General features: G+C 34.0%; 8 protein-coding genes, 1 long non-coding RNA gene and 1 other non-coding gene across 19 annotated transcripts; 4 read left to right on the top strand and 6 right to left on the bottom strand.

The window, feature by feature from the left end:
* Nucleotides 1-15,836: 15,836 nt before the first annotated feature.
* On the bottom strand, nucleotides 15,837-33,432 carry LOC113395772 (uncharacterized). Its single transcript, XM_064216688.1, has 18 exons — nucleotides 33,280-33,432; nucleotides 32,492-32,616; nucleotides 31,399-31,574; nucleotides 30,996-31,129; nucleotides 28,826-29,025; nucleotides 27,895-28,088; nucleotides 27,290-27,550; nucleotides 27,019-27,212; nucleotides 26,636-26,820; nucleotides 25,943-26,112; nucleotides 24,410-24,573; nucleotides 23,891-24,148; nucleotides 22,337-22,505; nucleotides 19,426-19,835; nucleotides 17,805-17,974; nucleotides 17,131-17,342; nucleotides 16,813-16,948; nucleotides 15,837-16,256 (listed from the first exon to the last, which is right to left on the bottom strand). The coding sequence occupies exons 1-18, from the start codon at nucleotides 33,419-33,421 to the stop codon at nucleotides 15,837-15,839; spliced, it is 3,720 nt and encodes a 1,239-aa protein (XP_064072758.1). The 5' UTR covers nucleotides 33,422-33,432.
* On the bottom strand, nucleotides 25,712-25,785 carry Trnat-agu (transfer RNA threonine (anticodon AGU)). The gene has a single exon. It is a non-coding gene; the product is annotated as a tRNA-Thr (tRNA).
* A 7,603-nt stretch (nucleotides 33,433-41,035) lies between the features above and the next one.
* LOC113401479 (ATP-dependent RNA helicase DDX42) lies at nucleotides 41,036-50,665 on the bottom strand. Its single transcript, XM_064216710.1, has 15 exons — nucleotides 50,193-50,665; nucleotides 49,639-49,729; nucleotides 47,068-47,237; nucleotides 46,551-46,791; nucleotides 45,195-45,351; nucleotides 44,911-45,050; nucleotides 44,183-44,282; nucleotides 43,603-43,731; nucleotides 43,166-43,340; nucleotides 42,962-43,058; nucleotides 42,724-42,874; nucleotides 42,270-42,463; nucleotides 41,739-41,848; nucleotides 41,498-41,627; nucleotides 41,036-41,200 (listed from the first exon to the last, which is right to left on the bottom strand). Exons 1-15 carry the CDS (start codon nucleotides 50,429-50,431, stop codon nucleotides 41,081-41,083), a joined length of 2,244 nt encoding a protein of 747 aa, XP_064072780.1. The 5' UTR covers nucleotides 50,432-50,665; the 3' UTR covers nucleotides 41,036-41,080.
* Nucleotides 50,666-56,239: 5,574 nt separating this feature from the next.
* LOC113394901 (uncharacterized) lies at nucleotides 56,240-57,191 on the top strand. Its single transcript, XR_003368617.2, has 2 exons — nucleotides 56,240-56,597; nucleotides 57,059-57,191. It is a non-coding gene; the product is annotated as an uncharacterized LOC113394901 (long non-coding RNA).
* Nucleotides 57,192-57,695: 504 nt separating this feature from the next.
* LOC113394900 (partner of Y14 and mago) lies at nucleotides 57,696-59,254 on the bottom strand. Its single transcript, XM_026632354.2, has 3 exons — nucleotides 59,069-59,254; nucleotides 58,475-58,741; nucleotides 57,696-58,091 (listed from the first exon to the last, which is right to left on the bottom strand). The coding sequence occupies exons 1-3, from the start codon at nucleotides 59,100-59,102 to the stop codon at nucleotides 57,820-57,822; spliced, it is 573 nt and encodes a 190-aa protein (XP_026488139.1). The 5' UTR covers nucleotides 59,103-59,254; the 3' UTR covers nucleotides 57,696-57,819.
* Nucleotides 59,255-59,714: 460 nt separating this feature from the next.
* Nucleotides 59,715-61,726, top strand: LOC113394898 (protein lin-37 homolog). Of its 2 annotated transcripts, XM_026632352.2 has the most exons (6): nucleotides 59,715-60,021; nucleotides 60,141-60,255; nucleotides 60,368-60,574; nucleotides 60,749-60,884; nucleotides 61,079-61,227; nucleotides 61,505-61,726. In XM_026632352.2, exons 1-6 carry the CDS (start codon nucleotides 59,937-59,939, stop codon nucleotides 61,512-61,514), a joined length of 702 nt encoding a protein of 233 aa, XP_026488137.1. In that variant the 5' UTR covers nucleotides 59,715-59,936; the 3' UTR covers nucleotides 61,515-61,726. The 2 variants fall into 2 exon arrangements, with proteins under 2 accessions (XP_026488137.1, XP_026488138.1); XM_026632353.2 differs by lacking the exon at nucleotides 61,505-61,726 and having other exon boundaries at nucleotides 61,079-61,393.
* Nucleotides 61,672-64,695, bottom strand: LOC113394896 (rRNA N6-adenosine-methyltransferase ZCCHC4). Its single transcript, XM_026632350.2, has 6 exons — nucleotides 64,359-64,695; nucleotides 63,959-64,200; nucleotides 63,178-63,381; nucleotides 62,786-62,990; nucleotides 62,122-62,448; nucleotides 61,672-61,807 (listed from the first exon to the last, which is right to left on the bottom strand). Exons 1-6 carry the CDS (start codon nucleotides 64,653-64,655, stop codon nucleotides 61,712-61,714), a joined length of 1,371 nt encoding a protein of 456 aa, XP_026488135.2. The 5' UTR covers nucleotides 64,656-64,695; the 3' UTR covers nucleotides 61,672-61,711.
* A 269-nt stretch (nucleotides 64,696-64,964) lies between these two features.
* Nucleotides 64,965-69,550, top strand: LOC113394921 (complement component 1 Q subcomponent-binding protein, mitochondrial). Of its 2 annotated transcripts, XM_064216746.1 has the most exons (6): nucleotides 64,965-65,255; nucleotides 65,492-65,530; nucleotides 66,171-66,321; nucleotides 66,905-67,101; nucleotides 67,711-67,799; nucleotides 69,035-69,550. In XM_064216746.1, the coding sequence occupies exons 1-6, from the start codon at nucleotides 65,018-65,020 to the stop codon at nucleotides 69,182-69,184; spliced, it is 864 nt and encodes a 287-aa protein (XP_064072816.1). In that variant the 5' UTR covers nucleotides 64,965-65,017; the 3' UTR covers nucleotides 69,185-69,550. The 2 variants fall into 2 exon arrangements, with proteins under 2 accessions (XP_064072816.1, XP_026488176.1); XM_026632391.2 differs by lacking the exon at nucleotides 65,492-65,530 and having other exon boundaries at nucleotides 64,968-65,255; nucleotides 69,035-69,547.
* Nucleotides 69,551-70,577: 1,027 nt separating this feature from the next.
* On the top strand, nucleotides 70,578-135,782 carry LOC113394903 (amyloid protein-binding protein 2). 3 transcript variants are annotated; one of them, XM_026632361.2, is made up of 13 exons: nucleotides 70,578-70,781; nucleotides 119,996-120,109; nucleotides 129,364-129,478; nucleotides 129,946-130,072; nucleotides 130,165-130,341; nucleotides 130,525-130,716; nucleotides 130,822-131,029; nucleotides 131,210-131,368; nucleotides 131,498-131,603; nucleotides 131,960-132,102; nucleotides 132,932-133,097; nucleotides 133,287-133,415; nucleotides 133,932-135,782. In XM_026632361.2, exons 1-13 carry the CDS (start codon nucleotides 70,593-70,595, stop codon nucleotides 134,033-134,035), a joined length of 1,929 nt encoding a protein of 642 aa, XP_026488146.1. In that variant the 5' UTR covers nucleotides 70,578-70,592; the 3' UTR covers nucleotides 134,036-135,782. The 3 variants fall into 3 exon arrangements, with proteins under 3 accessions (XP_026488146.1, XP_026488145.1, XP_064072684.1); XM_026632360.2 differs by having other exon boundaries at nucleotides 130,522-130,716; XM_064216614.1 differs by having other exon boundaries at nucleotides 130,519-130,716.
* Nucleotides 135,783-136,189: 407 nt separating this feature from the next.
* On the bottom strand, nucleotides 136,190-143,559 carry LOC113394907 (annexin B10). 6 transcript variants are annotated; one of them, XM_026632372.2, is made up of 8 exons: nucleotides 143,382-143,559; nucleotides 142,810-142,986; nucleotides 141,911-142,115; nucleotides 141,577-141,656; nucleotides 139,631-139,756; nucleotides 139,073-139,205; nucleotides 137,762-137,943; nucleotides 136,190-136,749 (listed from the first exon to the last, which is right to left on the bottom strand). In XM_026632372.2, exons 1-8 carry the CDS (start codon nucleotides 143,391-143,393, stop codon nucleotides 136,693-136,695), a joined length of 972 nt encoding a protein of 323 aa, XP_026488157.2. In that variant the 5' UTR covers nucleotides 143,394-143,559; the 3' UTR covers nucleotides 136,190-136,692. The 6 variants fall into 6 exon arrangements, with proteins under 6 accessions (XP_026488157.2, XP_026488155.2, XP_026488158.2 ...); XM_026632370.2 differs by lacking the exon at nucleotides 137,762-137,943 and adding an exon at nucleotides 137,542-137,723 and having other exon boundaries at nucleotides 136,190-136,752; XM_026632373.2 differs by lacking the exon at nucleotides 137,762-137,943 and adding an exon at nucleotides 137,542-137,723.
* Nucleotides 143,560-144,179: the final 620 nt, after the last annotated feature.

Genomic DNA, 144,179 nt, shown 5'->3' with positions numbered 1-144,179 from the left:
AATCTTTATTTACAAATGCTGGAGGAAAATAGCGGTTCCGGCTTAAAATCATCACATACCCGGGGGTATGATAGCATACATATTTTTATAAGCTTTTCCAGAAACGTCGTCTTTTACCGTATTATTGCTGTAAAAATAAGACACGTCTCTGCTCAGCGCTTTAAACTTTTAATTCTTAAATTTATTCCAGCACTATATAGGAAGTTAAAGGACGTGACTTACAGGCTATTATTCAGCGGCTGCAAAGATTTATGTCAGCGCCGGCAGCGGCTGCGTAATTTATACCGACAACAATATCTTGAAACGGGCATTCCTTTTACACATCTATAGTTTATTCTACGTCTATACTTTTTAATTGCGAGAGTTAGATTGTCTCAATTTTTTAAAAATGGTAACTGACGCGAATTCCCCGCCGATATGCAACACCAAAATCGATGTTTATGGAATGAATCTGTGATTACATTAAATCTTAGAGTTTCGTTTCTAAAACGGGCCATTGCAACTATTCATTTTTAATTAAAAAGTTTATGCGTCACGTATATATTATAAGGACGAAGAGAGGGGACATTTGCCGTGACGTTATACGTGTCGGTCTTACCCCGAAGGCGTATCAATAGATATTTCATATTTAAAGTCTTTAAAAACCCTCAACGTCTCTCTAACGTTACAGTAAAATAGGTCAAGCATTTTTTTTGCAAATTTCGTACTTCGATTGTAGACTTAATAACAATGGCTGTTTTAATATCTGCGTTCAGTTAAACCAGAAAATATATTCGAGACCAAACCACGAGTCAGCCGAGTCAGCAGTCAGCGAGTTTTTAAATAAATCTATGTACATTTAGCTAGAGAACTTGTAAATATACACGCTTATCCCTGAGATGAATTATACGTCCAATATGGAAAATATTTTTGCGTTAGAAAGCCCGTTTATTTAGTAAGGCATGGGATTAATGTCAACCTTATCCAAAATTAATGTAGATGAGACCGCAGGCACAAATATTATCTTATTATTAATGTATGTGTAAAATGTTTTTGCTGAGCTCCTTTTGCCGATTCTTCTCAGGTCTCAAACATTTCTATCCTATTTGTTACCTTACATTTATGACCTTGGTTATTATAAATTACATTTTTAAATTTTAATTGTGCAAATATTTCCATCAATTTGTTTCTACTTCCAAGACAGTATTGAAATAAAATCTTAATTAAATTACAGATAATTAATGTATTCAAACTAAAATCTAAACGCCTTCTCATTCGAAATAAAATGGCAAAAATATATCTTATTTTACAACTGCGACACTTTTTTTATGACGTCTGTGCCAAACTTGCTGGAGGTTCAATTGACGGATTCGATTAGACCGCCGATTACTTTACTCCGATTTTTTGTGAGAGAATGGTACTTCGCCGAATGTACCAGCCCTTTCAACTGCAATCCGAAGTACTACATTGAATACTACTACAAGTAATTATAATATTCATTTGTATACGAAGCGGTGAAATATACACCGTATGAATATCCTTTAGATACGTAATTTTTTTCTTAAGCGTCATTTATTCATTATGTTCACCCCGATAATTACATTTGGTCACTCACACCCGTGTATAACAAGTCACCTCAATAATTATATAGTTAAAATTACTTTCATCAAGTGACATTTCATTTTTCATCGATCACGACATCATTTGAATGATTCGTTCTGCCTTATGAGATTTTTTATCACCAGATATTGTACACAACAGAGTAATCCGATTTTTTAAAATTATAAAACAGATAACATATAATTTACAGTAAAAAGATCGTAATAAAAACTATAATTTAGAATTGCATCAATCCAAACTTTTATTAATTTTTTTTTTTTTGTGGCGCATATGCTCGTCCGCTAACCAATGCCATAAAAAAAAAACCTCAACGTCGCTTGATATTTATATGACAAACTAAACCGCCTCTTGAATGTTTAATTAAATATTAAATCCTATTTGATATTAATGAAATAATCTTTGTCCATTCGACACAGAAGAAAGCCAAGATACCAGTCCAAATACCTTATGTAGATCTTTAGGTATATTATACATTCTTATTCTTCTTATTATAAAGAGGTAGAATTTGTTTCTTTGTATGTACGGGGTAATCTCAATTTACATCATATTATTTTCTTTATTCACAAATTTGATCCGTGCAATGCCGGGGTGGGTCGCTAGTTACATATAAATTCTAACAGAAAAATCAAAATAAAATGGAAGTAAAATATTAAAGTATTTTGATTAATTGATTTTTGCAATAGATGATTTCATTTTTCAAAATGAAACACATAAAGCCTATTACTTTATATCAGCGTATACAGGATTATTGATATTAGAAGGGTTGATTTCTATGTCTAAGGTCACATGAAGTTCCTAGTTTACGACGTCTCGCCGCGAAAGACCGCAAAATAAGAATTAAAAAACGCATCAAATATGATACGGAATAATTTGACTAGTTCGGTAGTTGAGTCACAACTTAGGACAATAATGCGTGCGCAATGGGGAAAGTCACTTCGAGCAAGAATTTTAATTAGACTAAATTACAAAATGTCTAACTTATAGCTTAGCTGTTGAACTGTTTCTGTTTCTAAATTTTATTTTAAATTTGTATTTTACTTTTATTTACATTAGCCATTGTTTTTAATTAATATTGTGGTCATTTTATTTCGGTTTCTTTGAAATAAGTTCCTAGTTGTTATACATTTTTGGAGAGCTAAGAAAACGGTTATGTTTTTAAAATAATCTTCAGGACAAGTTTCATAACGATGTTTTTTGTCTTTAAGGCATTTTTGTGGAAAAAAAATCAATGAACCGATTTATATGAAAATCGGTATGGATAAATAGTAGTTTGTGTCCCGGGGAAGAAATAAGGTACTTTTTTTAATTCACCCTTCGAAGGGGTAAAATGGGGGTGACGGTTTTTGTGCTGTAGGTTAAGTATGATTAAAAGTTATTTATAAATATAGCCATTAATCATTCTTTATTTTGGCAATATAAAGAGTGATTAATATTTCATACAGCGTAATTTTTTAGGAATGGTGGTGACCATTTACTGTCAGGTGACACTCAAAAGTGCTTGTAAAACGTACTTGAACAACGTACATTTTGATTTTGATTGCGGACATTTACCGTGATACAGTTTGTATAGTACGTGCCCACATCTTTGGTCTAGTTGCTAGCTTATAAAAATTTAAATAGGTCCTGAGTTTAAAACTCGGGTCGGACCAGTGGAATATATTTGATTTTTTTGTTAAGGTTAAGGACAGGTAAAGGTTAATATCACAGGGAACCGTTTACTTTTCGTTATATACCTTTGAGTAATCTATTTAAAAAAAACCATTACATTTAAGTGTAGACATTTTAGAAATTTATAAATATTTTATCAAAGTTTTTGTACTTCTGTTATATTTATAACAGCATTCACTTGGAAAGCATCCAGACTAACAATTTACCCTACAATTACATCGCCATTAAGATATGTTTAAAAAAAACGACATACGTAATCGTACAAAATAAAATACTATGTGGTTATAAGTGTGTAGTTATTTTTTATTGGTTTTCATGCAAAATAAATATCGAAATATGGTTTTCTAAATCACTCAATATTATAAAACAAAGTCACAGCCTATTTGGCTGATTACGATAAACTCAAAACCTACCGAACAGATTTCCATACAGTTTTCACCAATGAAAGAAGTGATTCATGAGAAAGATATAAATTAATAATGAATTAATGTTTTATATATATGACGATGGTTGAAGATGTTTTTTTATGGAATAGGTAAACTAGCAGGAGGAAAGTGACTACCACCGCCTACGGACGTCTGCAACACCAGGACCACGCTGCCGGCCTTTAAGTCTGAGCAAAATCAAGTCGAACCTTTTACTACCCGTGCAAAGTCGGGACGTTTAACTAGTTAATAATAATAAAATAAACTCTTTCTAAATCTATACTTGTAAATGTAAAAGATGCCCTTGACGTTTCAATTACATTTATAAAGATTTATGCAGCATTCCATTCTTCCGGCACGTGAATTACATTGAATTGGTGCTTGCAATTCATAACACCTCGAATGAATGGCCATTCTTCATGTCGTTGTCACTGGCCCCTACTCTAAATAACATAAAATATTAAAACAAGTTTTCATTCCTATATACATTCACACCAGTACATACGATTTTTTTATTATTTAGTTGATATTTCTTCGAACGCTATGATATTAGTCAAGTGAACCGTTACCGTATCCAACGTTTTAATATGAACGTGTCCATTGTTATAATGACAGTACATTCGTCAATCAGCATTATTTTTTAATAATTACGAAAAAAACCTCAAATTAAAATTAATCGTTAAATATTTATTGTCACAATTAAATAACTTATTTTTACTTTTATATTTTTTTAAGTAAAGCAATACTTTTATATCATCATACTTAACTTCATAAAACGATACATAAATAATATAGCTGAAAAGCCTCTTTTGTATGTAACGTGTTTATCGTGGCCTAATAATAAATTTAAAGCTCATGTAAAAAATACACTTATTATTCGATAAAATTTGATAAAAAATTTAATACTTGATATTGTATTAATTATTATTATTATCTATATCTGATAGACGAGTATATGTCACTTTGTATATTGATCATTAAAATATTATCTTTTTAATCTGGCAACATGGACAATGACAGATGATTGTCATGGCGGGAAAATTGAATCTCAGATATATATTTTTCATTGGGCATCGTGTACAACATTATTTATAATTCTTATAAAATTATATACAAAAACCTTAAAGAGATCGTTTTATTTAGTTAATAATATAAATTTAGTTATTACTAACATTAACATAAATCTGTAAATTGTAGGAAAAGAGTAACCATTGAGTTTCTTGCGAGTGCTTGTTAGAATCTAAATTTTGAAACAATGGCTGCTTTACTTTGAATAATCTGAATAAAGGACAAATTTAATTAAAAAAATAAAATTTAAAAAAAATGCATAAAGGATAAATTTAAAATAAAAACATATTGCTATTTAAAAAAATAGCTGAATGAATAGTAAGGGTGCCAATAAATGACCAATTTACAACCTGCCAACTCCTGCGCGAAATTGGCTTTAACCAGATAAAGTCCAGTCACAAAGCAAATCAATCTTAAAAACTACCAAGGTTATATATATTTTTTATACTGTTGGGCTAAACCCTCCTCTCCTTTTTGTAGGAAAGTTTAGAGCTTACTCCACGAAGCACTAATGTGGTTGTGTGAGAAATTGTTACACACAACATTAATACACGAAACAAACATAATAAGTGACGGATGTCCATAATTCGTTATTTAATACATTCATTCCTTACTGATAATGAGTCACGTATACTAAGAATTATTATCATACATAATGTTTACATTCCAATAGGATTAACACCAGTCAATTTATGTATTTACTGTATATATATTACAATTGTTACAATACAATGTTTTTTTCAGAACATTCAGTAGAAATGACAATAGCTGCACTAAAAACAGATTAAATTTTTTTTAATCAAATTATAGGACATTAAGAATATACGATATACGAATTTTAAAATAAATAATTTGTTTGTTTACTGTCAGTTTAAACAACGCAAATAATCTTAGCATCGATATCTTATTCATAAAAGTAATTCAATGTCCAGAGGCAGGCTGTGTCAAGTGGCTACCGACAGAGAAATACTGACCCATTTCAAAACTGGGGAAAGGAAACACGTTTATTTACCTTTCATATACTACTTTATTTATTTTTTGATGCTAGAAAAAAATATTATTTATATATCTATGTATATGGTTTCTTATCTTGGAGTCTCCGAAGCAACGGGTTCGAGTCCCAGGTCAAAAAAAGTAATTACAAAAAACCCAGTTGAATTTTTGTGTTATATTTATACACGTTAGCAAAATGAACGGGCAAGACACAAGGGAGCTTATTATAAATACATACAAGTAGTCGTCCGCGGCTTCGCTCCTTTCGTTTTAGGGGGTTGGTTATCATGTATTAGGCAAAACGGTAGCCTATTGCTTGGAGTTTTCTTCAATTCAATCAAATTCTGTTCATTGGTTTGGTAGTGTAAGAGCGACAGACAGAGTTGTTTTCAGTGGCTAGACAACAGATAGCATCTCGGAAGAAAAACATGTATATCCACCGAAGCCGCAGCAGAAGAACGTGAACCCCAAGCTGTCCCCCCAATGAAAAAGCACATTACGTTTACAACACGTATTTGTCGTACAAAACATGTCGCTATAAAATATTAAAGATGAACTATGCCGTACCGTAGCTTCTTTAATGCATACGATTTTTTGCTGCCCAAAATATTTCAATAGGATAAAAAGTGAGACCCGAATTACTTTAAGACAATTACCTGTAGAAAAGTAAAATAAAATAAAGTAAGAGAGTCATGATTAATATATCTTTATTTATAATAATATAATATCAATATAATAGACATTTAACTATTTATTCCACTTTACTTCCAAAATTCCGATAACAGTTTCGTCGACGTTCAAAACGCCATTTTTTCGCAAATCCATAGTGAATATCATAGATTAAACAGACTCTCGACCAATGATATACTGTTAAATGTTATTTATTCTTCTCTTATGGTTAACACCATTCCACGCGGTCAAGATTTATACAGTAACTATTTTTAATTCTTATTTGTCTATAGTTTTAAGGTCTAATGTTAATAATTCTTATGTAAATAACTGTTTATATATTAATTACTAATACACATTTACGTCTTTGTAACACTTATACTTAGAAGTTAGGACCAGAAAACTTAATAGACTCCGTAACTTTCGTGTTTACGTCATAAATATCGTATCGCAGTCGTCACGTTGTAAAGAAGCGCCACATGTCAAATAGAGGCACAGACAGCCAGAGAACTACTTTCTCGAATGACGCTTATTTTTCTTTTTACACAGAGTGCCTTCCAACAGCGGAAAAGCGATTAGCAGTGACCCCTTAAGGATAAAAGCTAAAAGTTTGTAAAAAAAATGTTGTTTTTTTAGATGCTTCAACAGTTGTTTGTTGACTTCTGTTTTCCTTTGAGATTAACTTTGTATATGAAAGGCCATGTCATCACTGTCATGCTATTAACGGACAGCTTAAGTCATAAGTCATAGAGAAGCTGAATTTCATTTCGTATTTAGAATTAATCTTAATCGACGACCTCCGTGGTCGAGTAGTGTGTACAACGGTTTTCATGGGTACGCCACTCCGAGGTCCCGGGTTCGATTCCCGGCCGAGTCAATGTAGATAAAGTTAATTAGTTTTCTATGTTGTCTTGGGTCTGGGTGTTTGTGGTACCGTCGTTACTTCTGATTTTCCATAACACAAGCGCTTTAGCTACTTACATTGGGATCAGAGTAATCTATGTGATGTTGTCCAATATTTATTATTTATTATCTCCAATTTTATCTATCAGCCCATCAAAAGTGTCTTGCTAACGACACTCAAAACAATTGCAAAATAACACACCAAAACATAGTATTATTTCTTTTTTACATTTCTGCCCTTTAATAACTTATATATACACAACAGCAATACTTAATATGTTGTGTTTAGGCTTGAAGGGGAATGAACTAGTGTAGTAAAGGCACAAGGAACATATCTGAGTTTAGTTAATATTTATTACAGCGCTTGCAATCCCTAGTTCATATGTCTATCTATGGTCGGTGAGTTCTACTTATTGGTAGGTAGATTATTAGCCAGGCTACCTGCCAATATTCAATTGAAAAACTACTACAACTGTTTAAACAAAACCTCTAGTAGAAATATGTTGCTATATTCGTCATTTCTTTGACCCATTTCGAATAATACAAATTACAAAAGCAAATATTACTAAAATCGTAGTAATTTAAAAATACGACATCATTGTAGAAATATTCATTATTAAAACAGCCTGACCTAACCTGAGGCTGCAGGGTGTAATATTGCCCGTGTCCTACGAACGCTCACTAAGTGTGACTAATCTCTTCAGCTGTGTACTCCTGACCCGTGACATTAACATCAATTCTACCTGGAACTCGTGGTCAGGCTGTAGTCATTTTGTGAACATTTTCGTGCAAATAAATTTAATTTTAACCTTTTTTAATTTCATCGAGATGTCTCATTGAATCTCAAGATCTTTGGATAAAGTATTATTTGCTGCATTTACAATATCTTACAAACATAAGTATTAAAATAAAGCGTATCCTTTCTATGACACAAATAAATACTTCTTTCTTCACCACACTATTTAAAAAAAAAACAGAAATACTTGATGTAAGACCGTCTGGGTAGGTATCACCCATAAATCATATATTCTACCACCAAACAGCTATACTTGATATTATTTTTTACAGGGCCAATGTCTACGGTGTTGGTGAGTACCATCAGGTGGCCCATTTGCCACTAAACCTGGCAATATGATATAAAAACACACAAAAGAATAAAATATAATTATAATAAATAAAACGAATGCTTTTCCTTGTCATATTATTAAGGAAAACGATTTGCAGTAAAATATAAGACATAATCGCCAATTTGAAATATAGCTGCGTAGCAAATTTTAAATCCTTCTGCGTAACAAGAACAATTTATAAGATTTAACTTTCGTGTTGGAGTTAAGTACCACGACTTACGTGGATGACAACTTTATGTTAAAGTTTCCTAATATATACATATGTTAATTCTGACATCATACAAGAAGTAAACAACATTGACTTAGAATTAGCATAATAAGGTTTCACCCAAAATAATAGACCTTTTTTTATCTAGCTTCCAGTTTTTGCAGTAAAAGTTACATATACAACTCTAGCAAGTTTTCTTTTCACGAAGCGTCAAATTTAACACGATACCTGCAACATGTAAAAGCAAACATGAAAATTTATCAATGCTCTAACCTTGCCACGATATTGGCAAATTGCTCGACGCAACACAATCGTAATTATGCTATTCGTGTGACATTGATTCGTTTTCGAAACGTTCGTGTCTGAACACTGCTTGATTAAAATTTAGAATATACATATTTAGTTGTAATCATAATCTGCCTGGTTATAAAATGTTGTAAATGTTGAATGTTTGTTGACGTTTGTGTTTAGTCCATTTCTATCTTTTTTATGTAAATATATTAAATGTAATAAAATTAACTTGTGAATAGTCCAATTGAGTGTTACATTTTAGTATATATACTTAGTTTAGAGTACTAACAATTATTTTTAATTTACCTTATTATTAACCCTTAATGTTTGTGTTGTTCTAGTTTAAGGATTAACAAGGAAATTGCACTACTATGCTAGTCTTCAAAATTTAATTAAGTTTGTTTCCTCAATCGTACCGATCAATCTCTTTCGTGTCTTCTCCATCCTACGTGACATTGGCGAAATATTCTGTGACCTGTCGGCACAACTAAAAGCCATTAAACAAAGAATTGAATTGAATAAGATGTCCCTTATGCCCTTCAAATTATATTATTATAACATTTTAATCACAATGCAAAACGTAATAAATAAAAAGTTATAGGGATAACTTTATTCCAAGAGTTCATGCTACGAACTTAATTCCACGAAACTTTTGATCCAATTTTAAGATTGAAAGCATTTATCCTGATGTATATTAACGTATTACTAAACGTGAAAATTTTATAAATTATAGTAATATTTTCAAGAGTAATTGAGAGCACACATTAACGATTTAGATGAATTTTGAAAGAATTTAAAGTTTTTTTTTTGGTAAGTGTGGTAATAATACTTTAACAGACATTTAACGACGAAGACATAACTTTATATATTCGATTTAAAAAGCTTGTTTTAGTATTCAAAAAACAAATGATTCGAGATTTTTTCAAAAAATAAGGAATACATTATACCCAAGAGTTAAAAAAGACGAATGTGTAACTTAAACGGCGCTCTTTTGTTAAGTTGACCACATCCCGTTTTAGGAACTTAAAAAATATAAAATTTTAAATTACAATAAAATTTTACAAATATTGAAATAATATCGTTTTCCGTCTCGCATTTTTAAATTTGGACCGATAATAATTATTGTTTTAATATTGATAAATAACAGAAGAAGAAAAGAATTGATTTAAATGAGTACTCTTTTATAAATACATTTTTGAAGTTGCATTTTTGACTCATTTTGAATTTTTGTTAAAAACGTGATATATTAATAATGGTTCTTTAGCATAATGCATATTATGCGGGTTAAAATTATCGCAAATAGTCTCCTAACGGATATACGTCGAATTAGAAATAACTCTGTATACAAATAATATAAGGGCTGAGTTATGTACCCAGTCCTATCCGACTTTTGGAAACAGATTCAATTAAGAATATTTGCTAAAAATCTTGTTGCTTTTTGTTGTCTGTTGTTAAAATGAATAATTATTATCAGTGTTATTTTAATAAATCTTTTCAACGACACTCCAGTCGATGGAATAAATTAATAATAATCATTTCTTCCCTACAAGTATAAATAACTTAATAAAATCCAAATTAATTAATAAAATAGGAATACATACTACAATGTTATTTTTATTATTTTAACTCAAATGTAACGTAACTTGTAGTATTCATATTGGTTACTGAAGTTAAAGCTTCCTATAGGCATGTCCTTGATGCTTAAATATAAAATATATCTGGAATTTTATCTTATTAAGGATATCTTAATTAGATCTTAGATAAAACTGTTTATTCTCCTTTGTTTAACATACACGCACATACACAGGGAAAGAAACCCTAAGAGGCCAAGTATACGGTAACGGGAAAGGACTCCATCCTCACAATAGATGCATGGGGTGCGACTCAAAAGCGACAATGGCATGACAGCGTATCACATGTGGTGGTTTCAACACACACGAAGAACATCTTATATTACACTGCAACATTGACGACGCGACATGGAAGCTGGTGAATAAGACACAAATGTCGAATCTCAAAAAGGACTCTGAACTTCAAGCTTCCAGTGGCATTCTATAATAGAATTAACTCAGTCAAGTCCGGCCCAATAATATGCAGACAACCCTAGGAAAACGCGAAGATCAACTGACTACAAAGCATGAAAACTGATGATGATGACTGACACGTAACAAGAAGACAAATCAAAAATGCAATCCAAAAATGTTGATTGTGATGTTTGGAAGTGAAACTATTAAGTTCCACAAAACAATACAAAAAAGACAAAAGGTCTATCGGGACTATAAGAACAAATAAATTTAAAAAAAAAAACACTTACGTAATGGATAAACTTGACACTTTATATTTAATCTCTCTCTCTCTCTCTCCTGTTTTTTTTTTTTTTTTTTTTATGTTAGAGGTGGCAAACGAGCAGGAGGCTCACCTGATGGAAAGTGACTACCACCGCCCATGGACATCTGCAACACCGGGGGGCTTGCAGGTGCGTTGCCGGCCTTTAAAATCCTGTGCATTTATTATTCCCATCTGATGGTGGGTTCTGCCTTCCTAGTCTTTTGCTTCCACTTCGCTCCATTGACGTATCGTTTTCAGAAACAATGCAGGAACTAAGATCTTTTCTGACCACATCTGTCCATTTGGTTTTAGGTAGCCCTCTGGGTCAACCCTGTAACGTTAAGATTGGTCACTAAACTTCCTATGTACTCTGGAGATCTTCTTCTGATATAAACGCGTTATATTTAATGTATGACGTATAATTTGAAGATAATCTTTTGTCTTATCAAACAATATTATTATACTGTTTTATATACAATTATATGAGTTAATTAAAAGCCAGGTTCTCTTTTCATGTACGAATATCAATTCAACATGAAATTCGGATCTCGTAACGTGAATACAGAGCATAAAATAAGACCGTACGTAAATACTTCGTTAAAATAGTCCCCGTATACGGTTATGCCATTAAATGTTTTTAGTATCTATCGTGTTCCCTTGTTATGTCTGGTTACTCGAGTAGGCATATAATTAGCAGTAACTTCACAAAAGTGTATTATATGACTAATTGATTCCAAGATATATACATTTTTATACACATACTTATATAACTTAAAAAATAATTATAATTCTTATCTCTAAACATTGATTATGTTTAATTTATATTTTTAATACATATTGGGCAATGTCATAGTACATGGTGAGACTACCTGTAAATAGTAGAACATTTGCCTCTACTCTTGGTTGTCCTCCTAATATTCACCACCGCCCATGGACATTGGCACTGTAAAAAATAATAACCATTCCTTACATCACACCAATGCGCCACCAACACTGGGAGCTAAGATGTTATGTCCCTTGTGCCTGTAATTACTGACTTACTTGCAATTAGGATTACTGTCTTCTGATCTCGTGCAAGCCATGGAAAAATAAACCTAAAATAATGTTACTGAAAAAATTTAATTCGAATGATGATGTCAGTCTTAATGGCGACTAACCAATTACTCAGGACATATTATTCTATCTCTCATAATCCAATTGGACGACAAATCCGACCGGATAGAGATCAGACGCAGGACCAACGGCTTCACGTGCTTTCCGAGGCACCGGCTGTAAATAAGACTATTTCAATTGAAAAACCATAAAAAAATATATAGACTCGATCTGAGGCTATATCTTGCCACTAGATCAACGAAGCAGTCAAAGTCAAAATCTAATTCGAATGAAAAGGGGTGGAAACAGTCAATATTAAAATATTCCATATTCAAGTTGGCATAAACACTACTTAAAATATAAATTGTCAATGTTGTAACTAAATTACGAACATATATAATAATTAATTATTCAAAAATATAATAAATAATAAAACAGTTACAGCGTAAAGATACATTAAGGAAACAACCAATTAGAGTAATGTCATGTTTAATCTTATTTTGCTTTAATAACATGAGGCTTGTTAATAATATAATGACATTAATTAGGTATATAATTTACAAGTCAAAGGAATAAAAGCGACATCTTCATCACGTACATACATACGATATATTCTATTCCAACCATAACAGGAAAAAAGCCAAATAAACAATTTTCACGCCATATTGACGCAATATAATTGGTCGAGAACTTGATTAATCTATGATATTCACTATGGATTTGAGAAAAAATGGCTATTTGTACGTCAACCAAATTGTTATTGGAAGTAAAATTAAAGTGGAAATAAATGGTTAAGAGCAATAGTGTTGTATTATAAATAGTGCACATTCAGGCGTTCTCTCACTGGAAGCATTCGCTCTATTGTATTCAGTATTTAAGTAATTCAGGTTCGAGGAACACACAAGTGAAAAACTAAGCATAACAGTATGCAAGGTATAATTATAACCTACAATTTGACTGACATTAAAAAAAGAATTTAGTCGACAGCGATCCAACACTCAAAATTGAATTTTAAATTGTTATATCATACATATTACATGTACCACTTAGATATCTCTTAACATTGACTCCGTAACAATTATAATTTACCATAAATACCGGAATTTTAATGTTATAATTGTAAACAGCATTAGCCCCTTTCAATCGATACCGCCTTTGAATCAAATTCATCATTTATATCTATATGGTTATGCGTTCGTCTTACAGAGTTCGATTGTAAGAGGCTAACCGTTAAGCTACTATTCAGGGTGACACAGTTTGAACTGATAAAGGAGTGGACTCGTGGAAGCTCCGTAGACTAGAACTACATTATTTAATATTGAAATAGTTTAATTTCTATAATACTAAATTGAGAACATTGAACTATACGGGCCCACTTTTATCAGTTCAGATTGGGGTGGGAATCGTTTATAGCAAATAAAGCAAACACAAGTCAAAAGGTACTTACTCGTATATTATGGCAAACCTTTTACAACACACACGTTTTACCAACTCAAGAAATACTGCTCTCCACTACTCACTACTGATCTCCACCAGTCGACCACCAAAGATGGACACTCGAAGTTGCCGCCAAGATGATTCTGTATCTCCCGCCCTCAATGAAAGAAAAAAGGCGGCAACCGGAAATTCGTCTTTGGTATCAACATTTACAAATCAAGATTACTTGCAAATAATTTATCACGTAATATCATAATATCCTAAATATTTAATAGTTTATTTTACAATTGTTAACATAATGAAAATTCAAAATATGAAATGGCAAAGCTAAACTAACATTTATCTGAATAAGTCTTAATAGTGGATCGGAAAAAATGGCGTCGCAAGAGGACAAAAGAAAAAATTACATTTGACATCAAATTGTTTATCTTCATTCCTTCTTCAATCGGAATAGGCTATAGTTTTTTACAATTTTTTTAAAAGATCAATAAAGCAATCAGACATTTACATATTTAAAAGATAACACACGTGCTAACTCTAATTTTTCTAGACTCTTTTGAGACCTATAATTTACTAGTACTAGTGTTTTGATATTTCCCCTAAGATTTAGCTAGCGTTACGTAAACATACGAAATATTTTTTTGGATGAAAAACCGTCATAGATACATACAGATATACAGATATTTAATACCAAATATTTAGAAATTATAAATACAAACCTTTCTCATTTGTCGCTCTTTCAATGAGTTAAAACTGTATCAAAATCTTTTAAAATTGCTTAGAAGAAAGCAGAGCTACAGGATAGTAAGCGACATTGTTTCACACTATTCATAAATATAGATGATATAACAAACAGACAGACAACTTTATAGAATTTGTATTAAACAATTTCTACTCGTTTACAGTTCGATGAATTCTAATAACATTTTGAACCGATGAGCTTATGGTATGTAATTCAATTTATTGAAGTTTACGTTATCTGTGGTTTGTTTGAAGAAAAATAAAGGCTATTGATTTATTGACAAATAATATATGTATTCCATATTTACGTTTATTTATTAGTTACTGAAACTAATAAATTTGTTTTTTTTTTTTTTTTATTACACCACCCTTCTCATATTCCATGAGCTAACCTACACCAGGCAACCGCCTGGAAGAGATCGCTATGTAGCGATAAGGTCGCCGAAATTGTACGCCTCTTTTATATAGGCTGTATCCATGTTTTATTTATTTATTTTCTCTTTGTGGTGTACAATAAGGTATGAAGTAAAGAAAATATTTAAAAGGTTAAATAATAAACAACCAGTTAGTATATTTTATTGAACAAAACAACATCACTATTACTAAATATACCCGTGATGAATACTTCTTTAGATAATAAAAATAAAACAAACTTTTTTAAAAACCAAATCGGTTAGGGACTCTAAAAATGTTGCAATTTTAGTAAAAAGTTTTTATTTAAAATGAAACATAATAATTCAAATAAAGAACATTGATTAATTTAAGCCATTTTTATATCATTACGTTAATTGCTACACGCAATTTGAGACTTAACATCACGATAACATACATATATTTATTATTACGGAAAAAATCCTAAATCCAGTCAACGTATATTGATAAATAAATTTGAATAAAGAATTTGAAAAAAAAAAAACAATAACACTTTATATTTATGACTTTCGAGCCCACTTTGTATGCCTTAAATTTTTTTTTTTTATGTTATAGGAAGGACGGGCAAATCGGCTACTTGATGGTAAATGGTCATCACATATAAACATTGGGACTGTAAGAAATATTAACCATTCCTTACACCGCACACACAACTTTGGGAACTAAGATATTATGTCCCATACCCGTAGTTACACTGGCGCACTCCATCCAAACCGGAAGACATCAATACTAAGTATTGCTGTTTGGCGGTAGAATATAATAATGGGTGGTACCTACTCAGCCGGGCTTGCACAAAGCCCTACCACCAAGCACGCGTATATATTCCCTGCCTTACCATTTATCTTCTTATATTAGTTAGTCGATAGTAACTCTACTTATTCTATACGAATCACCGACAACGTTGGAGACGCAATTTTTATGAAAAAAATTATTCCTAAACTCCAACCCCGTCTCGCCCGTGGTACCGTTAATAGCTGTGACAACGTCGTTCGTCCTCTTCCCGTTTCTCTGACCTAGACTTAAATTATACCTAGTTATTTCTATGCCTAGATTCCTAGAACTGAAGCTCCTGCCTAACGACTTGGTTCGCTTGACAGTAAATTTATCTCTCGGCATTTTTATGTCGTAAATAGGATTAATGATGCCCGTGCAATGGTTCGGGTTTTGGGTCAAGCTTTGGAGGGAGAGTTTGGATGAGATCAGCTGCAATTGATCCATGTCAGCCTGCAATGTCTCCAGACGGGACTGCGGCACGAAATCTGTATGTTGCTTTGGCTGAAAGAAATATTCTTTGCTGTACATTATTATATAATCATATTTAAAAAAAAATGTCTAGACTATAGTTTGTCATACCAGAGACAATTTCGCGTCGCTGGGCTCCTTCAAAGTTCGTAATGGGCCATTAGAACTAGTACGTTTTTACTATTTATTATGATCCTTTGAGTAATTACTTTATTTTAGATAAGGTATAATTAACTGGGTTTAATTAAATTTCATGAGCTAGTTTCTGTATTTACAGAATCACGTCTTAATGTACGTCTATCTGTTTTCTTGTGTGCGTTTACCTACTTTGTTGATCTAGTGGCGCAAAATCTCAATGGAACCCACTCCTGGCACAAGCGGTTTAACTGGGCGGAAGTTATATGGCTGCAAATTCCAAGGACTAACTAACCAAAAAAATTAACAAGAAACTCAGTAGAAACTCAGTAGTAACTCTTATCGATTTGCAGTCATTACATAGAATAATTAAATGTCGTATCTTCAGCTTGATTTGTCACGTAAGTTTGTTTGTGAAATTTTGTGTCTATGATGTTAGTAGCAGTTGATGTACCTGCTTCTCGTTACTGTGTCGCGGCAGCGGCGGCGGCTGTGGAGCCTCGTCTCCGGACACGTAGTCCGGGGGCCTCGGTCGGTATATCTGCGGCGCCTCCTGCGCTGACTCTTCCGTGTCTGGGAGTCTCCAAGTACTAGAGTAATTGTTTAATTTTTGTAATTGTTAATAAAAATAAATATTAAATTATGAAGCGTATTTATAAACTTTGTTATGTGTTTAGTTACTGATTTCTCTCTTTCTGACATTATTGATTTGACATTTGAAAAAAAGAAAAGAAAATAATGTCGTGTGTTGCGTGGTGCGAGCGGGACCGACCGGCGCGAGTCGGCGGAGCGCGCCCGTGCGGCGCGCGCGAGGCGGTGCAGCGCGAACAGCGCGCCCTCGCTGTTGGCGGTGAGCGCGCACAGCTCCTGCAGCACCTGCGGGGCCACATGCGCTCTGTATACCGCTGCGAAGACGACAGTTATCTCTAAAAGTATAACAGCGCATCTTATTGCCTCCACTGTTGACAGGAGGGCTGGTTCGTTCTTTGCCCAGAGGATCGGAATTGCGATTCAACGGGGAAATGCTGTTACCATTCATGCCACCATTCCACGCGGTCACGATGTATACGGTAACTATTCAGTTAATAATTTTAATTTAAATAAATAAAATAATAATAAATCCATTGCACATTACTATTATTTCTGGGCCACTCGTATGTATTTAGCTTTAAGAATGCTAATTGAACATTACGTTGGCAGTATTTGAACAGGTGCGATCTGAAAGTCAGATACTAACGTGAACTCAACGTTTCAACATCCGACAGCGTTTTTTTAATTCATGTAGGTGTTTGGTTTTTTTACCGTTCTCATGCTCGGTGACTAAACGTCCTCACTATTATTATATATAAAAATCTAGTCGGAGAACAGCACCTGCGTTCGGCGTAAATGAAACAGGCGCCAAAAGATTCTACACATGCACATCACTGTATCGGCAAAGCGACTCACGGAGAAGGCCCCGCGCGCGAGCAGCGCGGGCGCGAGGTCCCCCAGCGCGGCGTGCAGCGCGCCGCCGCAGCGCGCGCCCGCGCCGCCCAGCGGGCTCGCGCGCCACACCACGCACTCGTCGCGCGCCGCCCACGCGCTCTCCTCCGCCTCCGAGCTGCCCGACTCCTCCACTGCGCCGGAGGAGGCGCAGCGGTCGGAAATACGTTTAAATAACGTCTTTAATTATTTTTTAAAGTGCTACTGTCTACGGGCAAAAGATATGGACCATTGGGTAGTCTATTCGCCAGTAGGCCTGAATATTTAAAGTGAGACGGAACGAGTCAATAGGCAACGTTTTACGGGCCGCCTGGAGATCTAAAAGTCGATGGCTCGATCCTGATCCCTGGGGCTACTGTCGCCACCACTCCGAGTGATACGCTTGAAAAGAGGGGTAAATAGGAATATTAGCAGTTCCTTAATTAATTCGAAGCATTGCACTATTATTTATACTGTTATATTGTTATGCTAGACTTTGATGCAAAAATTTGAAGAGGGAGATAGATTGAATGACACTCGGTGGTAGGATTTTGTGCAAGTCCGTCTGAGTAGATCCCACCCATTCATCAGATATTCTACCGCCAAGCATCAAAAATTAGTATTGATGTGTTCCGATTTCAAGGTTGAGTCGTCCAAAGTAAAAACAGGTAAAAAAGACATAAATATAGATTTCAAGATTGGTTGCGCATTGTCGACGATAAGAAATTATTAATATTTCTTACAGCACTGATACATTAGTGTAATACCCTAGGAGGGTACCATCAGCGACTGCGGTGGAGAATCCCTCTCTGGGCATTCATGCTCAGGACGTACACTACCTGAGCACAGATGCCCAGGCTGCCCTCCAAATTCCGGGGGGGGGGGGCAATTTTGCGCTCGCCACTGTTCGGGGCAAGCGGAGCAGGCATCATAAGGCAACCCCTACCACCCACACTGTGCACTTCTGCAACATAAGGGGACTCAACTCCAACTTGAACGCCGTTCACTTTCACCTTGAGACGGCGAAGCCGGTCTTGCTCTTTGAACTGGGGCCACCTAGATGTCCGAAAATCCACAACAGCGCGATTTTTAAGACATTTTCTGCCTCGCACAACCACTCTGTGGAACCAGCTTTCGCCGGCAGTTTTTCCGAACCGAAACGACTTGGGAACCTTCAAGAAAAGAGCGTACTCCTTCCTGAAAGGCCGGCAACGCACCTGTAAGCCCCCCGGTGTTGCAGATGTCCATGGGCGGTGGTAGTCACTTTCCATCAGGTGAGCCTCCTGTTCGTTTGCCCCCTCTCACATTAAAACAAAATAATAATAAAAAATAATAATGGGCGGTAATGACTACTTACCATCAGCTAGCACGTTTCCCATCCACCTCCGCATATTATGAATATAATAGCGTGGTATGCCAACCCTTACAGTTACACATATTTAACGTAGCTAATTGTAACTACTCAAATAACATAACACGACGTGCTGCCTTCGTATTATGCGTTTTACTAATCAATGCCAATTCATTATATTATTCAATAAGAATTATAAAAATTGCATAGAATAGAAAAACTTAACATATATGACCAATATCGAAAAATATTTACCGCAAAACGAGTCTTTCACACCATTGATAAAGTCCAAGGTTTCTAGTATAGTCGGCCTACTCAAATGTTCTTTATCCCTCACGGTAGACCCGGCACACCTCGGTCTCTCGCGCAGTTCCTTGATACTTTCCACGGGCTCCTTGTAAACCAAGCTCTTCAATGTGTGATATTTTCGCCTTAAAGTTTTGGTGTCGGATTGATTTGTGATGGTAATTTCCGGAAACCCATGGGATGTAGCCGGTCTGCTCCTTCTTGATCTTCGCCTAACCTTGGGTTGGTCTAAAGTGTTGGTGTTCGAAGTTGATGGAATGACGTCGGGTTTTGTAGTGTTCCTCCAAAAGTTACCATGTCTTACACTTGTGAGAATTTCTTCTGTACTTCCGTTATGAGATATTTGTTTTGATGGAGCTCTAAAATACAAGATTAATTTAGTCCATGAAAACTTAATAGCGTATAGTTCATTATTAACTATACGCTATTAAGTTTTCATTTATTACTCCTACTGAATGAAATACGGCATTTGTATGGATAGAACGAATTAGGCATTTATTCAATAAAATTTTTATATAACGATACTTTTATCTGCAAACTATTATATTTAGAAAAGTATTCTTTATTAGGAGAATAGATAACCTGTTACTATGTGTTAGATCTTGGCACCAACAAAGTCTAAGTGGGCGGTACCACCTACATGATTTCCGAAGGCTGAGTGTAATATTTCTGAGCCAAAAGTCTAAAGCCAAGTTTATTTCTATTCCATACAAAGGTTCATTTCATACATCAAAATAAATATTTTCTTCGTATAATTACTACTACTAGATAAGATGAATACCTGATTTTGATTTAAATAATAAAGGTTTTATCACGGTTTATGTAGCATTCGATTTAAATATTTTACCGCAACGTATTCGGAAAAATATCTTCGAGAAGTAAATTATCAAAATCCCATTTTCCGCTGAAAGGTCAGGGGTCGATGTAAACGCGGCTGTGCCTGTAAACTGTAGTCAATGCGGGTTGAATACTAATCTGATATGCAGAGGGAGCGCTGGCGATAACCAACTGTTTTATCTGTTTCTTTATAAACCGACCTTTTTAGAAACCTATACTCATGTGCGTAATCTTTTTACACGCCTTCCCAAAAAAGGAGTGTATTGTTTTCAGAGCTATGTACGTATGTGATTTTTTTTTCTCAATCTTAACTTATATACGTAAGATCCGTTGGAATCCTTACAAAGTCTGTTGCGTCACAGGTTATATTTAAAAAAAACAATGTCACTTTTAGTACCGGCTTCAAACGGGTGTAATAAAGTTTTATATACAAATTTAAGAATTGGTGTATAGAATAAACTTAAAAATATTTTTTTTTTATCCGGCTAGGAATATTGAAACTATCGGCTTTTTTCTACTATTGAATTGACATGTATAAAAAAAAACAAGTATGTGCACGAAAACGCGTATGTGATATGTGATATGTGATACGCACGTTTTTCTGTGTGTGTGTGTAAATTAATATAATATTGCCATGTAACGGTAATTGCATATTGCAAGTGCACGAACACGGTACGGCAAGAGAAGTCATTAAATTGCACGCTCACGAATTTACGCACAATATAATATAAAATGAATAACAAAAATCTTGAAACAATTATATTTTTCGTTCAATATCTTATTTATATAATATTGGTATAAGGCAGTCTATTATGTCTTAATTGAGAAGTTATCGCAAATGGCCGATGTGGCAAATGTGACGTATGAGCTGCTGATCACAGGATTGTAACACGCTTAGCGAGCTCTTCCTCTCAGAGAACTCAAACTCAAATTCAAACTCGAATTCAATATAGAAGCTTTACATTTACTTATTGATTGTCAAATTAAACACTACCACTGCACCGGTTCGGAAAAGGAAACACCCTGACCTGAGAAGAATCGGCGAAATAAACTAATCGGGTCTTTTTTTGTCAAACTAATTAAATATATAAATTGAATATGAATAGAAATAGCCAGGAGGTGATCGTTTCATTCCCAAGGTGTGCTATCAATCATAAACTTACTAATTCTATAGTAACCTTTCGCACACAAGCGTTCCTTAACATTTTTTTTTTAATTTGGCAACAGAAACATTTGGAACGCTTTGTGGGATCCTATTGTAGAACCGCATACATTGCCCCACAAAAGTATATACATGAATTAGTCACATAACAACTACATACTGAATAATGTGCAGTATAATCTTCTTCCGATCAGAATGGGATCCGACCTTTTGGAACTGAGAAACGCACGTTGGCTAAACAGCGTCGAAGATAGCATGACGCATTTACCTATTTTGCTAACGGAGATTTTTACCCGGTATTTGTAATCCTATTTTATTTTAGATATTAATAATACATGGGACGATAATTCTAGTGACTGGATTAATAAAATTAGTGAAGAGAGAGTTTTGAAAAGTTATTCACGCGAAAGTAAACAAAGACACATACAAAACATAATCCCTGAAAACCATGTCTCTTTTGCAGGGCCGGTCCGTAAGTTTAGAGGGCTCTGGGCTAACACTACTCAGGGGCCCACCTAAGACACATATCTGAACATAGACTTGGATTAATTGAATTGGTTTGATTAATTGCAGGACTCGCAGGGCTGCAAACCATACTATCTGTTTAATTTAATAAAGTTATGGATTCTTTCGCATTATCGTCTATTTTTGACTTTGACTTGACGTCGCTGGGGCCCCCTTGAATCCACGGGGCCCTGGGCTGAAGCCAAAAAAGTCATACGGTAGATCCGGCCCTGGTCTTTTGGCTTATCCAGAGTCAGATATTTACCGTCGAGTGATTCCTCAGTAACACTACCTAGTTTGACGTTCGTCACAGTTCCACCCCATCACCACAATGCATTTAAAACAAACGTCACGCACCTTCCGACGAGGGTGGAGTTGAACGCCGCCAGCACGCACCGAGTGGCCAGCCGCAGCTTGGCGTCGGCCTTGGCGCGCCGGCTCAGCGTGAGCGCGCGCGCGCGCCGCGGCAGCCGCGCGCGGTGCGACAGCGCCTGCCCGCCTCCCGTCGGGAACACCAGGCGGAACTCTGGGTGCGGAGGAATGCGCTCTGAACCTTCTCATCTCCCATAGACATCGGTGTTCCGAGGAATTGTTCGGATTAATCCCGGCAGCTGAATTTCACCTTCGGACATCTCGTCAAAATTCTAAATTTCACCTGCACCATCTAGATGTCCGAAAATCCACAACAGCGCGATTTTTAAGACATTTTCTGCCTCGCACAACCACTCTGTGGAACCAGCTTTCGCCGGCGGGTTTTCCGAACCGATACGACTTAGAAACCTTCAAAAAAAAGAGCGTACTCCTTTCTAAAAGGCCGGCAACGCACCTGCAACCCCCCTGGTGTTGCAGATGTCCATGGGCGGTGGTAATCACTTTCCATCAGGTGAGCCTCCTGCTCGTTTGCCCCCTAAAACATTTAAAAAAAAAAAATCTAGCTATATTTCATACAAACGAATAAAATAAACTTCAGTTCAATGGTATCATTAGAATTAGTATTTATCAATATATATAGCATATTCGTTTGTCTTTGACACTTTAATTGGAATAGCTTTTGAGATACTTAAAGCCGTTGATCTTACGTCTGACATTCCGGGCGAGTCAGATTGCCGTTCCATCGGATTAAGAGTCAGGAAACACAGAGAGCATTGTTTGCTCAAACACTTGTGCCTTTAAATATGTCCTGTGCAGAAGGCTACATTTACAATATAATATTTTTTCCACTGTTTTTTTATTAATCAAGTCTTCGTCTATCTTATTAAGTCACAAATACAAAAAACAAAACATTTAATATTCAATACTTATGAAACTATTGCGATATTGTTATTGTCATAGTAATTTTGTTAAAAGCCTTTTAGAACAGAGCGACCCTTTCAAATATAAAAGCTTTGATTTGCCTGAAAGTTTTAACTTTGATTTCTCGAGGGGAAATAAAAACACGGGTTTCTTTCAATTGGATCAACGTTTTTTTTATTTTATTATATTATGCTCGAAATGAAATCGTACATTGTAATCGTAAATCATTTTTAAGGAAATACTAATTGGGGATCTCGACTAAATCTAAATTTTATTTGTGGATAATGGAAAATACCTATTCAAAAATAAAGTGTGTTTTGTGATACTTCTATAATGTTATCGATCTTCTGCAATTATTTATTTTATATAGTCGGTCATGCAAATGAGCCGCCTGATGTTAAGTGGTCACCACAGGTCATAGACATTGGCGCTGTTAGAAATAGTAACCATTTCTTACATCGTCAATACGCCACCAACCTTCGAAACTAAAATTTACTTACTTCCAACCGAGACAGAACAATACTACGTATTGCTGTATGATGAGCGTGTGGTACCTATCCAGACGGGCTTGCACAAAACCCTACAACCTAGTTTTAAGATAAGTTAAAAAAAACCTACCAAAATGACGATATCGGTCCAAGACGTCCACCAAAGCCTTCGCCCACGCGAACTTCTTCGCGGCATCGAGCAACCCCACACAGGGGTCCGATCCCTCGTGAACGCTGAGGCAGTACGACTTCAATCCTTCAAACTCCCCCAGACACTTTTTATCCTCGAAATCTTCCAAAAACCAGGAGTTCTCCAAAGCGGTGTCATAGAGATCGTTCAGATATGGTTTTAGAACCGGTCCGAGGTATTTCTTGTCTTCTTTGGCGCCTGCAGATGTAAATAGATGGCTCAGACGATTGACGAGCGAAGATGATCACGTTGCTTATTATAGTCGGGGCTGGTTCAATTATTGAGCACTTAAAAGCGGTTAAAATGATACTAACGTCGTCGTCATAGTGAAGAAGTATGAGTATGTATCCGTGCCAGCTGCCCTAACAATAATAAATACGTATATTATAAATAGAGTATTAAAACATAGAAGACTATGGAGATTAATTTTGATAGTCTCCCGGATCGCCAGTGACCGACCTCGGTAGAGCCAGCGCAGCACGTCGGCGAGCAGGCGGTGCGCGTGCGGCGCGTGCGGCGCGTGCGGCGCGCGGGCGCGGCGCGCGGCGTCCGCCCGCGCGGCGTCGATGAGGCACGCGGACGACGCGTCGTAGTAGTCCTTCAGCTTCTTCCATTTCCTCGCCCTTGAGTTATTTTTTTTATAAATATATATGCCCTGCGCGAGGACTGAGGCCTTCTATTTTGAGGCGAAGGATTTGGACCTTACCGTTCTAGTATGAATGGTTTTCGACTGCAACGTGTATCGCCTGCACGTTGCACGAAATTAATTATAAGAGCAAATTAAGCACGTGAAATTCAGTGGTGCTCGCCCGGGTTTGAACTCGCAATCATCGGTTAAGATTCACATATTCTAATCACGACTATAAAGAAAGATCAAGAAGAAGGTGATTGTCAATACTTTCTTCAAGATTTTTGTTAAAAGTTTATATGTAAAGAAAAATAACAAAACAAGTCCATGTACGAGTATTATGAGTTAATTATATGTATTTCATATATAAATAAATACATTTAGTTTTTTAACTTTAACATATTAGCCTTTATTTAATCAGCTGATCGGTAAGCAACGCTTATACAATGTGGCTGTGGCATCAACGCATTGAATGATACTCCAAATAACATATGGCGTTTTAAAACCAAACGCAAAATAAAATCAAATAGATTCATTAACTTAGCCACGGGACCTGTTTTTTCATTTCATTAATATATAACATTATCGGAGATATTGTTACATAAATACTAGCGGGTCCATAACTTCGGCCAAAATAGGTCAAACGTTGCCGTTCTGAACTATTCATTCACAAAATTATTAACCTAAAGTAATGCCAGCTGAAGTCAAAGGGGACGGTGCGGGGAGCGGGAGAGCGGGTACGTCCAGGCGTTGCCGTTTTTACAGGTTATTGAACTAATTTTGCAAATCGTGTTTTGTTTTCCGTTTGAATTATTTTGTTCGAAAATTTCAATTTTATAATATTCGTCTATTGGTTTTTTGGATTCTTTTATCAGCCTTGTATAGACGCGTATTAATAGTCGTTTCATTTAATGTGTTAACGTCGACCACTCTGTGTGAGGTTAAAAAATACTATACGATAAAATTATTTACCCGTGAAGAGTCGGGCCTGGTAGCTTTTACGTTAAAAATATCTCTACATAGTATTTATTTGCCAAGTGCCGAATAACGCTCAAGGAAGAAACAAAAAACTACTTATGTAGTTATAAAAGGTATTTGTAAAAAATATGCTTTTGCCATTACATTTTTTAATGAGGCCCCGGCGAGATTCGAACTCGCGATCTCCTGTTTACTAGACAGGCGCTTTAACCAACTAAGCCACGGCGCCTACGTACGGAACGGCGAAATTACGAACCATTTGCATCTTAGTTGAATACATTTTAATTTAATTATTTTATTTTGTTTTGTTTATACGTTCCTTATTATATGGCTCTTGTCCTCCAGAGCTCTAAATCTGACCCTAAACACGAATATAAAAACCTTACCTGTAGGACGCGAGTTCCTTGTCCAGAGAGAGACTATGTTGGAGGTTTGAGAGGTAGGCGTCCCGCGCCTGGTCCAACATTATCGCCAGGATATGGACCAGATCTTCCACGTGCTCCTGGTGGAGGGACGTGGCTTGGAGGAGGTTCGCACGGAACGAATTGTGGTGTTCCTAGATGTTTGATTGTTATGGTACCATTACATGATATAATAGAATCCATTCAATTTGTACTAAAGATTTAATTAAAAATAAAAGTGGTCGTCGGTGGGCGGACTTTGGTGTATCTAATTGAAATGAATAACCCGCGACGCCGTTTAACAGCTCACCACTGGCGTATTCATGTTACTAACGAATGAGGAACCATATTGCAACAGCCTAACTATTTACGAGGTTGTGGGGAAGGCGTTTCACTGTTCCCAACTTTAATTTTATTTGATCGACTTACATATGTAGTTCTACATTATATGAATTATATCCCACCCAGCAGCGAACATCGCGACAGCGCGATTCAGAAAAGTGACATTATCAATCAACGCCATCTATCTATAGAAAAATCTACTAAACCAAAATATATAAGGAGAAGGTTTTTATATATAATATCATTATACAAGTACCTCGTTATATCGCCCGCTTTAAATTTAGAAGTGAATGATAGTGAATGTCATGTTCGTGTATGCATGGGGAGCACACTCACATAAGACACCATATTCTTGCACGCGAGCAGCTCTTGCGTGGCGGTGGCGAGGTACCGCAGCACGGCGGCCGGCGGCGCCGCCCCCGCGCCCCGCGGCCCCGCGCGCGCCCGCCACGCCGCCGCCCAGCGGCCGCACAGCGCCGTCTCCAGGCGCTCGGCCGGCGACTGCGGCACGTCCTCGCCCACTGAGAACAGAGCTTCGCTATTTGTTAAACATTTCTGCTGGTCTCACACGTGCACCACTCCTTACCCCGCTAGCGCGATCTTAAAACCTAACAGAGACACGTCATACGCTTTCTTCGTATGAAAGAAAATAATAGAACCCTTTGCACTAGACTTTAATATATATGTAGACGCCTCTGTTTGAAGAACCTTGTTTTTACTAAGGATTTTGACGACCTCATAATACTCGCACTCGCCCTCACCGGCCAGGCGGCGCAGGTACTGCAGCGCGTGCCGCAGCGCGAGCGCGTCGCCCGCCCACGAGTGCGCGCGCGCCCCGCGCCGCGCCGCGCCGGCGCGCTCCACCGCGAACACGAAGCCCGACACGCCGCCGTGCTCGCACAAGTGCAGCAGGCTGGAAATACACTCCTCGCTGCTTCACAGTAGTCGATCACGACCTGCCCAGTTATGAATAAGCGCTCAGGAACGCACTCGTCCAGCACGAGCAGCAGGTGGTGCGCGATGTGGGCGCACAGAAAGAATCGCTCCGCGCCGCCGCGCGCCGCCACGCGCTCGACGCGCCGGCGCAGCGCGCACCACGCCGCGTGCCGGCTCAGCAGCTGCGCGGCGCCCTGCACACAAGCCGCACGGTATCCTTCACCGAGTCTGAGTCTATGAGTACGTGTGGATAGTCCCTTCCCGACATTATTATTAGCCAATGGTCTAGTGTAGTGCGAGTCGAGATCTCCCAGTCTAGAGGACACGAATTAAACAAAGATAGTATCGGAACATCATCTCGCGTCCAACGGCAACAGAAGCCAGAACGAAGCCAAACCATGTTGTGATGATATTTACCTTCGAGGGTTGAAGATAAATATCATTATGGAATTGTTGTTTTGGACAGTGTCCCGTGTGAAATTGGTAAATATATGTATTTATATTCAAAATGTTAAGGATATTATTATGTGTAGAAATTAAATTCAAACGAAGATACTTTCGTCAGTAAACTTTAAAACGAATAGGACACATATTTTATTAAAACATATTAATAGAGATCAATTTTGTTCGAGAGAGTTATTACAATGAGAATTTTATACGATACCTGGAAGCATCCTTCTCTCATTTTGTCAATCATGCTATTCAGGGCTCCCGCGACTCTGGCGATGGAAGAATCCGGGGAGTTATGGCCATCCAATGTGGCTTCCAGGATAGGATGCCACAGCTGCCATGTCGAAGCTCGATCGGCACTGACTATCGACGGCGGCGGTGCGACTGCAGCTGCGTAAAAATCCTATTGAAAAAAAATCAAACAAGAGAAATGAAACAATGTTTCAAAATCATATTAAAATGGACTTTGGTATATCTGTTTGAGATAAGTTGGCACAAGTAAGTAAACTTTCTTGGAGAAACATTTTATATGACTATCCATTTGGTTGTAACTCTTAGGTGGCAATGCAGCACATTAACAATTTTTTTGTATTTTTTTTTTTTATATAAGATTAAGAATCCTCTTTTTTAAGGAATTACCCTCCAATTAAGCTTAAAGTATGTGCTAGGAGTGGGGATGACATTAGCCCAAGGGGTTCGATTACGTCGCTAGGCGGTCTTATACAGTTCAACTGATTGCCATCAGAATTGTTTTATATAACAGGATAACGTCTGGCGGGTTTTGCTAATGTACACTATTATTATAAATCAGAAAGTATCTATTTGTCTGTCTATCTGTTACGCTTTCACGGCTAAATCACTGAACCGCATTTGATGGAATTTGTTATGTAGCAATGTTGAACCCCAACGAAGGACATATGCTTCACTATACTATTTTATACCTAAATCCCACCCCTTAACACGCGGGAAAAGCCATGTGCAAAAACTAGTATCATATAATTTACACGACTATGATTAACTCAGGATTTAAGGATAACTATGAATTACAAATCGTTACAATAAATAGAAAAGTCAATAATATATATGTTTGCGATAGAGTCACATACGGAGTTGGGAGAGGGGGAAAGAGAGGAGCCGTACCGCCTGCGCGGCCGCGTAGTGCAGCGGGGCGAGCGGGTGCGTGAGCGGCACGCGCGGGGCGTAGGCGTGCGCGCTGCAGCCGCCCGCGCGCGCGCCCAGCACGAGCTTGGCCTCCGCCCGCCCCGCGCCCACCCGCACCCGCACGCACGCCGCGCCCTCCACGATGGCCAGGCGGTGCTCCGCGGCCGCTTGGTGGCTGACTGGGCCATGGAAGTTGCACGGTTACAAACTCACTTCGCCTGTATTCCTCCATAGAGACTCGTATGTGTTTTCGACTTTCATTATAGCCACCGAAATACACATATATTTTTTTTAATTGTCATACAAATATACATATATATAACGCCGTAAAATTGGATGAAACGTTAAATATTAATCAATCTCGCGAGATTGTCAACAGTGCGGAGATCGTGAACGGTGATTTGTATTACAATACATAAAACGTATGAAATAAAAAATAATCTTTCGTTTGAAAGCTGTATGTTACGGTACAATTTTACGACATACCTACGCGCAATTACAACTATAAGACGCTTCGCTCCGAGTAGATTTATATATCGTCTGTATATTTTAGCAAAGTAATATTATTACGATAAAGACCATATTTCTCTTTTTTTTTAATTTAAATAATAAATATTATGATGAGTAACAAACAATTACTTGGAACAGATAATAAAATGAAATGTATCATTACGTTAATTGAACGCGAGATAAACAACCATAGAAAACAGTCTTTTCTTTCACGTAAACGTCTCTTTTAAACAGACGAAAAATATTATTTTAAATGTATAATTAGTATTCCACATTTTAAAGCGCTTACGTAACGAATGAGGAAGGTTCGCTTTGAAGCGACGAACCCAGCGATGCAATCCATCAACATTATTATTTAAATAAACTTTGCAAATACACTCGCAGAGCTTCAACTAACTGGGACATTTCGAGAGTCAGTTCTAAATGGGTTCGTGGAAAAGTTAAAACTACTGCGAATAAAGTCGACAGTTCGGTTATACGAGTAACTACTGTGTAATACGACTGTGAATACCGTCGAGTATCAAATGACGTTAAAATTTATAGCTTTTACTTGTTAAATGATTGAAGAGTGCGGGAAAAACATTATGAAAATATTTATGGTTTTTTATTTTAAATATCGTGAATGGTTGGGGTAAGGTTGATCGCTCTATATTAATGAAAGGAAACAGCCCTCCCGCAACCACACTCGACACGCCCTCGACTATGGGCAACATTGCGCCATTGCGCGTACAGAAATAGTCTAGACGCGTGTGCACAATCAAGGGGTAGGCGAGCGAATATACTACAGAATAGTCGAGAAATAAACTGGGACGAGTCTAGTGACGTCATTTATTTTACGACTTATACAAACTGAAATAAAAAACACAAAAACTACAAGCTATTATGATGTATGTATAAACATATCTATATCAAATGCTTAATCAATTTCTTACAAGTTTGTTGTTTAACAATACAATTTGAAGAGTGGAATTTATGTATGGCATAAGATTTTTAGCTCTTCTTTTTATTGATTTTAAAATGAAGACGAGCACCATCTGTTAAGTAAGTGGTACCTTGACATTGCAAATATTATTAAATCAGTCTTTAAATTATGGCGCTACCAACCAAGTACTCTAAAGTACTATGTACAATAATTTTATCTGTTCAGAAAGTAACTCTGTCTCTGTCTGTTTATCAGCCTGTTGCTCTTTCGCGGCCAAACCACTGAACCTAATTTAATGAATTTTGGTATGAGACAAGCTCGAACTCCGAAGCTCCTTATGACTAACACCTCACGGCCAACCCCTAAAGTATCCCATAAACCCGTAATTAGACTGGCTCTCTATTTTTTCAAATCGGAATACTGCAGCACAAACAGATAATTGCATGACGGGCGGTATACAACCACCGGACGTATTTGTACTAAGCCCGTCTAAATATGTCACGTTAAAGACAAATAATCTAATTATTAAAATATATTGTGAAATTTTCGAAACTTGTTCTATTAAAGTGTTAATGTAACCGCTTCGTGCGGTTTATGGTGTTACAGTTACGAGCACCCTCCATTGCTCCACCATATTTATCGAATATTTCATGCATCGAATCCATTACCCCGGCTCACTATCGCCACAGGCGCAGAGCCAGCGCCCGTGCCACTCACCGCGCTCGAGGTAGCAGTAGGCGAGCGGCGCGGCGCGCCCGGCGGCGCGGGCGCCCAGCGCGCGCGATGCGCCCCCGCCGCGCGCCTGCGCACAGCGCGCCACCAGCTCCACCCAGCGCTCCACCACCTTGTCCCTGTTCACACACATCGAGCTACTCTAATCTACTATCAACTACTGACGAGCTACGGTAGCCATCCAATGTTTAGGAGTAGTCTGATCATCGATCTCTGTATAACTTTCGTTCTAAATCATATAAACTCGGTTTGTACCCATGGGGATATAACCTGATTTTTAAGAAACGATGACTAAAAAGAAGATTATTCAAAACCGGACACAAAATTATTTAAAAATATTAAAGGCTCATTAGGATAATTCTCTTGCCTAGTAGACAAATGCACTCACCTGTTCAAATAGCCAGTAGGAGTGAGGAATTCGGACCACTTGTCGGCTTCACGTCCGGTCAGTCTGATTTTTCCGTAGCCGACTGGACCCTCTTGTAAACGGCACTCGTCGCTGACTGTGTTCAGAATCGGCAGAGAATCTAGTGTCACCAAATATTCTAGAGATCGCGAACGCATCTGTGTTAATAAAAAAATATTATTATTTCAGTCCAAATAGTTACGACATTATATTTCCAAGTTCTAAATTAAATACGACATGTCAAAGACAATAATTGATATTAAGATTGTCATCATGACCACGTGTTTGCTGTTACTCCCATTCTTTGGTCTATGCTCAGTTTATTTTTATCGTTCCATCTCCCTCTTTAGTCATTTGTTCTATCTTGCACATGTCGCTCACATCTCCCTCAGCTCCCTCATCTCCATCTCAATCTAATACTCTTTTTATAACATCAGTTATATTTCTCGTGTAGGCTATGTAACGGAAGCTATTTTCAAACTTAAATACACATATCATTTTAGAAATTATCTAAGTTCACGCAGTTCCCGATTAAACAGCACATCCACACAGCTCAATGGACTCACCCGTCGTTCATCACATTTTTGACTCAATCGGAGTATTCCATACGTAGTAACAGTTATTTTAAATGTCTCCCCTTAAGTTTAATTAGATCTCGGATCGAAATTATTGATATTTATAACCGTAATAATATTATATTTTCACTTCTCTGTTTGAGTGGTACAGGGGGTCCCAAAACAGCAGACCGGATGAGTACAATTTAGCGTTATCGAACGAAAACTGGAGAGAGCGAAAAAGCCACTAAACTTTTATGTACATAGAGTAGTCCTAAGGCATTTTAAGGCTAATTTTTAAGGCAACACTTACCTCAATATTTACAAAACCTAAGGTGTCTTTTCACGTATAATCATTACGTATCTAAAAACATTCATTACTGTCAAAAAGAAGTTGTCACTTCACACCCTATTGCTGGTCCACCACCACACTCACCACATCCATACGGGAAATTGTTTTTCCATTTCTAATCAGTGATTTGGAGTGGTAAGGTCGGGTTATATACAGATAGATGTCAAACCTTCTTATCCCTATGTAATGCTATGAGATGGCAGCAACGGAAGCGCGGATCTCTCTGCCCAGCGCCATCCACTATCCGCTGCACTAAACTCTCTACAGCACATTCTGTCTCCACTGACATTCGGCCTTGATTTAAAATAAACATAATAAATAAATAAAACAATTTTGTTGTTTACATACAAATAATAAATTATACCAATTTCTTAATTTACTTAACGTAATAGTAAAACGATCAACTTTCTTTTTAAGATATTTTATTTAAATAAAAAGACGTATCTAGTTATTTAAGTAAAACAAAGAAGGTTTTATCAAAGACAATTTGTAGAGGACGGAAATGATTGTAGTTGCGATGTAAAAGTGCGCCATGGACGTAAACCTACCTGATTAGTTTCCCGTCTTACCAGCTAATTACCTAATCATCAATATGTCTGGACAAAGTAATCAGTAAAAATATGTCTGAAATCCTAAAAGTCAGGAAGTGATAAGCAATATTGTCATCACGATTACATTTAAAGCATATACACATGACACTACATAATAGGACTGTAGAACTAACTTCCCAAATACCTGACTTTAAATACAAATACTTGGAATACAAATACAAGAATTGAATATTCATTCAATCACAGAATAAGCCCTTTTTGAATCTTTCTTTGCATACAAATGTTTAGGTATTTAAAAAATATCATTGCACGGAACAATCTTAATTTAATTCATCTGTTCGTCTTTACTTACTCGTATTACAAATAATGTATTATAGAAAAATAATTTATAATTTTTATATCTCACCATTTAAGTCCTCCTCATAAAGCGTGTCCACGTATGAGTTAAGGGACCTTACTTGTTGGGCGGAGAACCGCAATCCTGATGATGGGAGATGCAGGTCTGATCCTGGTACGTCAGTAGCCAGCTCTGAAGCGCCCGACCCCATCGCTAAATAATAATTATATAAAAATATTTGGCTTTTTTAATGCAATTTTTTACGAATTATTATTCTTCTACAGATGGTTTTAAATCGTCATACACTATGTAGGGTTGAGTAGTAAGTTAAGGGATGGTAACTCCGGAGAGTACTAAAATAACCGAACCCGTCGAGTGCTGAATATACACTGATTTATTGCGTTAACCAAAAATGCTTTGATGTCGTTTTGTATCACAATGTTGTACTAGCTAAATTAAATTAAAATATTGGCTTATAATTACAAATGTGTGCGATGACTCGTACACACTATAAATTTATAAATAAATAAATATTGGACAAAATCACATACATTACTCTGATCCCAATGTAAGTAGCTAAAGCACTTGTGTTATGGATAATCAGAAGTAACGACGGTACCACAAACACCCAGACTCAAAACAACATAGAAAACTAATGAACTTTTTCTACATTGACTCGGCCGGGAATCGAACCCGGGACCTCGGAGTGGCGTACCCATGATAACCGGTGTACACACTACTCGACCACGGATCTAAAATTAAATTTTAATACAAACTAGCAAGAACCTAAGTCAATCTCAGAATGTATTTCATTCGAGTAGATTTTCACAAGAACACTTAAATCATTATTTTAATAAATTCATTAAACAAACTTGTATTGAGTAAAACTTTTGTTAATAACATTGTATCTTAAATTGAAAACTTATTAGGTAATCGAAAAAGTTAAAATATATCAAGTTACTGTTTAATTTGCTTTGTTATAAATATGGATATAGTTTATACATATTAATATATTCTATGTGCATATTCTGATAAATTTAGGTAAAGATTACAATCGATTTTGTTTTAAGGGGATCTTCTAGAGGTCAACTTTATATACCAATAAATAAACAGGGTCGCGCATTTATTCTAGATCTGAGAAACATCGTAAAATAGTGATTAACTGAAATCTATTGATTTCACAGCAACGCTTGTGGCAGTTAAGCAACTAAACTAACATAAAAATATACCAGACTTTACGTAAGCCAAACGTCTTTCCGAGGTCGGTGCGAAAGCCTTGAATAGTTTAAAACTTTTTTATGCCGTTTTAAAGTAAATACACATTAATTAAACATATAACATGCTCGTTTTTTAACAGATTTATTAAATTAAATGATGAGTTCAATAAACATCAATATACACGCAAAATATTCTATGTATGTATTCAAAATCATAAAGAGAGTCATTGAGTATCTCGTGTGATAAAAAGATAACAAACCGCAAAAGGCTAAGATTTGTGATTGATTTGTTATTATATTGGCTTGTTATCGATCATACATCAATTATTCACAGAGGACGCGAACGCACAATATCAACAAAATCAAAATGGCGTTGATTGTCCGGCATCCGGCGGAAACGTCATTATGTGTCGCCGCTCATGCGCAGGTGACCGTGAACGATCTCCCATTGATTTTGTTACATGATTACTTACACAAGTTTTTGATGACAAAAAACGTTTAATAGACCGTAAATAGTTTTGTCTCGACAAAAAATTGTCAAAACTGGTATTCAATGGTAACAATAATAATCGTGTAACCTTCTAAATGAATTTAAAATATTATTTATTTAAATGGAGTTCTATTAGTTGAGTAGTCAGCCAGGAAACTCAGTAAATACTCCTTAGAATAAATTGAATTATCGACAGAGGATAGGAACGAAATGTTACATTAAAGGCAATTACAAAAGTTTTCCGAAATACTATAATTCAATAGAAAGAAATATTGCTATCTTACTATAATTCTAAGATAATTTGGTACTTAGATAAGAAAATAATAACCCGTCTGTGTGTTAATTTAAGCATCATTTTTCCACAAATTAGCAAATAATTGCCATAATTATTTATTTATTGTGGTTAGCTTTGCATTTATGTGTTTTTCTGACATCAAGACATACCTTAAAGTTTTAAAACCACGATCTACTATTGAGATCAACGTCTCCATTGAGTTGTATCGACTCCGTATGTGTGATGTGTCTATTTAATTGAAGACCTCTTTTCTAGCCTGAGAGATAGAAATTGCCTATCAATGAAAATAAACGTTTTAACAGTAAAACTCAACGAGTACTAATAATTATACAATTCCAAGCAAGTCGAAATCAAAATACATTATGTTCAAGTAAATCAAGCAATTTAAGATTCTCAATTTAAAATATTAAACTAAGTACTACGGATTCGGAACCCACCTGTCTAGTGATGCCTACTTCAAATAATTTGCATGGCACGTATTTATTTAATATTTTAACTGATAGTGTTCAAGGACAAATTTAAGGCACATTATAACATTAAAAATAATTCATTCACCTTGTCAATATGACAATGTTAACACATGCCTGATTTACATATGACCGACAATTTTAGCAACTTTGTATGACATATTTTAATAGTTTCCCTAATGACTGGCTTTAGATATTGTTCACGTAATAAATTACACGCTTTTCCCGCTAACAATGACTGGTTAAAACGCAAAATTACCGCTGTAATGACATGTCATTTGTACCGTATTGTCAACGAGACGGAGGCCTCGGGTCGCAACTAGGGCTGGCGAGTGGCAACCTCTTGGTTTTTACACGTAGCCTCTTGATACGAAGGGTGCATCTCCGATTAACTACTGTGCACCTCCAACCGAAAGGACAAACGTGTAACGCGTTAAATAAATATTTTTAAAATTGAATTTTTTCTAGCACAAATTTCAAAGTCAAATTAGAATGCAACGTTTTGCACAAAAAAATTACACTTCTCTCTTGTTTCCTGGCCGTTTTTCTTTCATTCTTAACTTGAATGGAGATGTACGCATAAGTAAATTATTCTCTATTAGTAACACCTTTGCCGATACCAAAACTTAAAAAGGTTTGTGGTTCCACAACATTTTAACATTCACAACAAGTTAACATTGCATATATGAACAAAATATTTAAACATGTGATACCTAATCAAATAGATGTGTGTTATATACATAAAATATGTTAGAATAAAAAAAAAACACATTTCTGAGGCATTTTATTGTCTTCTATTAATCGGCTACTTTTTCTAAAGTCTTACAGCCCTGTATGTATGTAAAGCATAATTTGTCACTTTATATTAATACCACGCATGAAAATGAGCCAAGCAATAAATTGTACGAATATGAGTTAAAGTTTGTGACCACATAATGTAATTATTGTGTAAAATTTTAATGTAGAAGAATTTAAAATATCCACAAAATTTACAAATACATAATATTACGTCAAAGAGTATGTATACTCTTTTTTAAAACTACGTCCTGCTCGTGGGTTATATTTTTTTGAAATTTATTAAGCAAACATATTTAATTCTCTAGAACGTTCTTTCTAAATCAATGCATTGCATTACTGAAACTACGAGCATTCAGCTCAGATTTCGCAAAACCGAGTGAAAATTCAGTTGTTTTATAAGAAATTATTAATATATAATTATTGTTGAATAAGAAACTTTAATCAACCATAAAAGTTATTTAAAAAATGAAATAATTATTGTTTAAAATAATAAAAAAACTCACGTAAAGTTTTTTTTATTCCATAAAACTACACACACAACGGACGAAACAGTTAAAAATCTGTTTCCTTTATAGAAACATGTAATTCCAAATTCCTGCCTATTTCACTATTTTCTATTTCACTTTTTTATTTTTCAAACCGGCACTGACACTCGGTCTAACAGCTCTTCGCTCACAAAGCGCGGGAAACAAGTGTTTGGGTAGGGACTGGCGCTCTCTTGACGAGTTGTGATCGGAAGTAGCCTCAATTGTTATATTTTGTACACAAACACAATTAGTGTGAATGATTTATTTTCTTTTCATATTTATGATTTTAAATATAATAAAATATAAGTAAAAAATCTTTTTTTTTTTTTTGTGGTTTTGGCATGTGTGTATTAAGACCTAATCGCATAAATAATGACAAAAAATATATTCTTTAATATCTTTTCGTAATTTGAATACACCTATTATAAAGGTAAGTAAATACAACGTAACCCGTTGTGGTGTCAGGAATAATGTTATCCAATCACTCTACCCGTCAGTGTGAAAGTGCCTCAAATAGTTCTCTTATCAGCGACCAAACACTTTGTCTTCTAACTTTCGTCTGGAACTTTCCCTACAACAATACAAATTAAAAAGCTATTAAGGACGACCTACTACTGTAAAGCTATATCAGCATACCGATATAGAGGTACCTTTAACAAGTTTTATTTAATTTCAAATTGATTTCAATTTTTGTTTAATTTTTAGAATTACATTTTATGTTATGACTAAAATGATATGTATATGTACATATCAGAATAGACGAACTCTCAATATTTTTATAAAACGCATTTTTACCCAAACACTGAAATAAATAAGTCCCAATATTCACGTTTTCACAACTTTATGATGGTTTTACGTACCACGGTGCAAACAAGGTTACTTTTAAATTTTGAAGCATTTAATAACTTTTAACATACCTCGATATTAAACGGCGTGGTAGTATTCTATTATCAGTATAATATAAAAATTATGGATTCAATTAAAGATGAAAATGAATACTTACCTACATCAATAATTGTCTATTAAGTTTTGTGCTGAATTCCATTATTTTGGTAATTGACTTCCATTATACAATCTAAGTTTAGCGATTTCGGTTTGTATGTTTATTTCATAGATTACTGGCTATCGTAGCAACATTCAACGATCAAAGCTGGCGTGCTTCGTAGCAGTTAGCAGAATAAATTAAAACTTAGACAAATGTAGATTAAACGCGCGATTAGTTGCCGTGATTCAGCACCTATTCTTAAATAATAATATATTTCGGATTATTTTATGTCTTGATTCCCTATATTTAAAACTTTAACAAATCTATATTTATGTATACTGTGTTCCTACATTAAATGTATAAAGCCTCGCCTCCACTGATGACCGGAGGGCTGGTATATTTTTTACCCCTTTGGGCATCGGAATTGCAATTCAACGGGGACATGCAAGCATTTTTGCCACCATTCCATGCGGCTATGATTTGTAAAATAAGTATTTTTAATTTTTATTTGTAGATAATTATGACCTTCAAGATAATAATTCTTAGATAAATTAAATTTATTTTAGTTTAAAACAAAAATGTACCTATACGTGTAAGATATATATGTAAGGGATACAAACGTAAACAATAAAAATGGTTTAGACATATATTTTCGGTGCCAAGTGACCAAAATAGTTATATTCATATAATAAACTGGTTACCTGACCCGTTACGCACGAGTAGCATAAGGGTCTACACAAAACATTTATACCATAATATACATCTCTATTGGTCGGCATATTTTTTTCCGATTCCAAATTTTTCAACGATCATCATTACATTTCAGACAATTTATACAAAATTATACACTTAAACCTTCCTTGTGAATCACTTCGTCCATTTGTGAAACCGTATAAAAATCCGTTTGATAGTATTTGAGTTTATAGCGTGTAAGTAGTACCTATCAGCGGGAGGCCTTTATTTTATATCATTTTATAGTGATAGCAGTGGAAATCAAAAGGGGATTTTGCGATTTAATCAAACGCGGCAGATTAACGTTAGGATGTAAAGTTAAGGAAATAATTTAAGGTTAACGAGGTATGTAATAATATAATCTGCCGATTCTTCCAAGTCAAGTAACAAAAATCCTCAGTCCCCTAGTTCACCGCTTTCCAGTAACTGTACCGACTATATATATGAAAAACATGTGACGCATACAATCCCCGGACGAGGAAGTTTACGAATATTTCTTCAATCTTCGATAGCGTTTAACAGCAGGCAACAATGTCGATGCCATTCATAATTGTATCGTAGCTCGAGTAGAATTTCTAGTGCACTCCAGTTTGAAAATCCTCAAATTAGAAACGGACAAGATATATAAAAAAGGTTTTCTGTGACACACCTTCACCTAGTGATAGTTATTATAGTATAAATGATTACTAAACAATTCCTCAAATTGAGACCGTTCACAGAAATGTCATGGCCTAAGTCAGTGGTCAATGCTCGTCATCCAAGACCAGGCGCATATATATTAGACCATAGAAATGTATAACAATCAAAAACATCATAAAAATTTAAAATATAGAAGTATATATATTCTGAACCCTTCAGCAACCAACGTTTGGCAATGATACAGGCTCTTTTCTAAATTATTTTTCAGGTGAAAATACAAATAATTTTAATTTAGGCGTTCAGCAAGAAAAGCCACTGGGTCCTGCTTGTTTTAGTCTGCTTAGCATAATTGAATTTCATTATGGAACTATATTTATTTATTTATTTAAATACTTTATTGACCACCATAAAGTTAATGGGACAAAAGGCGGACATAATGCCTGAAGGCATTCTCTGCCAGTCAACCTTTAGGTCAAACTGAAAACCATGAAGGCGGTAATTAAAAATGAATTAACAATATATAACAATATATGCACATACTTAAATAAAACTACATAAAAAAAACATATACATACATATCCATATAGTATCTACAAAATAAATATTGATCTTTACTGTCTATCATAAAAACATATATATAATATGACAATAGTTAATTTAATAATGTCATTTAATAAAGTCATAAGAACTAGGGACTTTCTGACAATATGTGCTCACGTAGACGAGTTTTAAAAGTTAATTTAGAGGTACCTTTTCTAATATGTTCGGGTAGTTTGTTCCATAATCGGACAGCTTGAACGGAGTAGGAATTAGAGACGAAACCGGAAGTGTGAGTAGGGACAGAAAGAAGGTAAGAATCCTTAGAACGTAGTTGACGATTGTGGTTATCACAAAGAAATTTGAATTTGCCTTTCAAATAATCGGGAGAGAGAGGATCAAAGAGAATAGAGAAAAGAGATGAAACGGAACGAACGAAATGAACGGAAGTCTCTACGTTGTGGAATTGTAAACCATTTTAGTTTATCACGATACTGAGAGATATGGTCGAACTTACGAAGACAGAAAATGAAGCGCAAAGAGTTATTTAAGAGACGATCAAGTTTATCCAGTTGATTTTCGTTGAGATCGTAATAACATACGTCTGCGTAATCAATTATGGGAAAGACCAAAGCGTACACGAGTAAAATCTTAGTCTTGATGGGAAGGAAATTTTGAAGTCGATTCAGACACCTTAACGTGGTAACTGAGCGAGTAATATCAGAGATATGCACAGACCAACTGAATGTGGAATCAATATGAAGACCAAGGTCTTTTACATGATTGCGGTAAGGAGTATTGATGGCATTGAACAAAACGGGCGGTAAAGATAAGGCGTTTTTGTAAGACCAATTTGAGTTAAAGTTGCCCGATTTTTTCAAAATGTGATTGTTTTTCATACATTTTACATTTTGTCTACAAAAGATTATAATTCGGTATAGCAAAGCAGAGTTAAAAAGTTTTAAAACTGTTTCAGACATCTGCCAACGAAGTAAAAAAGTAAACTCTATCGTGTTAAATATGCGGAAACGCAAAAAAAACAAAGACAATTCGATATTAAATCCTGTGTATAATCTAGTCATTCAAACCATAGACTGTCACGAACTGTCAATTGCAGCGGGTAAAATAAAAGTCAGACAAACGCATATACATTTATTACATATGAGACATATATACACATACACTACTCCCAGCGACTGCGCTTGGCGCGGCGCGCGGGCGGGTCGTCGCGCGCGGGGGCGTTGACCCCGGGCTGCAGCGCCGCGCGCGTCTGCTCCCACGAGTGGTCCGTGGACGCCGTGAACTGCCGGCACGAGGGATGTCATTAAAGGAGACTTCGATATCATCATCTAAATACACTACATCCAAGGAGGCTCTTGTGAGCTTAGGAACTTTGGAATCGTCATATTATACTAAACTACACACACCACCAGTTCGGAATTGAGATTTTTCTCGGTAGACTGAGAATAATCTACAAAACACTCACTAAGTATTTTTTTGTATAAGGAAGACGGGATTTATAGATTTCGTTATTCTGATCTGTAATTTATGAGAATTTATTTCAACTGAATGGTTGTCAAAGTTCCATAATAAAACTGACCTGATTATATTGCGATCGAAAGGCTTGCTTGAGTGAGGAGAGTCGGTCGGTGGCGGGTCCTCCCGCCTTCTCTACGGGCACTATTGGAATCTCGTCATTGTAGGCGGGAAGTCCTGGTCGCTCCTTGTATCTAGTACATTAATATTGGTTATTCTTTATTGCCTTTAGGGTCATCCAAATTTGTATGTACTACTACTAAAATATTCATATAAATAATATTGTTTAAAGTAATTTCTCGCACCCCAGACCACATCCTCCAACATTAAGGTTCTTGCTCTTGCCGATCTTGAAGCGAGATTTGCGGAACCATGCTGACTGCATCGCCATATGCGTTAACTCTTCCGGCACCTCCTGTTTATATTATAGAAATAATCAAAATATTTATATACGAACTATAACGAGAAACCATTAATTACGGGTTCGATACTGTTAGCGCCTGCTATAAAAGCATAGCAACTGATCACCTGCTTATTGTTAACATATGTGACCATTTGTAATCGCGCTAGACGGTACTCATTAAATACTCAAGTTGCATCTAATGTTACTCACTCGTTTTAGCTACGTCATTGTTCAGACGCTTTTAAATTCCCAACTAATACGCAAGTCAAAATAAAGAGCTGTGAATTTTATATATATGAAGTTCTTTTTGTACTCATTTAACACAATACAAATACTATTTTTTTGTTTATTTAATATAAGTTGACTAAGGAGTTATTTTTAATATTATTATCGTATATAAATCAATTATCGCCCTGAGGCCAGCGCGCCTGACCTGCTGCGCGCCCTCGAGGTTCCGCAGCAGATGTCCCGCGAAGTCCCGGTCGCGGTCCCGCGACAGCAGCGTGTAGGCGTCCCCGCGCACGCCGGCGCGTCCCGTGCGGCCCACGCGGTGCGTGTGCGTGTCGATGTCCCGCGCCACGGTGTAGTTGATCACCGTGCGGATGTGCGGGATGTCGAGACCGCGAGCTGAAAGCCGCGTAGTGTGAGTGCCGCGGGTGTCCGTCGACTGTCGACTATATTATGACATTTTTTGCACACAGTTCAACGATTACTACTTGAAGGAATTCCATTCATCAGATAAATAACTAAAGCATTCCAATTCTGAATGACTACTGAAGTAATGTTATTATTGTAACGAAAAACAGAAAAACAAAGAATATAATTAGAAAAAGTCTTCGAAGTATTAATTGTCTTTTGTGTAATTCCATTGAGTCAGATATACACACCAGCGACATCGGTAGCTACCAGTATGCTGCTTTCCTGTCGCTTGAAAGCCGTAATGACTTTGTTCCGGTCGGCCTGTTCCATGTCTCCGTGCAACAGAAGCGCATCATATTCTTGCACACCCAGATTCGCGGCTGTCTGCTCTGCTTCCAGCTAAATATAATAAATAAATTTTATATATATGTTACTAAAGTTTTCTTTATTAACATTCGACTAAAAAATTTAGATAGAATATTTTACCTTTTTCGTAACAAATATTAAGACACTTCCAGAAGAAAGGAATTCGACTAGTTTTTCTAGCAGCCAAGGCCATTTCTCCTCTGGTTTGTTGAATATTCTACAAAAACAAAAAAACATTAAGTTGATAATACTACAGCTTCCTTCCGATCCCTAAGCTTGTAGTATATATGACTACAAGAGGGGCGCCGCTGCGGGCACTCTCACCGCACGTGCTGCGTGACGAGGTGGCACGCCTCCCCGGCCGCGCCGTGCTGCACGCGCACGGGGTCGTGCAGCGCGTCGCGGGCGAGCTTCTCCACTCGGCGCGGGAAGGTCGCGGAGAACAGCAGCGCCTGCCGGTCCGGTCGCACGTGGTTGCAGATCGACCGTACTTGAGGTTCTGAACGCAACAATATTTAATTTAGTTTGTATGAGGCCACAATTAACCAATTTGAAAATGTTCACCAGAAACTTATATTAATTATAAGCAATACCTTCAGCTATACCGTAAGTTAAGTGTTAAGGTAAATTATACTTTTAATCTAGAATATTTTCTTTCTACTTTCAAATGCATTGTGTTCATACATAAATCACTGAACCGATAAATTAAAACTGAGTATGCTATTAAAAACACCCACTGGAAATGTTTAATAGCCACTAACCAAAACCCATGTCGAACATCCTGTCTGCCTCGTCCAGTACGAGGTACGTGACTCGTTTAAGGTCAGTAGCCTTGCATTTAATCAAGTCTATTACTCTCCCTGGGGTTCCTACGATAATCTCTGCTCCACCTGAAATTTTGTAAACATACAATTGTTAAAAAATTAAAGGTAAAATATTCTCACTTTCGTTAAGTAAAACAAAAGCTGTCAAATATTACATAACATAACATAAACAGCCTGTAAATTTCCCACTGCTGGGCTAAGGCCTACTCTCCCTTTGAGGAGAAGGTATGGAGCATATTCCACCACGCTGCTCCAATGCGGGTTGGTGGAATACACATGTGGCAGAATTTCGTTGAAATTAGACACATGCAGGTTTCCTCGCGATGTTTTCCTTCACCGCCGAGCACGAGATGAATTATAAACACAAATTAAGCACATGAAAATTCAGTGGTGCCTGCCTGGGTTTGAACCCGAAATCATCGGTTAAGATGCACGCGTTCTAACCACTGGGCCATCTCGGCTCTATCAATCGGTCAAATATTAAATATATTAATTAACTTTTTTTCATTCAATTTACCTTCTAATGCCTTGCACTGTTCCCATTTAGAGCCGCCTCCATAACAGCAAACACATCTAATATTGTACACTTTGCCAAACTTTTTTGCTTCCATATATATCTATTCAGAAGAGAAATTATTTAAAGAGTTTAGATAAATAATGTTATTTAAAAACATATCTAATTACTACCGTTGTCCCAATGTTTATATGAAAAACTCAATAGAAGAAACTGAAATTTGGCCTCCATGAGGTCTAAGGTCTGTCTGTATTTTTTTTTAAATAAATAAATAAATATTGGACAACATCACATACATTACTCTGATCCCAATGTAAGTAGCTAAAGCACTTGTGTTATGGAAAATCAGAAGTAACGACGGTACCACAAACACCCAGACCCAAGACAACATAGAAAACTAATGAACTTTTTCTACATCGATTCGGCCGGGAATCGAACCCGAGACCTCGGAGTGGTGTACCCATGAAAACCGGTGTACACACTACTCGACCAGGGAGGTCGTCAAATGAAAATATTTGTTCTTACTTTTTGTGTGATTAAATAACTTTTTTATACTGATATTTTTTATTGTTCTGTATAAAAACACAAATTTTATTTAGCAAACATGAAGAAGCTGAAGTAGACATCTGAATTCCTATTTGATAAATTCTATAGCAATAAAATTACTAACATACTCGAAGCAATGATAATCAAATAAAATTGAATAATTATTTATAATTTGTTTCACATGCCTGTTGTGCCAATTCTCTAGTGGGTGCTAGAATGAGTCCAATGGGTCCATCACCAGGTGCCAGCTCTTTTTGATCCATAATGTGGACCAGTAGTGGCCACAAAAATGCCGCCGTTTTTCCGGAACCCGTGCGAGCGATACCTTAGAGACCATAAGTATATACGTTGAATATCATACGGAATTTTCTGCTAAAGAAATAGATATTTATTAAACATGATTTATTTGGCATACAGAGTTTGTTTCTATGAAATTTCTAAGAGTCGAGACATATTTATTATATGTTACCGATAAGGTCTCGCCCAGATAATGCAGCCGGTACTCCAGCAGCTTGCACGGGCGTCGGTTGGGTGTACTCCGAGCGCCGGATCGCCTTCATCAACTGTTCATCGAAGCCTAAATGGGCGAAGCTGCTGACTGGTTTTGGCGGATCTGGTCCTGATATCTTTAAAATATATAATTATTTATTATAAATTACGTAAATATATATTTTATATTTGTTAAATTTAATCACATCTTAAAAGTTACTCCTGAAAGGTGGATGTAGAACATCATAAACTATTAAAATATATAACAAGAACAGCAATAATTCAGAATAGACATAACACATTTGAAGGGTTCTTTGTAAGTGTGACAATTTTGGTGGAGCATATTCGCGCGGCGACAGAGTATTGATCGATCAAATATATTATATCGTGTTTAAGCTAATATTACAAACACCCCATGCACACAATAACTGAATTAAAGACGATGAACAAAGAAACTTGGTGGTACCCGTCTGGGTAGGTACCACTTACTCATGAGATATTCTGCCGCAAAGCAACAATACTTGGTATTGTTGTGTTCCGCTTGGAAGGGTGAGTGAGCCAGTATAACTACTGGCACAAGGGATATAACATCTTAGTTCCCAAGTTTGGCGGCGCATTGGCGAAGTAAGGGTTGGTTAATATTTCTAACAGTGCCAACGTCTATGTGCGATGGTGACCACTTAACATCAGAATACCCATTTGCCGGTCTTTTATATAAAAAAGTAATCAATTAAATAATTAAAAAGACAATTAATGCAAAGAGGCTACGCAAAGTGAAATGCCCCATAATAGGCTATTTGACTGGTTTTTAAAATCCATTTTATATTATTTATTAGAGGTTAAGGAACTCAGTAAAAGTCGTGTTTTTTAATTCTAGTACATATTTGCTGAAAAATATAATATTCAATATTTAAATAGCGCGCGAAAACGCTACTTTGACAATATGGCGCTGCAATGAGGTCGGTGACGTCACTTGCCTATGTTATAATCTGTGGCACATATAATCCACATACAGTAGGCAAACACGGTTAACAAGCAATTGAAGTCATCATAAACCCGACCAATCAGGAGCGTTTTGTGTCACGTGACAAACGTTTAAAAAATTCATTTTTATGTATGGATTTTTGAATAAATTAATTATTATTTTCAACTTTCGTTAATAAATAACTATTTTAAAGTCATAATATATCCTGATTACAATAATTGACGCTTTATTTTTCGCATGTCAAATAGCCTATTATTCAAAACGGTAACATGATATTATTGTTAACACAGACTGTATACACGTTACCAAATTCTATAGAAAATATATCCAGAGAATATCATATGACCAAACCTTAACTCCCAAGTTAGTCTTCAGTTCTTCGACCTGCTCCGTGTTAAGATTTTCTATTTCTTCGTGTGGTGTATAGAAGTTCTTCTCGAATGGCTCATATTGTATCTCCGAATGGTCTATTGGCGGTAACGGGTCAATGAACTTCTTCTTTGGAGGAGGAATGGGATTACCATCCTCATCATATTCAATTTCAATATCAGAACCATCATCCGCGTTCGTTAGTGGATTTTCTTCCATATACCTATTTGACAAAGTATTCGCAAAAAATACAGGCAAATTTTTTTTTTAACGAAAAACATAATTGAACACCTCAGATCTAGTGATGGACCGAATAATCTGTAACAATGTTCGATATTCGGGATATTCGAACATTTCTATTTTGTAAGCCATATAAGGCCTATTACTCCAAACCTTAAAACTTCACAAAAAAAGCAATAATCCAAACCAAAAATCTTATTAGAGAAGTTTGTTTAATTTGCAAAGGGTATAAAGATGTAAAAAAACATATAATACTGACTTATAATAACTTTCTTCGTCATCCATTTCATCAATGTCTCCTCTTGTTCCCCTTCCACTATCACCTTTTCCACTAACGGCATTTTCCTTACTCGTTTTTAAGTCTTTTGCTGCTTGCTGTTCTAGACCTGCCATGTAAGCATCTAAGGGATCTTCCTCATCATTGTCCACCTTATAAAAAACAACAGGTATTAGTAAGTCTTGTATGTTTTTAAGAGGAGGGTTCCCAAATCTATTTGTGTTATTTTATAATGTATAAAATTAATTAGTAATTAATATAATGCACACTACTGAATCCCTCTGTATGAATATTTATATAAAAAAGTATATTAGTTGAATTTTATTACTACTAGTGACAGTATGTGCCGGCGACTTAATTTGGCAAGAATCGTTAGATGCACAGAATTCGATTTTTAGACTTCTCTAGAATCAACCGTGACGCGGGGAATAAGATTGCATCGTAGAACGGGATTGGTTGGTCCGTCAAATCTATTCTTTTCGAAATGCGTCTAAGATCCGTTCGCTCCATTTACATTTGTGAGGACTAAAACTTGTGTCACCTTAGTTTTTGTTACGAGATCGTGTTATTCTTTTTTTTTTAATGTAATGTCACGAATAAATACAATTTTACAACGAATACAATATTTTGTTTTATCGTTCTTGTTTTATAATACTTATCCTTAGACTGCTTAGATTGTATTTATTGCACCTAATATCATATCACAAGAATTTCTGTTTCTTTAATTAACTTGCTTCTAAACAGACATGTTTAATGTCTTTGTATGAATTTACCCGTATGTAGTCGGGACGGACAGCTAGTCTCAAATATAATAACACGATTTCATATTTGAATTATAAAATTGATTAAAGTTATGTGCATATAATTCAAGTCGATTAATTTAGTAAATTCAGATATCTAGGCACTATAGTTGTCGACACGGGTGATCATACCCTCAAAATGAGTTCCTGAATAGAACAAGCTCGCAATGCCAATGAAATCTAAGCATTTAATTTCGAACATGAATAACACGTTGCTATGTCTTTTTACTTCCATCTTTGACTGGAATAGGCTATAAAATCTTGCGAAAAGATATTACGAATTCCTTGGAGAGATCGCGTACGGATCAGCACTGTGTTATAGACAATGAGGAAAGTTTGAAATATTGCGACATATAAGAAAAGAAAATTGATACATTTTGGACACATAATGAGCATTTGGAACATCTCTTCTTCTCGAAGTTTAAATCGCCATAAAGGTTGACAACCTTCGTAAGGAGTCGGCACATTGACAGGAAACATATAATTAATAACGACTTATGTTAATACAAATTGTTGATTTATAGCTATAATATTCATATATATTGTTTACCTTCTGATCAACTTTCTTTGCTCAACAAAAGAGAAACATCTTAAAAAAGAGTGTATAGATCTATTCACTCACGAAAGCGTGACTTCAAAAATTATCCGTGTGTACTATATTACGAATGAAAAATATTAGTTAGTAAGAACTTTATTCTTACTGAGACATATTCCGAGCTAAAAAAATCTCTAATGATATATTTACATCTGTTAATGCACACCAATAACAGGAGAGTACACTTATCACTCACAATGGTGCCTCTACACTTTAAATTATTATTGACATGCATTCACTCGTATAGTGAGTGATGCAAGTGCTAAGACGTCTCCGAGACGACTAAGATTAAAGACAGCATTGAAAACGCAAATTAGTTATCATGTGAGTCACTCATCCTAATAAATAGAATCAAGTTCCTTTCCTCAATGTACTCCCTAACTTTTAAGAACACCTATTTTAAAAAAAATATAAAAATTCTTGTAGGTACATTGAATAATTGTTGATAGTTATCAATAGTAACTATTAATAGCCTATATCTGTCCCACTATTGTGTTAAGGTTTCTACCGTTTAAAGAGAAGTTTGTCCCAATCAAATTACATTTCCAATGAAAAAGAGATGTAGCTGTCAACTGCAATAACATGCATTTCAATGCTGACTGGATATGTTTTTAAATGATGACCTTATTATAACAAATAACTAAACCATACAAAAATTCAGAATCAACCATTCAAACCATAGCTGTTGGGTAAAATAAGCCAAAATCAAAAATTAATGATGATTTTGTAAAGATAATAGAAGTAAAATTAAAGGAGACTAATTGTTTTTCTTTTTTTTTTTTCTGGCAATACAAGTGATTCATATTCATGGCATGAAATTGCTTTCAAAGCTCCCTGGTGTGAGGCATCTTACAAAAAGAGTAAAATTCCTCACTATCTGAATATGACACCAATAGATACAAAAAGGTGATATTAAACAAAATACTTTTTGGATATTTCCCCAAACATATTTTATTACTGCTTCATCGCAAAATAATTAAAAACATGTTAAAATTCCATGCTGGCTATACTTTTTTGCCATCACATAACTTTTTTCATCGCCTGCTTATGATCAAGTCAATTTATTCATGCAAAGTTAAGATAAAATGCTGTAAGATTATTTATACAATTGCAATATGATAAAATGTTTGTTTTTTGTAGTTTTAGTAATTGTCTTACTCGAGAACTGGAAGCCTCTGTTGTAGGACTCCCAGGAGCAGGAATATATGCAAGTGCTGGAGTAGGTGGCTCATCATCATCATCAAAGTACCTTTGAATATAAATATTTTTATAAAATTTTATCTGTTTCATGTGTGTTATGTTCTCTACAATTGTGTTTATCTAGTAAGTACAGTATCATACTATATACTATTACTTAAAATGAATAAATTATTTTATTTAAAAAAAGACAACTATTAAATATTATATATCTAACCTGGTGCAAAAAGGGCAAATTTATATTTTAAAACAACATATAAAATACATTGCCATTTGCCAAATCATTTAAAAATTAATCAATTTATTTGTGCTAAAATGGCATGAACTGAACATCACTAATACCAAAGATATTATGCAAAAAGACATGTTGTATAAAGCAATCATCTATTCATGTCAATATCCTGATTATCAAGAGTAATAGTTATTTATATTGGCCTTTTTTAGCACCAGGCCTTGATTTAAAGTCCTTGTAAAGGACTTCAATTGTATGAGAATTCATATTGTAGTTTACTTACTCATCTTCGGTTTTAGACCGTTTTTTTCCAAGCGTTCCCCAATTGCCGGTCACTGCATTTTGAGTAATAGCGTTCATCGTTGAATAGCCCTGTTTGGAAAGTCCAGAGGTAGGTGGAGGAACAGCGTTCATCTGAGATGCGGGCGGCGGAACAGCGTGCATGGACGCATTGTTATTCCGCTTTGGCATTGTAAAGCCAGTGAATCCAAAGCCCTTGTTCCCACTTGAGTTGAAACTCATCTTGATATACTTAGATAGAACGATATATTAATAATTCAAAGTTCATTACAGATAGTAAAAATACCAATTCAGTAAAAACTAAACGACTTTTCACACTTTTTACCGATTCACTTATTGAGCACATAGGACTGCATAGTTGTCTAGGTTAAAATTAGTAAATTATATTTAATGAAACCAACAAGTCTAACAACAGCCCGATTTTTGTCAAACACTGATAAATGTCAGTAAAATACAGTGTTGCTATTCGAATTTCTACAATAGATATAGCATTAATAAAAACTAAAATGATTTATTTTATTTTGTTACACTGTTAGTACAATTATTTATTTTACCATTGCTTTTCAAAACTGTCGACAATATTAATTAGTTAATGTTGTCGCTACGATTTTTGAAGCGGGCAACATTAAAAAAAAAGAAAACATTGGCGGGAAATTTAAGCTCTCTTCTGGATACGCTAGAACCGGGAACATTGTTATAACATTATCTTACATTACTGTATTGTTTTACTTTAATTCTTAACTTAACCAATAAAGAAATACCTTATTAATTAATTTCGAGAGTGATACATACAACTTATATAAATACACCGTACAAAGAACTAGCAGCATTTAATTAACAAATAACTTGCTTTTACATCAGAAGTGGGATAACGAATAATACGACCGACAGGATGCCGCGAAACCGAAAGCGAACACGTAGCAAAGTAAGGAGGAATCCATCATCGTCGAGTTCCACCTCATCAAGTTCATCATCATCGTCTAGTGAGAGGGATCGCTGCCGGCGTCGCCGCCATGTAAAGAAGTCGTCAACCGTGAGTCAAAATACCATCTTGTCGACTGTGATACCAGAATTTGATCCTTTGAGTGATAATATCGATATGTGGATTAATGTGGTAGAAGCTAATGCCCGTGCGTTCGGTTGGTCAGATGCCATGACTAAATTTCAAGCATTACAAAAATTAAGAAAAACTGCCCAAGTTTGGTACGATTCGTTACAAAAGACTGAAACACGTTGGACTACGTGAAAATGGCGGCAGTGGCGTGATAGGTTATCCGATACTTTTCAGGTAAAAAGAAATACCTACATTTTGTTAAAAGAATTAATTGACACGAGGCCTTTCGAAGGGCAATCACTATATGAATTTTTTTTTCAACAAAAATGTCGAATCGATAAGTTATCACTATCTTTTTCGGAACAAGACATCATTTCGATTATTGTAGGAACAATAGGTGATAAAAGTATATCGATTGCATCGGAATCAGGTAGTTTTAGATATTGTGACGAATTAGCGTCCTTCTTACATGCCAAAGTGTATGAGTGCGAAAAAGAAAATAAAAGTAACCAATTAAAAAACAATGATATATCAAAACAGGTTTTTCAATCTCGAAATGTACCTATAAATAATAATACAAGTAATAGTTTGAGTATGAATTATGCCGATTCAGGAACTAAAAGTAGCAATATCCGTTGCTTTCGTTGTGGAGAATCCGGACATAAAAGAAGTGATTGTGATGTAAAGGGTAATATAAATTGTGCGTTTTGTAAAAAAAACAGGCCATTTAGAATTGGCTTGCATGAGTAGGTTAAAAATGAAACCGGAAAAAGATGCCGAAGTTAAATTTATTAGCGAGTCCGAATCGAAACAAAAATTTTTTAAAAACATTTTAATTAATAGTACTTTTGAATGTCGTGCATTTATTGATATGGGTAGCGATTGTTCCTTAATTGTTTCTGACTTTGCTGAAGAATATTCATTACAACCGTATAAATTGCAAACCCCAGTTTCTTTATTCGGGTTTACAAATGATCATAAGATGATTGTAGATTATGGGGTATCTTGTACAGTACGAATGGACGATGTAGAACTTCCCGTTAAAATGTATATTGTTAAAAAGTTATCTGGTTGCGGGGTACTCATAGGTAGAAATTTTACTGAAAATAAACGCATAATGTATAGCCGTATCGGTAATTCGTTGAAATTTAGAACCATTAATGAATTTAGTAATGAAAGCGAATTAAAAATATATACCATAGATAACAAAACATCTAAAGAATGCCTTATTAAAAATATTTTGTCAGACTATCCTAAATGTTTTACGAATGATTTGAGTACCCTGGGCAAAGTACCTGGTATCGAACTCGAAATTGAACTAGCGACCAATAAAGCGGTTGTACAGCGCCCTTATCGTATGTCAGATCGCGAGCGTATAATTACGCGAGATATTATCGAAGATTTGCTAAAAAACCGCATCATACGTTGCAGTAACTCGCCATATGCTAGTCCCGCATTATTGGTTGATAAAGCTTCCGGAGAAAAAAGACTTTGTATAGATTACCGAAAATTAAATAAAATCACAATAAAAGACAAGTACCCTATGCCACTTATTGAAGATTTAATTGTTAGGTTACGCGGATGCGAGTATTTTACGGTACTTGATTTAAAGTGCGGCTACCATCATGTTATGGTTAAAGAAAGTGACGTATATAAGACAGCATTTATCACTCTGGACGGGCATTATGAATTTTTAAGAATGCCGTTTGGCCTGTGCAATGTTCCTGCCGTTTTTCAAAGATTGATGAATTCTGTATTAGGTAATTTAAGATTTAATAGGGTCATAAATTATATGGACGATATCTTAATAGCAACAGAGACATTAGAGGAAAATGTCACCTGCTTAAGAAGTATTTTAGAACTCTTACTTGCAAACGGTTTAACCGTTAATTATGATAAATGTTGTTTTTTTAAGGATGTTATAAAATTTTTAGGTTACGATATTTTAAAAAATGGAGTAAGTCCGTGTCAAAAAAAAATTAAAGCTATTAATAACTACCCTAAACCGACAACAGTTCATGAAGTAAGGCAATTCCTTGGGTTAATAAATTATTTTAGAAAGTTCATTAAAGATTGTGCTTTGGCATGCCGTCCACTTAGTAACCTTTTAAAGAAAGACATAACATGGAAATGGGAAAAAGAACAAGAAATTGCCTTTGATAAATTAAAATCCATTTTAACAAGTGATACTATACTGTTAATATTTGATCCTAAGTTACCAATTTTTCTTTATACCGATGCCAGTCGTGAGGGCTTAGGGTGTATTCTTATGCAAATGACCGAATCAGGGGAGAGGCCAGTTTATTTTTATAGTCGACAAACAAGTAGTGAAGAAAAAAATTACCACTCGTTTGAACTCGAGTTATTAGCGATAGTGGTAGGATTAAATAAATTTAGACACTATTTATTAGGATCAAACTTCAAAATCATAACAGACTGTAACGCGGTTCGTCATGCTTTAAATAAACAGGATATTGTTCCACGTATTAGCAGGTGGGTATTGCAAACCCAAGAATTTACGTTTGAGACTATCCACCGACCAGGAATTCAAATGCAGCACGTGGATGCCTTAAGCAGGAATCCTGTCGTCATTGCTAACCACAATACTTGTGCAGAGAGTAGTGTTTTGTTCATTTCAGAAGGCGATTGGTTGCTGTCGATACAGCTACAAAATCCAAAAATTTGCAGCATTAGAGATATTTTACAATCAGGACAGGCCGAGTTTAATATACAAATATTTAATAATTACGAATTACTGGGCAATAAAGTGTATAGGCGCACGGAATTCGGTAGACGCTGGCTAATTCCAAAACAATGTATCTGGCAGGTAATCAGAGCAAACCATGATGAAGTTGGTCATTTCGCGGTTGATAAAACTGTAGAAAGAATTAGTTCAATGTATTGGTTCCCTCGCTTAAAGAAAACTGTTACTAAATACATCAAAAATTGTCTTCAGTGTATTTATTTTAAAAACTTGCACGAAAAAAAACCTGGCAAGCTATTTCCCATTCCTAAATATGCGAGACCGTTTCATACACTTCACTTAGATCACATAGGCCCATTCGTAAAAACCACTCAACTAAATACTTACTTATTGGTAATAGTAGACTCTTTTACTAAATTTGTTTTTATTTCACCTGTAAAGAGTACAAAAAGTAAAGGTGTCATCAATGAGCTTAACAAGATATTTAAAGTATTTGGAAATCCAAAAAGACTCATATGTGATGTTGATGATATAAATTTATTTAGTTCATTCTGTAAAGATAGAGGGATACGACATCACATTATAGCCACGGCCGTTCCTCGTTCCAACGGGCAAGTTGAACGACCCAACCAAACTATATTAGAGTCGTTACGCACAATGGGGGCCAATAGCGAAAACAATAAGTGGGACCAACATATTCCTACAATTCAACAAGGCATTAATAGCACTATTAACAAAACCACATCAGCGGTTCCCAGTGAAGTATTCTTTGGCTATCGCTTAAAGATGAGCCATGAAAACATGATGGACGAAGATGTACCTATTGTGGACGTGACTAAATTAAGAGCAAAGGTCGATGCTAAAATTAAAGAAAGTGCTTGTAAACAAAAACAAGCTTTTGACGCAAAGAGGAAAGAAGCCCCTATTTATAACGTAGGCGATTTGATGGTAATCAAGATTCCTAGTTATAACAATGAGGGCCAGAGTAAAAAGTTACTGCCTCAGTTCAAAGGGCCTTTTCAAATAAAGCAATGCCTAGGAAAGGATAGATATCGCGTGGAAGATATGAGAGGAGCTGAGAGGTCTTCGAAGCGATACAACGGCGTCGCTTGTGTCGAGAACATGAAGGCGTGGATAAACATATCCAATGATGAGTAAATGAGGATGTTGTCAAAATACATATAAAAAAAAAAGACTGTAAGTTACTTAAATTTAATGCCTTCGACGAATATCAATGTTTAAAAATATAGCAATTGTCTAATGTCTGGTGTACAAAGCTGTCAACAGAGTATTGAATCATGGTGATCGTTAAAAGCATGTGACAGGCATCTATGTGAACGCTGTCTCTTGCGAAAGATAACATGGTGATATGCAACCTCAGTGACCTAAGGTGCTGCTGGTTAAGCCATGAGGTTTGAATAAGTTAGCCGCTGATGGGATAACTTGAATAATACCTACGTTAATATCACAATTACCGTGATGAGATATCTGGTTGAAGCTTGACTGAGTAGTATTCATTATGGGATATCACGTGTACATCCTTATATGAATACTATATTTTTATATATATATATATATATAATTTTAATTTTAAATATTATTTAACTTTCGTTTACAGCTGTATACACCAGACTAAAACGTCATTCGAGGGCGAATGCGTCTGCAGGAGGGCCGGATGTTGTCGCTACGATTTTTGAAGCGGGCAACATTAAAAAAAAAGAAAACATTGGCGGGAAATTTAAGCTCTCTTCTGGATACGCTAGAACCGGGAACATTGTTATAACATTATCTTACATTACTGTATTGTTTTACTTTAATTCTTAACTTAACCAATAAAGAAATACCTTATTAATTAATTTCGAGAGTGATACATACAACTTATATAAATACACCGTACAAAGAACTAGCAGCATTTAATTAACAAATAACTTGCTTTTACATTAATATGTGTAAATATGTATTAAAATAAAAGAGTGCGTTATAAGTTTGTTTCACACGTATCGTATATGATGAATATAGTTATATATTACACAATTAATTTAACAAATCTATAATCGTTTTGAAAAAAAATTAGGTATCGTCTTAATCTTCTCAACTATCACATTTTTTTTAGAATCTTTTGAATTGACGTTTATATCCACATTTCAACTCGTCAACAGTAGGTGTCGAAATATGCCCTTTATTCATTGGAGCAAATTACCTATGTTATACTTTTTACATTAAAAAGATATTCCCATCCAATAATTTCTTATCAAAATAAGAATATGCCACTGTAAAACCATTTAAATAATTAATGATTTAAGCTCTAGTAACTATTTTGACCAGTGTCACAAATCATTTGACACTTGACAGCAATGAACATTATGTTTTGACGAGTATTATCAAAAAGTTACAAAATACGTTTTAATTAATATTTTAATATTCAACGACGTAGAAATGTTTATCAAAGTATTCGTATTCGTTTTTGCTTTGCTAGCTGTGAGTAATGTCGAGGCAGCACACAGTTATGATTTTGGTGACTTCTTGGCGACAGTTTTAGGGGTGGGAATAACTCTTACTGGTATATTCGCGTGCTTAGGTAATTACGCCAGAAAGAAGGCAAGAAACGAGTTTATATAGATTATTTTCACGTAAGTATTGTTGGTTAACAATTTTAAGACTTATAATTTATTCGGTTTTATCGTATGTATAAACGTGTTTTAACTTTTATTGCTGTTTGAACACTGATAAATTTAATTTTAGTTGTAGTTTGTAGTTATAACAAAGTAATAAAATTGTTTAAACAATAAACTGTAGCTTTGAAGGGCTAAAACATGGTCTTGTGTCTTCAGCATTACTTCCAGTTTACTTTTTTCTATAATAAATAACTATTGTATAAAAAAAATAGATAGTTTCAATCTTATATTATTTTAATATTTAGGCTTGTAAGAATTATCCTATAAACTTCATTAATTGGCAAGAATATTGCAATGTATAGAAAATTACACAAATAACTAATACTTCCTTAAAATTGTGACAAATTAATCTTTAAACATTGTCATAAATAGTCTATTGTTCTGATTATAATAAAAGTTTGTGTATGTCATTTCAGGTATCACTTCAAGATAATGAGACTACAATTATCCTCAAATTACCACAAATATTAAAGAATTTTTATCATGTAGCAAAGAAGTGTATTTTTATATTGCACAATATTTTCTTTAAGTACATCTGTATAATGGAATACAAGGTTTCTTTGTACAATTAAAAAAGTTAACAAATCTGAAAATAGAACATACAATCAATAAAAACATTGAATATTACATTACTTGTTTTAAGTCTCTATTATTGTAAAGATAATTTGTAAAAACCCATTTGTGTTTAAAAATATGTTTGGAAAATAATGTTTTAAAAGAGTTCTTAAATATTATTACTTGTCATATATTTAAGATTAAAAAAGTAAAATGCAACTTGTCTGTAATTATTTTAAGGCATTTGTATTTAGTCATTGGCCTAATATGTAGTCTGAATGTAATAAAAACATTGCTTTTGTAGTGACTTATCAACATTTGATTTTGTATGTACATTGTAACATATAATTAAACTTCAATCATTAAATTTTATCAACATACAATCTCCTGACAAAATAAAAGTTTTAACACCTTAAGACTCTATGTTATTTTACTTATTATATTATTGCCATGTTTCGTTGCTTTCGTGAATAGTTATTTTCAAAACAAAATAGAACACAAAGTTGTAAATAAAATTTAATCTTGCCAATGCTAAAAATCTTCTGGACTCTTACATGAGACAAATGCATTTAAAAATTGATCTTTAATAAAATATCTTACATAATAATTATTTTGGCTTAAGTCATTCGCTACTCTTTTCTAATATTTCAATTTCTTTCATAATTTCAATTTTTCTTGAGATCTTCTCTTTTTGTTCAGCATCTGGATTCTTTAGGGACCCCAAAGATATCTTTTCCTCAAGGGCTTCTATTTCTCTTAGTTTCTTTTTCAAATTTTTCAGTCTTTTATTTGGGTCTGATTGTGTAGAGGTTGTGTTAGTGGGTGGTGGGGGAGTGCCGAACGTTGGTTCTGTAATTTCACATCTTGCCAGTTTTTCAGTTGCTTCCGACACACCTGTAACAAAAGTTTTTGATTATAGCTTCATATTCTTGAAAAGGAGAAGGGCTTTCCCCTCAGTGGCAAATTTGCATACTATACCAATTCTACCATTTTTTAAATTATCAGCTTTATAACTCATGCACTAAATAATATTAAATTATAGAGAATGTGTACGAACATACCTTTAAATTTTAATACATAAATACATGTACATTCCTATTTAACATGTATTGATCAAATCTTTATTTTTGAACAGTTTTAGGAACTAAACAAATTATATAAATAATTATTTACATATAGAACTAAACACTTAGTAATAAGAATAACATGAGACTATTATCAGATCAATATTAAAGTAGCAATCATAGCCTAATATAAATAATAAAAGTTTATCAAACCTTGTGTCTTCTTTTTCTTTTTTTTCTTTTCAACATTTATTATCATGCCAGGTATAGGCTGTATGGTACCCTTTTTAGATTTCTTGACTTCTGCAGCAATTTCAGGAGTTAAACCTACAGGAAGTCCAGTGCTTTGGCGAGCTTTGAACTGCTTGCCCTTACTCTCGTATAATGGAACTTCTTCTTGAGGAACATAGCCATCTTTGATACGTCTAGGCTTTCTCCATGTACCATCAGGGCGCTGAGTAGCAGGTATGAATTTACAACCTAAAAAAGTTTGTACTTTTTATTTAGATTCCTTGAATAATAAAAATAAATGTGTAACCGTGCAATCGTAAAATGTGGTATAAATTAAAATTGCTGATTTCTTTCGATAACTTAGTACGCTTTCTAAAGATGACACGAAAATAATAATTAATGGCAATTTCACTCATTAAAATTTAATTTAAGTTTATAGGAACGTGCATTCGATGAATATTATAATGAATCTTTACTTGAGGCTCATTAAAACGTAATTAGATATTGCAAATATAAATATTGACATATTGTTAGTTTACTTTTAAGCACCAAAAAATTTTTAAATTCCACTCTCACCATCAGCGTCATGCTCATATGCTGTCGTAGCCATTATTTGTCATGGACCGTAGTTCCTAAATGCTTTATAAAATAAGATAACTTTCAAGTAACAACCTTGTTTTAATTTCTGCTAGTGGAATGCTATTTTCGTAACAGCATTGGCTCCAAGTGCATTGACATTTCAGTTAAGCACTTGTCAATGTCATTTTATTTCTTATCCATTCCAGTTAGAAACGGCAAAAATATTGCATCTTTCTGACTGCTTCGGAATTTATGTTCGTTTTAAATTTCTATGTTTATTTACAATTAATAGAGACACAAAACCGAAATATAAAATAATTCTCACGACAAATTTTATACACTTAAAGATAAGTGTAATAAATTTATCTAACGAAACTGACAGTCTTGTACCTTGGGCAGGAGAGGCATTATAATACTGATTCCATTTATTTGCAAGCAAATTTGATTTACATTATTTGACGCAGTTAAGTAAAAAAATCAATATTTACTAAATTATTAACTATTTTCTTAGGAAATGTAGATAATATATTCTTACATTTTACAACATCTATGGTCTATACATACATATGCAGTGCGAATGACTCTTTATTTATACTATTGTATATTCTATAATCTATAGCAATATTTCTATTTGTATTTTCAATTTTGTGTTTTTGTAAAATGTAAATAGTGAAATTATTAAAGATTTTGTTCAGTTATAATTGCTTTAAATTTTAATTAAAAAATCAGATACCGTTAAGTTCTACTGGTTCTAATAATAGTAGTCTGAGATATTTCTATCACTCTTTTTATTCACCACTAGTGATATAAAGTAGTTCGAATATAAAAACTGTACGTTTTATCAAGTTTAATAATTGCGTGAAAAATGCCTTTATCAAAACGAAGAAGATTATTTACTCCCAAGAAACATAAAGCAAAGACCAATATTAAGGATCAAGATGAACCGAAGGGTATGGAATGATTTTAATTACTTACATATTATATCAGTACGCAATGTTTGGAAAATGTTAATTAAAATAGTAATTTATAAAGCAATAAAGGATTCAAAAAAACTTTTTTTTTAAATTAGATAATGAAGTCACTACAGCCCGTGGCCGTCTAAAAGGAGCTCTAATGGAAATGCTAGAACCGGCAGCTGAAGAATCTGACGCTTCATCAGAATATACACCAGTTAAGCGAGAAAGGTACTCAATATCAGATAGTTCATCCTATTGTATAGGTTTATATTACGTTGGAACTATGTAAACAATTATATGTATATTTAATAATAACAATAAGTTATATCTATATTCACAGAAATATAAGCAACCAAGAACAAAAAGAAGAAACAACAGATGAAGAAGATTCCTCAAACAGAAGGAAATCACCACAGCATCAGTCATATGTTCTAAAATTATTTGATAGGAGTGTTGACCTATCACAGTTTAACGAGGACTCTCCACTTTATCCTATATGCAGGGCTTGGATTGCTAATCAACCTAAGGCTAACTATAAGGAATTTGGGTAAACAAAATGCACCTTCAGCAAATTTTAAATGTATTTTTAACTGTTTCAAATATAATTTTAATATGATTGCTTAGTTGTTTAACAATTGTTCTTACTGTATTTATGTGTAAATTATGTACTCCACAGACAATGAAAAATTCAACCTAATTAGCCATGTTTTAATATTTTCAGTAAAAAAACGCAAGAACCTCAAGCTGCAGATGAAAGTGTAGACTTGCCTGGTCCTGAAGGCTCTGCAATATCTCGCATACCTGACTTGATACCAGAACAAAAAGCATGCAGCAAGAACAACATTAATTTAAATTATGTGAGTGCCATTATATTGATATTTTAATGATTTATTTTATTTGCTTAACTAATATGGCTAAAAATGAAAACCCACCATACATATATTTTTTTAAATACTTTATGTAAATATATTTATTATATAACACAAAATTAAAGATTAGGAAGTAATTATTATAGGTACATATTTAATAGTTCTACTCTTTTTTTTTCCAGCGAGAAGCTCCCCCGCCTAGCAAGGAGCAGCTCCTTCACGAGCACATGACGCGCTGGGCTGGCGTACGCGGCGCTTGGCTCGACCGCGCGGCTCTCGTCGAAGCGCGCTATAACTCCACACAGAATATACTTAATAAAATTAATGTCAAGTGAGTTATTTTTTAAATAAATCATTAATACATGTGCTAAGGATTTTTTGCTAAGAATTCTGAATTATATAATTTTACACATTTTAAAATTGCTTAACTTTACTTATGGAACAAGGTAATAACCAAGTATGTGGTAGTCAATAGTTTGAATGAAATTGCTTATATAAATGGGACTAGCAATGGGTTTGCTGTAAAAATATGTCACCCATACTATTTGTATATGTATGTAGGGTTTTTAAATTTTACCTTTAATAATAAATTTGTTTTACTTTTTCAGTGGTCTTTAATGGTTGTTACTGAATTTTTGCAGATAGAAGAATTAATTATTAGACACTTGATCATTTTCTATGTTACTATATCTTTGATAAAACATTTTAAAACCAAATCAATGTAATCAGAAATTATTATTACTTTGTAAGGATGATTATGAATGAAAGTAATTGATTTTTCAGTAATTTTTTTATATGTAAAATATATATTACAATTATTTCTTAATAGAGATACGTCTTTTCTTTATGTCTCCACTTCCCTGAGGGCAGTCAACTTTCTTGTGACCTTTTTCATTGCATGTGTAACAAGACTAAAAACAAAAAATATATATTAATACATTGTAGGTTCTATTAATAGACCTACATAATCAAGAGATTGTGGAATAATTGAATAGTGATTGTTTTAAAAAAACATAAAATAATATTGATTATAATAATAAGTATGAATTTCTTCTTTATTTGTTACTTGTTAGTTAATATTTCTCATTATCATAATTTTATTATTATGTTAATGTGAATTATTTACTCAACTTTATTAACCTAAATGGAACCATCAACTCAAATCTCTTTAGTTTAAAATGTTCACTTCAACTATAAATCATAAAAGAATATATTGATTTTGTACCTGCGATTCAACAACTGTGCCACAAACATGACCTTTCTCCAGACAACAACGCTCACATTGCTTGCAATGTATAAATGTTGGTTTCACGCAGCGTTTGCATGTGTTGCAGTGTTTATATGTCATGCCATTTTTACTAGTGCACTCTTTGCACTTATTACAATGTGCATTTTTAACGGACACCCAATATTTGCATTTACTACAATGCCTGTAGCTACTATCATTGGAGAGGTCAATAGTTGAAAATGGTAGGTTAGTGAAAAAGCGCACTGGAGATCCAAACTTTCTACCACCCTTGTTTTGAAACTTTTTGTGATTTTGATATTCAACCTAGAATCAAATAATATAATAAAAAGTCACTAAATATTTCACTAAATTGTATTCAAATACAACCTCAAAAAATTTAGAAATATTTCTTTAATTAGAAAATCAAGTAAGTGCATTAATAAAATTCTCTTCCAATACATTTTTTTTTTTATTTTTATACAATGTCTTTAAACTTAGGGTTTACAAAGTGCATATAGCCATTCAGTTACAAAGGCGAGTGCCTGCTCATTAAAGTGAGTGAGATGTGTAATGTAAGAATAAAGAATGTATGCACACAGATAATTGACTGAACTGATCTATACTAGTAATTAATGATAGTACTTAAAATGAGCTAAGTTACCTGATAGTCATGCATCTTAATTTCCGGCATCATGTTTGTTATGTAAGGTTCAGCAAAATATGGAAATGCCCATATGACAGGCAATATTTTTCCATCGCCCTCACATACCTTGTTATATAACTCTGAGAGCTCTTTTATTGTTTGAATTATTGGTTCAACACGGCCACCAAATGGAGGGTCAATAGCTATACACATGCCCTTCTCTCTAAAATTATCACATTTCAATGACAAGTTATTATTAAATATTAGTTAACTTTTTATGGATAAATTAACATACATAACTATTATAGTATTTAAAACAGTAAAAACTGGGAAGTTTGTAAGATTTAGTAAATTTTTGACAAAACAGTTGCCATCATTCTTTTTCAATGTTATTTATTAAAAAAATATACCTAGAAGTCTTGAAAAATTTCCTCAATATTTTTTCATCTTCATTTCCATTAAAAAGATAATTGTTGAACATATTGTACCATAAGAATTTATTAGCCGGGTAGAAGAGATGGTGGCGAGTATCAAAATCCAAGAGTAAAGAGTCATAATCAGGGTTTTCTTGTGCCGCTTCGTGGACAGAAGGAGTTCCAATGCATAAAACATTGCTGTAAATATATTTTATATAAATTTAATACAGAAAAAATTTAATATATTACAATATACTTAAAAATGACAATGCTCATTTCTATTATAAAACACCATGCACAAGTTTATAATTATATCTATACTAAACAAGCTGTGACGCTGACTTCCTACAGGTAAAATAAGAAACCTTTACATCCACCTAGCAGGTCCAATATATGCCATGCAGTCACACAAATACACATACAGAAGTTTAATATATATATATTAAGCTGTATATATCTATGTAAAGACAAATTAAAAAAATGAAATATATTATTATGCAGCATATAGAGATTTAACTTTTTTAATAAGTTGATATACCAAATAATAACTAATGTGAAAAAATAGCAACCAAGTCCTTTATCTGCATATTCAACCACTCTTATCTTCATACTTGATTTTGTTCTATTAAATGATGATTATAGCGCTCAAAAACCTACCTGTTTAATTATAAATAATGAAAACTCTTATTTTAACCTATTTTAATTGAATGTAATTTTTCTATATTAAACACAACATAATATAATATGATAATTGTAAAAAATAAGTTAGAAAAACCTTATTTTGTTATTTTTCATTATCCCAAGCACAGTGCTCACAGACTTTTTTGTAAATATATATTGGGCTTCTATTTGATCATCTTCTAAGGGTGGTAGGAATGATGTAGGATGACTTAGCTGCTCTTCAGTCAAAGGCATCACTACTCTATGATCCTTTGCATGTTTTCTGCTTTGGGATATTATATATAGTTCTTGACAGGTATTGCAATAAGCTCGGTCCGATGGATGTCTAGACTTCACCTAAAAATATTAAACTATTACAATTTACGACAATTTCCTCTTATATTCATCATCATCATGTCATTTCTTCTCAGGCCAGATCTGACCTTATGACCGGTTTCCAAATTAAATCAGGAATACGAGTTTTAGCTAAATAATAACAGGCGCTGGAAACTAACCTCTTTAAAATGGTTCCATGCCGCAGTTTTTTCGAGTTTAGGAATAAGTGTACGGTACTTTTCATTATTTTTTTTTACAGTCTCTTTCTTCCAATCCTCTTCATAAATGCGCACGGTACAATCCTTTTTATTTCTACAAGAAGCACATGCGAAGTATCTTCCTTTTTCGCTAGAAAATAACAACGTAGGTCCATGCAAACATAATGGATGACTGGAAACATTCTCGGCAATAACTTCAACTGGGGTTGACTGCGAAGTAGGCTTTTCAGTGACTACTAATTTTCTTTTATTACCCATTTTTATTATTTATTCAATTTAGGTTTATTGAAATACTAATGTTACACGTGAAAATGACAACTAACTGTCAGTGTCAAAATTCATATTCCATATTACTACTAATACATATATATGAATTGAAGTAATAAATAGTAACGGCATGTAATTAATTTTTTATTTATTTCAAAGTAATAGTTCATCATTCAATTCATAAAAAAAAAAAAATTTATTTATTGACTTTTTTAGATGTTATATCTATGAAAATATCATTAATATTTTGCAACTGGCAATTTCAGAACAGGTACCGGTACGTGCGGATTGAGATTCCAATTCTTGACAATTTTTTGAACTTTTGTTGAAGTCGAAATAGGTGAAAAATAAAAATGAGCGGTTTGGTAAGGACAGCCCATAAGGTACTACAGACTTGTGTAAAGAATTCAAGTCTTGCTGCGGGTATAGTGTCCCGCACACAAGTTCCCGTAAAACGTGACTTCACAAGAGGAATATGGCATATGAGCTGCTCCAAGAAGATGGATAGCACTTCATCTTCATCAATTCTCCTGCACAACCATTCCAACACCTGCAGCTGCGGCTGTGGACTAAAAGCTCTTCACACGAAAGGTAGCGTCTTATATCCTAAAGGTAGCTTTGAGGTTATGATTGCACCATCAAGACATATCTTAAGATAAAACATCTCTACCCTATATGGAAAACCAAAGCATGCCGTCTATTAAATGTCTGAAGTTATAATAAATACTTATTACTCATCTATTTATAAAGTTTAAGAAAAAAAAGTTAAGTCGTATAATTTTTATAGTATCTAAATCGTTGATTGTGACTAACAAATGGTTTGCCAGATAAACAGAATGAAAATACTGCTTCCACTAAACCCCTTGGTGAGTCCTTCCATACAAAAAGTTATCCATATTCTATCCTAACCTATCCTGTGCAAAAAGTATTTTCACTAAGTAATCTAGAATAATATCAAGTCATTCAGTCATTACTAGTTGTGATTAATATTTTATAAATATAATTGAATCCTAATGATATCCTTGTACAAAAAACAATACAAATCCAGTTTGTAATGTACATTTATTTGTACTGGTACATGTCTAACTTCTGCATTCAAATATCACTTTACATTCCTTGTTAAAGAATTCTAACTCTTAATTTGGATTAATTGGTGTACTTTTTTGTTATGATTCAACTATAAAAAGAGTATTAATATTCTTTCAAATGATAATATATTCCATTTAATAATTCGTAAGCCATTTGATTAAACCTTTCTTTGTACTGTTAATCTTGTTCAAATGAACAAGAAAAAATATAAATCTATATTTACTTCTATTGTACTTTGTTGAATTATGTAAAATAGTATTTTCACTTAATATGAATTACACATAGATAGTAGTTATTATTTAGAACTTTTAGTTACATTAAGTAATTTAACTTGTAATATTCATGTCATAGTTGAATTTCATAATGAGTTAATTAGTCCTAATTATTTTTTATTAATATATTTGTATTGTGTTATAGGTGAACGAGAGCTAGTTGAGTTTCTCACTGAAGAAATAGTGGCAGAACGTAAATCTCAGAAGGTAAAGACGTTACCAACTGAAGTTGATGGATTTGCAGTGAAAGGAGATGGTGCTGAGGTTACCTTGACTAAGCAAATGAAGGATGAAATGTAAGTACTGTAACATAGCTCCACAGACTATATTCAAAAGTTAACATAACCTAGTCACTTAGTATATTTTAAAATCTTTAGAATAATTATTAGGGATGCATCCCATACCGATATATCGGCGATTTTTTTGTTACTAACTCTTATTAATGAACCTTAATTACTGAGCTTAATTATCAATATTAACATTCCAAGTCTGTAATGTTTTATTTTAATATATATTTTTAAATAAAAACAATGAATCAACATGTCTACTTACATTTATTTTACCTTTATTTAAATTCGATAAATGTGTCGGTATTGCCAATATTTTTCTAAGAGTATCGGTATCGTATCGACAAAAAGGCGTATCGATGCATCCTTGATAATTATGTAATCTTATATAGATATGATCTGATGTAATAAATAATCAATATATATAAAAGCGAAATACCACTCACTGATTAATCACGAAATCTCTTTTGGAAGTTTGTGTTTTATAAATTTCACATGGGTAAAGCCGCAAGTTCAGCTAATGTATCATAAAATACAAGATTGTATGTTAATTTATATACATAGTATATTAAGTATGCATTAATTATTTCAGTGTAAGAATAACATTCAATGTGAATCATACGGTCGACACAGAAGACTTTGCAGATGACACACAACCAGAGAAACAGGAGTTTTCAGAAATGCACTCCAAGCCTCAGTTTGAAGTTGACCTGGTCCGAGGTGACACGACACTTGGCTTCACTTGCTCCTTCCTACAAGAACCACCATCAACCAATGCTGAAGAATATAGTAAGAAATTATTGTATATTAAATCATAGAAATACCTACTCTTATATAAAGAACAAATTAAATAGCATAATTATAGATATAAATATTTTGTTTACTTGCCTTGTCAAAGATTAAGCATCTTTTTATTTGTGGACTTAAAAATAATGAAGTTGTCAATTTGCCTTCCTTTTTTTATATGACTGAGCCTCTATAGCTCTCTTGACTTGAATCTATTTTGTTAGTAATTTTTTTTACTTATTTGGTTATTATATCTCAAGGGCCCCATTACACTTTCATCCATAGGATGCAGGATATTAGTTGTTAACAGACACTATAAAATAAATAAACATAGTTTGAGAATAAATAAATGTCAGCAATCAAATAGCTATTAAAATAAAAAAATATGTAAAAAATATTTTTTATAAAACCATATTATATAATAGTAAGAAGAAGAGAGGGAAAGGTCTCAAGGAAAAATTCTACAGGGAATAATACTTTTTCCTTATGTAAAGATTTCTTCGAGATCACTTTACCGTAAGCCATGTAAAAGAACTTTGTTCCTAAAAGATTTTTAAGTCCTATTCCATTATATTCGAAATCATATGAATATATTAGCAACCCTAATTTCAGATGACATCTTTGGCATTGATGAAGTCACACTACACAAGGGCGAATGGAATGATAAGGTGTATGCTGTCGCTGGTGACGTATTAGATGGAGTGAGTGCAGTTTTTTCATTCAAACAATTTAAAGTTTAGGTTTTTTTTTTTAATTTGTTGCATAGAAAAATGATAATAAATTTCATATTTTTTTAATTTTTATATCATTCTGAAGCTTTACTCGCTGCTCTCTGATGATGTTTAAATGTAAACATTTTTCAAAATTCTTAATAGTTAGTTAATATCTTATTCCTTAGTAGATGTCTTCATATTAACATATTATTAACAATTTACTATTAAGGTTTTATGCATAAATATTAGTACAAACTCATTTATTTTTTTTAATAAGAGCATAGTAAAATCTTTCTTTAATATAAATAAATCTTCACCAGTATGGTCATTTTTCGCCTTTTAACTTTTATCCCCCTTTAATTTTAATTTCATATACTGTCAATAGTTTTTTTTTTTATAAAATGGTATTAGATGTGGTATTTCTGGTCTAATTTAATTTGACTATTTATTTATTTTTAGTTTATATGTTAAAGAAACCCTGTTCACAGATACCAGTTGATAAGATATAAATTTTTCCGAAAATTAAAAATAAGGGAATGAACCCTTAACTTGAACTAATGGTTTTATACATTGGTAGTACCATTTTAAAATTCAGTAATTGTCATCAGTTTTATTTTCCTTACAGTTAATTCTTATTGTTGTCTGAGATTATCGTACTGAAATCACAGTATCAAAGACGAAAAAAAAACAATTGAAAAAAAAATAATTATTTAATTTAAGCTAATTTGATCATATATAACTGTTTGCATAAAAAAAATATTAAGTGTTTTAGTACTAGAGTTATTATTACGAATGTTACTCTTTGTAAATATTATAGTCTTTTTCACGATAACACGAAGACATACTCGTGGTCCCGCGGTGTAACCGAAATATCATTATCGATGATCATGGGTTCAAACCTCAACATTATGTAACCCCATACTTCCGCCATACTTGATCTATTGTGATAGTCTTTCAAGTGCCAATTATGGGGGATATTGATACATTGATTTGAAGTTTGTTCTCTATATATATAGAGAGCATTCATTGAGATGTGACATTTTTTTAAAAACACAACAAGTTGTTGTTAATGTAGTAACCATTTTGATTTTGGCTTTATACAAAATAAATATTTATGTTGACAATAAAATAAAAAAAAGACTATTTAATTTACTTTTATATACTTAAAAAAAACATGCAAGTTGTTTTTGTTTTTTTATATATGAATATTTTGATTGTTTCAGTACTTGTATGATCTGTTAATGAATCTGCTAGAAGAGAAAGGTGTCAGCAACGAGTTCGTTCAGAAACTGGCGGACTTTAGCACGGCGTACGAACACACTGCCTACATCAATCTTTTGGAGGGAATTTCGAAATTCACCATTGGTAAATAAGTTAAAAGACACCAAACAATTTGTAGTAGAAACTTATTTCTGAGGAACCCTGAGTTGTATGTAGTACATAAAATAATTTCGCCAAGCACCAAAAGTGTGATATAATATTATGTTTCCGTTAATTTCGGATAATCAAATACGAATTGAAATAAATCCTTTCAAAACTTTGACTGCCTCATAATGTATTGTATAAATAAAAATAAAATTGAATAAAAAAATAGGTAATTTTTCATGCCACTGGGTTTTTTCAGTTTGAATTTATGTTTGGTTATAAAATGAGGCATTTATTTTGCTCTAGTATAGCTTTAAAGAATGTTTAGTTTTAAACAACAGTGTTGTTTTATTTAGTGTTATTTGTTTTAGTTTTGAATAAATACATATATTCAAATTTCAATCGAGTTTTATTTAATTATTCCTTAAAACGATGCGAATACTCGTGAGTAGCTAGCAATCTTCGTTGGTAGCAAAGATAATCTTCGTTCGTAGTTTTGTTTTTTCCTCAAAAAAAAGTGAAATTACGATTTTCTACGCTTGCTTAACAAATGGTATATTTTGTTTAACTTGTTTTAATTTAACATATACAGAACATAATATATTAATTTAATTTGTTACAAAATACTGTGTTTTTTAGCGATGCTTATCTGTGCTAGTAAGTTATCTGATAAAAGAATAGAATAGTTATATAGTAAATGAGTTTGTTGTAAAATCAATTACGTGTGTCATCTATTATACGCAGAATTTACGTCAGTCAGTCGACACTAAGAAAATATAACAATAAATTAGTTTTGTGTTCTATTTCCGTGTTTAAAGATAATAATACATTATGTAAAGGTCACCTGATTACTGTCATCAGAGTAGTTTTGTATTAGTTAATATTTCTGCCAAGAAAATAGCGTTCATTTCCTTTTCATGATCATACAAGAAACCTAACATATATATATAATTTATGTCATGAAGTATACACGTAAATAAGTACGTATTCTTCAGATATTTGTATTTACTGAATTTAAATAATAATACTTCTTAATTGACGAAATGATAAAATCACAAAACACGTTAATAATAAAAATTGAGAAGAACAAAGTTTATTGTCAATAGGTACTTTTAATTTATATTTTTATATATATTTATAATTGTGTGAAATCAAAACTCCCGCGCAGATTTAAAAATCAGCTGATGATGGACTGTCCCAATATATACCTACAGACACTTCCCTTGTTTTGTTGCTTATCACATGACCCCCAAAATTCAGATAAAATATTCTTTGGTTATTCATCATAATGAATATTATTCAACCAATAGAAACAAAATGTTTATACAAACTGTCCAATACCACGTGAGAAACCAACTTGAACATCGCGCGAATCGATCTGTTCTGTCATTGACATTTGTCGCAGCGCAGAGCAAAATGAAGCGAGTTTTATTCTATCTCGCCAAAATGGCTGACGCGTCGGCGACGGTGCGCGTGAAAAAAATACCCGATAATCTGTACGAGGTGTGTTTGACTAATTTAGTGAACTACTTGCAGAGATCCAAGTGCGAAAGGAATGACTTGCGGTCGTTGCCAGATAGCATCCTTATGGATGTTTATTACAAGGTGAGTACGATAAGTCGTCTTATCTACGAAAACAGTGAACAAAAATGCACCGTTACTCGGAGAGTGTTGTATCTTTTGTGATACTCTTGTATCGAACTTATTGATAATATCGAGATGATAATCGATACAATTCGCCTCGTGTCGGGTCACGGTCATGTGATTACTGCTGCGGGTACGGGTCGGTAAATCACTTTCACTGTTGTGAGCCCATTCGTCATATTGTGATCCACGGTTCTTTGTTGCAAAACCTCTTATTTGAAACATTATCATAACAAATTTTCTTATTTCTGATATTTTTAACTATTTCTTATCCATAATAGTTTGAAATTTATTGAGCTATGTATTTTAACGTTGATACAAATTCCTATAAGATTATTTATGAGATTGCTTTTTTATAAAGTTTATATTCTATGACCAGGGATTAAGCAAAAAACAAAAACATTCTTATAAAAAAAAAAAACTGAATTTCGAACTCAAAACGTATCGTAACGTTGTAATTTGATCAAAACTTAAATACGAGGTTATTTTGACGTTTCTTTGTTTACACTTTGGGCCAATTATATCAATACAAACTAAAAGTCGTTTCGTTTTAGTGTAAACATTTCAATTATTACACAGAATTAATGATCATTTGAAAATGTTCATATTACTATTTAATGGTCTTCGTTTCATAGTTCTGTAATTCATGTCATTTGATGACTTTACAAAATTTTGTGTTGCCACTAAATAATTTACACCTATACGGAATCACAATATATATTAGAGCAGAAAATATAAAATTTATTTATTTATCTTACGGATTAAGCATACTTAAAAAAATTACAATAACAGTGCAATAGCTAATTACCGGTCAGCACAGCTCCAACAACTTCAGAAGCAACTTCGTCCTTCGTCTTTTAGTTACTTTTTTATTTATGGAACGATATTTTTAAAATAAATATACTCGTGTATTTTGAGCTATCTGCCCCAGTTTCGTACAGATAAAATAACAAATAATGAAATTACAAAGAGATTAGCCTTCATATACAGATGTTTACACAAGCGTACACGAATTAATCTTAGTGTTAAAGTAATAGTCTGTTTAAGTCTTGAATAGTGTTTTGCGTAACCTCTTTATGAAATGACTGATATCCCGACCAATTTTGACCATGGCGGTTCTGTTCAAAAAACCTAGCACACAATGTATTAAAATGGAATAATGCACAAGTGCATGCGCCAACACGACTGGGAAGAGTTCAGGCGCGGGACGAGGTTTTCCGAGGCACAAGAGTGTTAACATTGTGCACTCAGACTCCGGGTCGGTATTGTATATTTTCGACAAAAAACAGAAGTCGATTTGAACTCTATAACCGCAACCCACTAGATCTATGAGGCAGTCAAGGCGAAATATTTATCAGTATCGGAATTCTCGTTTTTATTACTTTTATATTATCCCATCACCATACCTTATATAGGAACCAACTCTTCAAAATTCATTTATTGCAACGTCGAAAGCAATTAGTGATGACTGATTACATACTCTCGCTCTCAGTTTCCCTGCTCACATCCATGCGGTGGGCATAACATTAACTGTAAACATTGTATAGAAATGAACAAATTTTAAATTAATCCTGTTTTATTATTATTGTTATACTGTTGGTGATATATTAGGCTTAAAGATAACTATTGGCATAGTTATGTTGTTGGTAAAAAGTTACATCACCGTCTATAGACATAGTAAGAAATATTCACCAGTCCTTTTATCACCAATGTGTCAATCTTGGTAACTAATTTCTCTTGTGCCTGTTTTACACTTACTCACCCTGTAATCCGGAATACAACAATGGCAAGTATTGCTGTTTGAACATCATTATAGAGCGTTCACAGTCAATACTTCAGAAAGATGTTGCCATAGGCAATAAAGTATTATTAACTAACACTCTAAAAGGAAACTAGCTAACTGTGCGGTAACTATTATATTGCAAAAGTGTGTGCGGCAATCACAAGTGAACTCTCTGCTGTATAGAATCCGATACGGCTAGAAACAGTTCCGGCGCAGGACAAACGACTTTATGTACATTCCGAATACCCAATATTTTTTTGGACCTAAAGTTAATATTTAGAATTTCGGGATCTGCCGCCTTTTAAGCTAATCACTGTAGTAAACAACTATGGAGTAATTACTTAAAATTAAGTGGATATGACTGGTAATCCGATCAGAGGCCGTTCAGTTGGCCGGTATAACGTTTTAGCAATCGATATAAATTTCCATTTAGTTCCATGTAGTGAATATAAACTGTTTTATTTGTTATCAATCAAAAATATGCCAGCATCGCGTTCAGTTTGGGTCCAAAATCTTTAAAATAATATTAGGTAGTAGCGGTAGTCTAAAATAAACTTATTACTAGTCTTATTATGAAATCATTTATAAAACATCGCGAGGAAACCTGCGTGTGTCAAATTTCAACAAAATTCTGCCACATATATGCTTGGAATATGCTCCAAAAACCTTCACCTCAAAGGGATAGGAGGCCTTAGCCCAGCAGTGAGAAAATTACAGGCTGTTACTGTACTGTACTGTATATGACACATATATTCTTGAAATACAAATTTAATTAAATAATATATGCCTTTGCAACTATATCAGGTACATGTTTGGTCATAGACTGTAGGAATGGATATTACACTTAGACGCCAACGTATTCTCTGCGGACTAATTAAGACATAAACGTCGATTATGTTTCGTTTTATTAGTTGTTTATTATCATCACGCTCGTTTTAACGCCGTTTTAGTCACGTTTGTTAGAGGCGAGTTAAATCGCTAATATGTTTTCTTAAATTAAAATAAATATACAAAATGAAAAAATTACTTTGTGCAAGTCCAAGTACCACCGACTCACCACATTTCTCCCCCACACAATACTTAGTATTGATGTGTTCCGGTTTGGGTGAATGAGCCATTGTAACTACGGGCAGAAGTAGCACCATATTTTAATCTTCAAGTTTGATGGCGTATTGTTGTAAGGTGCGGTTTGTAATTTCTTACTTCTATTGGCAATGGTGCCATCGTCTGGTCTATCGTCCGTCCTAGCCGAGGGTGGTATTAAGGAAAGCGCTCCTCTCCACTTTAAAGAATTATCTTGCGTGCAAGATGTCTTTGATAACAAAAACTATAAATTAGATTATTTTAAAGTTTATTTTATTAAAAATGAATAAATTTAACGTGAAGTGGCCTTCGTGAGTGAATAGATCTATAGCGGACACGGCCTGTTGGGAACCTTTATTGGGTAACAATTGCAACATGTTTGCTTTGTTGCACCAATCATACCAATAATGTATCTTGACACATCTATTGACCAGACTGCCTAATGTCACATAAATGGAGATATTATTGTGAATCAGTTACATACATATATATGTATATAGCCCCGTCTGAAGCCCAACAAGTGGCCTGGAGCAGGTAGTGTTCGAAGGATCTCTTCTTCTCCAACTCAAAAACAACTTACATAAAATACCGTTTATTTTTAAATAAGATCCAAACCTCAAATCATAAAACAGATTAATATATATTTTTTTTAAATAACTTCCAAATAAATTGTAATGAGTGCATACTGCATATATAAATAAAATAAGAGTTATTTATTGCAAAACATTCAAGTAACTTAAATGCTTTCTATTGAATAACATGCAACTGAAATCAGATGCGAAATGTCGAAATCTAATTTCGTTTTTCCTCAACCACAAGACAATAAAGAACGTAAATACATCAGAAGAGAAATCAAATGTAAATTTAAGATCCACGATTGTCGTTTTTACTTGTGTGTTTGTTGTTGACGTTGTTTTGATCGGCATTTGCGAATGCGTGAAAGGTGCTTGTCATGCAGATGGCCCCGTTTATCGAAAGTGTCTCCGCACTCTGAATACTGATACATCAACTTCAATGTTAGTGTTAGATTGTCAAGTTCTCTCTGGATTAAGAGTAGTGTCTTGCATCACGCATCCGATACACATACGCTGTTACATATACAATGTACTATATATGTCGCTAGCACACATATCTCAAATAAAACATATAAAATCTATATTTGTTGTGAAACCTATATATATATATATATATCAAATATATTGATATGAAAAAAGAATCACACTGAGTTAAATCAGTTCCAGTTCTTCTCGGGTGTGGTGAGGTGTTTATTTCCGAACGGATGATAGTTTTTTGACATTAAATAAGCAAGCTTTTATATTAAATAAAAATAAAGCTTTTGAATTTGGCTATTCAACTTTTTGACAGTGTTCTCATATTAAATAATAATTTTAATTTAAGAACGATTTTAATATTTGAATCTATAAGAAGTACCTGCAATGATTTCCCCATAGAGATAATTAACGAATTAATAATGTTATCATGCTCACCTTAAGTTAGACGTAGTCTCATTAAAACACGGAAGACGTTAATCGTCAATACCGCTGTTTAAGGTACTCGTGCGAAATACTGCCGCGTTCATTATTCATCAAAAGTCACTAGTTTGTATTGCAAATTTTTATCAAAACGTTCGCAAATGCGTACGGCATATTGCTGTGACCTTTTGGGGTCTCTTTCGCGTCGAATATTTTAAAAATTGCTTCCGTATTTATTACACTTCGACACGTAAATAATCGTCATTCCCTTTTACCTTTGTTTGCCTGGGTACGGGTACTTCGTGATTGCTAGATTTTTTTTTTTTCTTAAATTTGTTAGCAGATCTTATATGATATTTACTATGAAAATTGATATAAAATTTTGTTTAGTCTGTTATAATTTCATTTATTATTGATTAAAATTAACATTGACGTGCAGTATATATATAATATTTAAAATATTATAATAATTATTTGAGAATCGACAGTGGTCTATGGTTTAGATAGCGGTGTAAACCATAGACAGACATATGTATTATTGTATATATGAAAAGATGTTGTATTTATGTAAGATATACAACATCTTTACAACAATAATCATATTATAGTTCGTATTATAAAAAAATAATAGAACACAGGGCAGATATAAATTAAAAATTTAAAACGTTATAAACTCACTCTCTCTTTAAAAACAAAGTCGTTGATATCCTTGTGTAAATGATCGCGATCTCACGAACATCCCTGTTTAAACAAACCTATTTTATAAAGTCTTACCTAATAAAACCTTTTTTTAAATAATATATTTTTATATGAATACACATGATAATAAATAAGAAATATATTGTCCTTAATTCTGGTGTCACAAAAACTCTATGAATTGTTTTTGAAAATAGAAATAACCTTATTTATGTTTGGTTCTTTAATTTGATTTACAACGTTAAAGTGTTGCCATAAAAAAGTCGTTATTATTAAAAGTGAAACTGATTCATATCTATATTTAAAACGATTAAGATTAAATTATTCTTTTTGGGAATATTCCCCAATAAGAATAGTTTAAACGTTAAGATAGCATCTTTAAAAATGTAATTGAATGATGAAATTTGAAATCGCATTCCGTGTGTGTGTTCAGTTGGTAAAACAGTCACCCTATTCAAATAATATATTATTTTAAATGAATTGCGAATCAGGAATAGTTTAACTAATGAAACCAATTCAAGATTGCTCCGATGTTTTAAAAAAATTAATACCGAAAATGGGACATAGAAGTCTTAGATTATTAAAGATCCACATAGTGTGAGTGTGTGTGTGTTTATTATCTTGGTGTGCGTGACAGCTACGCTTGGTACTCGCCAAACGTCATACTACTTTACTAGTGTGCGTGTATTTAGTGGCTAATAGTTGGTCACAATTTGTTTCGACGCGTTCTCAGCTTTGACAGTCTATCTAGACACAAAAATAATCAAAGGTTAAGTCGTAGCATGCTTCCACGATGGCCAGACGCGGGTTCAGTGTAAACTGGTCAGTCCTTTACCGTTAGATTTGTGCGCGTCTCGGTACCGCTAGCGATTAACATTTTTAGGTGAAGGCGAACCAGCCAGTGGCCCGCAGTTTTGTAATTATAACACACTAAATGTTATATTTACAACCATAAAGTTGAATATTGTGTAAGATGCCTTTCATAGCGGGACTCGAATGATCCGACCATTCCATGATTATAATATTTCATGTGAAGCTTCAAAGTGAAATTAAGTTTAGTTTCGTTGATTGATCGTTTATTTTCACTTTTTTTTTTCGAAGCGTAATATTGATAAATAAAAACAACAAATCAAAAAGTCACGCTTAACTTGATTGTTGGTATAAAGAACCTTAATTGGATTGGATTCAGTACTGTAATAATCAAAATGGCACAGCGGTTAGTTTAGATGTTAGAGAACGTGATCCGTAACCAAAGCGGCTCAAGTAAAATTCAATTTCCACGTACATTTTATAATTCACGCTCGGCGGTGAAGAAAATTGCATTTTTACGTTACTGAGTTCAATTATTCTCTATTTTGATGCCTCGTTAATAAAAGTTGTATTATTTCTATCGACGTATCTTCTGTTTATAAAAAATATCATTTAAAACTACTGTATTTTAGAAAACAATAGTCATAATGAGACTTGAAGTATTTATCTGATTAGATATCAGATATTTGCAAAATATAACTTGAGTATATTTTGAAGTATTTATCTATATGATAGCACGTCTTGGCAATGGAAGATCGCCTTTAGTCCGTATATCAATGTAAACACAAACTTCTGACAAAAAAAAACCGCTGAGTTTCTTTCGCCGGATCTTCCGCCTGAGGTGCTTCTTTCCGAGCCGGTCGCAGTATTTTGACAATAAATAAGAAATTATAATGTAGAAAAAAGTTATTTAAATTTATGATAATAGTAAGCTTCTTTGCTTTATGCCCGATCATTATTTTTCGTTGAAAGTCGACATGGCCCCTTGTCGATGATTGCGCGTCCAACCAAACCCAGGCAGGCACCGCTTCATTTTTATGTGCTTAATTTGTGTTCATCTCGTGCTCAAGGAAGACATCGTGAGAAAACCTTCATGTTTCCAATTTAAACGAAATTATTTCACATGTGTATCCCAACCCGCATTCGAGCAGCGTGGTTAAGTAGAGTCAGCCAGCATTCTCCTCAAAAAGAATAGGAGGCCGTAGCCCAGCAGTGGGACATATACAGGCTGTTACTATACTTTTTACTTTATTATTTTTCGATATGACGTATCCTTTATTTAGTTCATATCAGACAGAACAATGTTTTGACCTAGTATATAATGACTCTGAGCTTGTAAAGCTTTTGCAGTTGTATTTTCCGCGTCAAAGGAAAAGAATTTTCCCTTAGACGTCTGAAACACGAGTTCTCATCTTAAGTTGCTATTTTCGAAGAAAACGCTGACACTTGCTCTAGTTTTAGATTTATTTATAAACTGTGTATTTCATAATTTCATATTAATCTTTATTGTAAATTTAAGTTACTTTACCATGATTTTAAAAGAAAAATTTCAATTCGTTCCGTAGATAGATTTTATCAAGACATAACATGTGAAATTTATGCTTTACCTACCCCAAGTAACTATATCCCCGTAACCTCATGCCAAATGTACAAATAAAATTAAAATATTAAATATTTAATAATGCAATAATGCTATGTACACTTTTCATAATGCAGAAATACGTGTAGCTCATTTTAAGGCTTTTTTTTTACTGAATAGTATTTACGTGTGACTTATTAGTCGTCGCCTGCGGTTTCGTTCGCGTTAAGTGCTGTTCTTCCATCGAGTTCAAGCATTCTTCATAACAATGTTCATTAAATTTGGTTTAGCGATGTGGTCGTAAAAGAGCAACATACAGACATACAGAGTAATTTTTTTCAATTTTATAATATTAGTAAAAATAAGTACTAAACACATAATACACATGTATACATATTTTAATAGTAAGTATGTATGTTATAAAAATATATTATCCTCGAAAAATATATATTTTAAAGTCACAGGGGTATTACAGTATTTTAAACGATGCCTTAGATATTTCATGATCGTTATTGAAATTTCGTATTAATAAAATATACAAGCGATGTTTTGGAAATAGGAAGCTGTAGAACAATAACTTTATGATCTTTGAATTGTTTGTGTGACTTGTATGACTAATAGTAACACTATAATGCGTCATATTATTTCGCGCCATTTTCCTCGCTTCATTGTTTTAGTACACGGTTCGCTAATTGAAATTCCACATTTATTTAGGTAACCATTTATATAATTGTATTGATTGATGCAGGGATTTGATTGAGGTCAGGTCCTGGGTTCATACGCCGGGTCAGGTCAGTAAAAATATGGGAGTTATCTTTTCAGTAGCAGCTCCAAGTTTGGAAGTAGACAACGATAAAGCTATCCTAGAAAGCACGTTGTAAAGCCGTTAGTCCTGAGCTTGAGTTCTCTCTGGTCGTGTCAGATGGCCAAAAAGGGAAAAATCTTTGAATTCCTTTATACGATTATATAGATACTTAGACTAGGAAATTTATTTTGATGGCTTGGCACTACGATGCATTCCAAACATAAAGGTAGTCGAAAAACTGAGGTGTTTATCCGCATTTGACCCGGCGAACTATGCTTTGAATCATTGTTACCATTCGCTGGACCATGTCAAATGAACGCACATACATATATTAACATATAATTTATTCAGTTATGTATGTTTAATTAATATAATCTATACGTAGATATATTTACATATAAAAAACATTTCCTGTTTAACTTATGTAATATTAGCGCTTAGTTGTTGAGTAATGTACATTATTATGTTAAAAAATTTGTTTTTAATATAATTCTGATAATTTCACACGAGTAATATGAAAGAATGTATAAAGTTTGATTGATAATGCTCTCAAGTAATATAAATTGATATGCAGATGTATCCGTTACTATAAAGTATCAAGTACATAAAGAATCTGTACAATTTTCGGAATGTTATATATAGGTAGGCGACTGGCAAATAAGTCACCTGATGCTAAGTGATCACCATTGTCAATTGGCATTGCCAATGCGTCACCAACCTTGGGAACTGTGATGTTAAGTCCTTTGCCTGTAGTTACACTGGCTCCATCCTTCAAACCAGAACACAACGATACTAGGCTCTGATGTTGAGCGGTTGACTATATAGGTAATGATATGGGTGGTACCTACTCAGACGGGCTTGCGAAAAGCCCCGCCACCGAGTGAAGATCTATCTACGTTTTATAAATCTCGGATTGGATGGGATTTTTATGGGAAAAACTATGCAACGAACAAAATTTTGGGTATTTTCTATGTAATTATTTTGGTACTTCTCTGAAAGTCCCGCTGCTTCAGCCGTGAATAAGTTTTTGTCTGGAATAACTAAGAGTTTCTTAGAATTTACGCCCAGAGCGAGACGTTAATTACTTGATAATAAAGTGCGCAATAAATGACGGTTAAAAGGTTTCATAAATATTTATTTGTTTATAATTATGAAATTATATTTTACCATGACTTAAATGTGCTTTATATGAAGTAACGGCAGTGTTGCCGTCTTTCATTACTAAACGGATGAATTTTAATTTACCCTCGCGAGAAAAGCGTTCACTTAGATTATATTTATATAATATAAACAAAAGGTAGATGGAGCGCGCGTTACATTATAGTGAAGCAACACGGCGCATATAAATTCCCGGAAGCGCGAAACGACTTTTTGTTAAAACGTCAAAAGTGTCACTTTGATTATTAATTATATTTCATCTGACTTTTGTTAATCAATGAATGGTGGTATCTTGTTATTATGATTTATTCAACTTCCAGAAGGGCTTTATTGACTAACACAGATTTTCTACTGAGTGATGTTTTGATAAATATTCATGTATATATATGTTACTAATGCGTAATTTTGAAATGATTTATTTTTAAAATAATATGTATACAGTTTTATTGTAATTCTGTTTATGTGTTATGTTCTCTTCATTATCTACATTACAACTAATTGCTAATAATGACTCCGCGCTGTTTCCTCAACCCCTTCACCGCTGTGGGTCGTAGTAAAATGTTTTTTTGTCTATATTAATAACACTTTATCACGAAAGGGGCTATACATACACACAGGATTAGTAACTCTTTTGTAGGGCAATGAAAACGTTTGTACAACAGGATCCCAGAAAACGTTCAAAAATATTCAATTGTAAAATTTAAAAGAATCGTTAAAGAGTGTTTGTGTCCTAAAGGATTGTTGTAATGTTGTAATGTAACACTAATGCCTTCTTAGTCGATTGCACATCTTGAGAATAAGACGATCGCCTCCAGGTTATTTCAAATAACGGAAATATATTGTTATTGTATGAAATCAGTAGTTGTAAAAAATTACACAAAAAAAAATCTCTTCTTTCTTCTCAGGTCCCCGAGGTGTTAATTTCCGAACCGGTGGTAGATTTTTGACTATCAATAAGCAAGCGTACTAAGTGTATAAATTTTAAGGTGTTATGTAATGTGCAGAAAAACATATTATGTCGTTTGTAACGTTGATACGGTTCCGACTTGCTTATCTGTACGAGTCTCAGTAGTCGCCATGTCCTTGAACTCGGTGCGTCACTTAGAACAAATTCATACAATAACGGTACTTTGCGATCATCTCGGACTTGAGATTGAAATTTAATTTACCTTGGTCAGATAAGATCCAGGTCAGCTCTAAATTAAAAAATATATATATATACGTCACCTTACCTGAGATATTTTAACGTAGTTTTTTTATGATATATATTGGAAATAATCATTATATTGTATGATAATCACTGGCTTGAGTTTCGATGAATCGGCCTCCGCAGTCGCTTTCAAGTTTCAACTTGTCATTATTGACTTACGTTCGTGTCAGGCCGTCTCCGAAGCTCATTGTTTAAGTAGGTAACACTAGATAGATTTTTACCAAACAAATTATATTTTATATGTATTGTTAAGTTTTATACTTACCTATTGATATTTAATTTGTAAAATTATATTAGTCATACGATATAAATATGCATATGTATAAATATAGCAATGAAAAGACAAAAAATATATAACGTATTTAAAATTTATTGTCGTTATAGAAACATACATGTAGGAATTTAAACGTCTTTATCCCTCAACAACGACTTTTATGCTAAAAGACCGCCGGGTTTTAAATACATATTTATGCATAATTTAAAAAATGTATCATATATTCACTTGACCTATTGGATGCTTGACACAATACAGGTCCTCTGCCATTCAAGTTATCTTTTTTTATTTATTTATTTATTAGGTTCGCTAGCGATTTTTACATTTGTCATTCTTACATAAATACACAATTAGGTATATACATCCATAGATTATGTAAACTCATTTAAAAGCAAACAAATACTATATGCTAATTAAACTATTAATTACAATTGCTTGCTACAACAACAAAAGTGAAAAAAAGAAAAAACGCAAAATGAGCAAAATAGAAAAAAACAAATAAAAAACTATTAAAACGTTTGTACACATATTTCGGCTTAAACATTACTCTGGTATATAAACATTTGTTTAGACTAGTATAAGGTAACGAAATTTAATAATAATATAAGTATTAAAATATAATCATAAGTGTATTTTATAAATAATTAATTTAATCTTAATTTAAGGTTAAATAATAATAAACAAAAAAAAAACATCGATTTATAAGCAAAAATTTCCATACTCATAGTGACTGGCTCACTAGGTCGTTGATGACTAACTCGCGAAAGGTGCTAAATGGATTTATGTTTATATTAATAAGTTTATTGATAGTGGCTTTGTTATACAAATATAAATTGCATATACGAGGAATGGGGGGAGTTGGCGCCGAAGACTGTTCTGGTGCGTCGAGGCACAAGAGTTGTAATAGCTTGACGTAGGTATCTATGTGGCGCTCTGAAATTTATTTGTTCGAGTAAACTGGGACAATCTAAGCAATTAGTTAGTAATTTATATAGGAACATCAGATCAAGAAAATCTCTTCTTTTCTCAAGGCTCATGATTTTGAAAAATTTTAGTTTATTTTTATATGTTACTATTGTTTCCTGTATCTTAGTTGAGTAGGATAGGTGCCACATGAATCTCTTTTGAATACGTTCCAATCTTAATTGATGGCAAGCATAATGCGGACGCCAGACAACACTACAGTACTCCAGATAACTTCGGATAAGGCTGTTATAAAGACAGATTTTTGTTTTAAAATCCTTAAAAGTGCGACCATGCCGCATAATAAATCCCAACAATTTAGAGGCTTTACATATAACGCTGTCTAGGTGATCAACGTAGGTTAATTTTTTGTCCAATATAACACCCAAGTATCTTATAAGCTCCACTTCTTTGAGCGTATTACCATTCAAAGTGTATTGTGTTGGTATAATATTTGTCTTTCGGGTAAATTTTATGTGCAAACATTTATTACAATTAAGTTGCATTCCATTAAAGAGACACCAATTTGTTACTCTATTTAAATGGCTCTGTAGTAAACTTGAATCTTGTCGAGAACTTATTAATCTACTGAATTTTAAGTCGTCAGCATATAGGTAAGGTGTTGAATGCTTAAAACAGTATACAATATCGTTGACAAATATATTAAATAAAATTGGTCCGAGATGTGAACTCTGAGGGATGCTTGACGTTATTATATTAGTTTCAGAGCTAAAACCATTCATGACTACATAAAAGGAACGTTCATGTAAATATGATGATATCCACTGTAGCACTGAGCCTGAGTATCCATAATGCGATAGTTTTTCAATAAGAACGTCGTGGGGCACTTTATCGAACGCCTTCTTAAAATCAGTGTATATGGTGTCCATCTGCTTCTGCGAATCTATCGCTTCAGATATTGAAGAGACAAAACTAACCAAGTTAGTGGTAGTAGTTCTACCAGGCAAAAATCCGTGCTGATGTTCAGAAAACCAAAGATTCAAATACTTTGGCGAAAACCAAAAGAAGTGATATGGGCCTATAGTTACGTATATCTTTCTCGTCTTCACTTTTAAATATTGAAACAACTTTTGCTTTTTCCATATAGTTGGAAAAGTACCAGAGCGTAACGAGGCTGAGAAAATTAAATGTAAAGGCAAAGTTAGACAAGTCGCGCACTTTCTTAAGAATATTGGCGGTATGTTATCTGGTCCCGCTCCCTTTAAAGTATCCAGTTCTTTTAGTTTTTTTAAGATATCATTCTGACTTATATCTATAGTTGCTAGATTTTCGTTAATACCCAAATAGGGATTCTTTCGTAAGTAGAAAGTAGAGTCTGAACCATCGACGTCATTTAAATCACCATAAATAGAAGCAAAATGACTCGAAAACATATTACATATATCAATGCCACTAGTAGCTGTTTCAATTCCATTACTCATGACAGATGGATATGTGTTTGAGTTACTACGCTTACTCTTTAGATAGGTCCAGAATGCTCTGGGATTTTTCTGAATTTGCATTTCGAGGTTGTCATTGTACTTGATGTAGGCCTCACGCGTTATGTCATTACATCGGTCACTCAGTATTCTTAATTCTATTTCATCCATCGGGTTATTATATTTTTTAAAACGCTTTAGCATTTTATGTTTTTCCTTTATTCTTTTCGCAACCTTATTACTTATCCATGATGGATACTTATCGTTCTTAACTTTTTTAGAAGGAACAGATTTGGTGATAGCTGTCTGCAAAATCTCGTAAAATACTTTGACTATGTCATTTATATTATCGAGATCTAATATATTTCGCCATTCGATTTCCCTTAAGTACTTATTAATAGAGTCGAAATCAGCCTTGCGGAAGTTAAATCGCTCATATGACGTATTAATTTTGAGTGTGTGGTCTGACTTTAGGTATGTTGATTTCAAGGGGTGGATGCAATGGGCCAATGTTACAAATAGGACTATATGAATAGCTAACAGAACAAGCGGGTAAGTCTACGAGAACAAGATCAAGAATCTTTTGTCTGTTGTTAAGAATAGAGTTACATTGTCGGAGCCCATTTTCGCATATAAAATCAAATAAATTTTGATTTGTGAGAGACCTAATACTACTAGAAGAGTTCAGAGATGTGTTCCAAGTGATATTGCTTAGATTAAAGTCGCCAATAATATACGTAAACATGTTATGGAGCTCTGAAACTTTTTTGCAATTATTCAAAAAAACATCTAATAGGCACCTATTACATGTGGTGGAAGATACACACCACATACAGCTATGTGACGAATACTGTAAAGGTGTGGTAAATCAACAACCACCCACAAATCCTCACAATCGCTTTCCCACCCACTTACTCTATTAGAAGTTATGCTTTTTTTAATATCAACACTCCACCGCCATCCGTTTTAGTACTAGGTTTAGAAGTCTGTCTGTCTCGTCTGTATACTTTATAACGAATATCAAACAGCTCACTACTTGAAATAGAGTCATTTAACCACGTTTCTGTCAAGATAATGATGTCATAATCATTAACAGCTATATTACGGTAAGCATCTTGAGTTTTGGTTCTTAATCTTCGAACATTCTGGTATAACATATTTATAGACGCGAATTTTAAGCATTATGACACCAATACTTATATTAACTTACTTAAAAAGTTCATATTTTTAACAACTTTATAATCAGAAGTATTATCCTTTCTTATCAGTATACGACCGTTTCGAAACCAAACGTATTGGTAGCCTATTTCTTTAGCTTTCAGTCTTGTCGCAGCGTGCAGAGCCTTGTTGTCTGGTGAGAGATGTTCCATCATATAAATAGGTTTTTTTTCACCACTAGTTCCAATTACGATGTGTGAAGTATTTAATTTATCCATTGGGTTGCTTTTGTTATGCTTTATTACCGCGGCCAAAACACTGTCCCTGGTCAATTGAGAGTTGAATTGTACAATGATAGACCTAGGCCGGGTACTTTGACGGTTAATTTTTGCAACTCTGGTAATATTCATAATTTTATCAGTGATTTTGTCCATTCCAATAGCAGAGCCTAAGTGCTCTATGATATTGATCAGGTTTTCATTTTTTCTTTCTGGTACACATTGCAACTCCAAGTTATTGGATCTCGATTTTTGTTCGAGGTCATTTACACGGGTATTCAAGGTATTTTTAGTTGACTCCAGTTTATTATTTTGATCTTTAAAATCCTTCAAAGCCGTTTTATTTACACGATGCTCCTTCATAAAGTCTTCGTACTGGTTGTTAATAAAATTTATTGAATTTTTCATATCCAAAATCTCTTCCCTTAAAAACTTCAATTCACCATTCACAACATCTTTGATAGAAGACGTTATTTGTGTGAGCATTGCCTTCATTTCAGTCTTCACGATTTCACTTACTATTATGCGAAAATCGTCATGTTGAGTAGAACTTGTATATTCCGACGATGAAGCAGCAACTCGTTTAGTCGACCTTTTCGCTACATTGTGTTCGCTGCCTAACATCATGTTTTTACCGCTTACTGGTGTATGCGAAAAAAATGTATATCTTTGTAATTTTAACGACAATCGTTATCTTTGGACATTTTTTAAACGTAGCAATAACTGTTAAATGTAGCTATTATTTTTCATTACGTCATTATATCGCAAGTGATGTATGTTTTAGTAAACAATTTTTTTTTAAAGACGTATTTTAGTACGATAAGCCGTTTGTGCTTTGTGATTTGAATTTCAACGCAAATACTCTGCTGTCAAATACTCTGCTATCATTGGTGCTGTTAGAATTTTTTTTCTACATAAGCCAAAACGCTTCTGCTCCTATAGCGTGTCTTTGATCTATTGTCCATTTCGTCATTAATTTCATTCGGAATTAAAATCTATTAATGAATATATATAATTAAGTATCAAGTATATATATAATAAGTTACAGTTATTATTGATACTTATAACTTAGTTTGCAAAAGTCACCAAGAGATTTCGTCTCAGCGTCGTTAGTCGTCTCGATATAACGGCTCGCCATCTCACCGTTACGGTATAATTTATAAGTCGCACCGCCCACTGGTGCGCTGATTTTTTTTATCGATAACCACGAAATAACATAAATCAGGTTTGATATATTGTATGATTCATGAGATATTACTTGGCAAAGACTTTGGGGGTTTTTAAGGTGCGTTTAAAAATGTCTCTGCGTTGATTGTCGTTTTATTTTTGATCTTTAATTATTGAATTATCAATTGATATTTAAAGGCAAAACTTTATCTCTTGTGTATAAAAGTAGCCTGTTATTGGCCAGTATTTCAATTGAGCGTCGATTTAGTGTGTCGTGTGAAGTGTTTCGATTTAGTATTTACTTTTTTCAGTAAAACATATTTAAATCTTTTACAACCGAGCCTCTCCTTTATTTACACTCTTATACTAATATCACGATAAGTACCGAAACAATTACGTCATTGATTTAACTATTTATTAAATTTATTTCCTGTATATTTTTTTTAGAAGCTATTGACCTTACTTTACAGTATACTTAAATACATACACTAAAATTTATATTCTATAAAATACGATGTACTCTGTTTTTTTATTTTTACTTATTGTTATTTTTAAAAGTTAGAACACCGTGTAAAGATCTGTATTTGTCATGTGAAATATAGTCACAATTCCATTAATTATCAAGGAGCATCTTAATTGATTAAGTTGTAAATAAAAAATAATAAGGTAATCGGTGAGTCGGTATACGTTTCCATCCACCGTAGACCACGCTTTTCCCAGGAGTGGAAAATTTACGGGTGGCTGAGATATATGTATAAATATTAAGAGATGTTATGATAGAGAGATATAATTAATAATTACAATATATACCAAATTTAAATAAAGGTACATAAAAAATAGTACACATACAATATTAAAGTACATAAATATATAATAAAATAAACAACTAATTAACACATTCAAAATAGACACAAAATCTAAGAGGATCATAAAAATTAGCATATACTTAATAAGCGAATGCTTAAACACTAGGTTTATTTGCAATATAGTGGTAAAAATACTTATTTCAGTGTGTATAACCGTTAACACCCACACAAAGAGCTGAAGCGAACAACAAACGGACCGCAACAAGCACAATTGTTTTATTGCTCGTTACATGACAGATTCACCGCTACGAGAGTGAGTCACTCAGACATTCACTCGACCAAAGCTCAACTTATTCTAACATAAAAAAAATCTACGGATTCTATGCTTCGCGTCAGCTTTGAATAGATTTCATTGTTGAAATCGTGACTCGTAAAATCAATTTATAATTGTTTCATTACATTGATCGCTTTTGGATATATTTGAAGTAAACTTACTTACTATAACGAATTTAGTATGTTATTTAAATTAACTTTACGTTTTATAGAGTGCATTATTTTTATAATTTCTATTGTTATATGTTTCTGACGTCATACTACCTAAGAGACAGGGGGATTTAAAGGAACAGAGCCGGTGGTAGCTTTATATTTAATATAGTTCTGTAAAATGACGATTCATCAGTGATTATAAAAGCCTACTTAAATAAAGTATGTTTTGACTTTGCTTGCCATTTCTAACGCAGTAATTACGATTAAATAATTAAAAAGTCTTTGAAACGTGACCTTGCAGCCCTTCACAACATCGTAACTTTGAAGTAAAAGAAATTAAAACTTTGAAAGTCATTAATAGTTTCACCTTTAAGAGTTATAATACCTTGCGATTGTATATCAAGTTCAACTGCTAAAAATTATCTTCTTCTTTATTGATGTTTTTTAATTAGAATAAATCATCTTCTATTGGAAGAATAATCTTCAGAACATCATCTTGTTTTGCACTGTTTTCATTGGAAAAACAATCTATTTTCTGACTTTATCCGATAGAACGTCAGTCAGATACGATATCACAGAGAGATCAGACTAAGGCTTTACATAATTTCCAAGGTATGGGAGTGTAAGATTGTCAACTTCCTAACAAGAACTGCTTTTTAAACTCTCTTGAGATATGAACCCGGGACATCGGGGATCTGCGGCCTTGTAAGCAACTAGACAAAATGAGCACAATATTAACATGGTGTCGTAATTATTAACCGATTAAGAACTCGACTTCAGTATTATTATAGAAATATTTAATTATAAAAAATTATATAAATCCGTCGAGAAAATTATATTGTAAATGATTGTTATGTGTTAAGTACGGCGATAAACGTTTTAATAAAACGTCGCATTGCTAATAATATATTATCATGTTTCAAAGCAAATAAATAACACTTTATCGTACAAACATTTATTTACTGTACAAAAGTTAGAAAGCTTTTTTACGTAATCATACGTAGCGATCGTCTAGCCGAGTGGTCTTCAATGCTTCTTTTCTGATAATACTCGTAAAATAAGTTACAAAGAAACCAACTTTTGTTAGAAACATCAATAGAAGCGCTGTAAAGATGAACGAAATAAGAAGTTCTCAAGTTACAAATGCGAGAGACAGTTATGTGTTTCGCTCTCGAAAATCAAAATATTGTTTATTCGAGTAGGCTCAGATAAACACTTTTGAATCATGTGTTTAATTAAATGTGCTACTACCGATTCGGAAAATAGATTCTACTAAAAAAAACTGTCAAGATACTTAGTAGTTATTCTTTGTCTCTATTTCAATTACAGAGTATTTCAATAAAGTACAATTAAATTTATATTTACCCTGCCTAGGTATCAACGAATACAAAGTGCACGCTTTTTATCGTTGATATAATCTTTTATTGAGTAATATGAAATATTTATCAAAATGTTTTTGACGTGAACTTTAATTTTTTTAATAGGCCAAATAAAAATGACTGTGGAATCTTTATTAAATCTATTATAATATTATATTAAATTAATATAATATTAGTTCATCTTTCCTCCTCGTGTCTATACAATGATTGTCACCGTTTCTTTTAATAACATCTATGTTATTGTAAATTTACATAACATTTTTGTAAACATATTGTGAAGCAACCTAAGTACACCTACTCTGACGTCTTAACTAGTCAACCGATCATCATGAACTTTTGTACGTCGTTCGGTACAGAAAAGGACTCAGTGTAACTAAGACCCGCTCCTTCCATTCGTATTGCGATCCAAACCCCGGACGGAAACGAGTCTTCTAATATTCTTGTGTTCAATCATATATATCGCCGTATTATGGATTTTCAGTTAATTTAAGTTTTCTGGAAATGTAAGAGCACTTAGAATGGAATGTAAGTTGCTAGGGAGTTTGTTTTGAACAGTTTCATAGATACGGCTTCTTCTAGCTCACTCATTCCTAATATTAAAACTAACAGCCCGTAAATGACCCTCCTCTCCCTTTGGGGAGAAGGTTTGGAGCTTGTTTCACCACGGTGTTTGTAGATATACATTTGAAAGAATTCAGGTTTCTTTCACCGTCGGGCACGAGATGAATTATAAAAAATAGATACATAACATATCTGACACATTATTCGACTTCTTAATGAATGAATGTGCAGCATATTCTATATGTTATCAACGTTTTTATGTGTTGATATTTGTTCTCTGTTCGTTCGTTCGTTCCTAAATTATTGATCCAATTGTGATGACAATTTGGTGATACAGGTTTATTAAGATTTTTTTCTTTGTACTAATCTCCTTTGTCATAGCCAGGCTTTCCTTCCTGGCTATGAAAGGGTAGTATAATTAATAAGGGTACTCATTTATAATGAATTTGAATTTTATAATGTTCTTCTATCCTTTCTCCTAATATAGTTACAAGTTATTTGTTAATATTAAAAATATATATATATATATATATATTTACACTTCGCAATATTTGTACATCATAACTATTAATGTCTATTTTGTAGTAAAGAAGGTTCCGATAGTTGTTGATGTAGCATCAAAAAACAGTAATGATCACGAAAAAAATACTCAAAACTAGGTAAGTAGGTTCTTATATCGACAAGACGCAGACTCAATCCATCGAAATTATTCCAATAGCCTTTCTCTGATCTTTATTATCATCTAATACACAACACTGGCGGTTACTTTCCAAACACAAAACTGGTTGTCTGTCTGTCACGGTGTACACGTGACGGCCCCTTTCGCTTTTCAAGGTGAATTTCACCAACAGACTCTATTAAGGCGAAGACTTGACTATGATTTATAACAAAAAGGCTATTATTAGCCGAGTAAAGCTAAGCAGGTATAGCCTGTCAATATACATTTAAGCCTACCTACCTACTGTAAAAAATCCTATGCGTTATTAAAGAAAATTTATTTAAGTACTTTTTAATTGTTATTTTACATTCAATTCGTCGATACTTCCGAAATGAATACAGAAGAAACTTATTTTAGAAAGGTTTTTAATTAAACACAATTAATTTATTATTTATCCTGTATATTATTACACAACTTCGACATGGAACTGTCACGGCCGTAATTAACAAATGTATTATATTTGGTTATTACCATTGTATAGTCGAATCGCTTATCAGTTCATGGTGTCTATGTTAATAAAATAATTCATAAACTGGTTGAATATTCTTTAAACGTTTTATGATTTAGTCATACACACAGAAATGGTTTATGTATCTGCGATAGTTTGTAAAATGAAATAAAAAATGTAACAAGCTATCGTACAAATATCCAACGTCAAACATTGAAATCACAGTAAAAATATCGTATTTGCTCATATGCCTTTTTTATAGTTTTATTACATATATTGTACGTCATCGTAAAAGTACCTTTGGGAAATTAAGCTTAAAGTTAATTTAGTAAACACCATTTCCAAAAAACACTACATTAAGCTTAACCGTTTCTTTCTTTCCACTGACGATATAAATTTGTTCGTTTCATTTAGTTGACAAATGTTTATGTAAAATACAAATAAAGATAGTCTAAAAGGAAAGCTCCCAACTGCCCCTTAATTGTGCTCGGTGTTAGCACGCCGAGGTTTCACTTTCGCGCGCTTACGTAAACGTGACCTTTATCCGCCATCGAGATATCGATATTTTATGGCTTTTTATTTAAATTACGCAACGGAAACACGTGAAATCGTAAACAAACGTAAATATATCAATTCGAATTTCGAACTAGCTGATCCTCGTGACTCACGCTGAAACAAAAACCAACTCGTAATATATATCCTTGTCTTTATCAAGGCTTCTTCAGAGCTAAATATGTTAGTCGTGGTGATGTACAAAGATGACAGGCAGAGTAACTTTTGCATTTATAATCTTCTGTCTATATATATAAAGGCGAAATTGATTAATCACGAAATCTCAGAGTCGATAACACCAACAAACTTGAAACTTTGCAGATAGGTTCCTTATATGGTGTAGACATCCCCTAAGAACGGATTTTACGAAACTAAGGGGGTAAAATGGGATTGGAAGTTTCTGTTTAATAAATTTCGCGTGGGTAAAACAGCAGATTCAGCTAGTACTAGTATAGATTAGAAGTATTAACTGAATACGTCAGATATTCAATTCCTTAATAGTTTTTAGAATTGCCAATGCCACTCGACTACAGACAATTTTTAACTAAAGTCGTGTGGGTAGCATTCAAATTCACAAATGCATCTTGAAGCACTTATGATTAATATATTTTTATAGTAAATAATATGTTTATAAATGCAAATGAAAGATGTTTGATTATAAAATGTATCAATCGGATTGGATGACCAGAAAAATGATGAAATTTTCTAATATAAAAAAACAATTTCGATTAGCAGACTTGCTTTAATTTAGGCAAATAAGGACGAAAGAGAAGAATAGAGGACAAATAACGAACGAATTATATTTTAAAAAAGACTTGGAAAATTTGCGGAAGTATTTTTGATAACAATATATGTATATCAATTTCTAATAAACACTTATTATTAAAATTTTGATGTGAAGCTCTCTATACACTATTCTGAGCCCTATGTTAAAAGAATCATAAAATATATATATACAGATAAATTTAAACGAAAAACCTTATATATAATATAGGAATTCATTATACAATATATAAATAAATTTTATCTAATAATTATTAAACATGTTAGTTTAAGCTATTTAAATTTAGAGCGTGGAATGTAATAAAAATTCTATTTATAAAAATTATATTTATATTATTTAAATTTAGACTACTAAAGAATTGTTATATTAAATAAGTTGGCAATGTATTTAATGATTGATTTTTTTTTTCAGGTAAAGGAAGACAAAAGCTTCATAATCAAGTTCAAGTAACAGAACTGGCGAGCAGCATCGTGTGTAATATTACACGAACCATTTGGAGCCACTTTTGACCACCTCATAACTCAAAAACTATTCGACATAAACGTGTCAAATTTGGCTCATATATTGAGACTCGCGAGATACATATGTGTTTCAAATTTCATAAACGCATCTCAAGCGGTCATTTAGATATTAACGTCTAAAAATCGTCATTTTTATCACTGACTGACCTATAGATAAAACTATAACCTACTTCCAGGTGACCTAGAAAGTTCAAATTTGGCATGCAGGTAGATAATTAGGCCAATACAAAGGAAAAAATCTGAAACTGGTAAATTTTTATCATTTTATTATAATTTTTAATTTTTTTGGGACTATTAGGAACACCTATATACTTAGTTCCTGTAATAACTACCTTAAAAAAATGAGTTAAGAACCAGCAATCAAAACTTGGCACCCATTTAGATCTCACTTCTTTTGTCGTTGAAGTCAACAACCAGGGTATATATCATAATATTGGACTTGGCACTCATTTTTACATTTATGTTTTTGATGGGATAATATTATACTCGTTTCTGGTTGTCAGGTGAACTTTACATCTATTCTTTGTTTACTGAATACCACGTAACTGTTGTTTTTTGAGCATTTATTCACTTTAATTGTTTCGCTATCGCTTTAATCAACACATATTGTTAGATTTATTTCTAATAATCGCAATTTTAAATATCAAAATGATATAATGAATGATAAAATAAAAAAATCACAAGTTTTTTGTATTTAATTTTTATTGAAGTTACATTTTCTCCGCAGGATATGTGTGTCCGCGCCTTGGGCTACATTGGTTTCTTAGGTTTATTTTAAAAACATAAATTATTACGTATAACGCCAATACTATATCATACAATTAAATTAATATTAATATAAGGTATGAAAATTGATTAGTTTTCTTTTGTTCTCTAAAAACTATTGGAATTAACTAGTTTAAAACTGTTTTTAAAAGCAACCTGTTTGAACTAGTAGTGATTTGTGCGGAGATGTAGATTTCTAGATTTAAATTACATACATAATATATTACTCAACGACGGATTGATTTACCATCTATATATATATATATATCTATAAAAAAAACTTCTGAATATTTTTGACATGGTTTTTGTAACATTGTTCTTGCTATGTTATCATTCATTCTAGTATTCTAGGCTCTTTAAAATTTGCTACGATTCGATTTAAAGAAAAAAAATATATTTTTTTTAAATACGAAATATATTTGATTAATGTTCGAGTGAAGATCATTCTGTCGATTGTTTCACAAGATAGGTTTAATTTTGGATTTCAGATGTAAAACGCATATCGAATGTTACTTAGTATCAGGTTTATTTGTTCAACTCATTTATGCGCACTTGATTTTGTTTTGTCTGGCTCCATACCGCGCTCCATCAGGAACGAGACGTTGAAGTTTTGCTGCGAACAGATGGTTTATCGTGAACATATTTACTCTTTTTTGACAGCGTTTCTAAGTAACGTAAAATTGAGACTCGAAATAAATCACAAGTAAATATGTGCGTGCGATGTGTTCGTTTTTTATTTATATGTTTGTTATGTAAATAGTTAAACTCGTGGCTTCGCTGTGTATTTTGCTGTGATAAAATAATATATTGTTCAAATATTGTAAATATGAAAGTATGTTTGCCAATATTCTTGGCCTTCAATCACGCACGGAAGGCAAGATTCTAATGTTATTGAACATTGATACCGATTGTATCGTACGAGCATAAGGAATATCAACGCATCTAGTCGCCTTTCTGTACTACGTTTTATTTTACTTTACTTATTAAAATGTACTGCGTGTCAGTTAATTTTTCTGAAAAGATACCTATAGATAAACTAACATTATCTGAATACAGTTTCCGGAGGATACACAAGAATTGCTCATTTATTTCATATTATAATTCAGCTAAATGAATACTAACGGTTAATAATAGTCGAAATTGTCTCTCGAAACGATTAATTAGAACATTTCCCATAAATAGTTAAGGTTCAAATAAATCAGGCAATTGGACCGCGCGATATCAGACCGCTTATCGAAATGCAACAGCGAAATGGGTTATTATTCTAGCGTTCCGATCGTTTCGAAATAGGTCTCGCGCTAAATACTCTTTACGCAATCAAAACAAGCGAGTGCAGACAGTGCGTACGTAGCTGTAACGTCTGGTAGATAATGAAACGAACAGTTTTTTTTAATACTGTGACATTTTAGAACTATTCATGTCAAGTAGGGTTTGATTAGTAATATATAGGCACTATAAGTAATGAAAAACGTTTATTTATCAAATAAATTGCAATAATATCAAGACTATTGGAGTTTTTCAGTATTCATCGTATGTTGATGTGCTTATAATAGGTGCGTGATTTTTTATTTCACTTATCTAGTTATCGGAAGATTGTAGTATGTTAAATATAAAGGGGACGTTTCTATATACAATTATTGATATTATATTTATTTTTCGATTGGTGACGTCGATTCTTTTTTAATGAAATAATTATTATTTAAGTGAAGTCTAATGGAATGTGTCACCATCGCACGCTGACAGGCCTTACACTCGAAGTGTGAGAGGATGTGAGCGGAGAGGGGACATCTAAATGACCAATAGGGTATCCTTATCGCTTATCGCTGTTTCTCCACTTTACTTCAGAGTAACCACCAAGCGAAGAATTTTACGTAAAAAAAATCGCATAAAAAGTGTATCTATGTAGGTGTTATTTACATTATTTTACTCCTTGAAAAAGCAAAAGTATGACACCATACAGCTTCGTTTTTAATAAGAAGGAATTAAATTAATAAAATGAATTACGTCATGTGTCCCCATCCTAACACAAGTAATGATAATTTTTTTAATAAAGTGTATGTTTTTATTTGTGAAACGCAGCTGGATAATGTTTTTAAAACAGTTTTGGAAGCTCGTTATTTGTTGTCAATCATAGGATATTCTGCTAATTAAGATGAATCTTTTATATCCATAAAAAAATAATTTATGAATACTATATTCATAGATTTTAGAAATAGGATTTCCTCAAACCTTTCTCTCAATTTGTCATTGGTATTTTCCCAGTTTCATCGTTCTGATGTAATTCGAGATTCTACAGGGTTACTGGTTTAATCAAGTACATGCCGTAATTCCAATCGGAACCACTTCGCTTCTTGAGCATAATACAAGCGAGCTTGTACAAGTTTTTAGATAGTATGCGCGAAAAATGTGTGTTTAGATGAGAATTTTTTTTACGTATACGTACGTAATAGTACTTGCTCGCTTCCATGGAATGAATGTTTGGGATAAACATAAACAATAGTGAGAGCGTAACGGACGGATGCACCTTTAGCATTTTAATATCTCCTCAATTGTATACACATAAAAAGTTGAAGTATTGCGCAGAATAGAGGCTAGAAGTCGGAACAAATTTGTCTTAACTTAAATTTGCGAATTCAATCCAGGGTAAACAGAACTCTGTTTTCTTGGGATTATTTTTGACGTTTATATTTCATCTAGTGCTCAGTTTTGGAACACGTCGCCTGTACCTATGTGTTGGACAAAGATCTGTCACATGTGTAACCACAACCTTCCGTGTGATGTGATTTGAGACATTTAATAATAATAATTTATTGGTGCAAAAGTAAATATTACAAAAGAAGCTTATATATATGAGTTTACAAAATTATTTACGTGACAAATCAGATCATTACGGCACTTTAATCTATCACTTATGTAAGGGTATTGCAGTGCTGACGAATAGAATCGAAGATGAACAATTGTCTAACATTAAGTACACTACATTCTCTGTGTAACTGTGAGGTTGGGTAGAGTCGTGGTTTAAATGTACTGATCTTAAGGATTGCCCTTTGTGCAACTTCTAGGGGCTTCAGTTGTTTTCGGAATACCACCCCAACATGAAATACAATAAGAAATCAGAGACTGACATAAAGCAAAATAAATGTTACGTGTTATAAAGTGATTGGCGATGTCACGAAGGTTATTGAATATATATTAATTTTCGTACTCTACTGGTAAGAAGGTCAACATGAGCTTTAAAGTTTAAAAATTTGTCTAATATCAGGCTTTACTTTATTAATACTTTATAGTATCGGTTGAAGATATGGAAGGGCATTGACAACAACGATTAAAAAAACAAGAGTCAATCAAAGAGGGCAATCAAAGTTAAAGAAGTTTTCGGTTGATTGGGCGGATAGAAAAGTTAATAAATTTAGTTTTGGAAGGATTTAGTATTAGAAAATGGGTAATAAGCCAAGAATTAACAGAATCGAAACCCTGTTGGGCTATTACCTGGAGGTCGTCCCAGGAATTCGCAAAAAAGAAATGGCAGTATCATCCGCATAAGAAATAATATTACCATTATAGAGAGATAGATTACATAAGTCGCTAATAAAAATAATAAATAAGGTAGGTCCTATTATACTGCCTTGTGGAACACCATATGAAGTAGGTAGTTCATCACTGTAATAATCATTTATTTTAACTAATTGCGTCCGACCAGTAAGAAGACTACGAAAGAATTGAAGTTGAGTATCTCGAACACCTATCGCTTCCAGTTTTTGAATAAGTACTGAGATTGGAACTGTATCAAAAGCTTTTGCAAGATCGATAAAAATAGTAAGAGGTGTGTGTCCCTTATTCAGATGGTCTAGAACAAAACTCATCAATCCATGAACTGCGTCTGCTGTACTTTTCTTCTTACGAAAGCCAAACTGCTGAGGCGAAATTAGTTTGTACTTTTCAAGGTAATTTACCAGTCTGTTATTAGCTAAACGCTCGAGGACCTTCGATAGAGCAAGCAAAACAGCGATTGGTCGATAATTATTTATAGAAGTCTTATCTGCACTTTTAAAAATGGGGTGTATTATAGCCTTTTTCAATACAGTCGGAAAACATCCAGTTAAAAAACATTTATTAAATATATGGGACAAAATAGGAGCTAAAATAGTTACGTACCTCTTAAGAATGATAGAAGAAATGCCATCCCAACCCACAGCCGCAGCCGATTTAAGGGACCAAATAGTTGATTGAATTTCATCTGTATCTGTAACTCGTTAATACGAACGATGAGAGATTTTTAGTTGAGGTGGTCGGGAAAATATAATTTAATTTTAGATGCCAATTCACTAGCAATATTAATGAAGAATTTGTTTACTGAGTTGCACGCCGCTTTCGGGGAATCTGAAGTTGTAAGTAAGAATTGAGAAGAATTTTGTTTGGAATTGTTATTATCAATAACTTTTTTGAATACGTTCCATATACGCTTAGAATTGTTTCCAGCCTTGTTAAACTCCTGGGTATCGTACACTTTTTTGGCTTTCTTTAAAATTTTGTGCAAAAATTTCTATACCGCGAATAAGTTAGTTTAAGAATTATATTGTGGTGAATTTTTAAGATGTTTATACATATTATCTCTGTTACGCAGACACTTCAACAAACCAGGAGTAATCCATAATCTGAGTATCTTTTGCTTGGAAGGTACTTTGATAATTCTCGCGGTATCGATGGCAACTTTCAATAAGTGAACTAAAGAATAAATAGCAGTTCCTGGATCTAATATGTCGAGTAGTAGAAGAGAAATTAGTCTGCTGAATTGCAAGGTCCAAGGATTTGTAATCTACTTTTGTCACTGGTTTTTATGTCTGATATCGAGTTTTATCATGTTTGATAGCTATCAAAATAGAACTATAATCAGTGACGGTGGAGTCAAGGACAAAGGTTTTGGTTAAATTTTTCGTGCGTAGTAAAATGTGGTCTAGGCAGCTAGTGCCCCTTGTCGGAAACACATGAGCTGGTAGGAATCCATGGAAAGCAAGATCGTTTAGATAGCTTATTGAGAGTGTATCAGTAGATAGTATTTGAATATCAATATTTATATCTCCAGTTATTACTACGGATTTAAAATTATTTAAAGAAGGAAGAATACGGTTTAAAGATGAAAGAAAATGAGTCGATGTCGTTATTTGATGGTGGTCGGTAAATGCAGAGAATAGCAATATCATGATTGATTTTAATTATTAAGCCTGTTGCGGAATTGTTAAAGTCCAATTCCTCGTAAGTGTAACAGTAATTCGATTTTATATAAGCGATCACCCCGTCACTTTGGTTGATGTGATTGGTGGTCTGAAATTGTATATAGCTAGGGTATAAGGTGTTATTTGATTATTATTACAAGCTAGCCAGCATTCAGTTAGGATTAAAATGTCACAATCAAAACACAGACTCTCAGTAGACTAGCAAAGTTTAAGTAATTACAGTTAATTGATCTTATATTCTGAGTTATAATTAAAAAATTGTCATCAGGGTTCTGTAGAATTATTTTTAATTTCTCTGGAGTGCAGCTATAGGCATCCGAAATAGTAAAATTATCTATGTTATCAAGAATACTTTGATTAACCATGGTTAAGCTTGAAATAATTATGGGTTAAACAAATGTATTGTAAGGTTAACTTAACATTTGGAGAGAAAAAGATAAACAAAATAATTAAAACGATGAATGTGGGTAATTGGAGATCATTACTTAAATTAATTAATAATTGTATCGGTAATTTTGTTCGGTATAATTGATTTGGAGTGTTTAATTTGAACCTTGAAAACGAGTATATTATTGATGTATAATTTATTTACATTTCAAATAATATCAAAATATTGAAATGTAAGTATGTAGTAAGATTTTGTGTTAGTGTACTTAAAAATAAGATGTGTGTAGCGCTTATAATACAATTATAATTTAATTTAGTAATTGTGTGAAAATAAATAAGAACAAAAAGAACAACTATATAAGAGGAAAAATAATTATAATAACCTAGTCATATTTTCAATTGCAATTGTTCTAATTGACCTTCATTTTTGATTATAATATAGGGACTGGCACTGTCTTTCCTTATTAAAATACGTCCGTTCGAAGTCCAACAATACGCATAATGATTTGACTTGGCAAATTCACGGGTAATGTAAAAAAAGTTTTCTTGCTTGAACTGTCAGAAACTCGGTAATATAAACGGGCGTTTTTTCACCTGATAGACCCATCATATATGAATTTATTTTATCCTTAGAGTTATTGTTATTGTACTCCTTAGCGGTTTTTAAAAAGTGGCTTTTATTTAAAGTATTTGAAAATTCTAAAATAATTGATGAAGTTTTACTCGTTTGTTTTGAGTGTTGTCTTGAAACGTTTCGAATATCTAAAGCCTGGAAATCAATATTAAGCGCCGTAGAAAGCTGCTTAATCATGGACTATTGATTTTACATATAACTAAAATAATATTTGTAAAACTTGTTCACGTCGAGATCGTATTTATTATAGACTAGGATCATTTTTAACTGTCAAGTCGTTATTAGGGTTCAGATTTTAAATTGTATACGACTTGGCGTGTTTTTGACAGGTTTCAATGAAGCTCTAACAATAATCTAACCGCAGGGGGTGGTTATAACAGCTTCGAGTATACAGGGGACTGCAACTGATGTTTGCATATAAATGAACTGGCATTGTTTATGAATTTAATATAACAAAATTACAATTTGTTAAGTTGTTGTTATTGGGTATGCCAATGTTGTTATATGTGTTATAAAGTTAAATTCTTAAAACATTGAATTTTAAAGAAGAATAACTGATTATTTTATGTAATTTTTTTTTTTTTAGTTTTGTCTTTTATTTGTGCCAAGAGGGCACAGATTATTTCGCCAATGTCACGTGCGATATTTTATGTAATGTACAAAAAAAAATAAAAACTTACGCTTGTCACGTCAATAGTCTAAATTTAAAGCGAGTGAAACTGCGAAACACAGCTACGTAAATGCGGTGTACCTTCTAGTATAAATTTATATATATTTGTTTATTAGGTTTTCAATCAGGTATTATAAAAAATATTGGAACCGATTTTATATGCAATCAATTTTATTTTCATCAGTTAAATGACCTCTGCCCAGTTCACTCCCTACATCTTAAAGATTACAGTTGGCGTATTTATCTAAAATATTTAATTAATACAAAACACAGATTCGATTAGAAAATGCGTTTAAATTTCTCGGAATGTGACAGCGTTTTCTTTACCTACAAAATATACCTTATTGCTTCCGTAAACAGCAACCGTATCCACATAATTAGTTAGAAAACTACGTTGTATAAATTCCTTTACCTCTTTATTTGAAAACAGTGTTAATGGCCACCTTATAGGCGGACCTGCTGATTGAGTTACATAAGGTTACGAGAGATTTCTAGCCTCCCTCCCATCAACTCACCAGTACAAAGATCTATATGTATGTTACGAGATGCAGATTTTTGTGTTGAAAATCAAAAATAATTTATCATTTTAATAGCAATATTCTGAAGAAGAAGGCAGATGCTATTGTGTACTTAATGGTAAGCGATGAGTCCTCGTTGAATATTTGGATTTCATGAAGAATTAGCCCTATATTTCTGAATATAGGGCTAATTCTCTGCAAAGAATGTCATTGCCAAATTTAGAAGATCCTTCAGGCAATTTCTTTGAATCAGTTAATTATAACAACCAACTGACTTAAATCTGGAAAAACAATTCACTGATGTTGGATGATTATGAAAACTAGTTTTTTTTGCAAGAACCGTTTTTACCCACCTTATTCACAATACGAATGGAATAACAACATTTTAACAAACCAGAAGGTCGCGTAACTAGCACGAACGAGCATTCAATACCAAAATGCCAGACGCCGAGACGTGACTACGACACATGTGAACTCCCGTACCGTACCATTAGATATGGCTTAATTTATTATCAAATGTTTGACCACGTATGTATGCCAGCCGTTTCACGCGAGTCTAGACTATCTAGGCGTTCGTTCTAGCCAGTGGGACCCGGTAACCCGGTGGCCCGCTTGCACACTTGCGCGTGCGCAAGTTTTTACGCGTGGCCTCGGCGGTTATTATCTTCATTCGAAGTGTTTGGTTTAACCGACGATCGTTTAAAATACTGTTTCATGTTTAAAGTAAATTTCAAAAGTACTATTCATATTTATATGACATACAGGCCCGTCTTAATCCTGAGTGCAGGGGTTGCACGGAAAAAAAACCGGATGCCGAGCGATGGGGGCGTTTCTTTAATTATAGTCTTGACCATAGAAGTAGAGTCTTGACCATTGAAATCTTTTTTTTGGGGAGGGTAGATCATCAGAACACTGCTTGCTCCCAGGCCCTTGTTGTGCCGAAGACTGGCGACGTAATTACTATGTTATTATCATATTCAAAGTAAATTCTAATTTTATTTATTGAAAGGACAAACACAATATTTATTTTTATATTATTAATTTACGACGACTTTCCGACATGTGGCCTCTATGAACGTCTTCCGACATTAATATATAAAAAAGGCGTTACATACTAATTACTTTATTAGTTAGATATATTACATTATATTTCACTAAATTCTTGGTTGTTACGTTGAATGTATACCCAAAACTGACATACATTGACATTTTATATAAACGTTTGTTATGTATAGAGCGATGTTTAATGTTAGAGATGACGGTTATCTCTACATATCATAAACCGCTTAAACCGTTGAACCGATTTAGATGAAATTCGCTACGGTTTTGAGGAGGAAAATTGGTGGTGACTGTGTGTGTGTGCTATAGCTAAAGTTTTAAGCATTGCGAAGGTAAAGCCAGAGGTAAAGCTAGTGTTAACCATAATATCGTTAATCGTCAGTCGAAAGAATAGTTTGTAATAAATCATTGTTAGCCTTGACTTTGCGCCTTGTTTTTATACTAATAGGTAACAGTAATTATATTTAATATATATTATATACATATTTTTTAAATACTACTTGTATGATATACAAAACAAACCTCTTATCATATGGAGGGGAGGCGGATGTCAATAATTTTACAATTAAACATGTAAGCGAAGTGGTCAATGACACCGTCGTACAGATAATAGTAAATATAATTCGCCAACTAGTTTGAATAACAGCTGGTTCATGTATCGTGTATTGTAACATGATCGATGATAAAAAAAAAACTGCTTTACCGTCTGGAGCTTTTCGGTTCAAAGAGAAAATTAATGAAAACAATATAATGCAAAAATAAATGTTATTATATATTGTGGTTACCATCCGCTGTTTAAAAAGAATACGAACTAATAGAAATTCTCAAACGATAATTCTCTAAGACATTCACTTTTAAAATAGAAAGTTTGTCGAAAAGCAAAAGTATTGATGGTAGCGATGTCTAGGTCTTTTTATTTGCATATCAAATTTAAATATACTAAAATATTCAAATCGGAATTTTCAAGTACTTTTCAATCTTTGTTTTAAAATATTATATGTAAGTTCGTAGTACCGCAGTTACGGAACGAGAAGAACCGCAAGAACATTAGTTACTCTTTATCACTAACTATATTATAACAGTTGTTTTAATTAAATGCAATTAAAATATGTCCTGCAAGAAAATCAACATAACTTCTTGTTTATGATATATAAATAGGATCTGATAAATTGAGTTTTCATTAAATTAATGGATACTGTTTACAGCTAAGTTTTATGATGAAGACCAATTGCCGAGTTAAATACCCACGTCTTGTTTTCTTCGCACAACAGTCCAGTAATAAAACATTAATGGAAATAGTAAATAATTTCTGTAGTCAAGTTAATAAGTTTTACACTGGTTTCTCGATCGCGTCTGTTTGCTCGTAAAAGTGCAGTTATAATTGATACACGTCACGTAAGACGTTACGCATTGTAACGACCACAGTCACTATTTGTGGAAATTCACGTAATGATATCCACGTTTACATAGTCGCAGTGTCATTGGGCGCCTTCTTTGTGTGTCTCCGAAATAAAGTTATCCCATTGGTCCCGAATCCCGATCGTCATCGTAACTATCCAATAGCCTGATCCGTCAATAAGCAAAATTATCGCAGTGGTTAACTATTTGTAATTCCGTAGATTAAAAAGAGAAATCGATGTTTGTATTCAATCGGTTCTATATTTAAATATGTTTATTGATTGACACAACGATAATTATTATTTTTGTAAACGTTTTATAAAGGATCGAAATACTACATAAAATAACGTTATGTATATGTATGTATTGCCTCATCAATCTAACGGTTGATCTGTTTACAGCGTGTTATTCCGTAGTCGATCATTGTGTATGAGGTGCTATTTTGCGCTATTTTGTAACATTTACGCGTGTTGGTGTGTCAATAAATTTTGTGCCTACGTCGTTTAATTTAGACTTTCTTGTATGCTATGAAATTATTGTGAATGATTTTGTTTATCGATTCTAATATAATTTTGAAAGCAAAGCGAAATGCGTAACAAATAACTATTCTTTAAATTAATGTTACAAATTTGTAACATGATCCCATCTAAAGACGTCGTTTTTAAAATGCTTTTTTTTTAAAACTTCGCAAACTATTCTAACAAATCAAATTATGACTAAATATTACGGGATCTAAAGCAGATTCGTAATAACACTTTGGAATATAAAAAAGTAGAATAATATTTTTTTCAAAGACATAATATATACATTTCTGATGATAATATGTACTATGAATGTAATTCGATGTAATTAGAACCAGTGATCACTGAAACTCCAAATGGATATTTCATGGTTATATTTATTGTGGATGAACTAACTACTATTTTTAAAGATTAATAGCAATGCCCCAAATTCATTAAGGAAGTACTAGTATTCCTATTTAACTCTCCTTTTAAGCTTATCACTTAGCTAAGCTAGGCGGCCCATAAACCATTGCACTACAGATGCTTCAAAATTTTATTAAAATGACCTGTGCGTTTTCTATGGACCGAACAACCGAGCCATTGAGTAACTAGTGTCATAATAGTACTCCTAGGTAACTATTTCATATTCATTGCATCTAAGCGATACATCGATAATATATTCTGACGCCGAGCGACAGCGCAGTGCGTTCATGATTTCTGTATTCTGAGCTTGAAAGTGATTTATGCTTTCAAACATATTAATACACGATCGAAATGTTTTTAACAATTTTTAGAGGATGTAATATTTCATGGATGTTATTTTGTTTACATTTACACGCCCGGTACCAGTAATACGATAAATGATTCTTTTGTTTATCCTTTTACGCTAACTTATATATATATAAAGATATTTAATTTATTTTAACTCTTAACTTTTATATATTTTCTTGTATATAATTTATTTTCCTGTACAATTAAGACACTTTATTTCTTTTTTTATAAAATTAATCCTACTTAAAACATAAATATCAGCTTTAAAATGTAGGGTCGCAACTCGCCAGATACAGGGTTTGCAACTCCGGGATGATTAAGGGATACCTACGTTGGACCGAAAAAAATATAGGTATTTAATTAAGCTTCAATAATAAAAACATTATACTCTATTATTAATAATAATTCTTGTACTTTTTTTTTTATTTACACTTGTTGTATTTTTGAAAGGAAAAGAAAAATATAACTTATATTTAAATATAGTTCTTATTTAAAGTAAAAGTTTCCTACGTATATATTGTGTGTCTTGATATAGTGTAAGTATTATGTTATGGAAACGTAGTCAAACTGAGCACCTCGCTTTTACATATTGCTTCATAATTTAAGCTGAAGGTTAAATGACTGGAGGACTGGAACATTGAAGTCTGAAAATATATGTCATTAAGAAATAGGTCCCCGTATTTCGTGGCCATCAGGCAAGACTAGTCCTATGTTTTATTTTATTTTCAGTACGACAACCAACAGTACATACAATATCACTTCAAAATAAAAAATAAATAAAAATTATCTTCGCAAATGTTCATCTATTTACAGGTAGTCTCACCATGTACTATCACATTGCACAATATGTATTAAAAATATAAATTAAACATAATCAATGATAAGAGATAAGAATTATAATACTTTTTTTTTAACTATTATATAATAAATAACAATTCATAAAACCAATAGGATATATCATAAAATTAAAAAATTAGCACTAATAAAACTATTTATTTTTGGATTGAACTGAGGGCGGCTGTCGTGATTTGAGTCTAAATCTTGATTACTAATGGTGATGTATAACAATATGTTATCATATCATGGGTTAGATGAGCTTACTGATGGCAACATTAATCACCAAACCGTTAAACAGACATAACCATTCTGCAATTTAAAACGATCCACATTACAAGAATACGAAAATAGCAGAACTGTGGTGTAACCTTGGTTCCAAGACGTCATGAACTGAACGTCACATCGTGTGCCAGTATTGATATTGTGATTGAGTTTGTGTTTAACAATCTGTTATAATTCTGTAGGTATAATATACACGTCTATGTTACTCACACTCTGGGCTCGCTGCGAGAAATCTCTTATACAGATAAGCTTTACATTGTAACACAATGTTTGATCGTGTTATATGTTCATAAGAATATGAACATAAATAATAAAATAATATAAATTTTATATTATATCTAATAACAATGTGAACAGAGCTACCTTAATATTTATTGAAATAATAAAAATATTGTGTATATTTGGCATTATTGTATATTGACGGACACCGGTACCAATTCGCAGGTATTACCTATTTAAATAATAATAATAACAATATTATATGTAGCCTATGAACTCCACCGTATGTGGAAATCGATATGTAATCTTTACATAAACTCCACGTATAATTGCCAATAATTTTGTTTACTGGTATATTTTTTCTGCTGCGACTTGTAGAGTGAATTGTACATATTTTTTGCCTCTCGGTTTCTTTCCTACCTAAGATTGATCAGTTTATTAAACTCAACTTCAAGGCGATTCGATGACTCGATTCATCGTAGGAAACTGTAGCGGCCGGTGGGGTCGTCGTACTGCTGAGCAATAGCTGAGCAAATTGACCGGTCAAGGTTATCAGTTTTACGCGTGCGATTGTGAAATTGGGTAACGTGTACGTTGCGTTTAATGTGCGGTGCTAATTAGGCTTACTCATTTAATTAGATATTTGTATTTGTGATAATTTTGTGAAAACAATGGTACTTAATTCACCACCAATGATTTTATTTATTTTTTCCTTTTTTTATTAGCGTGCCACTTTGGATAACGGATGATAGTGATCGCGTCTGTTCATAGAAGTTAGACGTTAGATTGCCAATTCCCAGCCAACCCTGAGCTCCAATATACTGTTCTTTGTGCACGCTATTATTTTGATTTACACATCTTATATCGAAGGGATCTATGTATCTATCTAGATGAGCCGCCAATAAATACTATAACCAGTATGGATGGAGCTCTTTAATATTGTAGTATTTCATATTTATTAAGAATTATACTTACAATACAATAATTTTAATCTTTTCCGGTAGATTGGAATGGTTTGTTTTTTGTAAGCGTTTTTGTATATATGTAATTATATAGTATATGCTACTCGACGCTTCAACCTCCCATATCAACCATAATATGGGTTTTTGTAATCAACCCAGTAATCCATTCTCATGGAGGGTTGCCCTCGGAAAGATTACAAAAAATATTAAGGGTAAAGAACTCGTTATGTTATGTTTATTTAATAAAATAACTCGTAACTAATCTCTCGTATAAAATAAAAATTATAAAGGAAGTTATTAAAAAATATATTAATCACACGCTCATTCGTGCTATAAAACAATAAATGTCAACACCATAAGTATATTTTTTTTAACTACATACATTAAAATTAAATAATAAACCTAAAAAGAGTTGCTTGTTAATACTAATAGTTGAGTTAATTAATGAAAAAAAACCGTTGAAAAATGTCATTTCCTTCACCGATATAAATAAACTGAATAGCTCGTACATTATATTTATATACATTAATACATTTTTTTTTAAATATATATATTTTTTTTAATTATTGGGCAACATCACATACATTACTCTGATCCAAATGTAAGTAGCTACAGCACTTGTGTTTTGGAAAATCAAAAGTAACGACGGTACCACATACACCCAGACCCAAGACAATATAGAAAACTAATGAACTTTTTCTACATCGACTCGGCCGGGAATCGAACCCGGGACCTCGGAGTGGGGTCTCCATGAAAACTGGTGTACACGCTACTCGACCACGGAGATCGTCAATAATACTGTTATATAAATACGTTAATCAAGGGTATATACATAAAAATTCAACGATACTGGAAACAGTTTGTCACTTGTTTAATCTCGCATACCACCCAAGAAAAAGTATTTAATGAAATTATTGCAATTAAATCATAATCCGTTTAAACCAAACGGAATTAATATCCTCTCGATTTTCAATTACAGTATATTTAAACATATAGTAAAATTGAAGTGTCTGTTTGTAATATTAAAATAACCGCTTTTTACTAATTACATATGTATGTATACATGAAAAAATGTAATTTTATATATGTACCGTACATATACCAAAATAACATTTTTTACAAGTTTTGTCTGTCTGTCTGTTTGTTCCGGCTAATCTCTGGAACGGCTGGACCGATTTTGACGGGACTTTCACAGGCTGGGAGGTGATGTAATAAGGAGTAACTTACACTACTTTCATTTTAGAATTATACATTAAATAAAAATAAAGTCACGCTGCAATGTCCAAATAACTTAAATTCAAACGCGCACGAAGTCGGGGGCACAGCTAGTTTAATATAAATCTATATAGTTTAATATTTTTTACTAATGATCTTAACATCTTAAACCTAATGAACGAACCAGCTAGATATTCATTTTTAAATTTCATTTCTGCCAGGTCTTCTACGTCGGAAATGTTATAGTACACAAATGGATGCGTATGACAGGAAAACTCTATACCTATCTATTGTCCGATGGGACGGCCGTTTGATACGTCTGGATACAGATCAGGCGCAGGAACAACGGCTTTACCCGTTTTATGAGTCACGGCAGTGTAACACTGGCTTGTTACTGAGAATTTTACGAATAGAAAAATCCCGTCGGGTTTTTTATTGGTCCGCCCAGGAATCTGCAACCGAATATGCTAGCCACTCGACGACTAACCAGATACCGTATAATCTATATATAAAAGCTTTTGTAATTAGTATGCATATGAACTACTAACCTTTATGCCGGTCTTTTTGTTATTCCGACCTGACGGTAGCTTTATCTTTAATTCAATACAGTAACGTGACGATTCAAAAGTATTTTTATGAGCCTAACTTAAATAAAGAATATCAATTAAACCTGCAATAAACTCACTATTTATTCTTTATCTGAAATCAAATACATAGTCAGCTCTATTATGTATAATTGTATACATTGTAATAGTTTCAATGTATAAGTCCTGTATGAAAATTAATAAAGTCGATTGCAATAATGTAGCGAGAGTTGGCGATTCTCGTCAGATGTTTGCGATAGCAACGTGGGCGATTTACATAATACATCGATATTCCACTCGTATAATCGCGAGGCGAACGACGAGTACCAATTTAAGAACTAGGAAGAGAATCAATTATCGATATCGGCACCGGTATGACTGTGAATATATATATCAAAACACGACTAGAGAAACTTGGCGAGCTGCTTCGACCTTGCGCTGTACACCCTCTGTTTACAAATTACCACGTGCCGAAACAACGCAAGCGAATACGATGTTTATTTTCAATGTAATAAGATTTATAATTGTGTTAACATTTTGCTCCGCAAAGACGCAATCGATTTGCATGGAATTGTATTGCTGAATTCGAAACCTCGCTTCGTAATAATATATCTATTTGATTATTATTATTATTCACAAAAAAACTAGCTATTTCTTGGGACTGTTGTTTTTGTTATGAACTACGTTGGCCATAAAATTATGCCCTTAGTAGTAGCCCTACAGACAAAACCTATTTTAAAGCATAAATTAATTACTTTTATTTTGTTTATCTATTGGTTAAATATCTCACGTGTAAGTCAATGAGCAAATGTGACCACATAACTTTCCGAATTAGATATCTCGTCTGTCTCCTTAGAATAAGCAATTTTTTGAGTTTTGTTTATCTCTGATTCATTTGAGAAAATAATGTTGTATGATTGTGAGTGTTTTTTTCCAAAAGGGCGACGTCATTTATTTAATACTAATCGTCGCCTGCGGCTTCGTTCTCGTTTTAGGGGTTGGTAGTTACGTGTTAGCCATAAAAAGTAACCTGTCCCATCCTTGGTGTTCAAGCTTGCTTCATATCCAATTTTATCAAATTCGGTTCAGTGGTTTGTCTATGAAAGTGCAACAGACCGACAGACAGAGTTACTTGTGCACATTAGTATAAATTATTGTAATACTAAAATAAACATTGTAAAAAAGGTTTTATTTTAAAAGCATTCCGCACTAGTCTACATAAGGAAGTCCAGGAAATAGCTGTGTCGGCGCGCAAAGAGTAGAAAAAAAGGACCAGTCCTATTAATATCTAAAATTTGGTATTACGTGAAATTATTTATCAGATAAAATCAGTTTCTTGAATATTCTTTCTGGTGCTACTTTAACGAGACGGCTATATCCCGCAGGCCATGATATTCTGATAAAAAAAAATGGTCCCATCAAAACGAAGAATCAAGGTCAAATGAAGAATATTTGTGGTCATGTTCCTATATAACTAGACGTATATATATCATTCGATGATTACGTAGTGTTATCACTTGTGGGTTTTCTGGGTTTTATGGAAATAAAACACAGTTCAATAATTGGTACACTTCAATTATTAATATTCGGACAGCGTAACGTTGTGCCAGGAATTATTAAAAACAACCGAATGTGCTCCTTTGGCGCGTCCTACCTTCTTTATACAAAAATAATCGGAAGTCAGTTTACGAACTAAATTATTTAATTTTAGGTTTTATTTTAATTATTATTGTTCACAGCATAATTTATTACTATGATGATTAAAGAAATTATTAATATTAATGAATTATAGAAATAAGGAATTGGTAAATAAATCACTAAGATAAATATCATTGAGAATAGTTGTTATATGCCACAATAGCAGCTGGACGCCTATGTGCTACTTGTTAACAATAGCCTCAAATTTGGCCGAAAACCTAAAGATCATATAATTATAAAAACATCTTATTACTCTTAAATATGATGGTCTTTTAAATGAAAGTATATAATATGTCTACTTTATTTATTTAATAAATTATGAAATTAAATAATTTATTTAATAAACTATAGATTGTTTATTTTTGTCGTCAAGTTTAATAATTAAATCTTGTCAATGTTGTTTACTTATATTATTTTTAAATAATAATAATTAATGCAAACTTGAACTTGGAACACATTAAAGGTTATTATGTATTTAAATACATTTTATTTAAAGTTATTTAACTTTTATGTTTCGATAACAATAATGTATGATTTTATTATAAAATTCATGGTAGGTATTTGTTGATTCATAACAATTGGATACATTGTCACCTCACAGTGGAAACTTTGTATAAAAGGTAAATAGTCCATACGTGTTCCACAGTTCGGCAAATACCTGCTCCCTTAATGAGAAGATTTGGAGTTTATCCATTTGCGCCGCTGCACTGCCAGTACGTGAATACACGTGTGGCATAATTTCATCTGACTAATACGGGGTTATTTACAGTTTGTTTTCGTCTATTTTAATTGTAAGCACACAAAAAGCACTCAGTAGAGCTCGTCTTGTTTTATCCATTAAGTGAAGTTGCGAAGAAAAATGTGTGAGATGCAAGGGTATTCACTGACGCTCGTGCATGCTCGCATGTCTGTCAGGGCGCCAATTCTATGAACGAATTGACGCTCTATCGCAATCGAATCAAATAGTCGTTGCTGTTCAGCCGTTTTCTATTCTACTAACACAACAATCCACTTGCTGTTCGGTCGAAGTTCAAATTATAACCGTTATATGTTAGTAGAATGAGGACAAGAAAAATATAAGCGTCCCTAGAGGCACGGTCGATTGCGACGCAGTTTCAGACGCACGGCGGGAGGCTAGTTTCTCTAAATCTGTTAAGCGCCTAAGGTTGGGTCCTAGGCCCGAGTCGGGAGTTTGGAGTGCACACACCGCTCCGTGCGCCTGCGTGAGTTTTAGCCTACGCCCTAGCGTTCTCATTATCATTGATGTATGCACATCATCACGTATCGTAGATCTTCGGACAGTATCTATTTATTAATTTTGGAAACAAATGGTAATATTACATAAGCGAAATCATAATAAAAATTAGATAAGAGAGAGAGAGATAGATAGAGAGAGATTGAAATAAAGATTAGAATATATAAATGAATTCAATTTTAAATTTTAAATTAGATAAAATTTTAAATTAATTAGATTTTCAGTTAGATAATAATTTATAAGACAATTCGAATGTTGTTGGCGCAGCTTAAATGTCTACCTAAATACATATTTTACCACGAACGATTTCTGGTAAAACCGTTATCAAGCAAAGCCAAGGGTAATGATATACATCCTGTGCATCACGTTGATAAACAATGAAGTGATAAAATATGCAACGCTCAGGCGTGTTTCAGATGACATAAATCGATCGTAGACGACATTGAGCGCGGTGACATCGATGGCCGGTCATGGCTCTTATAATATATAATTACACTACATTTTGCCCGCAGTTTCGCCCGTGTTTGAGGCGATTAGGTGCTTAGTTATTGTGTTCATTTTCATCCAAATACGTCAAATCTTTTTTGCGTTATTCAGTAACAAACATGCGACAGTAACACACAATGCGTGAAAGACATTTTATAAAAATGTATACGTTTATTTAATTTATAATTGTAAATATAATGATTGATACCGATCATGCGAAAATAACTGGACCACTTATATTCTTGAACTTGATTTTAGCCCGGAGGCTATAGGAGGGCTCCGCATCAATTTTTATTATGATCTTTCATAAAAGAAAGTGTCAGACGCCTCGGCAATTACTCAATTAACACAAAACGTTTGTTTAAGAATAATAAAATGATAACGCGAATAATTCTATACGAATGCATATATTTATAAAAAGTATAAAATAATTTAACGTCTTATTCATTTTAATTTATAATTAATACATATTCAATGTCACCCAGACCGGTGGTAATTTTAAATTTTATATAATATCGCAAAAGGCTTTTAAGGCAGAAGGCTCAGTAAGTACTCGTAAGACAGACAAAGTATGTTAATTAATCATTTCTTCAAGAGCATAAACGATGTAAAAAAATATATTATAATATTTATAATCTTAGAAGTAAAAAGTAAAAAAAAAAACGACTAACGTGCACTACTAACGACTAACCTCCATAATCTCTTTAAACAAATAAAAATAAACAACTTTAACCATTAAATATGAATAATATGAATTCGTGAAATAATGGTGTTTTGAATCGGCGAAGTTTTTATCGGAAATATGTAAGTAAAAATAAAGCGAATAAGTAAGTAGTTAAGAGAAACAGTGCTGTGTTATAAATTAAGTAATGCATCATAAGACCTGTTAGTAAAACGGTATGGATCTTAGGTTTGTTATGGTTTATATCATCGCACTATGGACCCCATGGACGTCGCAGGGACTTTTAATGCTGATAAAACAGCGCGCCAGACCAAGTATGTGATAAAAAGCATATTGAACGTCCCGCTCTCATCAGACATGTCGATATTACATTATCTAATTGTTCAGTCTAGCATGTACCGGTAATGTTTGAATTATAATGTTATAAACAAACCATTGTTTAATTGTACGACGTTTTATAACCGAGCGATGACGTGATCGACGTTCATTTAATTTCATATAAATTGTAAAAACAAAAGAAACTTACCGGTACTTTCTGGTTATTCCTGCAATGTCATGTGTTATTTATGTGTTATTAACACATCTATAACTGTCAATGGGATAGTTTGATGAGTATATCAAGTTATATTTGTACGTAAAGTAGTATAAGATTTTTATGTCAAAAAAATTGTCATAGATATATTGAACACTTTAATTTTTTTTTTATTATCTCAACAGGTCTTAACTGTCGCTTCTATTTAGGCTCTACTCCTGTTATTTGTGAGTTAATTCTGTTTACCTATAAAGTAATAGCCTGTTAGTGTTCGCTGATTCTTCTTAGATCAGGGTAGTTTGTTTTTCAAGCCGGTAGTTTTATTTTGATAACCATTGAGTAACTCTAATGCCTCTGTATTGAAGAAAGAATTTTGATTTGATCCGATCCACTGCTGGGCTAAGACCTCTTCTACTTTTGAGAAGGTTTTAGTATTTACCTGTATTGAAATTCAGTGGTCAGGAATTTATGTAACAATAAGCTTATACATATGTATATAAGAAATACATAGTGTATTTATTATATATAGCACTTTATAGGTAATCTATGGTACCAACGGAAATACCTTTAGTGCCTATCTTTGGGATTATGAGAATGGGGTATTAGTAAGTGCACCTGCGTTTGAACACTATAAAATTTACGGATTAAACTTGAACTGAAAAACAAACATCCATTTAATGAATGTACACGAATGTTGATTAAATTATTTTTTTAGAAAAGTTTCTTTAGCAAATTAATTCTTTTTCTATGAGATATTTTATTAATTTATGCCTATTCGTTAATTAAGTGAGCGCTTAACTAATTAGCGTTACTAATTGCCACGCTGAGTTATTCTAAGGGGTCGATCGATTTATTCCAGAGCCGTTTCAAACAACTCGCTAACGAACGCCTGTGCGTCATATCATAGAATCTATAAGTTCAATTCATATTTACCCTTATATATATACCAATTATAATTATACTACCCAATTTATATAATTATTACCAGGTATAAAAATTATTAAAAAAAAAATAACGTAATAAAACCTAACGATTAATATTTAAAAAAAGAAAATTATTGTAAATCGAACAGCTCTACTTTTTTTGATTGTTTTATTTGAAAATATTTTGGCCAGTTTTGCAATAATTCCCTGATCGGATACAAAACTGGATCGTCGGCTAAATCGTATTCCTCGAATCGTTTAAAAGTAAACTTAACATATGACACGTACTTGCTACCGTATGCAAGTACATCATTGCGTGAATAGCTCATTAGATCTGTCGTGTGCACTGTGCACGGTGAACTCTGGCTAATGATGCTGATTGTTGTGGTGTTAAAAATTTTTATTGTGTGGCCTGCAGCCGCAGTTGGACTATTGATTGTACGACAGATCACAAAGGCGCGGACTATTTTTTTTTCTTAATGTCCGTATTGTATATGACTTTGATGTTAACTGCTTTCATAATAGATAAGGAAATTTAATTACGGTAAATTTGATAATTATGGTAGTCGAAAAGCGACCACGCTCAAGCCTTGGCAGTCGAACTTGTATAATATTTTATTGTACAAAAACCCACTGGGTCCATACCGAGTCCTTTGTAAAACATCTCTACGTATTTATTTATAAAACACGTGTCTCAACATTCAATATTTACTGTATTGCTTACAACACACTCATAACAATCATATTTTCAATTCATATTTTGTATTCGTAAAAATTAAAAAGTAAATAAGATGATGATATTTACTTATTTCGTTATGTCATTAGTCAGAATTTTTATTTGATTACGTTCACAAATCTAATTAAGTGACTCACTCGTTACGTTACGTTACTTTCGTAACTTTAATTATTTAATTGACGTATTTAATAGTACATGTAATATAATTACAGTAGTTGGTCCCCGCTCGCATTTAAAGCGTTACTTATTCCATTTGGTGGTAGGGCTCTGTTGTGCAAGCCCGTCTGGGTAGGTACCCATGTTCTACCGCCAAACAGCAGTACTTAGTATTGTCGTGTTCCGGTTTGAAGGGTGAATGACCCAGTGTAACTATAGGCACAAGGGACATAACATCTTAGTTGGTAACCCAAGGTTGGTGGCGCAGTGGCGATGTAAGGAATGGTTAATATTTCTTACAGCGCCATTGTCTAACAACATTTACCATCAGGTGGCCCATTGGCTCGTCCGCCAACCTAACCTAAAAACAAAAATTAAAATAATGACAATTTATTTATAAAGTATTTTTTGTATTTTTATAGTTTTATTTATATTAAAAAAATATTCTTTATTCCTTGTTATACTTCTATACCGTTTTCATTCAAATCCGTCCGTTTGAGTGATAAATCTACAAAAATAGAAATTTTTGAATAAATTTTAGGGGTTGGTCATAAAAAGTATGTCATGCCTCCTGGTTGAGTTCAAGCTTGCTCCGTACCAAATTTCAACAAATTCGGTTTAGTGGTTAGCCGTAAAAGAACAACAGACAGACAGTGTTTCTTTCGCATTTATAATAGTATAATTGCATATATATATATATATGTATGTGTTAAAAAATATATTTTTATTAAAACTATTCCAAAGAGGTTTTGAAATTCCATTAGCTTTCCGTAAGAGCACACTCGGAATACACCACAAAACACGATCGTGAAATGTTACGAAGTGATACGCGACAGTATAACATTTAAAGGATGCCACGCATCAATGTAAGTCGGTGTTTAACATTTCACGAGTGAGATAGTATGTGACTTACAGAATAGCACTAACATAAACTCTTTTGTATTTTGACTGTTGGTTATTATTAACTTGATATTATGAAGAATTTGAAGATTATTTTCAAATGTCATCGACGGTTGATGAATTGATATTTGAAATCACACCGAATCTCATTGTTGAAGTGTTAAATGACATGAGATCTGAATATTTAACAGCACGTTTTCTTTGTTAGAGACTGAAAAATATGTCATGGTTTGTCCCAATTTAGGGTCCATGGTTAGGTTATATATTTATTTATTTATTTAAACGTAATAATGACCTTTTATTGTACTTTGAACATTCATAAATATTTAGCCTAGGTTTCTTAAAGTTCATACTATCCGCTATTATTATTTCAGAGTTTTATATTGACAAGATAAAATTGACCTCGAACAACTAATATGTCAAACGTATTCATGTTGTATACAAAACCTAGTGTTGTTTTTTAATAACTCGCTTTCTTCTGTTCGCTCCCTATTTTGCAATAGATTTACTTTAGAAACATTAATCAGAAGGTTTAAAGTTGAATCAATATGATTGATTATTGAATAATAAAAAAAAACAAAAACAAATCAAGCACTCACTGAAATCTTGAAAGCACTTAACTTAAAAATGGTATATATTTATTTCATATATAGACGGACGTAGTTACTCCGATTCAAATTGCCTAGAAAATTTGTGTTTATTATTAATTAATTAATTATTTTTTAATACTTAACGTACGTATGAGTAAATTGGAGTCACCAAAAATTTCGTTGCTGAGCAACTTACGGTGAGTTTTTGTGTGAAATACCTCAACGTAACTCCTTCACTTATTTAACATGTAGCACATAAAACATACACAGAAATCCTTCAGAAATTAACGGAGAATAATATTCGGATCCAACTTCCAAATTGACTTTCTATTCTTAGCGCGAATATATTTTAATAGAAAAATAATGATCGCAGCATCGTCACCTGCCAGTCTCGCCAATGAATCTTCACCAGCTTCGATGGTCACTATCGTGGTTGAATATGTGTATCGACATCTTACCCGCAACTCGATTGGCTTATTCTCAGTCCTTTATTTACGTACGTTTAAACAGCAATCGTTTTATACTTAGCATGAATTTAACTCCGGAATACGAAAAGCAGCGAAATTTTGATAAATACAACTGCGTCATTGAATTGTTTCTTGTTTTCTCTGAATGTTGATTGAATAATTATATTTTGTATAAAGTATTATATAAATGATTTTGACGTCCGAACGGTGTCATAAGACGCATCACACGTGACATTGACGTAACAATGTGCTAAATTGGCAGCCAAGTTTAATTAAGTAAATAATTTAATTGTGTCAGGTATGTCGCGATAAAGTAAAAAGTGAATTACTAAACAGTAGTTAAAGCTTATTATATATTCCCCTACTCGGCTATTACGAAAGCCAATTCTATTTGTAAAACTATAACCTAAGTCTATAACTATAAACAAAGTCGTTAATACTTATATCCTTGTATAGTTTATATATAAATCTTAATGCAGCTTAAGTTATGTTCCATTATTGTTAATAATAAGAAGTTAATTTGTTTTTTATTAGGAGCTTAACTAATTAGGATTCTATTTTATCTATGCCTAACTGAAAAAGTGCTAAATCAATGTGTTATACATCAAACTTATACCCATAGATTCAACGCGTTTCGGAAAAGGTAGTACTCAAATACGTATATACCTATATCAATAGCAAATCTTCGCAATTTCATCCGCTTTAAATATAGACTATTGATGTGACAAAGGCGGTCGTTTAATTCCCATGGTTCTATACAATTATAATTTTGAATGTGTTACATATATGATGTTGCTGTAGGTCAAGATAACTCCAAAACTAAAGGTCCGATTGATTTGAAGCTTAGCATAGTTAATCCTTTCGCGACGTAGGCGCTTACTTAGAAAGGATTTTCGGTAATTTTAATTTCAAAACTCTCCGTGTGGAGAGGCGTAGAAAAGGTAACTTTGTATGAAACTCAACCGCACCGAGTCGGGACGGACAATTTAGTTGTAAATATTCTTAAAGGGCTTCTTACGGCCTGTGATTACTTTGAAATTCAAGCTGTTTCTAGCGGAGGAGCGGTACGTTAAAGCACAACACAGTATGGTACAAATTGATGAGTGAAATGTACAATAGATACGAGAAGGAAGACTCGGACAAACGTACAATCATGTGAACTGACACAGATATCACACAGATCTGTTTCTCTCTCGAGAAAGAAAGATGGAAGAAGTAAAGAAGGCCGTCGCCTGTGAGACACGCACACTTATAGATATTTGACAAGCGTGTCAGTGTAGTGCGGTGCTTTATTTACATTTTACTAAGACTACGCTGTTGAGTGCGCACTGCACTCTGCTTGCGACTTGCTTACTTCACTTCGCTTTAATGCAAAAACTGCTTGACCTCGTGTGACCTATATTATTTTTAGGGCGCCGTAAAATATGTTTCGCTTCTGAGGTAAAATATGATCGTGTTTCCTTATATTCATGTTTTAATATAATGTATACGAAAGTATCATCTTCTTTAAATAGGCATATTCGCGTCGTCTACTAATCTAATACCAACCCCTATATTGTTATTACCAGCGGCGGCCTTACTCATTGCGAGGCTCCGGGTGGTAGGTCTTTCCGAGGCCCCCTGTCCTCGGTGAAAAGTATGTGATTCCAAAGTAGGTCTGATTGTTTGGTTTAGGTATTTGTTATGTTTGACGAGAGATGGTAAAGTTATACAAATAAATAAAATTTGTGTAATTTTAAAATATTTTACATCGAAATAATTACAAAATTAACAAATAAAGAAATTATAATTTTTTAAATTGATGTTTTTGGCGTCTTCCTTAGACCAAAATCTTCTTTAATAAAAGCATGGGCTGAGAACTATGCGATTAAAAAACCGATCTACAAGTGTTTCGAGGCGCGATATATTATGTTCTGAATTAATGAATTAGTTAACTACATTTATTTTAATTTACTGTTATTTTATAACCTTAATAAATAATTAGGAATCAAAAACAAAAGTTTTAAATAAAAAATCTATTTCAATTTTGTTTGTGTTTATGCGCGAGGCCCCTGCAAGAACGAGGCCCTGGGCGATTGCCCTGTTCGCCACCCCCTAAGGCCGCCGCTGGTTATTACAGATAATCTAAATATCTGTGACGTTCATACACACGTACCTAAATATAGTACATTCAGATATGTAAAAGTGTATAGGCAAATATATATAAAGAACAATATTACGAGTTTTTTTTCTCTGGCAAACCGCATTACGCGTTTCCCCACGTGTAGTGGGAGGTATGTGATACTCGCCGATGCCCGATAGCACACCGGAATACCCACTAAAAAACCAGCGGTACCCTCTCCGTCTTTTCGGCGAGAGTCGCGGGATTCCTTTCGCATGCTAACGACGAGCCTAGGTACCTATTTTAGTATTGTAGATTTAAAAACGGATATACTATACTCATTCCTTTCCATAGATATATATTTTTATTTCATTTATGTAGATAATATCAAATACGTTACGTATGATTAAATTATAAGGGTTTATTTTCTAAGTTGTGATATCATAAAGTTTACTGTAACCTATTTATGTGTTTGTTACAGATGTTGCAAGAGAAACGACTGTGCATTCTGGGCGCGGAGCTATCAGAGCTGGACATCTTCGAACGGTTGTTACGTTTCTCAGGCGCGCAACTTCGATTACTACAATGCTTTCAGGTTAGTCGTACGATACAATTGCCACCCATCCAACTCGAAACAGATTACAGAAGCTATTTTTAATTTTATAATTATACAACCGTGCTAGCCAAGTTGTTAGTAGACGTGAATCTTAACCAATGACGCGTGAGTTCGAACTCGGGGAAGCACCACTGAATTATCATATTCTTAGTATGTATTTATGATTAGTCTCGTAATCGGCGGTGACGGAAAACATCGTAAAGTAACTTGCATGTGGCGGATGAGAATACGACGTGTAGCCACCAACCTGGATGGAAGCAGCCTGATAGAGTAAGCTCAAATACCTTCCAATCAAAAAGGAGGTCTTAGCCCAGCAGTGGGATTTTTTTACTTTATACTATTAAGTCCTCAACGTCAGTAATTCTCATATAAATAAACTTTCTTGCTTTAATATTTTGACGTATAAGGTAACCTTTCAACTAACATTACGAGTATAAAAAACGTAATCTCTTAATTCAATGTTAATGGCGACCAAAGTCGTTGGCAAACCAAGCAATTATAATTATATAGATGTTAGTTTGTTGAGCGGTATGACGTGCACGATAAACATTGATATTGCGTTGATAAAACGGATTACCCCATTCGATCTAAAAGCTTTGTAATGTTAATGATATTATTATTTTATTATTTCGCATTGTCTGCGATTAAGAATGAAATTGAACGTAAATTAAAATATTAAATTGAGACTGATGATTGTTATTGTAGTGACGGCGCACACCTTTGATTTTGATTAATTTTTGGTTTGTAATTGAGTGGGTGGCTTAGGTCGGGCCGGGTGGGTGGTGCCGTGAAGTAAATACAATTCTTATTTCGTGTGGTTGAAATCGGGACGAGCAGCTAGTGTAATTATGATTTTCTTCCTGTACTTCTCATTTGTTTAGAACCTTTAGTACAACATACTATATTGGTTCGTGCTGTAAGATATCATAGTTGGAATTGTTTAGAGTAATGGTTCATGTTGATGATGATGTTGTGAATGAGTCCAAAATTAACAATGAAGTTGTAAATAAATGTAAATAAAATAAACACACTTATGGATTACAGACACACCCTAGATTTTTTATAACATTAAATAGTCGAAAAAAAAATCGAGGTCGAGGTGTTCTTGAGAACAATGTATGATTGTCAAATGTATTTGCGGTTGGATATGAATCAATTATATAATATACGAAATTGAAATAATTTTGATTATAAAGAGCAATTATAAAGAGTTCATACCTATAAAATAAAAAAATAAAAAAAAACATAAAGATCCCGTTGTTATCGATATTTTTGCCACACATATAGTTTAACGATATATTGTATCCATAAACCTATAAATTATATTATATATATATAAATCAAACGATTATGTACCTACATTATATTATGATCTAAGTATGTACATACGAGGCTATTCAAAGTAATCTTGAGCTAAGCCCGTCAATATGATTATCTATTTGCATATATATTATAATACACAGAAAGGATTTACGTAGCACAATTACGCTCATAACTACGCGAAGAGAGAAAATGACGTCGTCAAATTATTTGTACGATTTAAATGCTTAAAATTCAGCAACAGTACGTATACACAGAGTTTCCGTATATATATTTTAATTGAAGTTAATCTTCTTTGCGCGCGTTTCGGGTATTTAAGGTCGAATTAAAATGCATCGTTTGTGCGTGTCATGTTTAAATGAAAAGTTTTTTCTTTATGTATGTACAAATAAGGTTTTGTGCAAGCCCATCTCGGTAGAAGCCACCCATTCGTCATATACTCTACCGCCAAGCAGCAATACTCAGTATTTTTGTGTTCCGGTTTGAAGGGTGAGTGAGCCAGTGTAGCTACACGTACAAGGGACATCTTAGCTTCCAAGGTTGGAGGCGTATCGGTGATGTAAGGAATTGTTAACATTTCTCACAGTGCTAATCTCTATGAGCGGTGGTGACCACTTACCATCAGGTCGCCCATTTGCCCGTCCGCCTAGCTATATCATAAAAATAACTGTAGTAATGATAAATAAACAATTGTTACCTTGTTTTGACGTGGTGTCGTCGGGAATAATCTAAGGTATTCATTATGGATTCGTGAAAAAATGGCGTTTTGATAGTCGACGAAGCTTCTATTGGAACTCTGGATTTAAAATTAAAGTGAATATACTCAGTCGAATCAAATACTGTTGTGTTATTATAAATAAAGATAAACATATTGATTAAGAATCGCTCGTAGTGCATAACATAGCTGAGATATTAGTGAATCGCATGGAATATGTAAATCGAAGGTTTGTTTATCCTTACTCATAGCATTCGAATATATAAATGTATATAGTCACGTATAATGTATACATTCTTAAATAATAATATGAAATCACGCGGGAAACAATACCTTATTAACAATTGTAATTTATTGTTTAGTTTTATTTTTAAATTAGATGTTTAAGTATGTCGTATAAAAAGAGGTCACGTTAAATGCAAGCGCTCGTGACGATGTGTGTACATTACTCAGTATAGTGTCCTTAACCTATTTTTTTTTTTTACGATTAGTCAGTAGGTTTGTCCGTGAAGGTGAGGATGTATATCCCGATGGCCTGAAGGGATGGTTAATATTGCAATGCCAATGTTATGGGCGATGATGGTCTATTAACCAGTCTGCTGCCAAAAATGTAAAAAAATAAATATTTAATCCAATTAACTTAAACCTTTAAGTAAAGTTGTCGAAATATATTTGATCTCGACCGTAAGGATTCTCGATCCTTGTATTAATATCCTATGTCATCGTGATTCATATAAAATTGGATCCAATGTCTTAATTAGACAAAAATAGTTTCTTTATCCAGTAATGCCTAAACATCCGACAGATTCTTAAATAGGAATGTACTTGTACGCAATGTTTTGACAAGGCGATGGTTTCGTGTTGGTAGGAATTTATAAAGTCGTTAGTACACGCTTTAACTGTCCGAGTTATCTTGTGGATCTGTTGCGCTCAATGTCATTCTCATCAAGCCGCGATCGTCGCGTCCATAATGTCAGCTGCGTTAACGCATTAGCCATGTACGACGTACGTCTGCGTCGTCGCTGATTCTAGGACAATGGGGACCTAGTGCCATTAACCGTAAGATACTTCTCAGCCTGCGTTCGAATGTGTCGTTGTTTTAATGGCTAGCCTATAACGCCGCAGAGTCTGAGGTAATAAAAACCCAAGTAGGATCGATGATAGTAAGTTATTCAGTTATTCTGCCGAGAAAATCTCAGTAGTATTCGTAAGTCTGGAAGTATTTAAAACTCATATGACTTGGATAACACGTTAAGTTTTAGATTGAGTTTTTTTATGTTGGTTATGTAGGTGGATTTGCAAAATCCCACCTGATGATAAGTGGTCATCTTCGCGCACACACATTAAACGCCGTAAGAAATATTAACCTTGTGCCTGTAGTTACACTGGCGCAGATACCCTTCTCACCCGACCACAACAATAATGAATATTGCTGTTTGTATTTAGATTATGTATTGTGTGGTTGTTACCTAGTACCTACCAGATGGGCTTGCATAAAGCCCTACCATCAAATAATGTTACCCTTTTTTCCTCACACACTTGAACAACACGAGTATAATATATCCTACGCATTGGGCTTTTGTCAGTTAAGATTGGCTACCGTGACGTCTCAGTCTAGGAGGACATCACCTCTTAGCATTAGCTTGATTGTTGCTTATTAGATCATCCTCGAATTAACTTTCAATGTATAGGTCGTTTTGTAATCTAATCGCAGAAAATTTTGGAAGGATAGGAAGTAATCTGTAATCATGTTGTGAATCTATATAAATAACTTCTATAAGAATAGTAGTAACATAATACTTTAGTTTTATTAAAATCTACATATTGATGTATGTTTTATATGTTACAAGGTTAATGCAATTATACAATTGTAATTTTGAGTCTAAACCGATAGAATATGTAACCAAAATACATATTTGTACTCCAAGGAAAATCAAATAAACAACATTTGACAGTAAATTTAGGCGACATAATTGGTCGAGAGATTGATGATAGAGATTGATTTGCAAAAGAACGTCGACGAAACTTATCGGAATTTTGGAAGTAAAATTAAATTTGAAATAAGTAGTTAAGTGAAATAGTGTTGTTTTATGAATAAAGATATATTAATCGTTAACTGTTAGTAGTGCACAATACAGCTGAGTTATCAGCAAATCGCATGAAATACGTAAATCTAAGGTTTGTTTATCTGTATTCCTACTTCTATTGGAATAGGCTATATATTATTAATAATTTTTCATATATTGATAATAAAATAAGAATATTTCTATACTTTAAAAAAAAAAAATTACAGCCAAAATCTTTTTCCGCCTATTATGTTTTTGTAGTTTCTCTAACTTTGCGTCCGGCTACTCTGAAATTCATATGATCGATTTTGTCATGTATAAGATTAGTCGCGGTTGGAGTAATAATAAACCAGTTAAATGTGAATTCTTCTATAAAGCTCCTAAATGTTGAATGACTCTCATTTATAAAATCATTGTAAATTTCAACTTATAATCTGAGTAATTAGTTACGAGAATGCATTAATATTATCTACGGGTATTATTAAAAGGGATATATAAAATAAAATATATTGTTTGTAACGAAGAGGTATGCTACTAAAACTAACATATGAGAGGACTTAACTTATCCATATATTTAAATATTTATATAAATGTGAATGCAACCTATGATTGGTTTTTAGGTTTCACAAGTTTTCAATTTCAATAAGTTTCCTTGGAATGGATATCTTGAAGCCTGTTACATATTATTGTAACGAGTGATTTTGGAGGAAAAGGTTTGGAGTATATTCCACCACGCTGCTCCAATGCGGGTTGGTGGAATACACATGCGGCAGAATTTCGACACATGCAGGTTTCCTCACGTTTTCCTTCACCGCCGAGCACGAGATGAATTATAAACACAAATTAAGCACATGAAAATTCAGTGGTGCCTGCCTGGGTTTGAACCCGAAATCATCGGTTAAGATGCACGCGTTCTAACCATTGGGCCATCTCGGCCCATCTGCTTCGCATGATATTATATAGGGGCTAAATAAAGGAGTCTGCCCACTGCACGTCATCGTGTCACGAAGGTATTAGGAACGTGTATGTGCGGCCATAGTAGTGAGTATGAGACGGGCAGATCCTTAAATATAACGGAAAAAGTTATTTTTAAATTGGACTGACAAACGCTTCTAAGTATTAGTAAAGTTACAGATTTAAACACATTTTTTCAGACAGTGATGATGATGATATTTTAATAGTCTAATATTGTATGAAATCCGTGGTTCATAAAATCGTTGCCGTAGCCAGACACGGGGCACGTGTCGGCGCACGCGACTGCAATCAATCCACTTATAGCACCCGTTGTATCGTCCTGCATCTAAACTGTTTGTATTATTGATACGCCGAGACGTTATTGCTAATGTATCAAGACCTACACCACGGCAGATAACAAATACAAATGTGTTTTGTCGAGGATTGCCTTGTAAATTAGACTACACCTTCTAACTTCTTTTACCTGATGTCAAAATATATCCATTAATTGTTTTGCCAATATTAATTCGTGTGGGTTTATTATTTTAGTAGGAATCGTTTAACTAAGCTACTGCGTACTACTATTGAGCGAAGAATTTTATTTTCGTTTCTTTTCAAGTATCCCATGTACATAAGTAACAGCCTGTAATGCCCCTCTCCCAGATGACAGCTGGCAGTAATACCTATCTAATAATCATCTTGGTTCAATCATTTTATCATTTACAATTGAAAGAATACTTGGGTATAATCAAAATATTGTTCCTTGTTTACCAACGCCCATGCACTGCAGGCATGTGATGTGGCCACATCTACAGCAACGCATGCACTCAATGTAGGTAGAATAGTATGAGCCAGTGTAACTACAGGCACAAGGGACATAATCTCAGTTCTAAATTGGTTATGTATGGTTAAACCTTCATAGGGCGCCAATGTCTATAGACAATGATACCGCTAACTATCCTGTGGCCCATTTGCCCGTTTGCCTGCCCTCGCAATAAAAAAAGTGTGGCGTATCGACACGGAAATCGTCATAAATTATTTATTCATCATTTGATTTGGAAGTAAAGAGAATGGCTCGGCACGCCCGATATACTTTTGAAACACTGTTTAAAAGTAACAAAATTGTATACAAAGTTGAAATATGTAGATTTATACGCAATCATTTCTAAGGTTAATGTCCCATTTGAATATTAATTTACAATGGCATGTAGTTATTTTTTTTTTTGTTTAAAAATAATTGGACACAGTAAAACGGGAACGAAAAGGTTTATCAATACTTTTAATTAAAGCCCTTTTACAGTTCGTGTTCGTTCGTCAAAAGCGTATTATATTACAGGCAACCAAACAAACCTCTGATCACTCACGATTATATAGGGGTCGTCAACAAATCCATTGTCAATAACTCCTCTTTATTAAACTCGAATGAAGTATGTTATTATCGTAATACCTTTAAAGGTGCGTCTCAATGACGTTTCTCCGGTGTCCCGGTCAGTGACGCGGGCCGGTAACCTGTCTTAGGCAAAAACTGTCAAGTGCAGCACCGGTCCAACGTTACAATGTAAACATCAACAGCGTATACGATTAATAGTGTGATGTCGCCACTACTCGATTCGCTGGACTTGACTTTGTTCGGTTCAACTAAATTGAAATTAAACTAAATCATGTCTTCTGGACTTTGTTCGACCACAATATAATATTGAATTCTATTTGGACTTACCTTTATGTTCTACTTGTTGTACAATCTATTAAGCGCTTTAGGGGTAACATCGACTCTAACCCCCCCCCCCCCCCCCCCCAGTAGTTGTGCATGACGCGTTTTACAATTCATTGCAATATATTTGAATATATATGTTAATAATATTATGGTTTTATTAAATTTATTACATTTTTTATTTAATTATAAATTCTGACAGTAAACATCAATTTCAATGTTTCACATCTGCGGTGAGTCACGAACACCTTTTTTTTTAAATATGTTATGTCCTATGAAACTTCTAAATATATATTTTAATGAATATAATAAAAATATACAATATAGTCAACGCGTATTTAAAAAAAAAAAATCTAATAATTCTAATTTCGTTTCTAGTTAACGTTAACTAGTACTAACACTGAAAACAACAATAGCTCACGAATCAGAATCGAAATTCCGTCCTTCTCATATCATCTCATGACTCATGACTCATGTACCGTTGAACTATGAATGCTAAGTGTAGTTGCATCCACAAACACTTCAAAACATTTTTTGCTCAGTATATTACATGTGCAGATGTTATATATTCACTGCACTCGAGTAATAATCGTGAAACGATCCATTTTAAGCTATTTGATCGTTAGCGTTTCTTTTTATTAACCGACTGTGTCGGAGTAAGGAGATTAATGCATTAACGTTGTGTTATGTTTGCATCGTAATATGGACATACTGTTACACCTGAGAGACGCTCGCTTATTATATGTACTTACTCGCATGAAATTAAGTTATTTGTTAACGTCTTTGTTCTTTCTAATTGGAATGTCTAAGTAAGCCAAGTGGTTAGAACACTCGAATCTTATCCTGAGATTGTAAGCTCAAACCCGACTAAGCACTACTAAATTTTCATGTTATTAATTTTTTTTTATAATTCATCTCGTGCTCGGTAAGGGAAACATCGTTTAGAAACCTTAATGGGTAAGATGAAAATATGTCACGTGTGTGTCCACTAATCAGCATTAGAGCAGCGTGGTTAAATTAGCTCCCTCACCCTCTCCTCAAACAGAGAGGAGCTCTTAGTTCAGCTAAAGGAACGCTAAGGTAAATATTAGTGTCTAGCTGCGCTCGCGATTTCGTGTGCGTTTGAATTTAACAAAAAAGTTATTGTTGTAGCCTGAGTTACTCCTTATTACATCAGCTATCTGCCAGTGAAAGTTCCGTCAAAATCAGTCCAGCCGTTCCAGAGATTAGCCGGAACAAACAGACGGACAGGCTAAAATTGAAAAAAAAAGTTATTGTATATATGTACCGTGTATACAATAATACATCCACATGCATTTAGTAAAAAGCGGTTATTTTAATATTACAAAATGACACTCCAATTTTATGTATAGGTTACGAAGTACGTACGGGTACGATGCGTTGTTTGTCTGCCTGTAACAAATTCTTATAAATACATAATGCACGTTCCGTTCAATTAATTATTGCACGTTATTACTGAGTAATTTAAAGTTATATAAACATAACGCAAAGTAGAATGTGAATAAAATATACGAGGTGTTACGTGCGCCCCCGTCCGTGTGACGTGGCGTGTTACTCCGCTGATGTTACCTATATAATGTGCACACATGAACTGTTGAACACACACAATCAACTTATGATAATCCTATTTCTATGTAGAACTGTTCAACGCCTAGGGACAACTTTGATGAATTACATTTTTTAAATCAAACGATTTTTATCGTGATCGTTATACAATCGAGGACTACTTTGAGAATTGTGATTTTGTTATGTATACGTAAAGCGGAAATGAAATGTCGTTAGAAGATGTATTGCATTGTAATTCTAATATCAAAACTTACATGTCAATATAATGATCTCTATATCAGAGAGCTGATTAATTTGTAAATATGTTTTGGGTCATTTAATGAAATGTCAACTTTTTAAATAAAAATATTAAAAATATTTCGTTACAAATGATAGACATATACTTTCATGGACTTTTAAAGAGGAAACAATTCTGTTACTCATGATTTTAAAATCTCAAAAGAAACAGAAAACGCAATTCTTTGTGAAAAATAAGTCAATTGTGTTTTTATATACTAATGTATAACTGATTATTGTCGTCGCCTAGGTGATCGTAATCATATCGACATCAGGGATAAAAATACACTCGAGACGCCGCAACTCGAGATATAACACTACAAGTTACAACGAAATGGAAAATAAAATGAAAGAAAACAATCAAACAGATTTCGAAATTCGTATAAAAGTTTAAATAAACAAAATATTATGTTCAACATAATATTTAAAATCTGAAATACCTACACGAAGAATTTAATTAAATGTAAAATTTTAACAAACGACCAAATCAAATCGGACCGGTCGTTCCTGAGATTAGTGCGTTCAACAAAACAAACAAACTCTTCAGCTTTATAATATTAGTATAAAAGTCTTGATAGTAATTTGTCTTTGCATTATTTTATAGGCAGTCATAGAACACGGGTCAAAGCTGTCGGTGGAGCTGGCCAGCGGATACCTCGCGAGGTGCGACACCAACACAAAATCAAGGAACTCACTTATACAATTAGGACTAAGACTTGGTAAGTTAAACGATTATTTACCGGCTCATGTAAGGGTATCTACCGACCCTCGTTGGAGCTGCACGGTAGAATAATCTCCGAACGTCTTCCTTTCAACCAGCCAGAGGAATATTCACAGCTTGTAAGTTACACCAGCATTTGACGTAGACTTGTTCAGCGCTCTATATCATTAAGTACATACGCTAGTTCCTCAAGTGGTTTTTCTAAAAATCTCTACAAAAGTTCACAAAGTCCAAGCATCACTGTGTAAGATTTAGAGGTAGTGCTTTTGCGAACCATTTCGGATCGACAAAACTAATAAACTAGTTACTATATCTCTAAACTTTAAGTGAGCCAGATAATAGATACATTCGGAGATAATCTTGGACTAACATTGGTCCATTTTAGTGTAACAAAGATAATTATCGCGGACGTCATATTAAAAACTTAGATACTTTGAGTACTAATAATATATATTTTATCGACAGGTGGTTTTCTAAACGAAGCCGGTTGGTACGCGGACGCACAGCGTGTGCTCCTGCGTTGTAGGGACCTGTGCCAGGCGCAGCCGCAGACCACGCACTACAAACGACTTACACTGGAATGCTGTCATAGGTAAAAACCAACAAGTTAATTCCATCATTCAGTCCTAAATGATAATCGTATCGTTTAAGTCAAAATGTGAAAATATTTTTTTCTAATTGCAGACTTCTTAACACACAGTCAGCGTATTGCTGCTTCCCGGCAGCGGCAGAGACGTACACGTTAGCGCTCAAGCTACTGGGGCTACCCGACGACGCCGCTGCCAAATTACCCGACGGACCCATAGCGATCGCCGAAACGTGTTCCAAGGCCTTGCAGACCGATGATGAAGAACAGCAAAGGTTTGTTTCTAACACATGTGCAAGAATAATTTGATTTGAATTAATTACTAATCGTATTTTTTAATAAGAATATCTATTTACTTATTAAGGCTTATCTAAAATGTTAAGAGTTTATTGTAGAAACAATAAAAGGTCAGTTATACCTAGCACCCAAAATAAACTATGTCGATATATTAGTAGCAGACTAGACCCGTGCCCCGAGGAGTGGTGCGGCGGCGGCGGCGGCGGCGGCTGCGGCGCGTGGGGCATGTCGGCGCTGTTGGCGCGCCTCTGCAAGGAGTTCAGCGCGCTGTTCTTCGTGCGCTGCGACTACAGCGCCGCGCACGCCTGGAGCATGCGCGCGCTCTCGCTGCTCACGCCGCACACGCCCGCCAAGTCAGTGCATTCGATAGCAGCGGGAAGACATTTGCCTCCCGATAACTCGATCAGATCAGATTGACTCGTCCAGACGTTAAAGAGATGTCGATTGCTGTTCCTCAGGATAACGATCGAGGTGCTCCGCGCGTGCGGCAAGGCGTGCGTCGTGAAGCGCCGCTTCTCCGAGGCGGGGCTGCTGGTGCGACAGGGCGTGGCGCTGGCCCGCGCCGCCTTCGGCCCCGCCCACCCGCGCTACGCTGCCGCGCTGCTCGACTACGGCTTCTATTTGCTCAACATTGACTCCATAACGCACAGCGTCGCCGTCTACGAGGTATCTTTTTCTACCAAACCCTATGTATAAACGACAAGATTTTAATTGTAAATCTATAAAAGTGTCAGTTAACATCCAATTTGTTTTTATATTTATCTGAATTAATAAAATCCGGCTCGAAGGACCGACGTCCCTTCCTCTACTTAAAACGTAATTGAAACTTGTCACTGCGCCCGACAGGAGGCCCTGAGCACCCTGCGGCGCGTGTTCGGGCGCAGCAGCCTGCACGTGGCGACGGCGCAGGAGGACCTCGCCTACGCGCTCTACGTGCTGGAGTACTCGTCGGGCCGGTTCTACAAGGCGCGCGACCACGCCGAGCGGGCCATTCGCATTATAGAGGTACGAGCGGCCCGGGGCGCGCAGACATAGCGCTCGTTGCGTACATTAGGCGACGCGCACAAATAATAATCTTTTGCTTGTTTTCACAAAATAAAAACGATTGAATAATCGAAATATTGTTTTTTCCAGAACCTCGTGCCACCCGATCACCTGCTGCTGGCGTCCGCGAAACGCGTGAAGGCGCTCATCTTGGAAGAAATCGCGCTCGACACGCCCGCGGGGCAGGACATGCGAGGTGCGAGCTGGTGACGGCTATTGAGATACTTGACATTTTCTAAGACATCATTGATGGTGTATGTTTGTATTGTATAAAAATATATTACCATTAAGTCTTATCAATAGCACATATTTGACGTCTCACATAATTCAAGTTCAACGGCTCTAGTACAAGGTAAATATTTATCCTCAATATGTTTATGTTATGTACATAACATACATAATGATTACGAATAAAAAATATTGTAATCTTAGTGCATTTTGTATATTCAAACATGTTTGAACAATGCCACTTTAAATATTTATAAACGTTTATTCGCGTACTTCTTCATTCATAAATAGAATTAATGGGGTTACGTTTTCTCACATTTTCAGAACCTAGTCTGCTAGAAGAATCTGAATCGCTGCACAAAGCAGCGCTAGAACTGAGTATGATGGCGTTTGGAGAGAAGAACGTCCAGACCGCCAAGCACTACGGCAACCTGGGCAGGCTCTATCAGAGCATGCAGAAGTTCCAGGTTGGAGAGATGTTTTTAATAACGTTTTACTGCAAATCGGCTGGTCGCGTAGCATCTAAATGAATGATACTAAAATTCAATTGCTTGGTGACCTAATTAGACTTGGATATTTAATTTTATTTTTATTTTTTAATTAGAAAGCCATAACAATGTACTATGTATATGTATATGTTTATCGGACCTAAGAAAATAACAATTTTACATATTTAGCCATTTACTGACACCATACATCGCAATTATAAGCTGACTCATTCTGCGATTATACAGATCTATAGCCTATTCCAATGGAAGTAGGAAAAAAGATAAACAAACCTTAGGTTTACGTATTTTATGCGATTTGCTAATAACTCCGCTATATTGTGCAATACTAAGAGTTTATGATTAGTATATCTTTATTTATAATACAACACTTGCGCATAACTTTAATTCCACTTCTAAAATTCCGATAACAGTTTCGTCGACATTCAAAACGCCATTTTTTCACAAATCCATGGTAAATATCTTAGATTAATCAAGCTCTCGACCAATGATATCGCGTCAATTTGCTGTCAAATGTTGTTTATATGCTTTTTTCCTGTTATGGTTGGAATAGAGTATATATATTTTGCTCACTTGAATTTAACATTTTTTAATCTAAACGTATAAAATATATAAAACATGAGGATATAAGTCTATACAACTTATCCAGTAAGCAGATAGATTAAAACCCTGTACGAGTCTAGACTAGTCTAAGTCTAAGTGGCATGCGCTGACAGCCTGTGCTCCACCAGCGGATGAATACAAATGATGCTGATGATTGTGCGAAGTAACGTAACGATGCGTGTTCCAGGACGCAGAGACGATGCACTTGAAGGCGATAGCGATCAAGGAGGAGCTGCTCGGGGCGGAGGACTACGAGGTGGGGCTCAGTGTGGGCCACCTCGCCTCGCTCTACAACTACCACATGAACATGCATCGCGCGGCGGAGAAGCTCTACCTGCGGTCCATCTCCATCAGTACGTGCCGCATAATACGTTCTAACATTAACCAGTAGGCTCACGTTAAGCTCTCGTCTATTTTCAATGTGACAATTTAAGCATAACAAGAAACGAATTGTTCATTTATGCACTAAATAAAAATTTAAATGATTTAAATGTAACATATATTACAATAGAACTCTACTAAATATGTACGTGGTCTCCCAGGTCTGAAGCTGTTCGGCGAGCGCTACTCCGGCCTGGAGTACGACTACCGCGGCCTGGTGCACGTGTTCACGCAGCTCAAGCGGCACGACCGCGCACACCACTACAACGCGCTGCTGCAGCACTGGCACGGTCAGCACGCGCACACACACACACACATAAACACACCCACGCACACGTGACGTCATGACTCATTCGCAACCAGTGGTAGGGCTTCCAGGCCTATCTGCGAGATTGCTATTAGATCAAAAGTATTCTAACGTCTAACATAAATTTACTGTGTTCCGAGTCAAAAACGGAGTGAGCTAATCTTATTATTTCACATGTGTCATTTGCACAATAAATGTATCGTCTTACAGTTATCGGTGCCGAATTCGTTCATGACTGTTTCTTCTAGTCGGCATTAAATATAAAGTTACATAAAGTAAATAAAAAATCTGCGTATTTTAGCGTCAAAAGTACACTTTAGACTAAATAATTTTGAACCGTTATTTATTATAATACACCGTATCATCGTGTCGACTCCTATTAACACATGCGTAAAGTAAAGTTGGAGGAGTAGTTAAATAAAGTTTTAGAAAATCCTCAAAAATGAGTATACTGCTATTATTGAAAAAACAAACTTAACTTTGGTGTTATCTGCTCCAGATCTCAGAGAGCAGTCGAAGGCGGAGCAGCAGCCGGCGCTGGGCGACGAGCAGGTGCTGCCGCTGGAGCAGCTGCAGGCCAAGTTCTTCGCCGACAACGACTGAGCGGCGCCGCCGCGTCCGCCGACTGCCGGCCTCTACTGCCATTGAGTAGCTTCGCGCTCGCTTGCGATCGTCTCTCGAGTTACTTTTGGGGGGTGTCACCTTTTCCGACGAGAAACGCCTTCGACGATCACTTGTTCGATAAAATCTACTTTTGCTTATTCAATCTGAATCCTCTTCGTTTTCATCGGCGTGAGAGAGTGCGAAGCTCGTTAAATATTAGTATAATCTGTTGGCGTGTCTTAATGTTGTAGCTTACTTCGTATCTATAATTTTCTTGGAAATAGTATTTTGTAAATATCATCGTTTCAATATTTACTCAAAAAATAGATTTAAGTCAATCAGTCAATAGAGCAGGAAGCGTTTATTTATATGGATAATTTGAATTTACATAAATAGTTTTATGTTTATAAATTGTATTTTCTATAATCAATGGAAATTGCACTTATTGTTAGAACGTTCAAATATTGAGGTTATATAGGTCAGAGTGGCCCGTTTGAGAATGATGTAGAGATTGTGCCTGAAAGTTAGATTCAATTTGCACAAATTAATTTAAAATTTAAGTATTTATAATGAGATTGTAATAATAAATGTATATCAGTATAACCGATTTGATGTAGAAATTATCATATTTGATAGTTTGCTAGACGATATAGGTGCGTTATATAGGACAGACTAAGTTTACTAAATTATTATTTAGACTACAAGTGTGATTAATAATTACTGTATTTATATAGAATATAACATCGATGCAAAGTAACTAAAACATCTAACGACGAATTTGATAAAATAAACATATTAGTCGTATCATCACAACGATAATCTTTATCATGATGAAGGTTACTCGACTTATTATACAATCCTAAAAATTCTGTTTAGTATAAAGTTGTAAAGGGGAGAGAATACCGGTTTGTAAGCAGACCAACATTACTATTGGAGACGACGTTATAGCCGCGTGTGCCCACTTTTAGTTTCCTCAGACGTTTGTGACAATGTTCTCGATATAATAAAGTAACTCGATAGATGATAGCGATCGCCTTGAGCTTATGTTCCTCATTTAAGTAATTTTTGTTTATATTATACAAAAAAAAACGTGTAAAAATTATAAGTATACGTCATTTCGCTTTAAGGATTAATTTGTAAGATACTTTATCATGTGCAATGGTTTGTGTGGCAGCGTCTGTAAATATTAATTATCTGTTTACTCGCCAGTGTTGCCCAATTATGAATTTAAATACCCTACAGTAAGCACTATAATCATATCTTATTTCATCGGTACTTAAGATTAGCAAAAAATGTTCTAAATGCATAAAATGGCTGTAAAAATAATATTGTAAGAGTACATTGGACACTGACAGGATTACGGCTGCATTATAAACGTGTATGGGTAGATTGTTATAAAGTGTATTTATTTTGTGGGAAAAAAATCAAATTATATCCCAGATTTATAAAATTTTAGACATTCATATATTGTTTTCAATAAATGTAAGTCGTAAAAATGAAGTGGTCCATTCGTTATTTTCGTACACACGCAGCTTGTCATATTTTGCAAGTATTTTTATGAAAATTTACATATAATGACAGACGAAGCATATTATGACAGATTAGACAATTTGTAATTACGCTATAATAAAAATAAATAAATAAATAATAATGACAAATTGTCTAGACATATCTAAGGATGTTAGCACACATTTAATGTATGGCTGTTACGTACGTGAGGCGTGCGAATAAATAAGTTCTATGATAATCGTACTTTCATTTTTCAAACCCGACATTTACTTTCCGTCTTATTCGGTACTAGTTAACCGTTCCGGCTTCGCTGTGGTATCGGGCCCTACATAATAAGTCTAATGGTCTACGCAGCGCACATCTTCAACAATCATCCTCATATTTCAGTCAATTTACACAAATTGGCCGGCAGGCGGACTTGTACTATAAAATTGTCGCAGCGGCTTCGCTTGGTCGTCAGTTTTTAATTATAAAAAAATAACTTGTCTCCTTCGGATACCAGCTTGCTTTATAGCAAATTTCATCAAATCTGTATCAGCGGTTTGGCCAAGAAGGAGCACCAGATCAGACATAAGACTTACATTCGCATTTTTAATTTAATAAAATACAACCAAATATGTTGCTAGTATTAAAAAATAAAACCAATTTCAAAGGAAATAAATATTTATTCTTTAAACAAGTATAAATTAAAGCTTCGTTCACACTGGGAGGGACATCGGATAATTTAAATTTGGAATGCTTTCATTAATAAAATTAACGCTTTCTAAATACTTCGTTAATAAATAACATTTTAATATATTTATCTATTTTGAAAACAATATAAATATTGAAAGGCACATCAATAAAGCCTACTTGTATTCTCTACGTTTATGAATTATTACATCACTATTGGCTGTGTTTTCCTTAATTAGATTTTTATTATACATCAATAATAATTGTGCTTAAAGCAATAATATATTCGAGAACATTCTTCCACTATGCATCAAACATTAATTACGGAATACAATAACAATATCAAAGTGATAAAAATATAAAAATCGAGACACAATCTGACGAACAACGCGACACGACATTTGGAACGTAATCTCATAAAATATAAAGTATTGCTGGACACCAATCTTCTAAACTCTTCTTGCTCCTTCCGTCGCCTACGCCGGTCCGAGGAGAGCCACGAGGGCCCTCTTGTAGTCGCCGGAGGTCTCGCCCTGCTGCGGCCGCATAGATGAGCGTCAGCGGGAGTGTGCACCCGACAGATAGAGCATGCGAAGAGAGAAACGCGGCGCGGTTAGTATGCGTGGACGACATGAGACGTGTGTTAATCATTCAGTTTGAGTTGCGCTCGAGACACGTTTTTTGACAGTGTATAAAAACACTAAGATGGAATTAATTCCATGCTTTGACCTAGACTAACCTTCATTATTAATTCTCAACATTTCATTAAAGCAAGATATATATAATTATATTTAATAAAATCTTAATAAAATGTCAAATACCTCCTAATTCCAGTCACCGATCGAAGCGATAAAGAAACATTCATAATTAAAACACATTACGATATAAAAAAAATTAGCAAACACAACAGCGAAAGGTATAAATAATATTGAGCAAATTAAATATAATATAATATATTATTATTATTATTTTATGCACGGCGTAATGTGCTTTAATCAGCGTGCAAAGGCTGAAGCGTCGGTGCACTGACGATGGCAATACTTTTGTTTATATAAAATAACATTCGAAATTTAATTATCTATATTCCAAAAGTTTTGCAGTCGTCGATATCCAATATCTATTGTACGGCCAATACCAAATTATTATACGAGTATAATATGACATTAGCCAAACAATTATCCAAACGAATAGTTAATACTATCGATTAAACGTATATCTCTTTTATATTAAAAAAAAATCATATAAAAAAGTAAGAAACAAAAATCTGTAATCAGATGCAAAGGTTCGGGCTCGACGGGGCCCGACCGCGCCGGCCCCGCACTGACCGAGATGTCGCTCTCCAGCGTCTTGTCGTAGAGGCGCTCGTACTCGCGCTTGACGGCGCCGAGGTCGAGCTCGGCGCGCGTGGCCACGACGCGCACCAGCACCTTGTCGTCGGTGCCGGCGCCCTGCATGCTGGCGCGCAGCCTCTGCGCGAACCAGGCCGGCGCGTTCTCCACGCACTCCACTGCAACGGAGACCGAGATGGAGGCGAGCCGTACGTACCCGCACTTCGCTCTCGAGCGTCTTGTCGTAGAGGCGCTCGTACTCGCGCTTGACGGCGCCGAGGTCGAGCTCGGAGCGACTGACGACGATGCGGATGAGCGTGCGGTCGTCGGTGCCGAGCCCCTGCATGGCGGCCCGCAGGCGCGTCGCGAACCACGCCGCGGAATTCTCCACGCACTCCACTGCAAAGTGTTCGTTAGAGCGCGGAAATGGAGGGCTTTTATTACGAGATATTTAGTACAGCCCGTAGATGCCTCGGTTCATAGAGCCTATCGTAGTAGCACTTGACGAATTGTAAAAATATTCTATTTAAAAAAAAATTGAGTAACATGTTACTTGATAAATTTCAAATGGTAAATATAATTTCCTTGAAGAATAATTTAAAATTCCGATTGGTATCCTCATCACTCATTCAAGTAATTGTCTGCGATGTGACGTTACAACAGCCCGTACTGACAAGTTCATGACTCAATTATTGTTAACTTCCTTTGGCGACGTCTGAGTCTGCGTCACATTGATGAAGCGAATGACTCATTCGCTTTAATCTCGCGCACAAAACTGTTGCTGACCGAAAGACGTTTTCCCCTTTAATTGGCTGCCTGTCGTTCGGTTATTATATTCAAGAGATGATTCGTTTTACTTAAGGATGTTACAATTGTCAAGATACGTCATTTAAAGCGTCCCAATATTAAACATGAACGTGAACACAGCATTAAAAGAAATGACTTAACAGCTCGTTACTCGTAACTCAAATACGATTACTTTCTGTCGTAAAATAACGCATTAAATATAATTACAAACTACTAAAACACATATTTTCAGACCTAATAAATCATTATAACCGATTTATTATATATAAAAATGTAACTATTTATAATGTTCTCATTATTAGTCTATAATATATAACTTCAATTTAATAGAATCCTTTGAATACACGAAGGCCTCGATGTTTGACGCCGTGAGTTATTAATTCGACCTTGAACCTTTGGACAATTGTTATATTTGGATGGTCAATGTTAGAGTTGCATCATAAAATACACCGAAGATACATATTAAAATGTTATGTAATTTCTGTACATTTTAGTTGCTACAGTATATTTCTACACGGTGCAGCAGTCGAAGGCGATTTTTTTTCAGAAACTACCACACTATAAAAAATTTTTGAAACGTTTCGCTAAGAGCTTTCGTATTCTCTATGTTGAAATTACGTTTTGTTAGATATATTTTTTCGGCCTTTATCTTCAATTTGCTTCTAAAGGTAAGCGAAATGAATCGTTAAATAGCACATAATTAATGTCTCAGAATACAGACCGATAGCGGACAGCGCATCTTTCAGTTCGCCGTCGATTTCCGCCTTGATGGCCTGCTCGATGGTCCGTCCCGATATATTCTTGTACTCCTCGAAAATCAGACGAAGTTGCGCAAAACTCTCATGCGCTAGGATCTATTCAATTAATAAATTCTTTATTTTTATTTGATTTTTCATTGTTTTAAAATTATGTAATTGAATTCGGAAATGCAGGTTTTCATAACAAAAAAAAAAAATTCAGCCATAATCTATTTATATGAATATGGGATATCAATTTAGACACGGCAAGGTTTTAAGTCTCTTAAGTAAGTTGAATTATTAAAATCTTTTTTTTTTGGAATAGATTTAAAATTTTGCATAGCGGATGTTTGGATAAACACTGGCTTTTTTCTCTTTCCCTCGTCATAGATTTGACATTCGAAAGAAGGAGACCCAGGATCGTTTAACTAATCACCCCTAGACAGATTCAATTATAGAATTATTAAAAGTAATATAAAAGTAATTGTAATCAAATCCAAGGCCTGAGTTATTCCTGGTAGTGCAACCCCAGCGAGACCAACCTTGTTGAATATCTCCTCGTCCGTGCCCCACTTGGCCTCCCCCGCGTCGTACAGCTGCTGCGCGGCCTCGACCGCGCGCGCGCCGTCCACCCCCGCCTCCTCGTCCCGCGCGCCCTGCCGGACCGACTGGCTCATACGTGCTACCGGCTCTTTGCGCCTCGGGTGAGAGGTTACGACCAACTTTTGCGACTCGTTTTGAACATTTTTTTAAATGTAACATTTAAGTTAAAATTTTATTTTAATTGAATGCATCGCAAGTGCAATGGTTCTCAATCCTTTTATTTATTACGCTTAACTTCGGTATTTTGTTGTGAGGAACAATTAAGAACATGTACATACCATCGTGCGAACGGCGGAGGTCAAACGTTTAAATTCAACAATGCAGTTGGAAAAAGAGATCGTTTGTAAAAATAATTTTATTATTTAATATAAAATAATATGAAAAAGTCAAGCATTGTCCTCCATAAAGCTTTATTTCACATTAACATACATATAGGTGATTACACCCGTTACTCGTCGAGTTAAAGACAGGAAGCGTTAATCTTTGTCAGTCGTATAACATAATTCCATATATGAATTACGACATAGGGAGGCACTATATTTTCTTTACCGCAGTTGGCTTGTCACCATTGAGAATATCTGCCGAGATCGGTCAGGAAGACATCAGTTATTTATATTACTTAATTTTTCGCCCAACATGTTGCGTGCATATCACCGTTGAATAACAATAATACACCACAGATTGAGACCCACTGCTATAGAGCGACATATATTTCGTTAATCAAACAACGATGTTTGCATTATTCTATTAAATTTTGTTTCATATCAAGTAATTGAAGGAGAGTCTTTCCCTTCTATAAAATTAAGGTCATTTACAAGTTCGGTGAAAGTTTGGTCGTGGTATAACTCGTCCGAGGCGTTGAGACGTGTCGAGCAGAAGCGAAAGTAAAGAGTTTGACAAGGCTTTATTTTCTCTACGTTCAAAAATATATTGTTGTGTAAAATATATATATGGCTATAATAGAACATTGCCCTTCGCGTTAGTCAAGTACATTAGAACATTTTTTTTTAAATTATTTATATTGTTCGTATTCATTTTTGTAATCAATTATCTGAATTATGAAAATCAATACCAATAATTTGTATTTTTTTATAAACGCTCTATGTAGTATTATGAACTTACATATAAACTAAATGAATCCAACCGGATTTATAAATTAATATAATTCTTCTCTATGTACAATTACTTATAATTACAGTCCAATCGTATTAAATAAACCAAGAATAGTTTATTTTAGTATTTGTTCAGGTGCAACCATAACATTACATAAAAATTGATCTTTGGGATTTACTTTATTGAAGTTATCACATCACACACACATTATCGTTGTTTTCAACGACTTGGTAATATAAGTATTTTCTCCTAAAATTTAGAGTTAAAGCTAGTGCTACCAAAGGATGACAAGAGCTTTAGTGCTTCAATCATGCTTTCCTTAGGTACACCTGAATCGCTCCTGAGATTTGAGCAACCTATCAACCGTTGAACTGTTGAGATTTAACGAGTAACAAATATTATAAATGTATGAAACTATGCCACCTAGATACCATCTTTCAAATAATTTGTGTATCGGAAATATTTAGGGAGGTCAATGACCTTGGAGTTATGTTATGACAAACTTCAATCAAACGAAGACAAATTAGGTTACTATTAGTGCAAAGAAAATCAAACAGCACAAGCACAAATCACATGTGTTAATTCGTTAGTCACATCCATGATTACAATTAGACTTGTTAGTTTCATGGTTTAAAAATTATTATTATTATTTTTGATAATTAATAAACTCTTATTTTGACCTCAAGAATACTGTTTTTGTACAGAAAAACTGAATTCACACAACAATAAATATCTCATAATTCCTGTTTTAGTCTGTGAAGTGACAACTTACAGTAACAATGAGAGTCAAGAGACGCCTGAAGTCACCTGAAGTTTCAGAGCACATGTGTTCAGCTAGCGGTCGGTTGTAAACTGCAAAACGTATAAGAAATATTTAACTGTAATATGTGTGTACTTCAAGCTTTTTCTTATTCAACAGCAGAATCTACACAATAACAAAATTATAATTGATATATTTTTTATCAGTTTTGGTTACAGATATGGATTGATTTTTAATTCAGATATCCTATAGTTTCGGTTGCAGTTACAGAGCTCCATAACATCCCTGATTATGTTATGAAACTAATGTATTTTTTATTTCAGAAAACGTCTCTCACTTCACTTACGTCTCTCATAAGTATCCACAATTTCAGCTATTTCTGGCTTGGTGCGTGTGCACAGAATCTCAACTAGGACTTGTTCATCTGTTCCCAGGCCTTCCATGCAGTTGTTTAGTTCCCGGCAAAGGTATTCAGCAGGTGGCAGCATAAGGGCAATTATTACATCTTCGAAATGACCTCCCAGTTCTGATTTTAAGTCTTCAATAATATCCTAGTGAATAAGTGTTGGGTTTTTAAGCAAACATTTAACAATCAGTTTCTTTCAATTAATAATCACAAAATATATGACTCAGCAGTTTCTCCTTACTCACTCTGAACCAATACATGATTTGTATTAAAAATTTTATTAAGAAAATCATACCATACATCACTTGATGGTCTCTCAATACTGAGTTGTTTTATGATCTAAAAAGTCATTCTTATGACATGTATTTAACACAATTACATTATTTTTGATTTTTAATCTAAGATCAAATTGCAAAAGCTTACATTGTCTTTTAAATAATTATTTTCAATATTATTTTTAATACAAAAGTAAATACATTTTACACAACTAAGGTATTTATATTGTTTCGAAATTTAATAAACAGTATAACCATAGTACAAGGCAAGGAGATACATAATTTGTTTATAAGTAATCAATTACAACCAGTCTATTGTTTACTAACCTTACATAATGGTTTTTTTTGCATCATGACTCATATAATTAGCAACTACTTTACCATAAGAATCTCAGAAATAAACTAAATAAAAATGCCGAACCTATTATTTTATATAAGATTTTAAATTAACATGGTTATTTTATTATTATTTTAATTGTTAAATATATTATAGTACTTTAATATAATTTTTTAATGATGCTGATTCTAGTAGTTTAAACTATTTGTAATATAAGAATTACGAACCCGTCCATATTCATGTGTGAAAGCTTGAGAGATGGCCTGACGTTGGACATTTGAACGAGAAGTCAAGATGTCGATGATCGTCTGCTCATCTGTACCAAAGCCTTTCATGGCACCTCTCAATGTAGCTGCATCCTCAGCTGCATTGAAATTGGCAATGCCAACGACAGTAGGCTCACGCTACGATAAAATCAAGTAATATTAAAGTACACCACCCACAGCTGTGCTTATTAATATTCGAACTTTGGCGATTATTCAACCATACTTCAAATGCTCATTGCACATATTAAATACATTGTTATTATGACGTGGGGTCATTTGACCCATAGCCGTCTTTCTTGGTAAGAGTATTTTGCCGTCTTTCTAGTGTTAAGTCATCGCATAGTTTAATAGACTCATGAATTCGTAATTTTCTAATAAAAACGTAATCAATAGTTCGCTTGTTTACCGCGAGAAATAATAAGGTCACGGCCATCGATTCCGCCCTAAGCTTAATTGAGCCCTGATGTCATCAGGAACCGCCCTTTAACTGTACTATAGCCTATAGAGCAAACAGCATAAAACTATGTACTTACAATTGGAGACATGTTTATCTGTTAGAAGAGACGTAAGAGCAAAGCTAGAACTGTTTAATTTATAGTTTGATCAGTGATCACTAGTATTAGCTTTTTTTGTAAGCAAATACCGACTTTCTCACAAAAAAAAACAAGAAAAACTGACACAAGCGCAATTTGTTTGACCGTACGCTACGATGAACGATCTCTCTGACATTAACAGAGCCGAGTCAAATTTCAAATTGACAACACTCAACACGTCACCGTCAATAAATCTGTCATCCAACAAACTTCAAATCTAAGAACCTTATTATTACCATATCTATTAAATAGGATTTTTTTCTGTAAGAATAAGTCAATAATTGGCAAAATGCATTTTGCAATTTAATAATATTCATTTTTTGCCCAGAGGATGCCACTATTCAACGCGGTTATTATTTCTACCATAGTTTATTATTTCTGTTGTATATAGATTCATTTGACAGTAAGTAGCTAATGTATGTAAATATACCAATTTTGGACTAACCCATATTTTGTGAACTCAATGTTATTTAAAACGGTACCTACTAAAAAAGGTTCTCTAACAAACGGTGCGCTTACGTCAGCCGAGCGAAGTTTCAAGTTAAATAATACAACTTAATATATCTCCATATTTATTATTTAATTTGATTTACAATAAATGATTAAAATACCCTTAAAAACTTAAAAAACGTTCAAATTCAGGGATGGACTCCTTTGTTGTCCCAGGGCTTCCAGGTTGAAGGAATAGTCAATCATTCGTTACACAGTACTACATATCTTGTGCAGTTGGCTATACTC

The sequence above is a fragment of the Vanessa tameamea genome, chromosome 13 (genome assembly GCF_037043105.1).
Source record: "Vanessa tameamea isolate UH-Manoa-2023 chromosome 13, ilVanTame1 primary haplotype, whole genome shotgun sequence".
Taxonomy (NCBI): domain Eukaryota; kingdom Metazoa; phylum Arthropoda; class Insecta; order Lepidoptera; family Nymphalidae; genus Vanessa; species Vanessa tameamea.
Note: the sequence above shows the minus strand (reverse complement) of the source record. Positions and strands in the feature narration are given on the sequence as shown.

Excerpts from the sequence above, each read along its gene's own strand:
- LOC113401479 (XM_064216710.1), bottom strand. The coding sequence starts at position 50,431 with ATGAGTTTCAACTCAAGTGGGAACAAGGGCTTTGGATTCACTGGCTTT. Across the intron at positions 46,792-47,067 it reads GACGAAGAAAGTTATTATAA|GTATATGGAAGAAAATCCAC; the intron begins GTCAGTATTATA and ends TTTGTCAAATAG. Across the intron at positions 42,875-42,961 it reads TAATATTTGTTACGAAAAAG|CTGGAAGCAGAGCAGACAGC; the intron begins GTAAAATATTCT and ends TATTATATTTAG.
- LOC113394907 (XM_026632370.2), bottom strand. Across the intron at positions 139,206-139,630 it reads ACGAGGAGATATTCAACAAG|ATCCTAGCGCATGAGAGTTT; the intron begins GTTGGTCTCGCT and ends TTAATTGAATAG. Across the intron at positions 136,753-137,541 it reads CGCTGGAGAGCGACATCTCG|CAGGGCGAGACCTCCGGCGA; the intron begins GTCAGTGCGGGG and ends ATGCGGCCGCAG.
- LOC113395772 (XM_064216688.1), bottom strand. The coding sequence starts at position 33,421 with ATGGGGTCGGGCGCTTCAGAGCTGGCTACTGACGTACCAGGATCAGAC. Across the intron at positions 32,617-33,279 it reads TTATGAGGAGGACTTAAATG|GCCGAATGTCAGTGGAGACA; the intron begins GTGAGATATAAA and ends TTTTAAATCAAG. Across the intron at positions 27,213-27,289 it reads CTGCTGCTCGTGCTGGACGA|CCTGCTGCACTTGTGCGAGC; the intron begins GTGCGTTCCTGA and ends GTGTATTTCCAG.
- LOC113394898 (XM_026632352.2), top strand. The coding sequence starts at position 59,937 with ATGCCTTTATCAAAACGAAGAAGATTATTTACTCCCAAGAAACATAAA. Across the intron at positions 60,575-60,748 it reads GCTAACTATAAGGAATTTGG|TAAAAAAACGCAAGAACCTC; the intron begins GTAAACAAAATG and ends TAATATTTTCAG. Across the intron at positions 60,885-61,078 it reads ACAACATTAATTTAAATTAT|CGAGAAGCTCCCCCGCCTAG; the intron begins GTGAGTGCCATT and ends TTTTTTTTCCAG.
- LOC113394900 (XM_026632354.2), bottom strand. The coding sequence starts at position 59,102 with ATGGCTACGACAGCATATGAGCATGACGCTGATG. Across the intron at positions 58,742-59,068 it reads ATATGAGCATGACGCTGATG|GTTGTAAATTCATACCTGCT; the intron begins GTGAGAGTGGAA and ends AAACTTTTTTAG. Across the intron at positions 58,092-58,474 it reads AAAGAAAAAGAAGACACAAG|GTGTGTCGGAAGCAACTGAA; the intron begins GTTTGATAAACT and ends CTTTTGTTACAG.
- LOC113394921 (XM_064216746.1), top strand. The coding sequence starts at position 65,018 with ATGAGCGGTTTGGTAAGGACAGCCCATAAGGTACTACAGACTTGTGTA. Across the intron at positions 67,102-67,710 it reads AACCAATGCTGAAGAATATA|ATGACATCTTTGGCATTGAT; the intron begins GTAAGAAATTAT and ends CCCTAATTTCAG. Across the intron at positions 67,800-69,034 it reads CTGGTGACGTATTAGATGGA|TACTTGTATGATCTGTTAAT; the intron begins GTGAGTGCAGTT and ends TGATTGTTTCAG.
- LOC113394903 (XM_064216614.1), top strand. The coding sequence starts at position 70,593 with ATGAAGCGAGTTTTATTCTATCTCGCCAAAATGGCTGACGCGTCGGCG. Across the intron at positions 70,782-119,995 it reads TTATGGATGTTTATTACAAG|ATGTTGCAAGAGAAACGACT; the intron begins GTGAGTACGATA and ends TGTTTGTTACAG. Across the intron at positions 120,110-129,363 it reads GATTACTACAATGCTTTCAG|GCAGTCATAGAACACGGGTC; the intron begins GTTAGTCGTACG and ends ATTATTTTATAG.
- LOC113394896 (XM_026632350.2), bottom strand. The coding sequence starts at position 64,655 with ATGGGTAATAAAAGAAAATTAGTAGTCACTGAAAAGCCTACTTCGCAG. Across the intron at positions 63,382-63,958 it reads ATGAAAAATAACAAAATAAG|CAATGTTTTATGCATTGGAA; the intron begins GTTTTTCTAACT and ends ATATATTTACAG. Across the intron at positions 62,991-63,177 it reads AAATTTTTCAAGACTTCTAG|AGAGAAGGGCATGTGTATAG; the intron begins GTATATTTTTTT and ends TGATAATTTTAG.